Genomic DNA, 144179 nt, shown 5'->3' with positions numbered 1-144179 from the left:
CCCTCTCCACCCCCCTCGTCTCTGACTTACTGCCCTAAACTGACCCACTGTTCCGTTCCCGCCGCTAGCTAGCGCCTGTCTGACTCCCTAATCCCGATTGGTCCCTCAGTCACTGGTCACCGTGGTAACGCTGCGATATGTTTGCCTGTGTGTTTCTGCGCTGGTCAACTGGGGGAGGGGTAGAGCTGAGCTACAGTCTAAAGATGAACCTGAACATGTTCATACATTCACAGATGCAAAATCAATGTATGAATATTCGTTGATGGTGCAACTCTAAACAATAAATATCATTATCGATCAGACTACAATGGGTGTGGTCTCCGCTGTACTATTGAACAGCTCCACTCCCAATTCCCAACTAACCCTAACCTGTCAATAACAACACGTCCTCTGTCTTTTTTGCTTTTTGTCCCGTTTGGTCTTTCTTCTCGTGGGGTTGTGTGCGGAATGATACTGTAGGTGGCCCAGCTAAACAGAAACAGAAGTCGGTGAGTCGGTACCTTCTATTCTGTCTCGTCCTCCTCCTCTTCATCTCTATTGTCTCTCCATGTTCCTCAGTCTGCTCTCATGTCAGCTGATGCTAGAGAGAGTGGGAGGTGACTGGATTTGAACATCTCCTCATTTTTGTCAAGGTTTTCACTTATTCCCCAAGAAGATTTCCGTGTTGCAGTTGTCCCCAGGGATATTGTGTTCCAAAATAAATAATAGAGCGGATTGGGTAAATACGGGCTGTCAGTATGCAGTCAGAGCTGATTGGGTAAACACAGGCTGTCAGTATGCAGGTGCAGGCGTGTCACGGCACCTGTCACACACACATTTCTTGTGAACGCTAATGCTCCCTGATGTGTTTTCATTCCCATTCTGGACGGCTGCTTTGAGTGACAGCCAGTAACCTATCGTCAGCCCGCCTCACTTTCCCTCGCTATCTCAGAGCTGTCAACACAGCTTTGATCCCATAGATACAGGAGACTGTGGAGACAGAGGCACGCTTTGTCCTCCAATAGCACAAACGCTTTCTATAGATTACGTGAAAGTAACATGTTTTTCTGAAAACGAGAGATTAATGGTGATACACAGTACACTTCTCCCAGCACTCATCTAGAGATGAGCACCATTTGGAAAAGTTCTTAACAGTGTATTTTTAGATGTAGTGAATCGTAATGAGGTGTGGCTTTATGTAACGTAATGTACCTTAGTGGAGGAGAGCCCTCCAAGCCTCTCTTCTACTGCTCTCAGTGCACTAAAGTGCTGCCTGGAATACAGAGGAGAAGGCGTGCAGAGAATACAGAGAGCTGACACCAAATACACACTAGCACCCTACAGGTGTAGGATCTTAATTTGATCACTTTTTGTTGGTGAGAATTTTCCTGCAGGAAATGCAAATGAGCTTCGTGATTTACATAACTTCACTGAAAACCCACACTAACACACCGTTATATTAACAGTTTTGCACTTTTCATGTACACTACTTTCGATCAAGCAACATTATGGACTAAACGTTCAAAACCGGTTGCTGCAGGATTATTTTGCTGTGACAATATAGGTCAAATGAAGATCCTACATCTGTATTCTCCCGATGCCTGCCTATCTGTTAGTGGATAGACCATGGGACCTGTTCTCCAGTTAGTGTTCTCCTCTCACCTGTCACTCCAAAACAGGACACTTTCTATAACAGAACAGATGCTTATAGATGCAGTGTCATGCTCCTCATGATTCATATTGATGGAGTGTTAATGTATGCATTTGTTTTACTTGTCAGAATATTGATTGACAGTGTGTGGGTGTTTTGCGTAAGAGTGCATGCATCTGTGTATGTTTCCATTTTCAATGTGATATGAGTGTTTTAAGTAAGTTCCTGAAATACATTCTCTGTATGTTGGTTCAAAATGAGGGGTATATTCTTGTAGGTTTAGTGTGTGCTGGTTGTCCGTTTTCTCTGGGTCTAAAATCCCATTTGGCTTGGTGTCTATCTGGCTTCTTGCTATAAAGCAAGAGGAGTCTACCACACACACATACAGTAGGGAGAACAAGTATTTGATACACTGCCGATTTTGCAGGTTTTCCTACTTACAAAGCATGTAGAGGTCTGTCATTTTTATCATAGCTACACTTCAACTGTGAGAGACGGAATCTAAAACAAAAATCCAGAAAATCACATTGTATGATTTTAAGAAATTAATTTGCATTTTATTGCATGACATAAGTATTTGATCACCTACCAACCAGTAAGAATTCCGGCTCTACAGACCTGTTAGTTTTTCTTTAAGAAGCCCTCCTGTTCTCCACTCATTACCTGTATTAACTGCACCTGTTTGAACTCGTTACCTGTATAAAAAGACAACTGTCCACACACTCAATCAAACAGACTCCAACCTCTCCACAATGGCCAAGACCAGAGAGCTGTGTAAGGACATCAGGGATAAAATTGTAGACCTGCACAAGGCTGGGATGGGCTACAGGACAATAGGCAAGCAGCTTGGCGAGAAGGCAACAACTGTTGGCGCAATTATTAGAAAATGGAAGAAGTTCAAGATGACGGTCAATCACTCTCGGTCTGGGGCTCCATGCAAGATCTCACCTCGTGGGGCATCAATGATCATGAGGAAGGTGAGGGATAAGCCCAGAACTACACGGCAGGACCTGGTCAATGACCTGAAGAGAGCTGGGACCACAGTCTCAAAGAAAACCATTAGTAACACACTACGCCGTCATGGATTAAAATCCTGCAGCGCACGCAAGGTCCCCTGCTCAAGCCAGCGCATGTCCAGGCCCGTCTGAAGTTTGCCAATGACCATCTGGATGATCCAGAGGAGGAATGGGAGAAGGTCATGTGGTCTGTTGAGACAAAAATAGAGCTTTTTGGTCTAAACTCCACTCGCCGTGTTTGGAGGAAGAAGAAGGATGAGTACAACCCCAAGAACACCATCCCAACCGTGAAGCATGGAGGTGGAAACATCATTCTTTGGGGATGCTTTTCTGCAAAGGGGACAGGACGACTGCACCGTATTGAGGGGAGGATGGATGGGGCCATGTATCGCGAGATCTTGGCCAACAACCTCCTTCCCTCAGTTAGAGCATTGAAGATGGGTCGTGGCTGGGTCTTCCAGCATGACAATGACCCTAAACACACAGCCAGGGCAACTAAGGAGTGGCTCCATAAGAAGCATCTCAAGGTCCTGGAGTGGCCTAGCCAGTCTCCAGACCTGAACCCAATAGAAAATCTTTGGAGGGAGCTGAAAGTCCGTATTGGCCAGCGACAGCCCCGAAACCTGAAGGATCTGGAGAAGGTCTGAATGGAGGAGTGGGCCAAAATCCCTGCTGCAGTGTGTGCAAACCTGGTCAAGACCTACAGGAAATGTATGATCTATGTAATTGCAAACAAAGGTTTCTGTACCAAATATTAAGTTCTGCTTTTCTGATGTAATAAAATGCAAATTAATTACATAAAAATCATACAATGTGATTTTCTGGATTTTTGTTTTAGATTCCGTCTCTCACAGTTGAAGTGTACATATGATAAAAATTACAGACCTCTACATGCTTTGTAAGTAGGAAAACCTGCAAAATTGGCAGTGTATAAAATACTTGTTCTCCCCACTGTACATACTAAGAGAGAGTAGGAGAGAGAAAGAGGAGTGGAATTGACAAAGTTAATAAGCCCAATGGCTGCACGAAAGCTCCTGAGATTTTTTTTATGTATCAATAATGGCCCTTACCACTCTCCATAGCTCATTCTGATCCAGTATAATTATGGTTGATTTCATTTGCTCTGACTGGGAGAGCAGACTGAGAAATGGAAATGAGTGCTTTCTGTGAAAACATGTGCGCTTGGTTTTGGAGCTTTTATCCTCTCCAAGATAATAAATGGCCTCTGTCTGAAATGCATTATATATCATTCTGACTGTAGTCCACTGTACAGAGAGAGGGAGAGTTGGTGTTGACATAATGTTGATTTATGTGTGTGTGTGTGTTTCTGTGGCAGTAGATTGTGTAGCTCCGTACATGTGCGTACAAAGTGGCTGTAGATTGTGCGTCTCAAAGTATGTGTGAGCTCTGTTCGTGTGTGTATGTCTGTGTTCAGACACAGTGGTTATAGTGTCTCACCCCACTCTTGGTGCTCTCCTCCCTGGCTTAGATGGAGCATGTTCCCCCTTACGACGTGGTCCCCTCCATGAGACCCATAATTCTAGTGGGGCCGTCACTCAAGGGCTACGAGGTAAGGCTACTGTATGTCTCAATCTCCCCATTAAAACAACATTCTTTATGTTTTATTATATCTGTCATATTCCATACCTCAGTTTGTCTTCTCCTCATCTCCCACCAGGTGACTGACATGATGCAAAAGGCTCTCTTTGACTTTCTCAAACACAAGTTTGAGGGCAGGTGAGTTTCAGGCCAGCCAGAGAACATGACTGAAATATTTCCCATTTTTAGTATAGGTTGAAAATATCTTCAACTTAGTATTTAGTTAACCTGCTTTTAGACGTTTCCAGTTCTCAGCTCTGATTGGTTGATCATGTTTCTTCCAGGATATCCATCACTCGGGTGACAGCAGACATCTCCCTGGCCAAGCGCTCGGTCCTCAACAACCCCAGTAAACACACCATCATCGAGCGCTCCAGCACCCGCTCCAGCCTGGGTAAGACAGGGCAAGACACCTTTGTGCCTTTCTTGTACCTAAAACAAAACCATTGATCACAATAAGCGCCAGGACTGGCTCTGTGCCTTTCCAACACACTCCCATGTGATACATTTCAAAAAGCTTTGTTAGTTAATGTTTCTTATCATCCATTGGGCTATTGTGTTGTTACCTTTCACTATCTGTGTTTTCATATATCAACCTTAGCTTGTGTATGTGTTTGATCCTGCGGATGACCTGCCTGACTCTAAATGAAATACCAGTTTGTACTTGGACAATGACTGGTGTTTACCTGTCTCTGAGTATTGGGAGAAAGATATTTAAAAGTATTGTTTCTGTTGGTAATAGCTACCTGTTCAGCAAAAGGTCAGGGAATATTGGTTGATTGGATGTTAGCATCTATTAACGACATACAGTAGGGAGCCTCATAGTCGCCCATTCAACCATTGACCTAAATTGGATTACACAAATATTTTTACTTAGAAGGTCATCAATCCACTCCATTTGGGATAGATAGTCTGCAATATCAGTGAGTAGGGCTAAACACAGAACAACAAGGCCCCTCTAGAGGAGAGGCTAGCTGAGCAGAGAGGGGCGGTGTAGCCTGTCCACAGGAACCTGCCTTCTACCTTTATTACTCACTGTCTGAGTCTGATCTGGCCTCTTCTCTTTCTCCATCCTGTCTTTTCCTACCCTCCACCCACCCGTCCCTCTCTTCCACCACTCTCCTTCCCTCCACTCTCTCTACGTCTCTCAGACGTACTGGGTACGTATGCTCTCAACCCCACGAGGAAAACAACCAAGAGCTTTTTTTTCTCTGTTCTCCTCCCCTGTCTATCGTTCACTACTCTCCTCATACACTCATACCTCATGCGTCTGCCTGTCTGTCCGTCTGTCTGTCCCTTTCTCTGTTCCTCACACGCTTGTGAGAGCCTGTTGCTTGCAGTAATAAATCAACTTGAACTAAGGCTTGGAAAGAGTACACTAATTACACAGCAGTATGAGTGCTGGGTGGCTCTGGTGGCTCTAGGCTGCTCAGCTGAGCGTCTGCCTGCTGTCTGTCTGTCTGTCTGTCTGTGGTTCAGGGGAAATGTGATAGGGGGCCTGGGGGGCCAACTGTGGTCAGGGATGAGCGTACAGGGGAAGCTGATACTCCCCCTCCATCCCCCATTGCCTACCACCCTGTGACCCAGAATCAGGGACCCTACTGTTGGACCTACTGGTGGTCCTCTGTAGCTCAATTGGTAGAGCATGGCGCTTGTAATGCCAGGGTAGTGGGTTCGATCCCCGGGACCACCCATACGTAAAAACGTATGCACGCATGACTGTAAGTCGCTTTGGATAAAAGCGTCTGCTAAATGGCATATTATTATTATTATTATTATTATTACTGTAAAGCAACATGTAATAACACTTTACCTACAAGGAGCCTGTATGCATACTGAAACTCAAACACAATTTGATTGTATTACGACCATAGACGTTCATATATTCATGTTTATATACCGTACATCATTGGTTACTACCAATCTGATACAGGGAACATATTCTTCACATACAGTGAGAGAAAAAAGTATTTGATCCCCTGCTGATTTTGTACGTTTGCCCACTGACAAATACATGATCAGTCTATAATTTTAATGGTAGGTTTATTTGAACAGTGAGAGACAGAATAACAACAATAAAATCCAGAAAAACGCATGTCAAAAATGTTATAAGTTGATTTGCATTTTAATGAGGGAAATAAGTATTTGACCCCTCTGCAAAACATGACTTAGTACTTGGTGGCAAAACCCTTGTTGGCAATCACAGAGGTCAGATGTTTCTTGTAGTTGGCCACCAGGTTTGCACACATCTCAGGAGGGATTTTGTTCCACTTCTCTTTGCAGATCTTCTCCAAGTCATTAAGGTTTTGAGTCTGACGTTTGGCAACTCGAACCTTCAGCTCCCTCCACAGATTTTCTATGGGATTAAGGTCTGGAGACTGGCTAGGCCACTCCAGGACCTTAATGTGCTTCTTCTTGAGCCACTCCTTTGTTGCCTTGGCCGTGTGTTTTGGGTCATTGTCATGCTGGAATACCCATCCACGACCCATTCCTCCTCCTCCAAACACGGCAAGTTGAGTTGATGCCAAAGAGCTCGATTTTGGTCTCATCTGACCACAACACTTTCACCCAGTTCTCCTCTGAATCATTCAGATGTTCATTGGCAAACTTCAGACGGGCCTGTATATGTGCTTTCTTGAGCAGGGGGACCTTGCGGGCGCTGCAGAATTTCAGTCCTTCACGGCGTAGTGTGTTACCAATTGTTTTCTTGGTGACTATGGTCCCAGCTGCCTTGAGATCATTGACAAGATCCTCCCGTGTAGTTCTGGGCTGATTCCTCACCGTTCTCATGATCATTGCAACTCCACGAGGTGAGATCTTGCATGGAGCCCCAGGCCGAGGGAGATTGACAGTTCTTTTGTGTTTCTTCCATTTGCGAATAATCGCACCAACTGTTGTCACCTTCTCACCAAGCTGCTTGGCAATGGTCTTGTAGCCCATTCCAGCCTTGTGTAGGTCTACAATCTTGTCCCTGACATCCTTGGAGAGCTCTTTGGTCTTGGCCATGGTGGAGAGTTTGGAATCTGATTGATTGATTGCTTCTGTGTACAGGTGTTTTTTATACAGGTAACAAGCTGAGATTAGGAGCACTCCCTTTAAGAGTGTGCTCCTAATCTCAGCTCGTTACCTGTATAAAAGACACCTGGGAGCCAGAAATCTTTCTGATTGAGAGGGGGTCAAATACTTATTTCCCTCATTAAAATGCAAATAAATTCATAACATTTTTGACATGCATTTTGTTGTTATTCTGTCTCTCACTGTTCAAATAAACCTACCATTAAAATTATAGACTGATCATTTCTTTGTCAGTGGGCAAACGTACGAAATCAGCAGGGGATCAAATACTTTTTTCCCTCACTGTAGATGCAGTGTATATGGGGGAAATGTGCAGGTTAATAAAAGCTAGGACAGTTTGTTAGGTTTTCATAATTTTAGGTGAAGTTTAGGTGAAGTTCATTTCTCTTATCTCTCTGTGGAGCCTCTGGTCCCTGAGTCGCTGCCTTCCGCCTGCAGGTTTAATTCCCTTTCTACCTCAGCCCGTCTGCAGCCCGCAGCCCCTCTGTAGATTATCTGTCCCCTGTTATGCCCCCCCCCCCTCCAAACATGTCCACACATCTGAGCGTATGATAAAGGGGGACAGCCAAGCTGTTAAAACCATACAGGCTCTTCTAGGGTTTCGCTGAAGGAGAATGAGAGTCTACAAAGCTGAAACATCCAAAAAGACTAATACGTTTGCAATGTCTGATAGCTCTAACAGCGAATGTTATTACACTTAATCAGTTTCAGATTATTTTATTAATTGACATGTTCAGAAGAGTATATCAAGTGCCATCACAGGCATCTCATTCTTATAAGCCTCCTTCCTTCCCGAGTTTAAGTCGATATAAAAACTTATGTTAGAGATCATATTTACCAATGCAAAACATCAGTTACTACTCATTGGAATGTGGCAACAGAATGAAAATGTCTCAATGTTCCATTTAGCCATGTGTAAATGGAACGTCTAATGCGATGGGTTCTGTTTCATATGCACAGAACCTTTTGCCAAAATGTTGACATGCATGATACAGTATTAACATTCCACATTTGCATGTGTGTATCCTGTTATTTTGTAATGGTAAGTGTTTGAAATATGAGTTAGCAAAGTGGCAATAGTCACACTGATCTCATGTATACTCCAGAAGGGACTTAATTGTGGACAGAATTGAGATTTGACAACCAATTCAATTTGTATACAGTATGTGTATTCAGACACCTACTATACCCCGTTACTTATTGCATTCCCATGTTGTTCTCTGCCACATAGCGGAGGTGCAGAGTGAGATTGAGCGTATCTTTGAGCTGGCCCGCACCCTGCAGCTGGTTGCCCTAGACGCAGACACCATCAACCACCCCTCTCAGCTGGCCAAGACTTCCCTGGCTCCCATCATCGTCTACATCAAAATAGCCTCACCTAAGGTACCCTCTGAGATGAATCACTTTGTGATAGATTGACTTCCTCCATCACATCTACTGAAATGGTATGCACAGTGACCAGCAGTGTGTTGTTGCCTGTCTCCCTTCAGGTCCTCCAGAGGCTCATTAAATCCCGGGGGAAGTCCCAGGCCAAACACCTGAACGTGCAGATGGTGGCAGCAGACAAACTGGCCCAGTGCCCCCCTGTGAGTGTCTGTCTGTGACCCTGGATTCTGTGGCCGAAAGGCGCATGTTCTTACATGCTGTTTGCCCTGAACAAATGAATTCACAATGACCAGTCTGAACAAAGGCATTGGCTTAACATGGAAATGATGCCCTTTTAGGTAGTTGGCTGAATCTTAGAAGTTGAAAGGTGAGACACTAACATAATGTCCCTCCATGTTGTATGTAGGAGCTGTTTGACATCATCCTGGATGAGAACCAGCTGGAGGATGCCTGTGAGCACCTGGCTGACTACCTGGAGGCATACTGGAAGGCCACGCACCCCCCCAGCAGCAACCCCCCGAACCCCCTGCTCAACCGCACCATGGCCACGGCCGCCCTGGCCGCCTCCCCAGAGCCCGTCTCCAACCTGCAGGTACAGGTGCTCACCTCCCTGCGCCGCAACCTGGAGTTCTGGCCCGGCCTGGAGGGCCCCGGGGCCGAGGATAGGAAGGTGGCCGAGCACGCCCTCTAAAGGCCAGCTGTGGGGGGGACAGCTCAGGGGGAGAGACACCCCCTTCCTAACCCAAACCCGGCTGCCTGCTCTCCAGATATACTCCACCCCATCCTCCCTCTCTCCATACCTCCCCTTGTCCTGAAAGAAGGAAAGAACCTAATCGCATTATGTTTAGACTATGTCCTCATTCATAATACTGTATAGAGAAACACCACATACATGGAGAGAGGGAGGGAGCTGTTTACTGTAGAGTGTATACTGGGTTCATCACATTGGATCCAACTCAATAACACACACACTTACACAGACATTCATATTCACACACACATCAGAGTACTCAGAACAATATAGGTCCCACACATTACTGTAAAAGCCTTCTGTGTTAGAAAACTCCTACACACAAACACAGAGAGGACAAACAGAGAGCTTCGTCCTCTTCAAGAAAACCTCTCTGCAAATGACACAGTATCTTAGAGCAACACACACCAGAAAATTAGAAAAGGAGAGCTACTGTGGGCAGGACACTGGATCTAGACCAAACCAGCACTGGGAAGGGTTTTCAGTGAGAATAACACGCACACAATCACATTGATGTTGTGAAATGAATTGACGGGGGCAGTTATTGGAAGAAGTGAAAATCCTCCATCATCCATCCATCAGTCAGTGAGGTACCTCTGTTTCTGGTCTGCTGCCTATTCCCTGTTGACTATAATTGGGAGAGAAAATTGAGTTGTGTGCCCCTTACCCAACCTCAGGGCTCCCTGCCTGGCCTCCTTTCTTCAGCACTCCTTTATCGTCTGGGAAACGGTGTCCAGTTTGCTTCCCTCCTCCGTGTTGCCATGGCACCGTCCCTGAAAAGGAGCGAGTCATCTCGGCCGCTTGGTCAATGTGTGTCTTGTTGTTGTGGCATCATTTCTAGTTTTCTGATTTGTGTGGCGTGGCAGGGATGGGCTGTGTTTGTGTGTGTGTGACCGTGCATGCATATGCGCGCGCGTGTGTGTGTGTAAAGTGGGCCATGACTAATAGGAATGTCCTATTTCATTAATTCACACAGCAAACTCTAACCAGCAGAAATATGATCATCTGGGTCTCATCTCCAATCAGCCACTAGCTTCAGCCAAATACATATGGCATGACTCATGACTGTCATAGTTCAAGACCTTGTAAAAGTGTCCAAGCTGTTACCGTATATCAATGAGTTATACCCACATAATTGATTTAATCATGTTCAGTTAGACATAAATGCACTATTATGAACAGTGCTTTCTCTGATACAATAGGTCATATTTTATATGTTGCGGCTGGATGTACATTGTCTTACGTCAGATACCGCGTCAATTCCGCCTGCACTGATCTGTCTCGGTTGAGGGCCGAGCGTCGCTTAGGAGTAACACAATCTGACATGACAATGGCGGCTGCACGGATTCATTAGAATTCGTTCAGATGGAGGAGATTTTGTTCAGTTATTATTTTACTGTCAATGCGTGTGACTAAGCTCTGCCTATTCAAAGTCATTAGCAAGAATCAGCCAAATGATGGCTTGACCCAACTCTAAAGTGTCTTGTTAATTGTGCTGAGTTAAACAGAATGTAATACTTACTACTTAGGATTAGGAACATGCCTGAATGAAAAAGAGATATCACAATTAGTTGAAACATCATTTTAGCTTCTGTGAAAAATCAGACAGAAGAGGGCAGTGTTGGTTTTGCAGCCAGGAGCTGAACATTGTGTTTTGCTTGCCTAATGACTGCTTCTCTTACAGGTGAATTAACACATTTCTGTAGCCTATGGAAAAGATTGTGTGCGCCTGTGTGCATGTATTACATACAAAAAATAATGTCACTTTGACCAAGTAATGATTTCAATGCAATAACAATGCAATAACGGTGTGTTTTAAGTACTGCATAAATATTTGAATTGTTATACTGTAAACCTCTATTTGTGTTGCATTGTGAACTGACTGACTGACATTACTGATATCCTGCTTTATCTAACTGCACCCTAACCTGTCCTAACCCTGTTGACTAACCCACTGCCTGGGCCTTGTTCTGTCTGTCTCACTGTGTCTCTGCATGGCGTGTGGTGTGGGTGTGGCTCGCTGCAGGGGCCGTACCTGGTCCACGGAGAACAGAAGCGGGAAGGGCCTCTGTCGGAGTGCGGTGGCAGCGGCAGTCTCCATGACTACCAGAGTGACCAGGGAGGGAAGCAGCAACAGCAGCAGCACCAACAGCAGCAGCAGCAGACCTACCTGCGCTCCTCACGGGGCCAGCTACGGGGAGGGGGTGGGAGGGGCCTGTCCCGGCAGGACACCTTCGACTCAGAGACGCAGGGCAGTCGGGACTCAGCCTACACTGAAGCAGGGGACTCTTGCATGGACATTGAGACCGACCCCTACGAGGAGTCTGAGATGTACCGCGGGGTAGGTGGCGGGGGCAGCCGCCTCCACCTGGCCCAGCACCACGACCGCCAGGCCTCTTGGGAAGACGAGGGGGCTGAGCCGGACCAGGAGAACCTCAACCACCCTCCCATGCCCTCCCACACCCAGCCTGGGCAACACGGCCGGGCCAAGCTAAGGGAGAGGTACTGCCAGGAACCTGGGGACACCGGCGCCAACATGGGCCGCAACAAGAATCAGGAGGACTGGGGGAGGGACGTCTACATCCGCTAAACACACATCACATCACAACGCATGGGCTAGGAGGCTGATGGAGGACAGACTGTGGGAGGAAGGAAGGGTGGGAGGGAGGGAGGGGGTTCACGGTTCAGGCTTGGGATTAGCGGGGAGAGGAGGGGTTTGGGGGCCATGCCAATCAGAGGCTCATTAATTAATCTGTTTACAACCCTATTAAAGAGGTACTTCTTTCATCGTAGAGTACACCATAAAGAAAAAAACAACTGCCAGATGCCATCCACCTCATTCAGTTATTTTAGCTATATTCAATTTATTTATGTTTTGAGAAAAAACTCTATTTTTTTGTTTATTTTGTTAGTACTACTGCATGAATACCATGGAATCCTACTGAACTGACAGCACGAGGACAGTTATCATTATGATTGTGAATTTATGATTGTGTGATCTGTATGGCTCAATCTCTGTAGTGTAGAATGTGAAGGCTGATAGAGCTGTAGTCTGTCATGTCTGTCCTCTTCAGTCTTAAACAGGGTTGTATGTCCCATGTACAGTACAGAGCATCAGGGTCTCTATCCCCACAGCTTCAGGCTCAGCTTCACGATTCATCCACTTTCAGGATGGATCCGAAGCTTTTTGAGTCCCTCTCCTCCGATTCCTCATCACCCAGACCTTAAAAGCTATCTGGTGGAAAAGTTGCCATCATTTCTTTAGAATTGTTTATTGAGATAATTGGTTTATTCCTTTTGATGTGTACCTTAATGTTAAGAATAAAACACCCCAAAGACACTACTTCTTCTTCACTGACTGGCTTCAGCCATAGCATTTAAATAGAACTGTATTTGTCTGGTCTGGTTGTCCCATCTGTTTCCTGCTAATTTAGGGGTCTGTCTGTGGGTGATAGCTTTGCTCCTGTAGTATACACTGTATTTTCGAATGTGGTACAGTTCATAAGCAGCACTACAGTAGTAGTCGTTTGAATGAAATGTCCTACCTAATAGTCTCTCACACCCTCAGACTTTACTTCAAGAAATCACAAGTGCCGGAATGTTTCGCCAAGCCACGTCCACCATTGTCATGGTGGGATGTCTTAACTCTTGTCACACTCACTGTTTTCATATATGTGTGTCTCTACTGTATGTGTCTTCTTGGCTACTATCCTGCACTGTAGCCCACCCTGTCGCTCCAGCCTCCAGCACGATGTCCACCGCCATCTTGTTTTCTCTGCACCAGCTTTGTGTAGTCTACGTGTTACAGGGTACACTAACAGTTATATAAGAGTTGTTTTGCATGGTAAATCACCCCAAACGTTCACCCAAACAGCTAGCTTATCTGAATGTCAGATGCCATGCACTTCTCTTCTTGATTTCTGACTGACTTTAGTGTTGTTTTTCCTGTGTACATTTGCATTTGATAAAATCCTCAGTTCTTTAGCGCTAGTGAGAATGGGAAGGGGGGGGGGGGGGATAGGTACAAAACATGGTCTTTAACTCAGTTAACTAAATGGAGGACCCATGAATGTCTTTGGTGGGCTCCTTCTGCCCACTGATTTCATCAGTCAAATAAATAAATATTAAATAATGATTCGTAAATAATGTTTATTGTTGCGTTCTCGCAATTGTTAAAAATATGAAAGAACATGTATCATTGGTGCCTGATTGTAGCTACATCTTGCTTTTTCTGCATTTCATTTTTAAACTGTGGATGAATTCGTATTTTAATTAAAATTTTAATCAGAAAAAAAAGATGCTTGGGAATTTCATTGTGTCACTCCTTTCATTGTTGAAATGAGATCACTGATTATTATCAGGAAACGTTTTTTTTTTAAGACATTTTAAAAGGAAGGAAGAACCATATAATGTTCTATAGGAGGAAGTAGTTAAGTAAATATCTTGAAGTTTGGGTGTGGTGGTCCCTCTTCCTGAATCTGCGATCATATGTTGCATAGTTTTTCAGGCTTTCCTCAATGCCCACACCATGACCCAGAGAGTGATCCCTGACTGAGTCCTACCATTACACTATTATTGAGTGAATCCCATGTAAATAAATAGAGGCCTGATTAGTGTTCTGTTTAGGGTGAATGTCAGTGTTGGCAATATTCAGGTGGGATCCGGCTATGATATTCAGTAGGGGCAATGGGGCATACACTTCACGGGGCAACTAAGATATGAGTGTTATAGTACAGTTTTTTAAATATATGAATGTGAAGTGTAACAGCTAGAGATCCTGAAGTTACATGGCAAACACATTACTCCCTGCAGTGCCATAAAGATCCAGACTTCTAAGCAGAGGTCTGATGTTGTGTCACTTCTACCACTAGAGGACATTTTAACTTGGGTAAGTCAAGCCCTGAAGTTTATTCAAAAACATTCTCATACACAGGAATAGAAAGGGAATTCCAGGGGAATGTCACAGTCATTGTTTTACTTTCTGTTGCTATCAATAAATCTCACCTGTAGAATTCCCCTGAAATGAGGCTTGAGCAAAGTACACGGGACTTACTTTACTGGGCAACTAAGATATGAGTGCAGAGTGCCGTTTTTAAAACAATTTATGGATATTCATGTGATTGAAGAGGATCAGCTAGTGACCCTGCCCACTGGGCACAGATGTCAATTCAACGTCTATTCCAAGTTGGTTTAATTTAATTTAATTTAAATCGAATCAAATCCATTTTTATTTGTCACATGCGCCAAATACAAGAGGTGTAGGACTTGCCGTGAAATGCTTACTTACAAGCCCTTAACCAACAATGCAGTTCAAGAAATGACCAGTGTGTGCCCATGGGTGAGGTTACACGCAAGAACATTACCCACTGCACTGTTGTGAAATAATGATCCAGATTTCTTAGCGCCTGAGGTTGTGAGACTATCGCACTTCAAATTGGAAAAGTCATGCCCTGAAGTTTATGATAAACACAATCTCAATCACAGGAATAAAAAGGACATTCCAGTGGAATGTCACGGTCATTGTTTCACTTTTGGTTCCTATTAATAAACATCAGTGGTGGAAAAAGTACCCAATTGTCATACTTGAGTAAAAGTAAACATACCTTAATAGAAAATGACTCAAGTAAAAGTGAAAGTCTAAAAGTATTTGGTTTTAAATATACTTAAGTATCAAAAGTACATGTAATTGCTCAAATATACTTAAGTATCAAAAGTAAAAGTAAAAGTACAAATAATTTCAAATTCCTTATATTAAGCAAACAGATGGCCCCATTTTCATTTTTTTTACGGAAGGCCAGAGGGAACACTCCAGCACTCAGACATAATTGACAAACAAAGCATGTGTGTTTAGTGACTCTGCCAGATCAGAGGCAGTAGGGATGACCAGGGATGTTCTCTTGATAAACGCGTGAATTGAATCCTTTTCCTGTCCTGCTAAGCATTACAAATGTGACGAGTACTTTTGGGTGTCAGGGAAAATGTATGGAGTAAAAAGTACATTATTTTCATTAGGAATGTAGTGAAGTAAAAGTTGTCAAAAATATAAATAGTAAAGTAAAGTACAGATACCCAAACAAACTACTTAAGTAGTACTTTAAAGTATTTTTACTCAAGTACTTTACACCACTGATAAATATGTAGAATTCACCTGTTGAAATGAGGCTTGAGGAACTATTATGTCCTTCCGCGTCCATATATGGGTTGATGCGTTTTGCGTTCCCCTCCCATTCGTCAGAGTTCTCATTTCATTCGTCATGTTTTGTTACAGAAGCGTGGCCACGCCCTCTTTTAAACTGAGGAATTCCTTTGCCCCGCCTTTTTCCGTGACTCGCTCCAATCATCCCCCAAAAATCTAGCTAGCTAAGTAAACGAATGCATTGCCTATTTTGATCGCAGAATCAATTTGGTATCGATAGACAACGCATGGACACATCTAGTTTTGTTTGTGTCGACGAACGTAAGAAAAATACCTTTCTAGGCTGTGCTACCTATTTTTTTCAAGGTAGCTGGCTTAATAGCCTCGAATCACAGCACAGGGTTAGTTATCAGTACAGTAATTTAGCTAGCTATCTTTGCTCGAAGTGTGGGGTGCCTATTGTGTTAGCTAACCAACTACGGTTAACAGCTATCTGATTTGCTGTGTTTGAAATATTTTGACACTGAGTTGTCTTCATTCTCATCACCGGTGGATATGGGACTACTTTTTACCAAGCTGATGACTGTCTTCGGAGACAGAGGTAATCATTTGTGTGCCTGGATACATTTAGCTAATTTACTGCTATTATTGTTGCTCTTAAGTAATCTCCACTCAGTGCCTGATCATTTCTGCTTGATTGGTTTGCTAACGTTAGCTGCTTTGTAGCACAGTATTGTTATGGACTGGACTTAAATTCGGAGAAAACGCAAGAAAAGCTGTTAGACACAAGTTGTTTTTGTTTCAACATTTGGTTGCTGATTTTCAATAACGTTAGTGACAGCTTCAATAATGGTCAATTTCGGCAAACTCATTGTGCTTCAATAAGCCTAGTTAGCTAAGTTTCTAACCACACCGGGCACCTTCCAATAACTGGTTAATTTCTGTCAGACACGAGCTAGTCCATACTGGATGTTCTGTTCACTGTGTCAACGTTCTGCACACGTGTCCCGTGTAATTATCTGTTTTCTATGTAGCGTTAGTGATGGTGAATTGCAGTAATATTATGCAACCAATAACATTTTGTCAAGCAGTACTGTTTACCTCGTTGATGAGATGATGGCAGGGTATAGATCGCTGGGGTTGACTATCGGGGTCAAATGGTCCTTGTTTTACCTAATAGTAACACTGCAAACAAACACAGAGAGGTTTTGTCCCTTTGGATAATAAAGAACGTCTGCACATGTTTTTCAGATCTGGTATTTTAATGCATGACTAGACTCTTCAAAGAGAGTCCATCAGTTAGATGTGTTATCATAGTGATGATTGATTAGCTTTGGGGTCACATATATGTGAATGGCAATCCGTGTGTTTGTTATGTAGAAGTGTGTGAACTACTTTTCTCTTTTGTTCTCTCATAGAACACAAAGTGATTATAGTGGGCCTGGACAATGCTGGGAAGACCACTATCCTCTACCAATTGTGAGTGATATCAAAATAGATTTGTATAGTTCATGATCAGATTTATGCAAATTATATTTATAATCACTTAGTCATATCAATCACTCTGTCCCCTCAGCCTTACCAAAGAGGCGGTCCACACCTCCCCCACCATTGGCAGTAACGTAGAGGAGATCTCTGTACGCAAGACCCGCTTCCTGGTGTGGGACATCGGAGGCCAGGAAAGCCTGAGAGCCAGCTGGAACTCCTACTACTGCAACACAGAGGTACGGATCTGTTGGTGTGTGTTCAGCAGAAAGTCTTTGTCGAGGTACAGCATGTGTGTTTTCGTTTACGTAACAAAGTGTGCACTTGTGTGTTGGTTTCTGGCCAGTTACAGCTAGAGTAGAAATAGAACCCTGATGAAGGTGTTAATGCCTAAACACTTTTTGCTTGAACTTCCCTTTCCCTCCAAGACTCTCTGAATAGCTACAGCTGGCGACAATATGTTTTTCAGCTGTCCAGCGATCAGGCCAACACTGAGTTATTACACATTAACCAGCAGATGATTGTTGTTGTCATTGATAAAGCATGGGAAGACTATTACATCATCTGTTACAGAACCAACCATGTCAGTCTGCTGTCCTGAGTATCCCTCTAACACTCATACTCAGACTGTTACTGAAATCATATTCAACAGTTATGAGATGAGAGCACTCAGAGCCAGAGGTACAGTTAAGTGAGTAAGTTGGTCCCCTTTGGCAAGTGTATTCAGTTGGCTTGATTGTTTTGTCTCTCTTCAGATTGTGATTCTGGTTGTGGACAGCACAGACCGTGAGCGCCTAACTCTGAACAAAGATGAACTTCACCGCATGCTTGCACATGAGGTAACAACCACCTGTTTTTTGGGGGGGGATCAGGGGAAGTGGGGAGAGGGGGTTCAGTTCAACCTCACTGTTTAGATATTTTTTCTGAATACCAGTTTCAAATACAAGAATGCACCCTATTCATTCTTAACTTCCTTTTTCCTGTAAATGATGCACTGGAAATATTAGCCGATTGGTATTTCCTTATTGTATCAACAGGTGAATGAGTGAGGATTACTTTTTAAAACAAGGGCACTTCGTTTTCTAGGTTGTTTACATGTTCCATTGTCACTCACCTTATGTAGCTTTTTGAAGGTGCAATATGCAGAAATCGCTCCGCCATTTCCTGTTTGAAAAAATTATAATTGTTCACCTAATTTCAGTTTATGTGACAAAACAAGCAAATATAGTGTAGAAAATCGTTGTGAAAAATATTTTTATAACCAGAAATATTGTTTTTTCAGCTGTTTGAAGTTGGTGTATAAAACCGCTTGCTTTCAATGAGAATGACATATCTATAACTCACATTTCTATGTGAATTTGGTCGGGTCGCCCAAAAAGTTACATATTGCAGCTTTAACATATTGACGCGTGAGCTCTGTTCATGCTCTCAAGATGACTCATATCACCACTAACAAACAAACTGATTACAAAACCATGATGGGTTGTTTCACCATTTTCCCTGTGTGAATCAGTGCATTGACAGCTGAGCTGTTCAGTTTCCGTTCCGCTGACACTGCTCTTTTCTATTATCTGAGACGTCACAGCGGTGAAATTCTGTAGATTTCCACAGGAAGCTCTCAGATGTGTAAATATGTTGAATATAAAAACGAGAACCGTGCCTATCTCGCTTCTCTCCTGTCCTGTCTGACTGGTGTGTGTTGTACCTACAGAATGTAACCCTGCTTATCTCTCCTGTCTGACTGGTGTGTGTTGTACCTACAGAATGTAACCCTGCTTATCTCTCCTGTCTGACTGGTGTGTGTTGTACCTACAGAATGTAACCCTGCTTATCTCTCCTGTCCTGCCTGACTGGTGTGTAGGACCTACAGAATGCTGCGATTCTAGTTCTGGCCAACAAGCAGGACATGAAGGACTCTATGACGGTTGCAGAGATCTCCCAGTGCCTCACCCTCAGCTCCATCACAGCCCACTCCTGGCACGTACAGGCCTGCTGCGCCCTCACGGGGGAGGGGTGAGTACACTGCGTAACTACAGACACACCTGGGCCTCCTCTCTCTGTGTGTCTGTCTGTTATAACATTCCCATCATAAATAACCTTAAGTCACTCAAACACAATTACATTTTCAAAACTATTTCCATCTCTTTCTCCTAACCTCCAGACTACCTGCCAGTCTGGACTGGATGAGGTCTCGTGTACTGGCCAGTTAGAACTCCTTCCGTTGGCTCATCCCAATTGGAACCAGGACAGCTATCCTTTGACCCAACAAACACAACCTCTCAGACGTCGCAGCCGAAGCCACAGTGCCCAGATTAGGACCTCCACTATCTGTAGTGACACTGCCCCTCTGAGCCCCAGGGCTGGCCCCAGACCTGCCCTGTCACCCTCATGCCTTACCCAGCCCTTAGTGTGTCTGCAAGGGCTGACCAGGGTCCAGGTCTGCCTCGGGATAGAGGAGGCCTGGAGGAACTTGGCAGAACCTCAACTAGGCATGCCAGGGTGTGCCAGTGTGCATGTGCGTTAGCATCTGTGTGTGTGAGACTCCGTTCTAGAGGTCCACCATGTTTACATAAGAATCCCTACCTGTCAGACCTGATTCTATAAGGGTGACACAGTATGTCCCACATAAGCTGACTAGTGACTTATCACAGTATTGAAGCCTCTTGTCCTCATGAACTCAACAGAGATAGAATGGGAGGTTGCATCTGATTTCTTTAACATACAGATTTGTACTTCTGACCACAGTACAACTGGTTAAAAGAGGCCAGACCTAATGCTGATCACACTGGTGCTCAGCCTTCTAACCTATCAATGCACAAATTACTTGAAGTATTTATATCAAAGAAGGAAAAGGGAGTTGCTTGACAGTGAAAAATAGTAGCATGCTTGCTGTTAAAAAAGTAAGATAACAAACAAGTATTGTCTGGTTTTAAAACAGGTTAATCATGTATTTTTTATACATATACAGTCGCTATGTATTTTACAGTGTACAAAATATTTGTTTTCAAATAAATGTTATTGATAAACTGTTGACTGGGCTGCTGCCTTTGTAGTAGGGGAATTACAGATGGAACAATTTGGGAATGTCTGAACCAATGATTTATGTACTGCAAAAAAATATAAACGCAACATGCAACAATTTCAAAGGTTTTACTGAGTTACACTTCATAGAAGGAAATCAGTCAATTGAAATAAATATATTAGGTCCTAGTCTATGGATTTCACATGACTGGGCAGGGGTGCAGCCATGGGAGGGCATAGGCCCACCCACTTGGAAGCCAGGTCAACACACTGGGGAGCCAGGCCCAGCCAATCATAATGAGTTTTTCCCCACAAAAGGGCTTTTTACAGACTCCTCATCTACAGAATACTCCTCATCTTTTATTTCAGCTCATGATAAAATGCACGTTACATGTTTTTATTTTTGTTCAGTATATACAGTACCAGTCAAAGGTTTGGACACACCTACTCATTCAAGGGTTTTTCTTCATTTTTACTATTTTTTACATTGTAGAATAATTGTGAAGACATCAAAACTATGAAATAACACATATAGAATCATGTAGTAACCAAACAAGTGTTAAACAAATCAAAATATATATTTTATTTGAGATTCTTCAAATAGCCACCCTTTGCCTTGATGACAGCTTTGCACACTCTTGGCATTCTCTCAACCAGCTTCATGAGGTAAAAAAATATATTTTAGTTTAACACTTTTTTTGGTTACTACATGATTCCGTATGTGTTATTTCATAGTTTTGATGTCTTCACTATTATTCTACAATGTAAAAAATAAAGAAAAACCTTTGAATGAGTAGGTGTGTCCAAACCTTTGACTGGTCCTGTATATACACTAGATCAATGGTTCCCAACCTTTTTTGGTTACTGTACCACCAACTGAACTTTGCTCTGCCCGGAGTACCCCGTGAATTTTACCTGTAGGTCTATGGTTTAATGAGTCTTCTCAAGTATCCTCCATGGATAGGCCAAGTACCCCCAGGGGTCCTAGTACCCCTGGTTGGGAACCACTGCACTAGATGACTGACAGGTGTGCTGTTTTGAAGCCACCTCAACTCCATCTCGGCACTCCCCAACCATTGTAAAAAATATTTTGGAAGCTATATAAATTGATTTATTAATGTCTACATTTGTTTTTGCCAGGTTTATGTTATTACATACACCTTAATGCATAATTATTGAGCTAAACATAAAAATGGAAAAATATATTAAAATATTTTCCTATAAGGTGTGCTATGCAGAAATCGCTCCGCCGTTTCCAGTTTGCTTAAACAAGCAATGTGTAGAGAATCACTGTACCATTTTTTATATTGTATTTTCAGCTGGTTGAAGCTGGTGTACAAAACCGAACGTAAAAGACTAAAAAAACTAAACTTAAGAACTGGAAGCATAGAAATAGTGCAGATCTACCACTTCTTAGACTTGCTTTCAATGAGAATGACAGATCTATAACTCACATTTCTATGTGAATTTTGTGGGGTTGCCGAGGTGCCTTATTGTTACCAACGTAATTAGAGCAGTAAAAATAAATGTTTTGTTATACCAGTGGTATAAGGTATGTTATAAACTGGGTAGTTCGAGCCCTGAATGCTCATTGGCTGACAGCCGTGGTATATGGTCTGATATATTGGCTGACAGCCGTGGTATATGGTCTGATATACCATGGCTGTCAGCCAATGAGCATTCAGGGCTCGAACTACCCAGTTTATAACAGACCTTATACCACTGGTATAACAAAACATTTATTTTTACTGCTTTAATTACATTGGTAACCAGTTTATAATAGCAATAAGGCACCTCGGGGGTTTGTGGTATATGGCCAATAAACCACAGCTAAGGGCTGTATCCAGGCACTCTGCGTTGCGTCGTGCATAAGAATAGCCCTTAGCCGTGGTATATTGGCCATATACAGAGGTGCCTTATTGCTATTATAAACTGGTTACCAACGTAATTAGAGCAGTAATTACGTCCGTGTTGCGTCATGCATAAGAACAGCCCTTAGTCGTGGTATATTGGCCATATACCACACCCCCTTGTCTTATTGCTTAATTATAAACAGGGTGGTTCGAGCCCTGAATGCTGATTGGCTGACATACCACGGGTATGACAAAACATGTATTTTTACTGCTCTAATTACGTTGGTAGACAGTTTATAATAGCAATAAGGCGCCTCAGGGGTTTGTGGTATATGGCCTATATACCACGGCTAATGGCTGTGTCCAGGCACTCCATGTTGCATAAGAACAGCCCTTAGCCGTGGTATATTGGCCATATACCACACTCCCTCATGCCTTATTGCTTAAATATACCACATCTGTCAGCCAATGCGCATTCAGGGCTCGAACCACCCAGTTCATAATGGCAATTATAAATTGGGTGGTTTGAGCCATGAATGCTCATTGGCTGACAGTCTTGGTATATCAGACCATATACCATGGGTATGACATAACATTTATTTTTACTGCTCTAATTACGTTGGTAACCAGTTTATAATAGCATTAAGGGATGTAGCTCAGTTGGTAGAGCATGGCGTTTGAAACGCCAGGGTTATGGGTTCGATTCCCACGGGGGGGGGCCAGTATGAAAAAAATATATATATAATGTATGCACTAATTGTAAGTCGCTCTGGATAAGAGCATCTGCTAAATGACTTAAATGTAAGACACCTCGGGGGTTTGCATTGCAGTGTGCCTAAGAACAGCCCTATGCCATGGTATATTGGCCATATACCTCATTGCTTAAATACATAGCATCAGCAATCCAAGGTCTTTTTACCGAATTGTTTTTAGCAGCTACACTACACTTTCCTAGTCTTGCTTACACCAGCCTCTCCACAGCTCGCGCGTTAGCGGGTTCAAAATAGGGGGCATCCGGATTTGAACCGGAGACCTCTTGATCTGCAGTCAAATGCTCTACCACTGAGCTATACCCCCGCTGTACCACGAATGGAATATAAAAGCTCATTATTCTAAGGATATCGTAAATTGTGTTCATAAATTAGGAAAACATTATTTTATGCCGTACAGTTGTTATTTTCGGTAAAAAAATAATAATGTATTTCATGGTTTATCGACGTTTTTCAAGACATGTTCGTCTGTTTGGAGAGCGCAAACCGTGCATTCGTTTCCTCCACTAAGAGGCGACAAATACAAGCGTTTCCTGGGTGCTTTCAGTACAGTACACACAGTATTTTAGATAGACTATCAATATATAAATATATATGTTATGAACATGCGTGCACCCTAAACACATTAGATAAAAAGATGGGTTTGGTCACAGTGGTAAACCTCAGATAGTAAAACTAGTCCTGTCGTGAATTTCATTCGTGCATTTGCTATATAACAACAACAATAACCACTCACATTACACATTTCGAGCAGGTTAATCCATTTACATGAGCCGTTTATGGTGGGGCCTTGGTGATGACACAATTAAGGGTGGAGAATGTTGTTAAAAGCGTGACCACGGAAACCAAAAAACGTGCGAAAGGGTCTGTTCGGAAGACTGCAAAAAAACACCTCTGCAGGCCTTACCACACCCCAGCCACTTGAAATTACATTTAGGTTAATTTGCATCACAACAAGGAGATTGCGTGCCTCAGAATTTCAAAAGTAAATCTGGTGGTGATAGAAACGTGTGAATGACTAGAGAATGACTCTGACTGCAGGAATACAATAGGCCTGCAATACAATGAATTACCTTCCATCAGGCATGTCTCCTACACTTTCTACACAAGGGATTTGAAGGAATGGGTACCATTTTAACAGCTAGTTTGTCCTAAATGAAAGATAATCCGATGGGTTATACCATGTACAATAAATATAGGCCTAATAGTATGATGGCAACAATGTCTGACAGTAATAAACTTAACCAATTTACTGTAACAGTTATGATCAGGTAACAAGTTTTAGACTGCCAGCTGATATTATGAGTGCCCATTGCTATTGTCTTTTAAATTGTGTCTTGTACATAAGATTGTCCACTGTATGGTCCACAAGTACCTATGTAACTACTTTAACTTAGTCAGGGATAACCATAACTATTCCACTAGAAGGAGTGAAACCAACATTGTTCCTTTCAGATTTAAGAGTGGTATGGGGAAAGAAACCGTTTTGGACTAATTTGTTTTCTGACATTCTTTGGAATAGTCTTCCAAAGAACTTGAAATTCATAACCTCCATGATCATTTTCAAGTTCTCACACATAAAATGGCTAAATAGTAGCATGTCTGCAGTCTAAGACTACAGTATGTGGATGAGAAGAAAATGCCTCGGGATAGTATATGGGATGACTTTTGGTGCCTATTGTGTATCATATTTGGATTGCCTTGTATATATTAGGGATTGATTGTTGTATATATTAGGGATTGATTGTTGTATATATTAGGGGTAAATTAGACAAGGGTGATGAACCTGTCCAGGGTTGTTTATTATGGAAATGGAACTGTACTATTATGAAACAAACAAAAAATGTGTCTGTCATTGTCTGTAGCTACTACCATTGCTGCCAAACCTTGCTGCAAATCTACACATTTAGCCATGGAGCGGAGAGAAGATTGAGCAATTTTAGAACTCATTTCATGCAATTCTACACATTTTGCCATAGGGTGGAGAGAAATGTTTGATATCTGAGTGAGACTGAATAACAAAATCAATGGGGGCCCCCCAGTCGTTCAACCATGATAACAAGTTAAATAGCTGGCAGCTAAACTAACTTAACAATCTAAAATATGTTAGCTGACATGGGCTAACATAACAAGAGAAATACTGCTGATGCACAACCAAATGTCAAAATAGCACCTTGTCTATTCTACTATTCTAACTCGCAACAGTAAATTGAGACCCCGACTGAGTTCCAAAAAAAAGAAAACAAATATTTTGTATATTTTTGGGAGGGGGGATTGATCTGAGGGCCTTCAAAAGTTCCTCGGCGTGCGCATCACATAGGACCTGAAATGGTCCCTTCACACTGACAGAGTGGTCAAGAAATGTGTCTTGGCACCCTAAGACCCTCACAAACTTCTACATATGCACCATTGAGAGAGCATTCTGTCAGGCTGTATCGCCGCCTGGTACAGAAACTGCCCCGCCCGCAACCGCAGGGCTCTCCAGATGGTAGTGCGGTCAGCCCAACGCATCATCGGGGGCACACTTCCTGCCCTCCAGGACATCTACAGCACCCAGTGTCACAGGAAGGGCAAGAAGTTCATCAAGGACCTTAGCCACACGAGCCACGGCCTGTTCACCCCGCTACCATCTAGAAGGCGGAGACAGTACAGTTGCATCAAAGCTGGGACAGAGAGACAGCTTCTATCTCCAGGCCATCAGACTGTTAAACAGTTCTCACTAGCCAGCCTCCGCCTAGTACCCTTCCCTGAACTTTAGACACTGTCACTAGCCGGCTACCAACCGGTACTCTACCCTTCACCTTAGAGACTGCTGCACTATGTACATAGAGTCATTGAACACTGGTCACTTTAATAATGTTTACATACTGTTTTACCCACTTTGTACAGTGCATTCGGGAAAGTATTCAGACCCCTTCAATATTTCCACATTTTGTTATGTCACAGCCTTATTCTAAAATGGATTAATCTACACACAATACCCCATAATGACAAAGCAAAAACAGGTTTTTAGAAATTGTTGCAAATGTATTAAAAATAAAAAACAGAAATATCACATTTATATAAGTATTCAGACCCTTTACTCAGTACTTTGTCGAAGCACCTTTGGCAGCGATTACAGCATTGAGTCTTCTTGGGTATGACGCTACAAGCTTGGCACAGCTGTTTTGGGGAGTTTCTCCCATTCTTCTCTGCAGATCCTCTCAAGCTCTGTCAGATTGGATGGGGAGCGTTGCTGCACAGCTATTTTCAGTTCTCTCCAGAGATGTTTGATCGGGTTCAAGTCGGTGCTCTGGCTGGGCCACTCAAGGACATTCAGAGACTTGTCCCAAGCCACTCCTGCGTTTTCTTGGCTGCGGCTTAGGGTCATTGTCCTGTTGGAAGGTGAACCTTCGCCCCAGTCTGAGGTCCTGAGCGCTCTGGAGCAGGTTTTCATCAAGGATCTCTCTGTACTTTGCTCAGTTCATCTTTCCCTCGATCCTGACTAGTCTCCCATTCCCTGCCGCTGAAAAACATCCCCACAGCATGATGCTGCCACCACCATCCTTCACCGTAGGGATAGTGCCAGGTTTCCTCCAGACGTGACGCTTGGCATTCAGGCCAAAGAGTTCAATCTTGGTTTCATCAGACCAGAGAATCTGCATAATGGCACAGCATTTCATAAACTTTACTGTAGGAAAGTTGATATGTTGATATGCTTCAGTTTGCTGCCATATGACTGGTTCCACATTTGTCTCTAGCGATAATAAGGTAAAATATATCTAAAACAAGTGTCATTTCCCTTATCCAAACAGATTACTCATTTACCTAGCTCTTATCAATAGCTCTTTTCAAGTTGTAAATTACAGTGCATGAAGAATAGTGTTACTGTATATCTATCAGATAAAGTAGATGCTTTTTCCACTTGGAACCGGTAGGTTCTCTAGACTTTATTCATGGTTTCCTCCCACCTAAAGGTGGTGGAATTATTAGGGAATGAAGTCAAGGTCAGAATCAGCATATATGTACACACACCTCCGCCACACCTTCATTTATTCGATCCCCACCCTAAACAAATAGCAGGTGAATAGCACACTATTCTCGTGCTTAAGTTCAAGGTCAGAATACACGTAGAGAGAAAAGTGCATAGAAAGGGAATTAAGCTTCATTTATGCGCATTGAAGTCGGGCCCATGTTTAGTTTAATGTTGTGACATTGCTGGCTTCTTTGTATGTTGGCCCTACCTACCCAGTTAGTCACCGTTCACTATTCACCAACCCACCATTGATAACAACTATCAGACAGGTGATCGATACATTTGAAAGAAAATGAGGGGGCACCCGGATTTGAACCAGGGACCTCTTGATCTGCAGTCAAATGCTCTACCACTGAGCTATACCCCCTGTTGAGAATGGTAATCAACAGAAGTCTTCTAGTCAGTGTTTTATAGGTCAGCATTACATGAACGTTGCTCCACCTCCCTGGATCTGGAGTGCCATTTATCTTCTTTGTTTGTGTGTGTGTGTGTGTGTGTGTGTGAATGTGTGTGTGTGTGTGTGTGTGTGCGTGCACGTGTGTATGCAGGGTTGGGTAGGTTACTTTCTAAATGTAATCTGTTCGTTATTAGTTACCTCTCCAAAATTGTAATCAGTAACGTAACTTTTGGATTACCCAAATGTTTTAATGTAATCTGATTACTTTCCCCTTAAGAGGCATTAGAAGAAGAGAAAACTGATCCATCAAACACATTTGGTGTGTCATCATAGTGGTCTCTGACTAATGCGCTGGGTTTATTAGTAAGGCTGGCCACAGTGATCACTGTGTTGAAATGAAACGCTATGGCAGTGAGAGGTGAGGTAAAAGTCTTTAACACACACCGCATCCAGAACACAGAGCCAGTATTTACCCAGCTGGCTGCACTGCACAGGAGGATCAGATGGACGGATGAATGAAAGATGGAAACAGGAAAATGGAGAGAGGGAGACAGGGTGACACGGAGAGAGGAGGGGGGTAAAAAGGCAATTAAAAGAAGAGGGAATGAGGAAGATGGAGAGAGAGAGAGCTGTGTTAAATGAGAGGGAAAGAGTACAGAACTGAGTGGGTGTTTGTAATACAGGAGAGGAGCTGAAGATGAAAAATAGTGTGGGTGGAAATGAATGACACTGGAACAGCAGAACATTCTTCAGATGTTTGTATTTTTACATCTAGATCCACCATTTCCCATATGTTATTGACCTCTTTGAATCTGACTGACACACCCTCTCCGCTGAATAGCAGGCTAGTGATGGCTTTGCAACGCTTGCAGTTCCTTCCAAACTACTCATTGTTGAATTTGCGATTTCCAACTTGTTGTGTAATGTTTATGTCCAATGGCCGATGGGCACTGATACGTTTTATCCATAATTTCTCTTCATATGACAAGGATTGAAAAGGATTTGCCAGTAGATTGTCGACTTGATTCATGATGATGACTGCTTGTCTAGTTTGCTAGCTAAGATTTTGAAAGTATGATGTTGACATGATCAGTCCAATCAAAGCTATGGTAGATATAATGTGATTTGAGTCATTTTATCTGTGGCCAATGACCTTGAGCCTTCTTGGATGGGCACTTCTAATGTAAATCTATGGCAGCACCCAAGGGGCTTGAATTTTTTAGCTCTCCCTGTAGATATTGCAGTGACGTAGTGTCCCCATGAGTGACAGAACACTTAGACAATCACGGCACAACTAGAGAACATTACCAACCCCTACGCTCTGTATTTTCCACTGGCTGCCCCACCACCACAGAAAACACTGAGCTAGGCTGAAACACCTGCATTTTGGAGCTGTCTTCCTAAAGCATGCAAAAAAGAGACCATGTTTGTGTGCAGCTTTATTAACTCAATGATTATTATTTTTACATTGTTTGCAAACTGATATATGACACGTATTAATGCCAAAATAACATGAAAAACAGACAAAATAAATATATATATACTTTTTTTTTGCTAAACAGGTGGGGCGCAATGACGGGTTGCCACTGGTTATTTACAATTCAACAGACTCTCCCTCTATTAATGTTGTCATTCCCCAGATGACCAGTAGAGACCAGTGTAAGCAAATGAAATTGTGGGAGCTTATTCAGAACATGCTCATAGAAATCTGTTTACAGTAAAACCAACATTGATCTTTTCATAGTGCAGGAGAATAGTTTGTTCTATTATAACATTTCTATGTTCAATGACATTCGAAGTTTCATGCCCTACTAAATATATCCCTAGACCTAGGCTACATTTTACAGCAGTGAATCTAGTAAAGTCGCAACTGTCATTTCCTCACCAGAGTTCTCTAGCCTGATTCTTTGAAGTGGAGCTAAATGTAATGAAAACAGCTGAGAGAGAAGCTGAGTGATGGTGGAGACAACCTCACAGTGCTTATAAAGCAAGGCTTATTTGAGCAGTATAACAGACAAAACAGTTATTGCATGTGCCTGGAAATTAAACCATAGCCAAACAAAACAAGACTTTTATATGCCCTTTTTCATATGACCCACAAAATGTATGCTCAATGCTCAGACAATATGTTTGCTTTTTATTGACCAAATAAACATGCATAGCAGTGGGCATGGAATACCAAAACTGAATTGCTTATGGACAGTACCTGTAAATGTAATTGTGGTAATTATCTGGTATGGTTAGAAGTATTGTTAACTGTTCGTTCTTCACAGCAGTTTATAACCAGAAGGTCAATAGACAGATTCCGTGAAGAGAATGGACTGTTTTTACTGCATTCATTTTATTCTCTGCAGCAGCCATGTCTGAACATAGAGAGGCACTATATCATTGTCCAAGGCTAGGAGATGCCATGGCATGCATATTCCCTTCTACTATTGAGTTCCCTCAGAGAGAGGGCTCCACTGTGATTCCAGATGATTTCACCACAATCCCAGTCAAAAGAGACAGAGAGTGGGGCACAGCAAAGCAAAGAATATTGATAGAAAACACGAGAGAGGCAGGACATGCAGGGAGAGAGAGAGAACACTTTCATCTCCTCAGCTGCTACGCCTTATCATCCCTCTGTCTTTGTAATCACCACGGCAACAGAAGAACAGCATTGAGAGTGTGTTGTAGAGAGAGAGAGAGAGTGTGTAAGTGGAGAGAGCATGTGAGGGAGGGAGGGACAGGGAGCTACAGGGTGACTGGGACCAGGAGAAACCCTGTTGTTGAAAGAGAAGAGAGGGAGAAGAAGGGAGGAAGAGAGAGTGAAAGAGCTGTGTGTTTTTGTTGTTGCTGAACAACATGTGTCTCAGTGCACTGCTACTCATCTGCCTCTCCCAGACAGAGTTGGGGAGAGTTTGGGCTCAGCAACAAACAGGTAAGCTTTCCTTCTCCCCTACCTCTCCTGTGTTTTCCATCCTGATTCTCTTTTCTCACTGTACTTCATCACCTTTATTCACCGGTTGTCTCCTCCCTCCTTCACTTGTCTTTTCCCCATGCATCACTCTCTTCACACCACAGGAGGTTGGTGGCATCTTAATTGGGGAGGATGGGCTTGTGGTAATGGCTGGAGTGGAATTAGTGGAATGGTATCAAATAAATAAATCAAACACATTGTTTCCATGTGTTTGATGCCATTCCATATGCTCCGTTCCAGCCAATATTATGAGCCGTCCTCCCCTCAGCAGCCTCCATTGCTTCGCACAGCCTCTCTTCAGGTCACTCAGGTGTTGTACTTTCTGCCATACAATATCACCTCATCCAGGCTCTTCTCTCCCTTTTTCATCCCAGAATCATCCTTTATTTACATAATATATGCCATTTACATCTGTCCACCTCTCTCTCTCTCTCTCCCTTTTATGGCTCTCACACTTCCATCCTAAGATGTGACAGCAATTTATGATCACCTGGAATAATAACAACTTTTGTATTTAACATAAAAAAGCTGTGTGTGTTATGGCATTCTTTTTTGTTGTTGATATCTCATGGCTTCAATGACCTACGTACAGATGTCTTTGAAGACACTGTTTTTCCTCATGTACTTATACATGGAAAACCGTGCAGGTTCACGATTGTGTTTGGAAATGGGCATACCCTTAAACTTGTTGTTTGTGCAGAAAAGTTAGTGACCTAGTTTGCAATGAAAGTGTAACCATAAAAAACACCATATTCCAGAAACGCGCAAATGACTCAGAATAACAACCCACAAAACAGCAGATTTGGACATGTTTATCCCTGCCTCTCTGCTAGCCTAAAAGTCAGGCAGTCCAGGGTGGGAAAGGAGAGGGGAACTGATAGAGAGAAAACTGTTGAGGAATGCAGGCCAAAAGGTGGTAGCTTGAAAGTGATGAATTGTGTGTGTTTGGGGTGTAATAAAGCCTTTTATTAGAGATTGAGAAATTCAATTTGTCTCCACCACTGTCCCACCACCGCACTCCTAAAGGGCAATTCTGCCACTTTTCAACCTTATATTTATTATCTCCAGCGCCATATCAGCGTCTACATACGTGTTAACATCACGTTTCTATATGTGGTTAAAAAGATAAGAAAGGTCCTAAAATATGGTTATCTGTGACATCACGGTGTAGGATTAAATTAAACAAAATAAAACAGTGAATTTAAAAACCTTGTTTGTAGCCAGAGGGAGGGTATTTTCTTGCTCCCCATGTCACTGTGAAACCTCATAGTGTTTGAAAATCACAGTTTTTAACATTTACATTACATTTACATTTTAGTCATTTAGCAGACGCTCTTATCCAGAGCGACTTACAGTTAGTGAATACATATTTTTTTATATATATATTTTTTTTTATACTGGCCCCCCGTGGGAATTGAACCCACAACCCTGGCGTTGCAAACGCCATGCTCTATCAACTGAGCTACATCCCTGCCGGCCATTCCCTCCCCTACCCTGGACGACGCTGGGCCAATTGTGCGCCGCCCATGAGTCTCCTGGTCGCGGCCGGCGGCGACAGAGCCTGGATTCGAACCAGGATCTCTAGTGGCACAGTTAGCACTGCGATGCAGTGCCTTAGACCACTGCGCCACTCAGGAGTTTTAACATGTTTAAACTTTTGATGATGTCATCGGCTAGAACTTTTTAACTTTATATTTTTCTTCTACAAAGTGTAGAAATGCACCATTTTCACATATGTAGACAACGGTATTGTGCTGGAAATAATGAAAATGAGGTTGAAATTGCCCTTTAATGATTATTTGGCAGAGTTAAAGTGATTTTCTGGATGATGAGTTTGTGATGTTGGCATTGGGGAATAAGACAGGATTCAGCCCTGATCTTCATTGAGATGCCTGACAGTTCGGTATGGGCTTTGTCTTATCATACAATGAAAACCAGAATTAATTCCTTTACCTCATCCACTAAGAGATTGGGTTTCACCATAACAGAGGAAGATTGAGGTCATCACTGCTCTCTTGTTTTCATAGAAGAGATCTTGGTGTTTTTTCAGAATATAAAATCTCTTGTTTCAGCATAACGCCTGCTACCTTATCAGCTTTATCATGTACGTTTTTGTGCTTTATGCCACCCACCAAGTCTTATTTGACTGATATTAGTAATGTGTCCAAGTTATAATGTGAGGACAATTTGCTTGATTAGCTGCATGCAAGGTTTTCAGACTCTTCACAGTCGCTTTCTGTTGGCAGTCTGGATGGTGGTTGTTCCTCTTGTGGGTCTGACCCTACAATTACCACTGCAGCTGTACTGACTGGGTGTGCATGCAGTATGTGTCAGTGTAAAGCAGGGATGGGCAACTGGCTGCCTGCGGGCCCCCTTTTTGTAGGCCCGTGGAACTCAGTCGGGGTCTCAATTTACTGTTGAGAGTTACTATAATAGAATACACAAGGTGTAAAACTGCAAACGTTTCTCTCCGCCCCATGGAAAAATGAGTAGAATTGCATGAAATGAGTTATAAAATTGCAAAATCATCTCTACGCCCCAAGGAAAAATGTGCAGAATTGCAGGAAATGAACTTCAGAACCACAAGCCAGATGCATCCCATTCTCATTCCCTGATACTATCTACCACATTCAAAACAACAACAGCTCTTCACTGAGCTAAATTAATTGCTTTTCGTGTTCATCTTACACAGCATAAAATTAGATTCTTTTTTTTCTTCTTTTTTACATGCAGTGTAAAAAAGCTGTATGAAATAGGATCAAGTGGAGCTACCCCTCGAGAGCTACAGTGGGGGGAAAAAGTATTTAGTCAGCCACCATTTGTGCAAGTTCTCCCACTTAAAAAGATGAGAGAGGCCTGTAATTTTCATCATAGGTATACGTCAACTATGACGGACAAAATGAGAAAAAAATATCCAGAAAATCACATTGTAGGATTTTTAATGAATTTATTTGCAAATCATGGTGGAAAATAAGTATTTGGTCAATAACAAAAGTTTCTCAATACTTTGTTATATACCCTTTGTTGGCAATGACACAGGTCAAACGTTTTCTGTAAGTCTTCACAAGGTTTTCACACACTGTTGCTGCTATTTTGGCCCATTCCTCCATGCAGATCTCCTCTAGAGCAGTGATGTTTTGGGGCTGTCGCTGGGCAACACGGACTTTCAACTCCCCTCCAAAGATTTTCTATGGGGTTGAGATCTGGAGACTGGCTAGGCCACTCCAGGACCTTGAAATGCTTCTTACGAAGCCACTCCTTCGTTGCCCGGGCGGTGTGTTTGGGATCATTGTCATGCTGAAAGACCCAGCCACGTTTCATCTTCAATGCCCTTGCTGATGGAAGGAGGGTTTCACTCAAAATCTCACGATACATGGCCCCATTCATTCTTTCCTTTACACGGATCAGTCGTCCTGGTCCCTTTGCAGAAAAACAGCCCCAAAGCATGATGTTTCCACCCCCATGCTTCACAGTAGGTATGGTGTTCTTTGGATGCAACTCAGCATTCTTTGTCCTCCAAACACGATGAGTTGAATTTTTACCAAAAAGTTCTATTTTGGTTTCATCTGACCATATGACATTCTCCCAATCCTCTTCTGGATCATCCAAATGCACTCTAGCAAACTTCAGATGGGCCTGGACATGTACTGGCTTAAGCAGGGGGACACGTCTGGCACTGCAGGATTTGAGTCCCTGGCGGCGTAGTGTGTTACTGATGGTAGGCTTTGTTACTTTGGTCCCAGCTCTCTGCAGGTCATTCACTAGGTCCCCCCGTGTGGTTCTGGGATTTTTGCTCACCGTTCTTGTGATCATTTTGACCCCACGGAGTGAGATCTTGCGTGGAGCCCCAGATCGAGGAGATTATCAGTGGTCTTGTATGTCTTCCATTTCCTAATAATTGCTCCCACAGTTGATTTCTTCAAACCAAGCTGCTTACCTATTGCAGATTTAGTCTTCCCAGCCTGGTGCAGGTCTACAATTTTGTTTCTGGTGTCCTTTGACAGCTCTTTGGTCTTGGCCATAGTGGAGTTTGGAGTGTGACTGTTTGAGGTTGTGGACAGGTGTCTTTTATACTGATAACAAGTTCAAACAGGTGCCATTAATACAGGTAACGAGTGGAGGACAGAGGAGCCTCTTAAGGAAGAAGTTACAGGTCTGTGAGAGCCAGAAATCTTGCTTGTTTGTAGGTGACCAAATACTTATTTTCCACCATAATTTGGAAATAAATTCATTAAAAATCCTACAATGTGATTTTCTGGATTGTTTTCCCTCAATTTGTCTGTCATAGTTGATGTGTACCTATGATGAAAGTTACAGGCCTCTCTCATCTTTTTAAGTGGGAGAACTTGCACAATTGGTGGCTGACTAAATACTTTTCTCCCCCACTGTATCTGCAGCATCTAAAGCAGATTATGAAAACACAGTTTGAGGGATGAAAATGAATTGTGAGGCTGCTGACCTCAGAGCTTGGCTCTCTGTTCTTTGTCCTGTTGAGAATTTCACATAACAAATGACTTGTGTCTGGTCCAGCCATACTGGGGCCAAGCCTGAACAGAAAAAAAAATGAAAGGATGAATCTGGATATACTAAATATTTGTATGACTGACATCCATAGATGTGATTTCACTGTCGTGGATATTTTGATCTGCAACAGCAACTGCAAGGGCCATTGTGACATCTATACAGACACGTCTGGCAAGTTTCAAGAGAACAGAAGGATCTGTGAAGTAGGGATAGTGAGGCAGGGAGGGAGACAAAGAACCTAAATTCCTAAAGGGCAATTCTGCCACTTTTCAACCTTATATTTATTATCTCCAGCGCCATATCAGCGTCTACATACGTGTTAACGTCACGTTTCTATATGTGGTTAAAAAGATAAGAAAGGTCCTAAAATATGGTTATCTGTGACATCACGGTGTAGGATTAAATTAACAAAATAAAACATTGAATTTCAAAATCTTGTTTCTAGCCAGAGGGAGGGCATTTTCTTGTTTTGTATGTGTGTGTGAGCAAATTAAGTGTGTGTGCTGGAATGTCAGTGTGAGTGTGTGTGTGTCAGTGTGTAGAGTCCTGTGAGTGTGCATAGTCAGTGCAAAAATAAAAAAAGAAGGTATTCATATTCATATGATTGGCCACATTGAGTTGAACTGTGGAAGTAATGTGCCATCTGGCTGATCCTGAGCCAGCCCTAGCAGCCTCTCCCATGCAGGAAAGGGTGTGCCCTCTCGCCCTCGGTCGGACTGACCACTCACAGAAACAGGCCTGGAAATATGGGCTGAGTGGTTTCATAGCATTAGGGTTACTTTAGTGCTCAGGCCAGAAGACTGACTGTCTATCAGCCTATGAGCTGTAGTTTAAACTTTACCATGTTGTTTATGCCTGAGAGAGGGTGGGGCATAGTTTTTCTGCATACCTGACCTCTGTTTTAGACAATTAAAATCAAATGAAAGTAAATGAAAGCCTGAGGTATGTGACTAGGCGACAGTTGCCTGTGTTTAAGCTGGCCAGACACTCAGTGTGGGCCTTATATTCTAACAGAAGAGGTGTTTATGTTATAATGGTATTCTCACTTGTCATATCCTATTTCTCCTCTGTCATCAGGCATTCCAGTACATCAGTGGTTCCCAGACTGTGGGGCTGGGGGTCAGTTGGGCTTTCAACTTACTCTTAACAGTTGAAATAGTACAATGCACCAATTTTGGTAGTGCATCTGCAGTTTTCCTCTTGTCATGTCACTCATTGCAGACCTTAGAGAGATATTTATAACTTTTCAGAAGTGTCCAGATCAACTAGCCCATGTCAGCTAAAACATTTTAGGTCGATTTTTTACCCATTGATTTTGTTGTAATGTTTGAGTTACTCAGATATCACATGAACACACTACAGGATGTTCGCCAATGATGGAAGGGGGGCCCCGAGTAAAAAAGTTTAGGAGCCACTGCAATAAATTATATATCACCCCTGCTTGCTGATTTTAAAAACAGACATTCTCGAACACTATAGTCACACATGCCTGATTCTTCGAACTGGTTCTGTATGTTCTCTCTCTCCCACCTGGGGAGATGACCCTGGATTGGAGTACTGTGCTGAAACTGAGTTCACAAGAGAATTGAATATTGTAGCCATAGAAATAGAATGGTCACTTACAGTTGAAGTCGGAATTTTACATACACTTAGGTTGGAGTCATTAAAACTTGTTTTTCAACCACTCCACAAATGTCTTGTTAACAAACTATAGTTTTGGCAAGTCGGTTAGGACATCTACTTTGTGCATGACACAAGTAATTTTTCCAACAATTGTTTACAGACAGATTATTTCACTTATAATTCACTGTTTCACAATTCCAGTGGGTCAGAAGTTTACATACACTAAGTTGACTGTGCCTTTAAATAGCTTGGAAAATTCCAGAAAATGATGTCATGGCTTTAGAAGCTTCTGATAGGCTAATTGACATAATTTGAGTCAATTGGAGGTGTACCTGTGGATGTATTTCAAGGCCTACCTTCAAACTCAGTGCATCTTTGCTTGACATCATGGGAAAATCAAAAGAAACCAGCCAAGACCTCAGAAAAAACATTGAGACCTCCACAAGTCTGGTTCATCCTTGGGAGCAATTTCCAAACGACTGAAGGTACCACATTCATCTGTACAAACAATAGTACGCAAGTATAAACACCATGGGACCACGCAGCCGTCATACCGCTCAGGAAGGAGACGCGTTCTGTCTCCTAAAGATTAACTTACTTTGGTGCGAAAAGTGCAAATCAATCCCAGAACAACAGCAAAGGACCTTGTGAAGATGCTGGAGGAAACAGGTACAAAAGTATCTATATCCACAGTAAAACGAGTCCTATATTGACATAACCTGAAAGGCCACTCAGCAAGGAAGAAGCCGCTGCTCCAAAACCACCATAAAAAAGCCAGACTACGGTTTTCAACTGCACATGGGGACAAAGATCGTACTTTTTGGAGAAATGTCCTCTGGTCTGATGAAACAAAAATAGAACTGTTTGGCCATAATGACCATTGTTATGTTTGGAGGAAAAAGGGGAAAGCTTGCAAGCCGAAGAACACCATCCCAACCGTTTAGAACGGGGGTGGCAGCATCGTGCTGTGGGGGTGCTTTGCTGCAAGAGGGACTGGTGCACTTCACAAAATAGATGGCATCATGAGGAAGGAAAATTATGTGGATATATTGAAGCAATATCTCAAGACATCAGTCAGGAAGTTAAAGCTTGGTCGCAAATGGGTCTTCCAAATGGACAATGACCCCAAGCATGCTTCCAAAGTTGTGGCAAAATGTCTTAAGGACAACAAAGTCAAGGTATTGGAGTGGCCATCACAAAGCCCTGACCTCAATCCTATAGAAAATGTGTCGGCAGAACTGAAAAAGCGTGTGCGAGCATAGAGGCCTACAAACCTGACTCAGTTACACCAGCTCTGTCAGGAGGAATAGGCCAAAATTCACCGAACTTATTGTGGGAAGCTTTTGGAAGGCTACCTGAAATGTTTGACCCAAGTTAAACAATTTAAAGGCAATGGTACCAAATACTAATTGAGTGTATGTAAAGTTCTGACCCACTGGGAATGTGATGAAAGAAATAAAAGCTGAAATAATTCTCTCTACTATTATTCTTTTTCACATTCTTAAAATAAAGTGGTGATCCTAAATGACCTAAGACAGGGAATTTTTACTCTGATTAAATGTCAGGAATTGTGAAAAACTGAGTTTAAATGTATTTGGCTAAAGTGTATGTAAACTTCTGACTTATAATACTAATATGCCATTTAGCAGATGCTTTTATCCAAAGCGACTTACAGTCATGTGTGCATACATTTTTATGTATGAGTGGTCCCGGGGATCGAACCCACTACCCTGGCGTTACAAGCGCCATGCTCTCCCAATTGCGCTACAGATGTATGTTTTACATCACCAACCATACCACACCTCACTTCCCCAGAAACATGCTGCAGTGCTGGCAAACGCACATGTCTATGGGGAAAACGTGACACCAAAGAACCAATTAGACTTTTTATATTTTCTTTTGCAAGACGGTCCTGTACTTTTCCTCAAAAAGAAGCGCAAGGCTACAAAACAAATCTAGGACCAAATCTCCCTTGTGAAACTACCCACTATCACAGGCCTCTCACACTCTTTTAGAATTTGAATTGTGCTTTAGTCCCCTCCATTTCCCCCTTCACAGCCCTCTATATACTCCTTATCTCAACTTGAAGCCTCTTGATGTATTTAATTGGTCTCCCCCTGCTCTGGGTATAACAGTCTGAAGGGTTATGGCATATAATTACTAGCCTTGGTGCCAGTCTGTTTGTTTCTGCTCGCTTCCCAAGCAGGCAGTAGGTAGCCTAGCGGTTAAGAGTGTTGGGCCAGTAACTGAAAGGTCGCTGGTTCAAATACCCAAGCTGACTAGGTGAAATATCTGCCGATGTGCCCATGAGCAAGGCACATAGACCCTCATTTTCTTCTGTAAGTGGCACTGGATAAGAGTGTCTACTAAATTATGTAAATGTAACGCCTTATGGAATTGTCATGCCAAACATACGTTTGTCTTGACAATGGAGTAGGCAAAAGCACAAACAGATCAGGGACCAGGCTATAGAATGCACAGGAATTTCACTTAAACAGTGATTTACAGGATGCTCTACCAATTGAGCTACAGAGGACCAATGCATTTCTATCTGCTGCTATGTTTTACATAACATAAGAGGCCTTGAGCACCTTATAACAACGACCACCTTGTCTTTTATGCAGTCTGTTTTCCAAAGCCAATCTCCATATTCAGCAGTCATATTTCATTGATGCTGTAATGAAAAAAAAGATAGCACATCAATGAGAAATATCATATTCGGAATGTGTGCAAATGTAGGACAAAATTAGTCCTTATGTGTTCAACAGTTATGGGTGGTGCCAGTTCAGTTAACACATTGCTAGTAATACTTGTCTGTGGCCGTGGTTTGATGAGGGTTTTGGATTAGAATATCACTCATCGCTGGTGAAGTGATCACTAGAACCACATTTTGGAGTGTTGTGAATGAATGCACTTTCATGGCTTGAGCAGCTGGCCTGTGTTTTCCCTCAGTCCCTTATTCTACTAATTTTAGGGTGTGAGTTATGCCAATTTAACCAATAAATTGTATCACCAACACCTACTTTATGTAGTCCATCCACCCACACAAAACGCTTGAGGCCACCATAAATCAGATCATTGCCAACACACATTCCGCTTGCAGGTTATTTCAGTGTTTGGTTTATATGCTAACCTCTGGCTTCTTTTTAGGTTTGTCACAGAGTCAAACCACAAGGACAGAAACTGCTGGCTAGTGTTAGACTAGCACCAGATTATTCATTTACGGTTAACTATACCTAAACGTTCTGAAGAGTTTAAACGAATGAAGTGATTTGATTCCGAAAAGGGCACTAGTGATATACAATGCATGCCTGTGCCAGCCAGGGTTGATTCCACCCAGTTAGTGCAACAACAAAAAAAATCTGCTAACAAAAACGGCTGTGTTCTGAGTCGGAGTTCTATCACACGTCATCAGAGAATAACGAACATCCCTCTCTCTCTAATCTAGCACACAAATTCAAACGTGACCAGACTGCAAACTATATTACCGGTAAAAGATAATTGAAAATGTTTGAGCGCGGGCTTTCGACCAGGATCATAGTTTAGATCCGCCAGTTACCCAGCTCAGTTTGTTCTGCTCAACAACAGTTTTTTCCAGAGAAAATCACCAGAGCAGCAGAGACGAACTCTTCGTGGCAGCCATGCTGACCACGGCATGTTCATGGTGATTCCACCGGGAAGAGTGAGCATCACAGAGTGAATCTCTATGCTTTTTTGTATGCCATATGCCTACCGATATTCGAACACTTCCTGTCGTCTATTGAAAGCAAGATACAAAACAGTAAACGTATATAGTACAGGAAGGCGCCCACATTTAGGGTTAGAAGAGACACTCCGTAAAAAAAAAGCGTGTGCGGTAACATTTATATAGTAACTGTGACGTCATGAACACACCCCCTCTTTCAGAGTCGGACGAAATATTCCTAAAAGTTGCGCAACATTGAAGCTGTCTGGATCGAGCAGGCAAATTCACCAGAAAAAATCTCATAGTGTAATGATGACGTTGATAATAACTGAGATGTACTGTATGATGATAATAGACAAAATAGTCTCATGTAGTTAACAAAAAAAATAGTATTCAAAGTTGACCTTACCACATGATTTATCTTCTGATAAAAAAAAAAAATATGTAGCAACTAGGAGTCTAGCTTTAAAAGGATGGTTCACTCAAAACTTATATTTTAGTATTTTGATCATTAGTGCAATTAATACAATCCCCCCAAAAAGTGCATGTCAGCAGTCAAGTTTTCAAGATAAAGCTTGATAGACAAGTTTATCTCGCAACTGTATTCTATACAGAAATGCACATTAAAATATTGAATGCATGTACAATGTTCTGTGCACATAAAACACAACACTGCTGACATAAAACGAGAAGGCTTAGATGTTGCAAACAATCCTAGCCAGCATCTGTATGACACTGGATGGCGAAAGGCCAGCAGAACTAGCAATGGAATGTAGCTAGCATAGACAACAACATCTCCAGCACCACTCATGTCAAACACCTCCTGACATAGCTAGATGAACTGCCAACTAACCATCTCAATAACTCACAAGCAATGCAGGGCCAGGCTAACCAAACCACATAAAAAATGACAGCAACAGATCATGACCAGACTGCACTGAGAAATGTCCCGAACCCAACAAAACACTCCCTGCTTCCCGCACTCTGCTCAAAGTACTTTAGAAGAAAACCAACCAGACGCAACTAAACAAAATGTCCAGTTGGGGGCACTACATCACAATGTGCATACAAAATCAGAATGAAGCTACCGCCACAAATAGACAAATAAAAACAGATGAAATCGTATATGCGTTCTTGTTGAATCGGTAATTTCCTGACACAAAATCTCTATGCGGCTGCGGCCTGAAAGGCAGAATAACCAGATGTATTGTGGCCTCAAGCAGAGTGATGTGGGGACATGTGTTATCTGAGAACCAGAGGTCCTCAGAGATTTGTCCCTCCTAATCCCACATGATCTCAAATTCACATTGAGTTATTTGTTTGGATAATGTTTAGCAGAATGTTGTGGAACATATGCTGTATTGTAAGTAGCTTTGGGAACTGCTCACAACTTTGGATCCAAGAGACAGAACATTGCAGCCCATGGGATATGCAAGACAATGATAGGAGGAGGAGAGAAAAGCAAAGTGCCAGTCTAGTTTGTTGTATTGTGATTTTATGTGTGTGTGCATGCGTGTGTGTGTGTGTGGGGTGTGTGTGCATGCGTGTGTGCGGGTGCATGGGTGGGTGCGTGCTTGCATGTGCAGGTGTAGGAACTCTGAAAAAAGGAGTTCAAAAGTTGAAATGCATGCCAGCATTCACTCATGGCCAGAGATATGTTCATGCTTTGTTCACTTTCAGCCCACAATATCCAAACCATTGCATTGAGTAGTACACACTCAGTTCAGGGCTATGCAGTAACCTATAGCCAGTGTTGGGGAGTAGTAAACTACATGTAGTTCAACTAGTAATTTAATTACATTTTGCAGTAGCTTGGTGGTAGTTGAACTACATTCTAATCTAGGTGGTGTTTTCAGTAGTTAATTACATTTAGCAGTAGCTTGGTGGTAGTTGAACTACATTCTAATCCAGGTGGTGTTTTCAGTAGTTAATTACATTTAGCAGTAGCTTGGCGGTAGTTGAAATACATTCTAATCTAGGTGGTGTTTTCAGTAGTTAATTACATTTTGCAGTAGCTTGGTGGTAGTTGAACTACATTCTAATCCAGGTGGTGTTTTCAGTAGTTAATTACATTTAGCAGTAGCTTGGCGGTAGTTGAAATACATTCTAATCTAGGTGGTGTTTTCAGTAGTTAAATACATTTTGCAATAGCTTGGTGGTAGTTGAACTACATTCTAATCTAGGTGGTGTTTTCCATAGATGCAAATAGAAAATATGGGTAGGCAAGAATTTCCTTTATTTTTCAGCATCAGACCTGCCTAATTCTCACTTGAAACTGTTTTTGTGTTTAATGGGCTAAATTAAACATTCTGTTGACATCTGACTACAGAGTGATCAGTTCTTGCAATTTGTAGTCCATGACATTTCAGATTTAGATGTGATCATTTATCACAAAGTAGTTTGGATTTAGTGAACTACAGTGGGGGAAAAAGTATTTAGTCAGCCACCAATTGTGCAAGTTCTCCCACTTAAAAAGATGAGAGAGGCCTGTAATTTTCATCATAGGTACACGTCAACTATGACAGACGAATTGAGATATTTCTTCTCCAGAAAATCACATTGTAGGATTTTTAATGAATTTATTTGCAAATTATGGTGGAAAATAAGTATTTGGTCACCTACAAACAAGCAAGATTTCTGGCTCTCACAGACCTGTAACTTCTTCTTTAAGAGGCTCCTCTGTCCTCCACTCGTTACCTGTATTAATGGCACCTGTTTGAACTTGTTATCAGTATAAAATACACCTGTCCACAACCACAAACAGTCACACTCCAAACTCCACTATGGCCAAGACCAAAGAGCTGTCAAAGGACACCAGAAACAAAATTGTAGACCTGCACCAGGCTGGGAAGACTGATCCACGCAAGATCTCACCCCGTGGGGTCAAAATGATCACAAGAACGGTGAGCAAAAATCCCAGAACCACACAGGGGGACCTAGTGAATGACCTGCAGAGAGCTGGGACCAAAGTAACAAAGCCTACCATCAGTAACACACTACGCCGCCAGGGACTCAAATCCTGCAGTGCCAGACGTGTCCCCCTGCTTAAGCCAGTACATGTCCAGGCCCGTCTGAAGTTTGCTAGAGTGCATTTGGATGATCCAGAAGAGGATTGGGAGAATGTCATATGGTCAGATGAAACCAAAATAGAACTTTTTGGTAAAAACTCAACTCGTCGTGTTTGGAGGACAAAGAATGCTGAGTTGCATCCAAAGAACACCATACCTACTGTAAAACATGGGGGTGGAAACATCATGCTTTGGGGCTGTTTTTCTGCAAAGGGACCAGGACGACTGATCTCTGTAAAGGAAAGAATGAATGGGGCCATGTATCGTGAGATTTTGAGTGAAAACCTCCTTCCATCAGCAAGGGCATTGAAGATGAAACGTGGCTGGGTCTTTCAGCATGACAATGATCCCAAACACACGAAACGAAGGAGTGGCTTCGTAAGAAGCATTTCAAGGTCCTGGAGTGGCCTAGCCAGTCTCCAGATCTCAACCCCATAGAAAATCTTTGGAGGGAGTTGAAAGTTTGACCTGTGTCATTGCCAACAAAGGGTATATAGCAAAGTATTGAGAAACTTTTGTTATTGACCAAATACTTATTTTCCACCATAATTTGTAAGGGTAGCTTTAGTGTAGCTTAACTTCGTCCAGTGAGAAGTAATTGGTAGCTTGGTTACATATCTTCAGAGTAGCTTGTTTATAATTGACAGAGGGGGTTCAAACATGGATCTTCTGACTGACACTGACTTGATCTGTGTCACTGACTCACTGTGTTTTGGACAGAGATGCGGTATCATGTGAATGGACAGCGGCATGAGAAGCCATCACACAGGACCCCCAGAGAGCCGAGGCTGGGTTATGCCAGGGTGGCTAGGGAGGTACTGGGAGGAGGACTGACCATCGACACCCTACCAGACAACATGACACACTTAGTGGTGAGTGGCGCTGGGGCAGTGGTCCAACAACACACTAGTGATGTGTATATACAGTATGTCAATGGGAGATTCGCTTGTTCCAGTTGTGGTGGTAGAATACTGATCCCTGCTGGCCTTATACAAAACAAATCAATGTTGAACTGCATTAGACTGCAGAGGGTATATTGAAAATGAGTTGAACAATGTAGACCAAATCAAATTGCAATGAATAATTTCAACCTTGCTGCTGAAATTTGCAGTCCAAGACATTCAAGGATATCCTAAGGTTTCTAAAAGCGTATCCCCTTAACTTATTTAGTATGCACCCTGCATTCTTTATATTTGTCACGACTTCCGCCGAAGTTGGTGCCTCTCCTTGTTCGGGCGGCGTTCGGCGGTCGTTGTCACCGGCTTTCTAGCTGCCACCGATCTACGTTTTTTTCTCCATTTGTTTTGTCTTGATTGTACACACCTGGTTCCCATTACATTATATTATTTCCATATTTAACCCTCTGGTTCCCACATGGTTTTGTGTGTGTTTGTTCTTTGTTTTGTGTCAAAAACTTATGTGAGCTGGTGTGTTTTTCCTGCGTGGAAATTAGCGTTGTTTATTTTTCGAGTAAGTACGTCGTTTACTCAGTTCTGTGTCCTGCGCCTGACTCCGTCCTACCGCTGCACATTGACACTTGACAGAAACACACACCACATATGGAGTCAGCAGGTGCATCCAGTCCTCCGGTACCAGTGGAGGAGCGCGTCCAGCCGCACACGACGATGCTCCAGAATCTTGGCACAGCCATGGATCGCGTGTTGCAGACCATGGAGCGATGGGAGAGAGGGGGTTTTCCCACAACCCCATCAACTTCAGATCAACCCACACCGATGTCCACCCCTCTGTCACCTGGACCCAGTGGGATTTGGCTCTCGCTCTCGAGAGCATATGATGGGACGGCTGCCGGGTGCCAGGGGTTCCTGCTCCAGGTGGAGCTCTACCTGGTGACTATCCACCCGGCTCCCTCGGGATACGAGAGCGTGTCCAACCTCATCTCCTGTCTGTCGGGGAGAGCGCTTGAGTGGGCCAACGCCAAATGGGGAGGAATAGACGCAGCGTTGGTTCGGTATGAGGATTTCACCCGCCGCTTCTGGGCGGTTTTCGATCATCCACCTGAGGGGAGAGCGGCGGGGGAACGCTTGCTCCACCTCAGACAGGGGAAGAGGAGCGCACAGGACTTCGCACTGGACTTCAGGACCTTGGCTGCCAGCGCGGGATGGAATGAGAGGGCCCTGATCGACCATTACCGGTGTAGTCTACGTGAGGACGTTCGTCGGGAGCTGGCATGCAGGGACACCACCCTTACCCTCGACCAGCTGGTGGATTTATCTATACGGCTGGATAACCTGTTGGCCACCCGCGGACGTCCGGGTCAGGGTCCGTCCATTCCATTCCCCAGCACCCCCGACCCTACACCTATGGAGCTCGGAGGTGCTGCTCCTAGGGTGACCGGAGGGGGGGCCGTTTCCTGCACCAACTGTGGCTGCAGAGGGCACACTGCTGGTCGGTGCTGGGGAGGTTCCCCAGAGAGTTGAGGCAGCAGGCAGGGCACTGGTGGATCATCCCAGGTGAGTAGGCACCCGACTCACCCAGAGCTCTCTGTTGCGCACATGTGTGTATGCATAGAATTTCCTGAGTTTTCCCCGTCTTCCCAGCATAAGGCGCTAGTAGATTCAGGCGCAGCTGGGAACTTTATTGACCGTTCATTTGCACGTAGATTAGGGATCCCTATTGTTCCTGTCTTCCCTGTACATGCCTTAGATAGTCGTCCTTTAGGGTTGGGCCTGATTAGGGAGGTCACAGCTCCACTATGTATGAAAACGCAGGAGAGTCATGAGGAGAGAATTAGTCTCTTCCTGATCGATTCTCCTGCGTTTCCTGTGGTGTTGGGGCTTCCCTGGTTGGCCTCTCATGACCCCACTATTTCGTGGCAACAGAGGGCTCTCAAAGGATGGTCACATCAGTGCTCAGGGAGGTGTGTAGGTGTTTACATAGGTGCAACTACGGTGGAGAGTCCAAACCAGGTCTCCACTATGCACATTCCCCCCGAATATGCCGATTTGGCTGTCGCCTTCTGTAAAAAGAAGGTGACTCAACTACCACCCCATCGACAGGGGGATTGTGCGATAAATCTCCAGGTAGGCGCAGCACTTCCCAGGAGTCACGTGTATCCTCTGTCTCAGGAAGAGACGGCAGCTATGGAAACGTATGTCTCCGAATCTCTGGGACAGGGATACATTCGGCCTTCCACTTCACCTGCCTCCTCAAGTTTCTTTTTTGTGAAGAAGAAGGATGGAGGTTTACGCCCGTGCATTGACTATCGAGGTCTAAATCAGATCACTGTGAAGTACAGTTTCCCATTGCCTCTCATCGCCAGTGTGACAGAGTCATTGCACAGGGCGCACTTCTTCACCAAATTGGATCTCAGGAGCGCTTACAACCTGGTGCGTATTCGGGAGGGGGATGAGTGGAAGACGGCATTTAGTACCACCTCTGGTAGACGAGATTTTCAGGGACCTGGACGGGCAGGGTGTAGTGGTGTATATAGATGACATTCTAATATACTCCGCTACACGCGCCGAGCATGTTTCCCTGGTGCACAAGGTGCTTGGTCGACTGTTGGAGCATGACTTGTACGTCAAGGCTGAGAAATGTCTGTTCTTCCAATAGTCCGTCTCCTTCCTAGGGTACCGCCTGTCCGCGTCAGGGGTGGAGATGGAGAATGACCACATTTCAGCCGTGCGTAATTGGCCGACTCCAACCACGGTAAATGAGGTGCAGCGGTTCTTAGGGTTTGCCAACTACTACCAGAGGTTTTTCCAGGGCTTTGGTCAGGTAGCGGCTCCCATTACCTCCTTGCTAAAGGGGGGACCGGTGCGACTGCAGTGGTCAGCTGGGGCGGACAGGGCTTTTGGTCACCTGAAGGCTCTGTTTACCTCGGCTCCCGTGCTGGCTCATCCTGATCCCTCCTTGGCATTCATAGTAGAGGTGGACGCGTCCGAGGCTGGGATAGGAGCTGTGCTGTCTCAGCGCTCGGGTACGCCACCAAAGCTCCGCCCCTGTGCTTTCTTTTCGAAGAAGCTCAGCCCGGCGGAGCAAAACTATGATGTGGAGGACCGGGAGCTGTTAGCTGTTATCAGGGCTCTGAAGGCGTGGAGGCATTGGCTTGAGGGGGCTAAACATCCTTTCCTCATTTGAACTGACCACCGCAATCTGGAGTACATCCGGGCGGCGAGGAGACTGAACCCTCGCCAGGCAAGGTGGGCCATGTTTTTCACCCGTTTTGTTTTCACCCTATCCTACAGACCAGGTTCCCAGAACGCTAAGGCAGACGCACTGTCCCGGAGGAGCGGTCCATGGATCCCACTCCCATACTTCCGGCTTCTTGCCTGGTGGAACCGGTGGTATGGGAGGTTGATGCGGACATCGAGCGGGCATTACGTACGGAGCCCACTCCCACCCAGTGTCCAGTTGGGCGTCTGTACGTTCCATCTGATGTCCGTGATCGATTGATCTGTTGGGCCCACACGTCACCCTCCTCTGGTCATCCTGGCATCGGTTGGACAGTGCGCTGTCTTAGTGGGAAGTACTGGTGGCCCACTTTAGCTAAGGTCGTGAGGGTTTATGTTTCCTCCTGCTCGGTGTGTGCCCAGTGCAAGGCACCTAGACACCTGCCCAGAGGGAAATTACAACCCCTACCCGTTCCACAACGGCCGTGGTCACACCTATCGGTGGACTTCGTGACGGATCTTCCTCCGTCACAAGGTAACACCACGATCCTGGTCGTTGTGGATCGGTTTTCTATGTCCTGCCGTCTCCTTCCTTTTCCCGGTCTCCCTAATGCCCTACAGACTGCGGAGGCCCTGTTTACCCATGTCTTCCGGCACTACGGGGTGCCTGAGGATATAGTGTCTGATCGGGGTCCCCAGTTCACATCGAGGGTCTGGAGGGCATTCATGGAACGTCTGGGGGTCTCGGTCAGCCTGACCTCAGGTTTTCACCCCGAGAGTAATGGGCAGGTGGAGAGAGTTAACCAGGATGTGGGTAGGTTTATGCGGTCCTATTGCCAGGACCGGCCGGGGGAGTGGGCGGCTTTCATCCCCTGGGCAGAGATGGCCCAAAACTCCCTCTGCCACTCCTCCACTAACTTGTCTCCATTTCAGTGTGTACTAGGTTATCAGCCGGTCCTGGCACCATGGCATCAGAGCCAGATCGAGGCACCTGCGGTGGATGAATGGTTTCGGCGCTCGGAGGAGACATGGGACGCTGCCCATGTGCGCCTGCAACGGGCCATCAGGCGACAGAAGGCGAGCGCCGACCGCCACCACAGTAAGGCCCCAGTGTATGCACCGGGGGACCGGGTCTGGCTCTCGACCTGAAACCTGCCCCTTCGCCTGCCCTGCCGGAAGCTGGGTCCGCGGTTTGTGGGGCCATTTAAAGTCCTGAGGAGACTGAACGAGGTATGCTATAGGTTACAGCTCCCCCCTGATTACCGTATTAACCCCTCGTTCCATGTGTCTCTGGGTGCCGGTGATGCTGGGTGCCGGTGGAGGACTTCCTGGACCCTTGCTTACTGCAGGAATTTAACAGTCGGATCGTCCTGCGCCTCGTCCTCCGGGTCGTCCCCGAGGCCGGTGTCGGCGCGCTGCTGGAGCCGCGCGTCAAGTGGCGGGGTACTGTTACGACTTCCGCCGAAGTTGGTGCCTCTCCTTGTTCGGGTGGCGTTCGGCGGTCGTTGTCACCGGCTTTCTAGCTGCCACTGATCTACGTTTCTTCTTCCATTTGTTTTGTCTTGATTGTACACACCTGGTTCCCATTACATTATATTATTTCCCTATTTAACCCTCTGGTTCCCACATGGTTTTGTGCGTGTTTGTTCTTTGTTTTGTGTCTAAGACTTATGTGAGCTGGTGTGTTTTCCATGCGTGGAAATTAGTGTTGTTTATTTACGAGTAAGTACGTTGTTTACTCAGTTCTGTGTCCTGCGCCTGACTCCGTCCTACCCCTGCACATTGACACAATATTTAGTACCCCTCTCTTGGTAAACTACTATGTAATATACTGGAGACTGGAACTCAATGTAGAGCGTGTGTTTGTTTGTTTATTATGGGCTTGCATTCAAATGTTGCTTTCATTGTTAACCCTGTTGTTCATTATAACATCTCATCTCCACCTCCTCTCACACCATTATTTTATTTCTCCCATCCCATCCCTCAACTTCTCCTCTTGCCCTCACCTCTACTGTTTCTATAACAGGAGGACGCTGGTAGGTATTACACATGGCGTAGTTTTGGCCCTGATGACCAGCGCACAGATGAACTCTGGGTAGATCTAAACGACCTAGAGCATGGCCAAGTCAGAATGCATGGAATTTTGTCCAATACACACAGACAGGCTGCGGTGAGTTATACACACAGATACACACACACACACACGCGCGCGCACGCACGCACATTTAATTTCCCTCCCTATCTCTCTTCCTCGTTTTCCAGAAGGTTGCCCTCTCGTTTGACTTCCCCTTCTACGGACATTACTTGAGGCAGATTACCATAGCAACAGGAGGTACATTTCATTATTCTTCCGACACATGGCAAGTTGTTCAAACTCAGATGGAGCCACTTATCATATTTCTTCCTTTATACTCCCTGCTTGTTACTTACATTAAGCCTAGAAGGAATTAAATGTAACTACCAGTTGCCACTTGCCATGCATCTCCATAGAACCCTGACCTCTGACCTTCCCCAGGGTTTATTTTCATGGGAGAGGTCACACACCGCATGCTGACAGCAACACAGTACATCGCCCCCCTCATGGCCAACTTTGACCCCAGCTTTTCCAAGGAGTCTACTGTGCAGTACCTGGACAATGGTGAGCCATAGAGTAACATTCAGACAGCTCTTGTTATTTGACTTTTGACCCTTGGTTGACCTCTGTGTGACCTGTCCTGTACTGACCCCAGGTGAGGTGTTTGTGGTGCAGTGGGAGCGGGTGAGACTCCATGGGAGGGAGGCAGAGGGGGCATACACCTTCCAGGCTGCCCTGCACCTCACAGGGACCATCACCTTCAGCTACAGAGATGTGAGCGAGACTTACAACATGCACACTTATGAACGTCTCTGATTTTAATGTATTCCATCTAAACACAGTCACACTTTTCTGTTTCTCTGCCCATTTTTCTCTACCTGTCTCTCTCACTCTTTCAGATACCTTTGCCAGTGGAGGTGATAAGTTCTGCTGAGCACCAAGTGAAGACAGGGTTATCAGATGCATTCATGGTGAACCTGCCTTCCACTCAATCCTCAGGTTAGCAGCAAGGGGTTCCCTAACCCTAACCAACAGTTATCCAGGTAGGCAAGTCTTTGATGTCAAAGACTTTTGCTAAAATTACCTGAAACGATATGTCTCACATAGATGCCCAACGTCGGCTCTACGAGTACCATCGGGTGGACATCGATACAACTAAGATCACCAACAACTCTGCCTTTGAGTTCACTGCATTGCCTAGTAAGCAGCTAAAATCTATCCCTCATACAGGCCTCTCAGATATTTCATCCTCAATAACCAGTCACAGGCACAGCTTAGAGATCTTTATAATGTTAATGCCAATGCCAATCATGTCGCTACAGAATCAAAACCCAGGTCAATCTGTCTCTCCCTCCCTCTGTCCAGCCTGTCTGCAGCATGACAGCTGTGAACTCTGCCTCTTGTCCAACCTAACCTCTGGCTGTACCTGGTGCAATGTCCTCCAGAGGTGAGCAGGAGAGGAGTGTATCTGAATAAAGGAGTCCTTGTTTCTTTGTGTTTGACATCTGTGTCTGTTTCAGGTGCTCAGATGGAATGGACAGACACAGGCAGGAGTGGCTGGACTACGCCTGTTCAGAAGAGGTACAATTGGACAATGTCAATGAACGTTCACATACTTTACATGTACTGTACATCAAATGTAAATCACAGTCTAAGCTTCCTCTGTTAAAACCACAATTCTCATCCATTATATGGACAGGCCGAAGATGTCACCTGTGAGGATTATTCCAGGGGGGGACCAGACAGCTCCATTGACCCTTCAGTTCCCTCAGACTCTGAGGTCACCACTCCCCTGGGGTCCCTACTAGAAGGCCCTGCCACGGAGAGTAAGTCAAGGGTGTAAATGAGTGTGCCTGGGCAGGTTTATATCGGAGTATCAGAGTTCAACTGTGCATGCAGCAGTGTTAAACAGAGCAAGAACAATGATGCCATAGTAATCATCTAGTGCTCAGTGTCTCTCTTTAGCCAGTGCCTACAGTAATCTGAGTGTTCTTGGAACATGCAAAGAAATTGCACAGAAATTGAGTTCAGGAAAATAACAATGGAAGCAGTTTGAGTCCTAACTGCTCAATATTCAAATGGCTCCTACATTTGATCTTCCTGCAGATGACACCAAACATGTGATTCTATACAATGGTAAAGGTGGGTGGATCTTTATTCACTTTGAATTGTGTACAGTGAGGGAAAAAAGTATTTGATCCCCTGCTGATTTTGTACGTTTGCCCACTGACAAAGAAATTATCAGTCTATAATTTTAATGGTAGGTTTATTTGAAGACAGAATAACAACAAAAAAATCCAGAAAAACGCATGTAAAAAATGTTATAAATTGATTTGCATTTTAATGAGGGAAATAAGTATTTGACCCCCTCTCAATCAGAAAGATTTCTGGCTCCCAGGTGTCTTTTATACAGGTAACGAGCTGAGATTAGGAGCACACTCTTAATGGGAGTGCTCCTAATCTCAGCTTGTTACCTGTATAAAAGACACCTGTCCACAGAAGCAATCAATCAATCAGATTCCAAACTCTCCACCATGGCCAAGACCAAAGAGCTCTCCAAGGATGTCAGGGACAAGATTGTAGAGCTACACAAGGCTGGAATGGGCTACAAGACCATCGCCAAGCAGCTTGGTGAGAAGGTGACAACAGTTGGTGCGATTATTCGCAAATGGAAGAAACACAAAATAACTGTCAATCTCCCTCGGCCTGGGGCTCCATGCAAGATCTCACCCCGTGGAGTTGCAATGATCATGAGAACGGTGAGGAATCAGCCCAGAACTACACGGGAGGATCTTGTCAATGATCTCAAGGCAGCTGGGACCATAGTCACCAAGAAAACAATTGGTAACACACTACGCCGTGAAGGACTGAAATCCTGCAGCGCCCGCAAGGTCCCCCTGCTCAAGAAAGCACATATACATGCCCGTCTGAAGTTTGCCAATGAACATCTGAATGATTCAGAGGAGAACTGGGTGAAAGTGTTGTGGTCAGATGAGACCAAAATCGAGCTCTTTGGCATCAACTCAACTCGCCGTGTTTGGAGGAGGAGGAATGCTGCCTATGACCCCAAGAACACCATCCCCACCGTCAAACATGGAGGTGGGTACATTATGCTTTGGGGGTGTTTTTCTGCTAAGGGGACAGGACAACTTCACCGCATCACAGGGATGATGGACGGGGCCATGTACCGTCAAATCTTGGGTAAGAACCTCCTTCCCTCAGCCAGGGCATTGAAAATGGGTCGTGGATGAGAATTCCAGCATGACAATGACCCAAAACACATGGCCAAGGCAACAAAGGAGTGGCTCAAGAAGAAGCACATTAAGGTGCTGGAGTGGCCTAGCCAGTCTCCAGACCTTAATCCCATAGAAAATCTGTGGAGGGAGTTGAAGGTTCGAATTGCTAAACATCAGCCTCGAAACCTTAATGACTTGGAGAAGATCTGCAAAGAGGAGTGGAACAAAATCCCTCCTGAGATGTGTGCAAACCTGGTGGCCAACTACAAGAAACGTCTGACCTCTGTGATTGCCAACAAGGGTTTTGCCACCAAGTACTATGTCATGTTTTGCAGAAGGGTCAAATACTTATTTCCCTCATTAAAATGCAAATCAAATCATAACATTTTTTAAATGAGTTTTTCTGGATTTTTTTGTTGTTATTCTGTCTCTCACTGTTCAAATAAACCTACCATCAAAATGATAGACTGATCATGTCTTTGTCAGTGGGCAAACGTACAAAATCAGCAGGGGATCAAATACTTTTTTCGCTCACTGTATATGGAGCCATGATACAGGATTGTCTCTCTTTCCTGGTTAGATGTGAAGACAGGCCCCCAGAGACAACACGACGGGTCAGCTCACACAGGAGTTATAGCAGGTGTAGTAGCTGCATTGGTGCTACTCCTGGCTGTGACACTGCTGGCTCTTTACATCAACTCTCATCCTTCTGCTGCCTCACCCCTCTACTTCCTACAGGTTAGTAACACTATCAGGGCTCACATTCAGCCAGCTCTGTCAGTCTATGTCCTGCTAAATATAGACTTCTCCTCCCATTCTCTTTAACCTTTTAAAACAATGACCTGTATGATCTTATTTCAACAGCTACTGGCCATCCATGAAGTTCAGGAAGCAGGGATTCCACTCCAGCTACGCAGAGGTGGAGGTTGAAGGTCAAGAGAAGGAGGGCATCATGGAAGCTGGCCAGTGCTGACCGGACTGAGGAGCAACTGGATGATGAGGAGATTAAAATGAGTTTGTAGGAGAGGAAGGAGGGAGTTTAGAGTTACACACACATCCCTTACTCCATTACACAAATAATGTTTTTTTGTTCATTAATTTTTTTATATTCACCTCAATATAGTCCCTGTCTTTGTTGGCTAAAAAGTGGGTGGCATTTTTCATAATTTTTGGTGGACAGTCTCGAACTCTTCTCTTACACATCCTCAGGTATTAGGGAAAGGGACAAGGGAGAAGAGGCCACTTTTAGGCTTTGCTAGAATGTAAGTCGCTTTGGATAAAAGCGTCTGCTAAATGGCATATTATTATTATTATCATTATTATATATTATTATTATTATTAATGTCTTTGTTCATTATGGGTGTGGATGAGTTCCAAGTTTCTCAGCAGGTACGGATTGCTATCTCACCATTTACCACACACCTCCATGGGACATGTAACTGGAATAAACTGTGATACATTATGACTGTCAACATCCATGGACAAAACACTATAAAGGACTCTGTATCCCTGCACTTCCATGACAAGAACGAAGAGCAGTAGTGGATGTTTTTCAATGATCATCTCTGCAACTTCTTTTTTATTGTACAGTTCATGTTTGAATGTTTTGTACCTGTATAGCTTTTTATATATGCCAAGAATGTATTTCATAAATTGACCAGAGGCAATTCAATGACTTCAAAACAGCAGAGTGCTCTTCATACATGACCTTGACCTTCCAAATGTAATTAAAGTCAGATTGAGGATAATGTTTTGAAATATAGTACTTTGACAGAATAAAGGCATTTTAATGAATAATGTTTAATTGTAATGTCAATCAGAAAAGGAGAAACTCAAAGTGTATAATTTGTGCATCCTGACCAGTGAAACCAATTCTGATTTGCGACAGCAGATGTCACCCAAACCAAATGTATTTGCAACTTTCGTCCATGTAGTCCTACACAGTAGCCTACATACAGATTGTGGCAGATGTCATGATCATCATGTGGAATAAAAAGCGTTGGAGTGTATTCTAGATACTTTTTCCATATGTCATGTTGACGATTTTGTCGTGCGCTTGTCCACCGTGATGGTGGTTTCCACTAGATAGCACAGCCACAAAGTAAAAATTGGCTATATCGAAAAAGTTAATGAAAACACAAATTAGCTTTTTGGTCTTAATTCAAGATTAGGGTTAGACATAAGGTTAGCAGTGGGGTTACGTTTAGGGTTAAGGTTGGGGTTAGGTTTAAAATCAACATTTAGGAAGATACATTGTAGAAATAGGCGGGGTTTATGACTTTGTGGATGTGGTAACTAGTGACGACAAGTGACTGGTGTGATAAATCTAGTTCCGCATTCCATGGAATCAACCAACTAAAAAGCATTGAGTATTGCTATTTGCGTTGGATTTCAGTATAATTTAAAATAATACAAATATCAAATATAGTATACGCTGATGGATCTCCATAGATCTTTCCAATTATCAACGTCGCCTCTGAAATGAAGCGTCTCCCCGTGGGACCGCCCTCTTTCCTTTCTCATCGGGAGCGCGGCATTGGAAAGAGAAGCGCCGTGCCCGCGCTTTACGTGTCTGGTTCGTGTACTGACAGCCAGCTGTGCGATTATAACGACAACAATCTCCGGGATTTGATCAATCCAGCCATCAAACTCGACCCGTATTGTTTGGGAAGAACACTTTTACTCGACAGATATTTTTTTTTATCGTCTAATTTATCCAGCATTCCTCAAACATGAATCCGTCGTGTGGCAGATGTGGCACAATCGTGTACCCCACGGAAAAAGTGAATTGTCTGGACAAGGTAAGGGAAAAAATATTTGCAACCAAGCATTTTAATTCGCAGTCATCTGCTTCTGTTTGTGTATTATACATTCAATTTTCAATACAATTTTCTTTAGCGTGTTTGTTAATGATTTGTGATGCCCGGTCAGGTAGGCTAACTAACATTAGCTAGATAGCACGTTACCTGTCTGTGTGGATGCGAAAGACTAGTAACGTTAGCTAACTTGCTTTTTGATTAGTTTGTTAACCGTTTAGCTAGCTAACTAATTAGGTTTACCAGCTAGCTATGTTAACTAACTAACTAGACGTTTAAATTATCTTATTTTAATTTCACATTTGCCACATTGGATTTTCACAGATTTGAATGCTTGAACGAATCGTTTCCTGTTTTCACCACAAACAAGCCCGTTTTAGCTCGCTGCGTTAACGTCTGGCTAGCTACGTTAACGTTATCAAAGACAGGAATGTGGTTAGCATTGCCATCAGCCAAACATCAGACCAGTCAGTATCAGATTGTGATTTATGGCATACAACTATCAATTATGATTAACTAGTTTGCTGGTCAATAAAGATGAACTTTTACTCCATTGCATTGTACAATCTACTTTACTAGGTTAGCCCAAATTGTTAATTTCCGTTAACGAACCTAGCTAGCGAGATTAATGAGTATGTTAGTGATTTCAAAGTTTAACTAGTTAGTTTCAGTTCTCCCTAAATCCAGAAATAATCAAGTGATACGTTACCATCGCCAATTTCAAAGCCAAAACTACCTTTTGTAATTTGTATCAGTGCCAATTTGACTCAAGTCAAGCTAAGCATCTTGTTTTTTCGGGATGCTGTTTTCTGGTTGGAACAATAATTTGGAGTTGTTCAGTTGCAATAGTGTCAAAATCCAGTGTTTGCTAGCAGCTCACACAAGCTACTCCGGATAAGGAAGTGTAATCTATCAGGGTGTGGAAGATTTAAAACTCCAAGGGAACAGGGCCATGCTTCACATGTTCAGTCAAATTGTCAAGGCTTTTAAAAGTCCACTCAATGTCTATCACAACATCCATTTGTGAGGGCTTTGTGTGTGTGCACGCATAGGCTAGCGAGTGTAATAGAAAACAGTGACTGTACTATCGTGGTATTGTCTGTTTAGTCTCTTGTGACTCAGTATTGCAGTAACACATGTTCTGCAGCATGTTGTTCAGTCGTTGTCTCATGTTATTTATGCTGCCAACGGAAATTACACTAGCTTTATGGCACATGTACACTCTTGTCAATCAAGCTGAACCACCCAATCCCTGTCCCCACTTCTTTTTGCACACAGGATAGGCCAAGGCTAAAATAATCACATATTCTCATGTGGTCCCTCTTCTTGTCATTTGATGGTCTGTTACTTTTGCTGCCACAGTGCACTGAGCAGAGTGCACATTGCATTACTCTAGTGGAGGTTGTGGGCGTGGTCACCTTTTGTGGTGAGAGAACATGCATAGGCATTTCCTACCCTCTCTAGCCTAGTGATGCCGGGGGCGAGTTTATAATTTGTCTAATGGGCATTGGAAGGCCTTGTGGAGTCGATCGCTGTAAGTGGGTGTTATCTATTTGGGTCGATAGATGGAGCGTCTGGTGAGAGACGATGGAGAACATTACCAGACATCAGAGATGCCGATACTTGTATGTGCACTGCGCGCCCATGGGTTTGAACTCCTCATACTCCTTGTTGTGCGAGAACAAGGCCCTTGTTATTGTTGTCCAACAGGATGTAGATTAAATTGACAACCCTTGCCTTGGAATGAAATGTAGACCCCAAAATAAAACGATTCCTTACATATTCATGTAAACTGTTTCTGGGTGTTCTGGCTAGCATTCAGGTGAACTGAACATAAGCAGAACCGCGACCGTGTTCTCTGGAAAATCGTGACCACAGTGCCCGCAGCAGCGCACATTCCGGCAGACACTCCCATAAAAATGTGCTCTGTCAGAGGCCTGCTGTGCTGCCTGTCTCCGCCTCTGAGCTACACACAGGAGCAGGGCCTGCTACTCTGAGCTCAGGGAGCGTCTGTCTGTCTTAGCTGCTATTCCGCATCAGCACTCTCCTCCTCAGACACACGAAAACAACCTCCCCTATACCCCTCCTGGGCACAGTCTGCCCTTCTTGTTTGTTTAAACCAGACGAGGCCGGCCGTGACGGGCAGCAGTTTTTCCATTCTGGTTCAGGTAAAGGCCGCAAGGGTAGTCAAGGCTGCAGCGTGCGGTTCCCACGGCGACCGCTGAATACTTGCTTACCTGATGAGCTGTCTTCTGGTGTAATGTATGGGTCTGTGCTGTGGAGAAGCCGGGCCACAGACGCTTGTTTGTCTGCCGCCCTGCATTTCATTATAGTGGGACAGGGCTGGGGTCTGCAAGAGGAGGGGGCACCCGAGGATGACGTGTAAAGACGAGAAGTGAATGTTATGTGAGACTTAAGAGAGTAGGCATACTTATCTGGCTTGCTTCAATATGTGGACGTTGCCTGTTAGTAAGTCCTCCTAGCTATCGAACAGATGAGTGCTATTGAGGACCTGGGGCCTTATAGTAGGTTATTCATAACACTATGCAAACCTGGTTTAACCAAGCCTGGAAACATGGGCATGTAGGCCAATTTGAAAGACTGAATTTGTTTGACTGTGTGCAAGTACAAGACAGATGATAATGTGTATGTCTGTGTGTTTCTGCATTATTCTGTGAGTCTGTTATATTGATGGAGTGATTTCCCATGTGGGAGATTCTGTATACAGGTATGTGCTGTCTACCCTGTGCCTTTGCGTGTGTCTGTGACTCGTACCTATATTTTTTCATTTGCCCTATGGGCAACCCGTTCTGCAAGGACTCTTGCATTATTCTGCACGCTTTATCAATATTTAATTGTTACATACATACCACTATACATCTGCTCTGTGGGGTCAAACTCGTGTACCTGTGTGAGAGCAGCTCAGGCAGGGTTCCAGCAAGTAGGGTGAAGGCCTTATCAGTTTCTGCTCAGCAGGGAAGAAGCTCACATAAGTTCCTCTCCTCTTTGAAAAGCAGAACCCTCCCACAGGTAGAGGTGGAGAGTAGGGGGAGAGATAAACCCCTGCTGGGCAGCTCGTCTTGGATCTCCCTCATATTAGTATGGGAGTGAGGACCCGTGATCTTCCTCAACTCTGGAAGAAGGGCAGGCTTCGGGTGGGGGAGCGAGCACAGAAGGCCCTAAAGAAGAACAAAACAAAAAGTCTCTTGTCTCCTGTTCCGGCTCAAATATCAGCTCCAAAAACTATTAACATGCAAGGTAACATCGGAACGCGTCGAAAAGCTAATTTGATTTTTATTTACGACTTTCAGTTTTACAGACTTTCTAGATACAAGCCATAGCTTATTTTGCTCTGAGGAAATGCAGGGTAGAGGATTAAAAATAACAAGACTGGACAAAATGTAGCCATATAAACGGCATGCATAAACAGGCGAAGCAAGGCTCACCTCATCAGTGAAATAATTTAAATAATGTAACATTTTATTACCACTTTCTAAAATTCGTTATGGTTAGGTGTAATCACATTCCAGATATGATCAAATAGAGCCCTGGAGGATAAGATTAAAGATTTATTGTGGCTCCAGTACAGCTCTCTGATGCGCTGTGTTCTATCTAGCAAACACTGATGATATCACCTTTCAGGAACAGAGAGGAGTACCTTATCCATAATGGCCAATGTATAGTATTAATCCATGACAGGGATTGTTCTGCCGTTGAAATCCTTGGGCGGGCCACCTAAGCATTTTTTCAGGTCACCTAAGTCCAAACTGTGTAAAACATTTAATTAAATTGGGACAGAAAAACGCTTTCAGTGTAAACTGAAATGACTAAACAAAACTATATAATGTATCTAGAAAATATTATGGATCTATATATTTTAAAATAATTGAATCTTTGAGAACTAACAATCATCAAAATTAAAGCTAGACAGTCAGGGAGAATTGAAAATGTAGATGTTATGTTTTAGCAGAAGTACACCGCAATGGCAAAATGCATAGCATTGCAGAGAATTGGCTTTAAAACAGCAACATTTTCTCTCAGCTCCATGGGGAAATGTGTAGAATTGCAGGAAATTGGCTTACAATGCTAAAATAAGTTCTACGCCACCAAGATGGGGACCTCTAAAATGTTCAAAAAAAATCAGCTGTGGCAACGATCTACCACACCCACCACCATAAGCCCGTTTTGATCCAGAAACAACCCTACATGGTACACAGTGCACACAGTATTAGTTAGGTCAAAGAACCAACAGTGATACCACCAACATCATTTAAGGAAAGCTGAGAGGTCAATCATGTCCACTCCCCCGCTCATCATCTTGGCTGATGCAGTCACTCCCCTACAGGCACAAGCCTCATCATGCTATGTTGCTCTGCATAAAACATATGCAAAACCCCTCTCTCCCCAAATAGCCCCCTCCTGGCTATCTCATCAGGATCAACAGTGCCAACGCTCTGCACTCTAGTCTGCCTACCGCATGTCAGCACTGACTGGACCTTTCTACAAACACTGTTTATAACAGGCTCATTCAAATACACATCAAATACACAGTATCATTGACTAACACTGATGATCTGTCAGTTGGTCTTATTCAAATAGGCCTTTCTGATATGGTCTGATCATACAAGCAAGTCATGCAATTCACTGGTAGTGACTAGAAATGTTTTTCCACTGAAATTAGGTTAGGCCTATTTAAAAGGTTTGGCAAAATGTAAATGGATATACACTGCTCAAAAAAATAAAGGGAACACTAAAATAACACATCCTAGATCTGAATGAATTAAATAATCTTATTAAATACTTTTCTTTACATAGTTGAATGTGCTGACAACAAAATCACACACAAATTATCAATGGAAATCAAATTTATCAACCCATGGAGGTCTGGATTTGGAGTCACCCTCAAAATTAAAGTGGAAAACCACACTACAGGCTGATCCAACTTTGATGTAATGTCCTTAAAACAAGTCAAAATGAGGCTCAGTAGTGTGTGTGTGGCCTCCACGTGCCTGTATGACCTCCCTACAACGCCTGGGCATGCTCCTGATGAGGTGGCGGATGGTTTCCTGAGGGATCTCCTCCCAGACCTGGACTAAAGCATCCACCAACTCCTGGACAGTCTGTGGTGCAACGTGGCGTTGGTGGATGGAGCGAGACATGATGTGCTCAATTGGATTCAGGTCTGGGGAACGGGCGGGCCAGTCCATAGCATCGATGCCTTCCTCTTGCAGGAACTGCTGACACACTCCAGCCACATGAGGTCTAGCATTGTATTGCATTAGGAGGAACCCAGGGCCAACCGCACCAGCATATGGTCTCACAAGGGGTCTGAGGATCTCATCTCGGTACCTAATGGCAGTCAGGCTACCTCTGGCGAGCACATGGAGGGCTGTGCGGCCCCCCCAAAGAAATGACACCCCACACCATGACTGACCCACCGCCAAACCGGTCATGCTGGAGGATGTTGCAGGTAGCAGAATGTTCTCCACGGCGTCTCCAGACTCTGTCACGTCTGTCACATGTGCTCAGTGTGAACCTGCTTTCATCTGTGAAGAGCACAGGGTGCCAGTGGCGAATTTGCCAATCTTGGTGTTCTCTGGCAAATGCCAAACGTCCTGCACGGTGTTGGGCTGTAAGCACAACCCCCACCTGTGGACGTCGGGCCCTCATACCACCCTCATGGAGTCTGTTTCTGACCGTTTGAGTAGACACATGCACATTTGTGGCCTGCTGGAGGTCATTTTGCAGGGCTCTGGCAGTGCTCCTCCTTGCACAAAGGCGGAGGTAGCAGTCCTGCTGCTGGGTTGTTGCCCTCCTACGGCCTCCTCCACGTCTCCTGATGTACTGGCCTGTCTCCTGGTAGCGGCTCCATGCTCTGGACACTACGCTGACAGACACAGCAAACCTTCTTGCCACAGCTCGCATTGATGTGCCATCCTGGATGAGCTGCACTATCTGAGCCACTTGTGTGGGTTGTAGACTCCGTCTCATGCTACCACTAGAGTGAAAGCACCGCCAGCATTCAAAAGTGACCAAAACATCAGCCAGGAAGCATAGGAACTGAGAAGTGGTCTGTGGTCACCACCTGCAAAACCAGTCCTTTATTGGGGGTGTCTTGCTAATTGCCTATAATTTCCACCTGTTGTCTATTCCATTTGCACAACAGCATGTGAAATGTATTGTCATTCAGTGTTGCTTCCTAAGTGGACAGTTTGATTTCACAGAAGTGTGATTGACTTGGAGATACATTGTGTTGTTTAAGTGTTCCCTTTATTTTTTTGAGCAGTGTATTTAACAGCTGATTCATGTTGTCCGTGGGCTGAGCGGTTTTTCCAGCCAGTCGCCTCCATTTGTGACTCAGATCAGAGGCAGAGTCCATGGTGGAGTCAGTCACCTGAGGTAGTGACTCAATGTGCTGCTTCCCTGCTCAGGTGACTGGGTATGGTGGTTAGTTCTGTGCTCTGTATGTGTTTCTGGAACTGGGACACCCATTGCTCTCAATACTATGGGTCTATTAATAGGAATACAGAGATATTTGATTCTCCTGTTCTGTGTTTGAGATGGAGGATTTAGGATAAGATCGTGGAAAAGGGACTGTTCAGACTAACTGTAAATTAACAGTTCAAACTGGGTGTGTGTTTCCTGTCCAGAAACAAGTGAGTCAACATTCTACCAAAATGTTCTGAGTCTGTCTCAGCTCTCCACGGTCAGGTATTTCAGAATGGTTTGGTGCTGGGCAGGCGGCGTCTCTGTCTGTGTAAGCAGATACACACACACACACACACACACACACACACACACACACACACACACACACCCACACACCACAGGTGGTCTGTGGATGAGTGTTAAGTGCATACTTTAGCAAGCGCTGTGCTTCTCCCACTGGCCAACATAAGAGGTTGAGTGTGGTAAAAACAAATGCATCAGGTAGGTCAATAATTAACAGTGGGCTTTAATGAGTTAGTGCAGCGTTTCCCAAACTCGGTCCTCGGGACCCCAAGGGGTGCACGTTTTGGTTGATTATTTGAGTCAGCTGTGTAGTGCTAGGGCAAAAACCAAAACGTGCATCCCTTGGGGTCCCGAGGACCGAGTTTGGGGAACCCTGAGTTAGTGGCAGCCAGATGTGGGCTCACTCGGGCAACACACACCGTGTGTGACTGAAAACCTTGTGAGTCTAGTAGTGACCCTATCGGGTGTGCAGACAGACAGACAACGTGTCTGGAGTGCCTCCTATAGCCAGGGGTCTGTCCATACAGGCCGGGGTCTCGGCCACAGTCTGAGTGATCATTAGGCTGACCGAGCACGTTCACAAAATGTTGTCCTGGACCCCTGCTGACACACATGCCCCGGAGCTGCGCTGATGCAGGGAGACAGTCCCGCTTTTTACAGGTTTTTTTTTTCTCTCAGCCTCCGTTTCTGCAGTGTCCTGGTTCTCTTATTGACTGCCTGCTCCAGCCTCTCAGCCTCTGCACCCACTCAGGCCCCAGCCGGGTTTTTCTGGAGTCTGATCACTGACAGTCTCATTCTCTCCTTCTAAATGAATATCTCCTCCTCTCCTTCTCTCTCAGTAGTGTGTTGGCCCCAGAGACGGTCATGGGATCTGGGGGAGGGGGTCGTCCTGACCTGGTGGAATGTGGGTTAGCAGGTTGGGTGAAGGCCGGTTATAATTTTTTGACACGGCTGCAGTCTAAGCCTGTTCTCTATGGAACTGGAATTCACCCAAGGTCAATATTGAGTTTACCCCTAAAAACACAGGATCAAAGTCCACTGCTGCCGATCAGCTCACCTTTACCCCATCCGCTTGCGGCATTAGCACCCACGGTCACACACTCCTCTATTGGCTCTCCCTTTGTTCTGTTTGTTTATCCATCGCTTCTGCATAACACAGATTAGGATTACAGATTAGGGGAGATGCCCAGAGGGTATGTAGAGAGTACGGCAACAGAGAGAAACTTCGGAGTTAAGACATCAGATTGGGATGAATAGTTAGACAGGTGGACAGACGCCTTTTTAAAATGGCCACCGCATCTGGAAAAAGCTGAGGCCTAGATTTAGTAGCAATGGAAACTGCCCACACAGTGGTGGCGTTTGAACTGTCAGGGATTTGACATGCCAGAGCCGCAGAGAGGGAGAGGCAAAGACGATGCATCCATCAGTGGGTCCTGTCTCTCTGACTGGGCCTGTGTAGTGTGGTTGGGGTGTAGGTTTGGCCCAGTGTTGCTGGCTGGCTCTGGATCAGAGATCCATTGACCAGGGCCTGGGTCCAGAATGAGCCCACAACTTTGTCTGCCTCAGCCCGGCTCTGCTGGTCAGCAACTTCACACATACACACACACACACACACACACACACACACAGCCCTGGGTGGTCCGTCGGTAAAGGCCAGTGTGAGAACACACCAGACCAGACTAGAATTCTGAAAAGGTGTCAGAGTGAATGGGGTCATGGATTTAAGTCAAATGCTTTTGTCCTGTAGTGGATAAACTGCCTCCAGGAATCCCTGCTATATGTTCTGGAAACCTCTACATAACATAAACACTACCTGTTCTACAATCCTCCCCTAGTCACTGTAGTTGTCTCATCTATTCCATAGTGTTTTAATGTGTATCTGCGGCGGTCATGGTGGCTAGCCTGACCCTCTCCGGACAGTGAGGAGAGAAGAGATGATTTATATTGTGCTGTATCAGTATTATTATAATAATAATAATTAGTAGGAGTGTGCTGCATGCTTTATTATCTCCCAGCCTGTATCACTGTAGAACACACAGGGACATGATGGATACCCCAGCCTGTATCACTGTAGAACACACAGGGACATGATAGATACCCCAGCCTGTATCACGGTAGAACACACAGGGACATGATGGATACCCCCAGCCTGTATCACTGTAGAACACACAGGGACATGATGGATACCCCCAGCCTGTATCACTGTAGAACACACAGGGACATGATAGATACCCCAGCCTGTATCACTGTAGAACACACAGGGACATGATGGATACCCCAGCCTGTATCACTGTAGAACACACAGGGACATGATGGATACCCCCAGCCTGTATCACTGTAGAACACACAGGGACATGATAGATACCCCAGCCTGTATCACTGTAGAACACACAGGGACATGATGGATACCCCCAGCCTGTATCACTGTAGAACACACAGGGACATGATAGATACCCCAGCCTGTATCACTGTAGAACACACAGGGACATGATAGATACCCCAGCCTGTATCACTGTAGAACACACAGGGACATGATGGATACCCCCAGCCTGTATCACTGTAGAACACACAGGGACATGATAGATACCCCCAGCCTGTATCACTGTAGAACACACAGGGACATGATAGATACCCCCAGCCTGTATCACTGTGTGTCTTTGGATGGTTGTATGTTTGCTGTTTATCTACTTCAGTAGGCTGTCTTATTTATGTGCTTTGTGTGTGTAGGCGAGTAGTGGAGAATGTTTAGTGATAGAAAGAGAGGGAGAGAGAAAGGAATGGCCGAATAGAGAATACCCCAGAGCCACGTTAATAAGGACTGTTTCTCCCTCCCTCTCTCTCTTGCCTTCCCTTGACAGCAGGAACGGCCAGATCATTGCCTCACTCCCTGGCGTTGCTCTCATCCACCACTCCCTCCCTCCCCTCGCTCTCTCCCTCCTTTCATGTTCCTTCCTCTTTCCCTCCAGGCTCCCTCCCTCGGTCCCCCTCGGAACCCTCAGGCCACAGATCAGCCTGCTGTCGAGAGAGGGGGGGGGGGGGGAGACTGAGAAGGATAGGGCTGTTGTGAATATGGATAGAGGGAGAGAAGCAGACCCAGGCTTGCAGAGATGAACAGACGGACAGAAAGGAAGAGAAAGAGAGGGTCAAATCAAACTGAACTGGAGTCTTTTCCAGCAGTCAGTCATCCCATCAGGAGAGGTCAATGTGTACTGTTGTCAGTGTTGTGTATGTCTGGGTGAATAGGGTCAGGGCAGGGAAACTGCTTCAGTCACTAGGTGTGTGTGTTGTTCAGAGTAACGTTAGATGTCCACACAGGCCTGGAATATCAAGGGGGCGTGACTTTGAAGCACTGATTATGCAGCCAACTAGGTTAACAACCTTTCAGAACATTTAGCTCTTAAACACCATGTTTATCCTTAGCTGTTCGCATCATTGTGCAACCTCTTTAGAGAGTGGCTGACCATTATCAGTGGTGTTAATGGAATTCCAAGAAGGTGTGCTGGATGCCTGGGACAGTAGGAATGACTTGCCAAACAAACACAACTACCTCTCCATCCACCATGACAGAAGGACTTTCCTACAGGATGCTCAAAGCAGCAGGTTTCCTCTCTAAAACATGTTAAACTGTTCAGGGATCCTCAATGCTGCTCTGTTCTATGAGGGAGTTTACTTTTACAGAAGATGGGTGGGTGGGGTGTCATGGTGAACGTTTGCAGTTCTCTCTAAAAGTGGATGTGGCTCTGTGTTCTAAATGGTGTCTAGTCAGCCACTGGGCTTCATGCATTGATCTCTCTCCTCTCTCTCACACAGCCGCCCATCCCCTGACATGGCTTATATATAACCACTGTTTAGAGATGTCCAGAGAAAGAGGAAGTTGTCTGGTGACCCTTAACCCCTATGCGCCTGGACAAACAAACCTCTCTTTCTCCATTCCCCCTCTTTCCTCCAGCTAAAAATATGATGATGGTCTTATTTATCCAAATATCTGTCACTTCCTAGTGTGACTATGCTGTGTGGTTTAGGTCCTCCATGCGAGCATTGAGAACAGTGAAACAAATGTCTAATCTCTCTCTCGCTCTCTCTCTCTCTCTCTCTCACACAGTACTGGCACAAAGGATGCTTCAGCTGTGAGATCTGCAAAATGACTCTAAACATGAAGAATTACAAAGGCTTTGAAAAGAGACCATACTGCAATGCGTAAGTAGTCCCCAAACATGTGTATGAGTGTATGTAATAGGCATTCACAACAGGCTCAGGGGTTCATCCCACATACCAAACACATTACCCTGACAGAAGTGGCTGATTAGCCTATTGCAGAAGACGGGTCCAGAGACTGACCCAAGGTGGAGTGTTCCAGACCCAGCTGAGTGTACTTCAGAGCAGTGTAGTGGCTCCTCAGTCCCTTCCTCTCCTCCATTTCCGTGTCTCTGGCTCACCAAAGACAAGAGCTGTGTGTGGTGTGGGAAAGGGCACGCCTACACACCCCCTCCTTCTCAGGGGGTCAACAAGGGAAATTCCATAAATTCCTCAGTGGTGACACACACACACACACCAGCCCACTCACGCTTCACACACCTCCACTCAAGCCCAAGCTCATCCCACTGTGTGTTTGGGGAAAAGGCGGCGTGGCTTTGTGTTCTGACGAGCTTCTGCGTTCACTTTCCCACTTCCCTCATGTACACACGGTTACAGTTGAAGTCGGAAGTTTACATACATTTTGGTTGGAGTCATTAAAACTCGTGTTTCAACCACTCCACAAATTTATTGTTAAAACTATAGTTTTGGCAAGTCGGTTAGGACATCTACTTTGTGCATGACACAAGTACATTTTCCAACAATTGTTTACAAACAGATTATTTATCTTATAATTCACTGTATCACAATGCCAGTGGGTCAGAAGTTTACACACACAAAGTTGACTGTGCCTTTAAACAGCTTGGAAAATTCCAGAAAATGATGTCATGGCTTTAGAAGCTTCTGATAGGCTACTTGACATCATTTGAGTCAATTGGAGGTGTACCTGTGGATGTATTTCAAGGCCTACCTTCAAACTCAGTGCCTCTTTGCTTGACATCATGGGAAAATCAGAAGAAATAAGACAAGACCTCAGAAAAAAAAATTGTAGACCTCCAAGTCTGGTTCATCTCTTGGGAGCAATTTCCAAACGCCTGAAGGTACCACGTTCATCTGTACAAACAATAGTACGCAAGTATAAACACCATGGGACCACGCAGCCGTCATACCGCTCAGGAAGGAGACGCGTTCTGTCTCCTAGAGATGAACTTACTTTGGTGCGAAAAGTGCAAATCAATCCCAGAACAACAGCAAAGGACCTTGTGAAGATGCTGGAGGAAACGGGTACAAAAGTATCAATATCCACATTAAAACGAGTCCTATATTGACATAACCTGAAAGGCCGCTCAGCAAGGAAGAAGCCACTGCTCCAAAACCACCATAAAAAAGCCAGACTACGGTTTGCAACTGCACATGGGGACAAAGATCATACTTTTTGGAGAAATGTCCTCTGGTTTGATGAAACAAAAATATAACTGTTTGGCCATAATGACCATCGTTATGTTTGGAGGAAAAAGAGTGTGCCTTGCAAGCCGAAGAACACCATCCCAACCGTGATGCAACCGCTTTGCTGCAGGAGGGACTGGTGCACTTCACAAAATAGATGGCATCATGAGGAACGAAAATTATGTGGATATATTGAAGCAACATCTCAAGACATCCGTCAGGAAGTTAAAGCTTGGTCGCAAATGGGTCTTCCAAATGGACAATGACCCCAAGCATACTTCCAAAGTTTTCGCGAAATGGTTTAAGGACAACAAAGTCAAGGTATTGGAGTGGCCATCACAAAGCCTTGACCTCAATCCTATAGAAAATGTGTGGGCAGAACTGAAAAAGCGTGTGCGAGCAAGGAGGCCTACAAACCTGACTCAGTTACACCAGCTCAGGAGGAATGGGCCAAAATTCACTGAACTTATGACCCAAGTTACTTGACCCAAGTTAAACCATTTAAAGGCAATGCTACCAAATACTAATTGAGTGTATGTAAACTTCTGACCCACTGGGAATGTGATGAAAGAAATAAATAAAAGCTTAAATAAATTATTCTCTCTACTATTATTCTGACATTTCACATTCTTAAAATAAAGTGGTGATCCTAACTGACCTAAAACAGGGAATTTATACTAGGTTAAATGTCAGGAATTGTGAAAAACTGAGTTTAAATGTATTTGGCTAAGGTGTATGTAAACTTCCGACTTCAACTGTATGTTTTACATCACCAACCATACCACTTGGTACATGCATGCACTTAATTTATACATGTCTGGCTAGGAAAACACGCACCCTATTTTACTAATGATACACCCTCGCAACCTTCTCCTCCACTTCTCAATATGTTCGTCCATCTGTCTCTCTGCCCAGGATCCACCCAGGAACACACACACACGTTCATTTTGAATACTGGAGAGTAGGGATTTTCCCATGAACTTCCTACTTCTCCAGTCGCTCTTAGATCCAGATCTTTCAGACAGATCATGTGGCTTTGCCTTTAGCAGGATAATCTCTACTCTCACTATCCCTCCTTCTGCCTGCCACAGGAAGCAGGCCCATCCAGACTGTTTATTGCTATTGTTTCCATTTCCGTTAGAGTAAAACCCATCAGCGGAAGAGACTCCCTCTCCAGGGAAGGAATGCTGGCTCTAACTCTACTATAACTGTGTTGTCGTTTTACTGTGGTAAACTATGCTATAATCACAGTTTTATATCTCTCAGCAGCTGATAGAAGCCTGTTTTTTTTCACTGAACGCTGCCCACCCACAGCTGGGCTGAGAATCCCTGTTCCCTGATTAGTCGGCCAGCTCACGGGGATTGTGGGAGATTTAGGAGGACGGACAGATTGGACATTTTTCTTGATGATTTGTTTACAGGAGTTTGAGAGAGCGAGAGCCTTGGGCAAGCTACTGTCATAATGTTGTTGTTTTCATGACCCCTGGATTCATAAACGCTGCAAACAACCTTTTCATTTAATCAATAGTGTTTTATAGAGGCAGTCCCACCATGTTCCATAGCAGGCTAATTCAAATCTGGATCTCCAAGTCCGTTCCACTGCTGATTAGGGTTGGGAACTGCCAGGGACCTCACGATACGATATTATCACTATACTTAGGTGCCCATACGATATGTATTGCGATGCATGATTCTCACAATTCTATATGTATTGCGATTCAATACTGCGATTTGATGTTCCAAAAATATTACTTTGTCTGCTGCAGAGAGCATGAGAACATTTGTTTTGATCAGTCATGGAAATAAAAGTGCTGACTATTTAAAAAGAAGATGGAGAACAAGCTATTGGATGAAAATGGCCGGCGTTTTGGCTCAGGTACAGCCGAGTAGCACTAGCTAACCCTACCTAGTTTATATATTTTTTTTTACAAATCGTTACATTGACAATAAGCAGTAGTACTTTGACTCAATATTCCCCTCTTATCAGTGACTGGGACACCAGGTGGGTGCAATGAATTATCAGGACAGGTAGAACAGAAAGCCAGCAGTACTCCGGACCTCCGGGCTCAGATTTGAATAGCCCTGTTCTTTAGTAACACAGTAGGCAAGTTTTACTTTCAAATTGTGTGTAACTGTACGGTTAATGAATAACAGAAGTTAACACAAGCCGTTCTTTCTGAGAGAATTACATAACCCCAGTGTTGTCGCAGAACTGGTACTTTCCACAGTTTGCCCAGGTGCTCAGTGCTAGGTCCTGATAGAAACTGATTGGACAAATATCTCAGCCAGACATGTTTAAAAATGTTCTGTGTGTAATGGCTTCTGTCAGTCTCCCTGTGTGGATGTCATTCAGACTAGAATTTACAGCGGCTCGGTCTTAGCTCTGGCTCTCTATATTCTGTGATCTACACCTGCTCAGTCTCATAGCCATAGCTAGAAAGGCCTACTACACATATCTACTCTATAGTACTCTGGCCCAGCCTACCTCAGAGTAGCTGCCATTGACGTTTTCCCTAACCACTGATCCAAGGTCACATCAGGTATTCTCATCCCATTAAGGGGTAGGCTAATTAATTTAGCGTTGGGGGTAAACTGATCCTAGATCAGCTACTTCGACCTTGAGTGCCCCTATAGACAGGAATGGGTGTGGCCTTCCAGAAAGTTGTTTTCCACCCGCTCCTAGTTCTACTATGCCAATAACCCTCTCTCTCTCCACAGTAGTGGGTTAGTTCCTGTTCTATCATGTTGACTGTTACAGAGCAATAATGTGTGTTTGTGGCTGTCATTGATAGCAGAGGGAGGCAGTGTGTGACTCCTAACCTTGATACACTGCAGCCTGACAGATGAGTGTTCTTGGTTACTGACTCAAGACTCATGCATGTACAGGCATTACATAGCTGTCTCACACACACACACACAATCTTGTATAACTAACATTGTGGGGACACACAATTCAGTCCCATTCAAAATCCTATTTTCTCTAACCTTAATTCTAAACCTAGCTCCTAACCCTAAAACTAATCATAGCTCCTAAATCTAATTCTAACCTTAACCCTAAACCCCCTAGAAATAGCATTTGACCTTGTGAGGACTAACAAAATGTCCCCAGTTGGTCAAATGTTTGTTTACTAGTCTTGTGGGGACAAGAATAGTTAAACACGTACACACACACACACACACACACACACACACACACACACCAAAACAAACTCAAACGCACAATGAGTATCGAGTATCTGTGTGCCAGCTGCACACTCCTCTCTGTTCCGTGCTGCAGCAGCCTGCAACACAAAGATGCTCTGTAGAGCACACACTGGCCACCGCCACAAACCAACCACACACACCCATATCCCCAAATAAAACATACAAATATTATGACTTTTAGAATGCAGTGAGTGGAGTGCACCTCAGTTTGTCCAAGCCAGCCAGTCACACTCCTAGAGCTCTATAGAACAGTACAGTGGGTTACAACAGGATGCTGTTACTGTTACCAAGCGTAACACATGATGTGGCAAACTGAGGCTTCAGCTCTCTCACCCTGACCTCAGCTGCCACTAGCACAGCCAACCACTACATTTGAATGGGATCTGATAGCAGCACTTTTCAGGAACGTGTGTGTCTGAGCATGCACGGGCCTGTGTGTGCTTGCATGCTTGGGTGCAAGGAGGGTTGCAGGCAGGGGCGGTGTGTTCAATAGGGCGATATGGGCGACGCACTGCCAAACGGGAAAAGGAAGGGATTTTTTTTCTAATCAATTATATCACGGCAACAGTAGTTATCAGTGTTGTAATCTAGACGTCTGATCTGCCACAGTGCCACTAAATGTCCAATCAGGCTAAAGTCGTGCTTCAAATGGCCCCCCCCCCCCTTTTGGGGCGATTTCAGTCAGGTTGAAAATCGCCCAGAAGTCTGTCATAGACTCCCATGTAAAATCTATTTTTTTCAAATATCAGAGCTTTCAATACAATCTCTATGGGTTTCTGAGGGCTTGCACTTACGCGCTTTCGTCATACGTAACATAACCATGAACGTAACTAAGAAAACAGCGGGTAGCAGCGTCAATCAATTCACTACTACTATCAAAATGGCTAGGCTTCAGTGCAACTCGATTGTCTTTGAAAGAAGTTCCTTTTTGTCGGCGAACAAATGAAGATAAATTGGCAACGAAACAATTAGGACCTCCCAGACCAAATTTAATAATTCAACAGGTTTCTACTAAAGGGGGGAAGTCCTACACCCGAGGATTTTCCAAAAATTGGTACGAACGAAAAACCTGGCTAGCAGGCTGCGATGTAGCTAATGCAGTCTTCTGCTACCCCCCTGCTTACTCTTTCACCCTGAAGGCGGCACGGCAGACAGCACCGCTTGGACAGCGACTGGTGTGTAACGGACATGCACCATCTTTCAGGAAAGATTAAGAAACATGAGCTGTCAAAGACCCACATGGATAGCTGTTTGAGATTGTCTGCTTTGGGGAGAGTGAACATTCCCACTCAACTGGATGAGGGATACAGGCTAGCTGTCCGCCGCCACAACGATGAGGTTAGTGTTGATAATCACAAGTTTACTGGAGAACTGAAACTGACAAGGCTGACAAGATAGGACCCTTTTGTCCATTGTTATTGGATAGGAACAGAACTTATAACCAGCTCCTGACCTAAATAGATCTTAGCACAACATTTTACTCAACATATCATATTCCATATTCACTATAACAAATATATTTACTACGACATTAGCAAGAACCGCCACATCCTCAGCCGGCTAATCCAGTGTGTGAAGTTTTGCGGAGTGTTTGAGTTAGCTTTGCGAGGCAAAGATGAAACTGAGGGCTCCACCAACCCTGGTAAGCCAACACTTTTGAGATCAGTCAATAAATGCTTCTGGTATTGACTTATATGCTGCCCCTGTCTTCATGTTGTTGCTGGACATATCTTTTTTAAAATGTGTGTAGGTCACCTAAATCATCAGAAAAATTGCCCCCCCTGAGAATTTTTTCAGGAGCCGCCACTGGTTGCAGGTAGCGTAGCGGTTAGAGAGGCAAGCCAGCAACCAGAGGGTTTCCAGTTTGAATCCCAGGTCCGACAGGAAAAATCAGCCAGGAAATGAGCTGGCAACCAGAAGGTTGCTGGTATGAAATCCTAGATGCCTTTGCCTGCCGTTGTGCCCTTGAGCAAGGCACTTACCCCCCCACAACAGCAGCTCCCTGGGCGCTCAGTGTGGCAACCCCCCACACCTTTCCAAAAACCTGTATGTGTGTGTGTTTCGGAGGGGTTGTGGTAAAAGCAGAAGTCAAATTTCGGTTAAGTCAAATTGACAATTAAGTCATCTTTATGTTAATATCACACAGAGCCTGTAAAGTGCTCTGTTCAGCCAGCCAAGAAGATGCACACCCCACTCACTATACTCTGGCTTCAGACTCCCTCTCTGCTGTTTGAGCCGAGCTGTGTGCGGGTTTAAAAGTGCTTGTTAATTAGTTTCTCATTCCTGGTAGTAGATCAAGGCCTCATTTATTTGAGGCTTTGAGCTCATCCATCTCTCTACATCAGTTTAAGTGAAAATTCAATGTGTTTACCAAGTAGTCAAGGAAACAGTAAACATATTTCCTAACTGGGATACCCCGAGGCAGGGAGAGGGTGGAGATTGAGGTCGTCCCACCCCCTGGGGCATGCTGGGTAGTGGAGTCCATATGAGCAGCTAGATTGAGTTGAGTTTTTTTCTCTCCATGTAGACCTGAACCTTGTTTTTCTCCTTGCTGCCTTCAGGACAAGGGGGAACTGGCAGGCAGGATAAGGAGGAGTGCAGCTGAGTTTAGCAGGAAAAGCTCTGGTGTATAAAATCACAGATCAGGAACCAATAAGCAAGTCTGCAGTGCAGGGTGTTTAGAATTGGGCCCATTGGGCAGCATTTTCAAGGGCAGTGGGAGGTGGGACTGACTGGCTTGGTTCCGTGTGTGTGGTTGTCCAGACCAGAAATCCCCCAAAACCCATTCAAGAAGAGCTTTGTTCTGGTGGAGGAGAACACCATGACAATGTTCACAGTGACTCTGTGTCTCTCGCTGATCCTCTCTCTTTCCCTCTTCCTCTTTCTGTGTTGCATGCTGTTGCTCTTCCTGTTGTCCTCCATGGGGGGGGGTGCTTGTGTGCGACGTGCACGTTTTGCAGGACAGGCAGTCTGTTTTCCCACACCTGCTATGACTCTCAACCAGGCATTTAGTAACCTTGAAAGAAACAACCCATACCCTCCTGCCAGTCACCTTTGTTGGCCCCTGTTGACGGTGACAGGAGACCCATACCCTCCTGCCAGTCACCTTTGTTGGCCCCTGTTGACGGTGACAGGAGACCCATACCCTCCTGCCAGTCACCTTTGTTGGCCCCTGTTGACGGTGACAGGAGACCCATACCCTCCTGCCAGTCACCTTTGTTGGCCCCTGTTGACGGTGACAGGAGACCCATACCCTCCTGCCAGTCACCTTTGTTGGCCCCTGTTGACGGTGACAGGAGACCCATACCCTCCTGCCAGTCACCTTTGTTGGCCCCGTTGACGGTGACAGGAGACCCATACCCTCCGCCAGTCACCTTTGTTGGCCCCTGTTGACGGTGACAGGAGACCCATACCCTCCCCAGTCACCTTTGTTGGCCCCTGTTGACGGTGACAGGAGACCCATACCCTCCTGCCAGTCACCTTTGTTGGCCCCTGTTGCACAAGAACCCCAGCACCTTTGTTGGCCCCTGTTGACTACAGGAGACCCATAAACTCCCTGCCAGTCACCTTTTGGCCCCTTACGACAGGAGACCCATACCCTCCTGCCAGTCACCTTTGTTGGCCCCTGTTGACGGTGACAGGAGACCCATACCCTCCTGCCAGTCACCTTTGTTGGCCCCTGTTGACGGTGACAGGAGACCCATAGAAACAGACGGCGTGTGTTCTGTTAGAGTTCATCTGTCTACAGGGGCTCCTAATTCAACCTGGAGACAACCTCTAACATTGACTGAGGTTTATTTGAGCTGCCTTGCTTTTCTTGACATTCTAGACCCCTAAAATTCAAATCTGGACCTCGAAGCCAGTTCCATTGCTTTAAAAAAAAATAAAAATGATTCCCTTCTTATCAGGGACTGATTTTTAGACCTGGGACACCAAGTGGGTGCAATTAATTATCAGGTATAACAGAAAATCAGCAGTCCACACCCGGCAGGGTAAGATTTGAATACCCTTGTTCTAGACCAGTGGTTCTCAAACTAGGGGTCCTGAAAAGGTTTTGAGGAGTCATGAGTATGAATCTCAATGGAACAAATGATGCACACCCCACTCACTATACTCTGGCCTCAGACTCCCTCTCTGCTGTTTGAGCCGAGCTGTGTGCGGGTTTAAAAGTGCTTGTTAACACATTTTTCATCATATTTTAATAGGCTGCATTTACATTTTAGTCATTTAGCAGACGCTCTTATCCAGAGCGACTTACAGTTAGTGAGTGCATACATTTTTTTTCATACTGGCCCCCCGTGGGAATCGAACCCACAACCCTGGCGTTGCAAACGCCATGCTCTACCAACTGAGCTACACGGGACTTACTTTTGTATTTTATATTGATACCTTTGCCTATTCGATCTGGTTACTAACATAGGCCGACGGTATTGCACCAAATGATTCTCAAAAACATCTAATCTGTGCTTCAGAACCAAAAAGTTGTGCTTCTTGATTGTTGACCAGTCATCAGCATTGGCACGCAAAGGTGGGTGTATCCAGGTTAGGGACTAGAAAGCACTTTTTATAGCACAGAGTAGGTTTTATATTATCCACATAAAATGCAGTTTAGCAATCTGCTACGGTCGAATCTTTGCCATTGATCATTTTCATATTTCAGATAGGCCTAGTTTGGGTAGGTAATAATTATATACTGTACCTCAGTGGTGGTACTGGTTATATGTCTAAAGATAGCTGTAACATCGAACTACATTCAATACTTATGGGAAGAAGATGTAAGATGCAAATTAATTACGATATTTGTAAGGAGGAAAAAGGCTACAGACAGATCATGCTTTCCATCCAATCCTGTTACCCCCGCTGCATACAGGAAGGCCATATGATCCTGCTTGCTCTGGACTCCAGAGAAGTGACATGATATCCCTCGTTGATATTGGCTGCTAACATGAATGACTTTCAGTTCACAATGCAGGCGTAAAACTCAGTTTATTTCTGTATCTTAAGTAAAGTCTACACCTTTTGTATTCGGCGCATGTAATAAATAAAATGTCATTTGATTGATCTTGTTTTGAAAATGCCTCACCATTTTATGGCTGTAACTACAGGTTACATTTGCGCAATGCTCTGCGATTGTGCATAATGTTTTCCTCCTCCTCCCCCCTGTCCTGTGTTTTACAGACACTACCCCAAGACAAACTTCACCTGCGTGGCCGACACTCCCGAGAACCTCCGCCTCAAACAGCAGAGCAAGATGCAGAGCCAGGTATCTACCTACACACCAGAACACACCCATCCTATTCCATTTTACACTCTGATAATCCCGGTCCACAGGCCTTATAAGGCCGTCAATGTGGAAGTAATTAAAGATGCTCATATGGCCTCATCACTGATCCTCATACTGAAATGGTCTCTGATGCTCAGGCTCTAATGGTCTCTGATGCTCAGGCTCTAATGGTCTCTGATGCTCAGGCTCTAATGGTCTCTGATGCTCAGGCTCTAATGGTCTCTGATGCTCAGGCTCTAATGATCTACAGTGAGGGGAAAAAAGTATTTGATCCCCTGCTGATTTTGTATGTTTGCCCACTGACAAAGACATGATCAGTCTATAATTTTAATGGTAGGTTTATTTGAACAGTGAGAGACAGAATAACAAAAAAGAAATCCAGAAAAATGCATGTCAAAAATGTTATAAATTGATTTGCATTTTAATGAGGGAAATAAGTATTTGACCCCTCTGCAAAACATGACTTAGTACTTGGTGGCAAAACCCTTGTTGGCAATCATAGAGGTCAGACGTTTCTTGTAGTTGGCCACCAGGTTTGCACACATCTCAGGAGGGATTTTGTCCCACTCCTCTTTGTAGATCTTCTCCAAGTCAATAAGGTTTCGAGGCTGACGTTTGGCAACTCGAACCTTCAGCTCCCTCCACAGATTTTCTATGGGATTAAGGTCTGGAGACTGGCTAGGCCACTCCAGGACCTTAATGTGCTTCTTCTTGAGTCACTCCCTTGTTGCCTTGGCTGTGTGTTTTGGGTCATTGTCATGCTGGAATACCCATCCACGACCCATTTTCAATGCCCTGGCTGAGGGAAGGAGGTTCTCACCCAAGATTTGACGGTACATGGCCCTGTCCATCGTCCCTTTGATGCGGTGAAGTTGTCCTGTCCCCTTAGCAGAAAAACACCCTCAAAGCATAATGTTTCATTTTACATTTACATTTACGTCATTTAGCAGACGCTCTTATCCAGAGCGACTTACAAATAGGTGCATTCACCCTATAGCCAGTGGGATAACCACTTTACATTTTTTTTTTTTTTTTTTTTATAGGGGGGGTAGAAGGATTACTTTATCCTATCCCAGGTATTCCTTAAAGAGGTGGGGTTTCAAATGTCTCCGGGAAGGTGGTGAGTGACTCCGCTGTCCTGGCGTCGTGAGGGAGCTTGTTCCACCATTGGGGTGCCAGAGCAGCGAACAGTTTTGACTGGGCTGAGCGGGAACTATGCTTCCGCAGAGGAAGGGAGCCAGCAGGCCAGAGGTGGATGAACGCAATGCCCTCGTTTGGATGTAGGGACTGATCAGAGCCTGAAGGTACAGAGGTGCCGATCCCCTCACAGCTCCATAGGCAAGCACCATGGTCTTGTAACAGATGCGAGCTTCAACTGGAAGCCAGTGGAGTGTGCGGAGGAGCGGGGTGACGTGAGAGAACTTGGGAAGGTTGAACACCAGACGGGCTGCGGCATTCTGGATGAGTTGTAGGGGTTTAATGGCACAGGCAGGGAGCCCAGCCAACAGCGAGTTGCAGTAATCCAGACGGGAGATGACAAGTGCCTGGATTAGGACCTGTGCCGCTTCCTGTGTAAGGCAGGGTCGTACTCTCCGAATGTTGTAGAGCATGAACCTGCAGGATCGGGTCACCGCCTTGATGTTAGCGGAGAACGACAGGGTGTTGTCCAGGGTCACGCCAAGGCTCTTCGCACTCTGGGAGGAGGACACAATGGAGTTGTCAACCGTGATGGCGAGATCATGGAACGGGCAGTCCTTCCCCGGGAGGAAGAGCAGCTCCGTCTTGCCAAGGTTCAGCTTGAGGTGGTGATCCGTCATCCATACTGATATGTCTGCCAGACATGCAGAGATGCGATTCGCCACCTGGTTATCAGAAGGGGGAAAGGAGAAGATTAGTTGTGTATCGTCAGCGTAGCAATGATAGGAGAGGCCATGTGAGGATATGACAGAGCCAAGTGACTTGGTGTATAGGGAGAATAGGAGAGGGCCTAGAACTGAGCCCTGGGGGACACCAGTGGTGAGAGCACGTGGTGCGGAGACAGCTTCTCGCCACGCCACTTGGTAGGAGCGACCGGTCAGGTAGGACGCGATCCAGGAGTGAGCCGCGCCGGAGATGCCCAGCTCGGAGAGGGTGGAGAGGAGGATCTGATGGTTCACAGTATCAAAGGCAGCAGACAGGTCTAGAAGGACAAGAGCAGAGGAGAGAGAGTTAGCTTTAGCAGTGCGGAGAGCCTCCGTGACACAGAGAAGAGCAGTCTCAGTTGAATGACCAGTCCTGAAACCTGACTGGTTTGGATCAAGAAGGTCATTCTGAGAGAGATAGCAAGAGAGTTGGCTAAAGACGGCACGCTCAATAGTTTTGGAAAGGAAAGAAAGAAGGGATACTGGTCTGTAGTTGTTGACATCAGTGGGATCGAGTGTTGGTTTTTTGAGAAGGGGTGCAACTCTCGCTCTCTTGAAGACGGAAGGGACATAGCCAGCGGTCAAGGATGAGTTGATCAGCGAGGTGAGGTAGGGGAGAAGGTCACCGGAGATGGTCTGGAGAAGAGAGGAGGGGATGGGGTCAAGCGGGCAGGTTGTTGGGCGGCCTGCAGTCACAAGTCGCAAGATTTTATCTGGAGAGGGAGGGGAGAAAGAAGTCAAAGCATATGGTAGGGCAGTGTGAGCAGGACCAGCAGTGTCATTAGACTTAACAAACGAGGATCGGATGTCGTCAACCTTCTTTTCAAAGTGGAGGATTCAGCAGGGAGGAGAATGTGGCAAAGAGCTTCCTAGGGTTAGAGGCAGATGCTTGGAATTTAGAGTGGTAGAAAGTGGCCTTAGCAGCAGAAACAGATGAAGAAAATGTAGAGAGGAGGGAGTGAAAAGATGCCAGGTCGGCAGGGAGTTTAGTTTTCTTCCATTTCCGCTCCGCTGCCCGGAGCTCTGTTCTGTGAGCTCGCAATGAGTCATCAAGCCACAGAGCTGGAGGGGAGGACCGAGCCGGCCGGGAGGATAGGGGACACAGAGAGTCAAAGGATGCAGAAAGGGAGGAGAGGAGGGTTGAGGAGGCAGAATCAGGAGATTGGAGGGAGAAGGATTGAGCAGAGGGAAGAGATGATAGGATGGAAGAGGAGAGAGTAGTGGGAGAGAGAGAGCGAAGGTTGCGGCGGCGCATTACCATCTGTGTAGGGGCAGAGTGAGTAGTGTTGGAGGAGAGCGAGAGAGAAAAGGATACAAAGTAGTGGTCGGAGACATGGAGGGGAGTTGCAGTGAGATTAGTAGAAGAGCAGCATCTAGTAAAGATGAGGTCAAGCGTATTGCCTACCTTGTGAGTAGGGGGGGACGGTGAGAGGGTGAGGTCAAAAGAGGAGAGGAGTGGAAAGAAGGAGGCAGAGAGAAATGAGTCAAATGTAGACGTAGGGAGGTTGAAATCCCCCAAAACTGTGAGGGGTGAGCCATCCTCAGGAAAGGAACTTATCAAGGCGTCAAGCTCATTGATGAACTCTCCAAGGGAACCTGGAGGGCGATAGATGACTAGGATATTAAGCTTAAATGGGCTAGTGACTGTGACAGCATGGAATTCAAATGAGGAGATAGACAGATGGGTTAGGGGAAAAATTGAGAATGTCCACTTGGGAGAGATGAGGATTCCTGTGCCACCACCCCTCTGACCAGATGCTCTCGGGGTATGCGAGAACACATGGTCAGACGAGGAGAGAGCAGTAGGAGTAGCAGTGTTTTCAGTGGTAATCCATGTTTCCGTCAGCGCCAGGAAGTCGAGGGACTGGAGGGTAGCATAGGCTGGGATGAAGTCAGCCTTGTTGGCAGCAGAACAGCAGTTCCAGAGGCTGCCTGAGACCTGGAACTCCAGGTGTGGGGTGCGAGCAGGGACCACCAGGTTAGAGAGGCAGCAGCCACGCGGTGTGAGGCATTTGTGTAGCCTGTGCGGAGAGGAGAGAACAGGGATAGGCAGAGGCATAGTTGACAGGCTGTAGCAAATGGCTACAATAATAGTGGTCCTCTGTAGCTCAGCTGGTAGAGCACGGCGCTTGTAACGCCAAGGTAGTGGGTTCGATCCCTGGGACCACCCATACACAAAAATGTATGCACGCATGACTGTAAGTCGCTTTGGATAAAAGCGTCTGCTAAATGGCATATTATTATTATTATAATGCAGAGGAGATCGGAATGAAATGAACTAAACATCTGGGAAAGGAGAGAGTAAAAACCAAAACTCCCAAATAAAACTCTCCCAACTTCCACTTTAGAAATTATAATTGTTGTGAACTACAGCGGTTAAATGTTTCAAGGAATAGACTCAACTTACTTTATTCAGCTAGCTAACTATGACGCTATAGCTAACTAGCATGCTAGCATCCAATAACACACAGTTTAGCACCAATACTTGGTTACAACAAACTACCAATAGTGTGTTAACACACTAAACAGATAATTCGTGTCCGTGTCTAGTTCCTTTCATAACGCAGCAATAATTAAACGTTGGCTAGCTAGCACAACTATATTGTATTTAGCTGCTACAGTATAGCTAGCTGGTCGTGTTGGCTAGCTAGCAATGGCTGCTGTGTTGACTTTGTTTGAATAACGGCGGCGCTGCGAACAAATGTAGCTGGCTAAAAGGATATTGTATTTAGTTGCTACCGTTGCTAATAGCTACTCGCCAGCTAGTCCAGGAGGTGAGTTAGCTAGCTAGCTTCGTGCTACACCCGGCACCGCCGAATACAATGCTAACCTACAATAACTACCCACAACAGCCCACGATGCCTACCTATAATACATAATAATATACAGCCCACGATGCCTACCTATAATACCTAACTACAATCTAAATACATAGTTTAAGCCTTACTCGACAAAGCCCAAGCTATGTATAAAGCCAAACTTACCCGACGCCAGCTGTCTGGGTGGCAGACTGCAATCAGTAGCTGTAATTAAGTACAGCAGCTACCAACCACCTAACGTTAATGCCTCGCTAGCTAGCTAGCTTTGTTGGTCCAGGTAGTGGGTTAGCTAGCCTCGTGCTTCGCCGGGCTCCGCCGAATACAATACTTACCTACAATAACTACCTAAGTAAACTACCTACAATACCTAACTACAATACCTACCTACAATCTAAATACATGGTTTAAGCTTTACTCAACACCATATAAGAAGCCAAGCTTACCTCCTGCTAGAGAAAACACAACCTCTCCCGACCAGGAACAGCAACCACCTCCATGTTTGACGGTGGGGATGGTGTTCTTGGGGTCATAGGCAGCATTCCTCCTCCTCCAAACACGGCGAGTTGAGTTGATGCCAAAGCGCTCCATTTTGGTCTCATCTGACCACAACACTTTCACCCAGTTCTCCTCTGAATCATTCAGATGTTCATTGGCAAACTTCAGACGGGCCTGTATATGTGCTTTCTTGAGCAGGGGGACCTTGCGGGCGCTGCAGGATTTCAGTCCTTCACGGCGTAGTGTGTTACCAATTGTTTTCTTGGTGACTATGGTCCCAGCTGCCTTGAGATCATTGACAAGATCCTCCCGTGTAGTTCTGGGCTGATTCCTCACCGTTCTCATGATCATTGCAACTCCACAAGGTGAGATCTTGCATGGAGCCCCAGGCCGAGGGAGATTGACAGTTATTTTGTGTTTCTTCCATTTGCGAATAATTGCACCAACTGTTGTCACCTTCTCACCAAGCTGCTTGGCGATGGTCTTGTAGCCCATTCCAGCCTTGTGTAGGTCTACAATCTTGTCCCTGACATCCTTGGAGAGCTCTTTGGTCTTGGCCATGGTGGAGAGTTTGGAATCTGATTGATTGCTTCTGTGGACAGGTGACTTTTATACAGGTAACAAGCTGAGATTAGGAGCACTCCCTTTAAGAGTGTGCTCCTAATCTCAGCTCGTTACCTGTATAAAAGACACCGGGGAGCCAGAAATCTTTCTGATTGAGAGGGGGTTAAATACTTACTTCCCTCATTAAAATGCAAATCAATTTATAACATTTTTGACATGCGTTTTTCTGGTCTATCGCTCTTTCTCTCTCCTCCCACATGTTAGTGTGTAGTCATCCTCCATTTCTCTCCGTCTTCCTGCTCTGTTCTCTGCCTGTGTCATCGCTGATTCTCCTCCAGTCATGGTTCTCCTTTTCCTCCCCTCCCCCGCTTTCTCCTCCCACTCTTCTCTTTTCTCCTCTCGTTCATTCATATTTTACCTCCTCCAAAAGAGACAGAAATTCCCCCCGGCGCCCCCTCTTTATGACGAAGATCCTCTCTCTCGCTCTCTCTTTCCCCACTTCTGTCTATTTGCATTCCTCTTGTTTCCTTCCTTCTTCAGATTTCACTTTTATCTCTTCCTCCTTCGACCACAGCTCCTCCCTCCTCCTGTATCAGTGCCTTTCTGTCTGTTCCTTTCTCTCTCGTTCTCTCGTCTCTCCCCTCTCGTAAAGTATTGTAATGGGGTGTGACAGACCTCCCTACCTGCTACCATAGCAATAGGGTTCCCGTGGCAACACTGCAGGCAGTGGTGAGGGGATAGAGGAGAAACGGCCCCAGTTCCCCACATCCACCCTCAACTTCCATTCGCCACTCTAACACACACACACACGATGAGCTAGCATGGACACACACACACGGACGTACAGTAGCTAGCTACACACAGACACACACACTTGCATGTTCACAGTTTCCGAGACACACAGGGACTTTGAGTCAGAGCCTATTTCCTGTCTACTCTTCTAATACTCTGACAGGGCCTCTGTGCTATGGCCACACACACAGTCGCACATTGCTACATTTATAAATCCTTTAGTTTATATTAATAAGCATGTTCTCCTATGTGTGATTATGATACATGCAGTGCATTCGGAAAGTATTCAGACCCCATGACTTTTTTCACATTTTGTTACAGCCTTATTCTAAAATGGATTCAATTGTTTTTTTTCCTCATCAAACTACACACAATACCCCATAATGACAAAGCAAAGACAGGTTTTTAGGAATTGTTGTCTGACCAAGGCCAAGGTCCTTCTCCCCCGATTGCTCAGTTTGGCCGGGCGGCTTGCTCTAGGGAGAGTCTTGGTGGTTACAAACTTCTTCCATTTAGGAATGATGGAGGCCACTGTGTTCCTGGTGACCTTCAATACTGCAGAAATGTTTTGGTACCCTTCCCCAGATCTGTGTCTCAACACAATCCTGTCTCGAACCTCTACGGACAATTCCTTTGACCTCATTTTTGCTCTGACATGCACTGTCAACTGTGGGACCTTATATAGACAGGTGTGTGCCTTTCCAAATCATGTCCAATCAATTGAATTTACCACATGTGGACTCTAATCAAGTTGTAGAAACATCTAAAGGATGATCAATGGAAACAGGATGCACCTGAGCTCAATTTTATAATCATAGCAAAGGGTCTGAATACTTATGTAAATAAGGTATTTCTGTAGTTTTTTTTATAACGTAACAAAATGTGGAAAAAGTCAAGGGGTCTGAATACTTTCCAAATGCACTGTATTTAGGATGACTGGTTATTAGTTGTTGTGGATTGAACAGACTAACACACCCCATGCAGAAAAACACCATCTGTGCCTGTCTCTCTCTTACTCTCTGATTCCTCCCCCTGTGTCACACACACACGCTCTCTTTGCCACGAGAGTCATGTGGATTGGTAACTATAGTCAGACTCAGCCCTGATGCCCCCTCACTACTGTCGCTCTATCTCTCTCCTTCCAGCTCTTTCTCTGTATAAAGTGAGAGGATGACTAGATCTGGAGAAATGGCCACTGCAGTCACAGTCCAGACTCATGCTGATTAATAGCGCAGCCGCCAATCCGGATTACATGCAGAGGGGAGGGGTGTGTGTTTGTGTGTCTCTCTTTGTAAGTGTGTGTTGGGGTTAGCTGTGGATTAGCGGCCATACTGACTGACAGTCCCAGTGTATGTAGAGTGCCAACCATCTCCCAGGGGTCCAGGAGGACTGGGAGGATCCCAGAAGACCAGTAAACAAACAGACCGAGGCCACACAGAGATAAGAGACCAGCCACACACACACATACACAGAGGAGGCTAATGAGACCACTGACAGATGCTGGAGCTGGTATCTACAGCACCAACCTACAGAGAAGATCAACCAGCTCCACATCTCTGCTACGTGTAAACAACACACAGCCTACATCATATGACAACATGCAGTAGCTCTAAAATGGACACACACCAGCAAATCTCCGATCTCATCTTTATTATAGCAATAACAGGTGACCCAGTTTGGGTATTCTGGTCAGTTTTTTCCCCCCTCTCCAAATATACTGTTTTTCTGGTACTTCCTGTGGTAGAAGGCTGATTTTTATTGGCCAGGGTCTGAGGCCTGGGGGCTGCTGGGAGATCTGGACGTGGTTTGGAGAGAGGGGGGTGTATTTGAGAGTGTTTGGGGGCGTTGAGAAGACTGGGGGTGAGAAAGGATATGAGAGACAGTTGGCCCTAAGAAAACTGTCTGGGGAAAATGCATTGGTTTGTTCTGCTGCTAGAACAGGAGAGTGGGGATGTAGGGAGTAGACTACAGTACAGGGATTGACGTGAATTACTGAAAGGCAGTCAGCAGTGCCCTATTTGGTTTCCTGACTTATGATCACATACAGTGCATTCGGAAAGTATTCAGACCCCTTGACTTATTCCACATTTTGTTATGTTGGAGCCTTATTCTAAAATGGATTACATTGTTTTTTCCCCTCATCAATCTACACACGATACCCCATAATGACAAAGCAAAAACAGGTTTTTAGAAATGTTTACAAATGTGTATGTATATAAACAAATATGTATATATTACATTTACTTAAGTATTCAGACCCTTTACTCAGTACTTTGAGTTTCTCCCATTCTTCTCTGCAGATCCTCTCAAGCTCTGTCAGATTGGATGGGGAGTGTTGCTGCACAGCTATTTTCAGGTCTCTCCAGAGATGTTTGATCGGGTTCAAGTCGGGGCTCTGGCTGGGCCACTCAAGGACATTTAGAGACTCCTGCGTTGTCTTGGCTGTGTGCTTAGGGTCGTTGTCCTGTTGGAAGGTGAACCTTCGCCCCAGTCTGAGGTCCTGAGCGTTCTGGAGCAGGTTTTCCTTAAGGATCTCTCTGTACTTAATCTGTTCATCTTTCCCTCGATCCTGACTAGTCTCCCAGTCCCTGCCGCTGAAAAACATCCCCACAGCATGATGCTGCCACCTCCATGCTTCACCGTAGGGATGGTGCCTGGTTTCCTCCAGACGTGACGCTTGGCATTCAGGCCAAAGAGTTCAATCTTGGTTTCATCAGACCAGAGAATCTTGTTTCTCATGGTCTGAGAGTCCTTTAGGTAAACTCCAAGTGGGCTGTCATGTGCCTTTTACTGAGGAGTGGCTTCCGTCTGGCCACTCTACCATAAAGGCCTGATTGGTGGAGTGCTGCAGAGATGGTTGTCCCTCTGGAAGGTTCTCCCATCTCCACAGAGGAACTCTGGAGCTCTGTCAGAGTGACCATCGGGTTCTTGGTCACCTCCCTGCCAAGGCCCTTCTCCCCCAATTGCTCAGTTTGTCCGGGCGGCCAGCTCTAGGAAGAGTCTTGGTTGTTCCAAACTTCTTCCATTTAAGAATGATGGAGGCCACTGTGTTCTTGGGGACCTTCAATGCTGCAGAAATGTTTTGGTCCCTTCCCCAGATCTGTGGCTCAACACAATTCCTTCGACCTCATGGCTTGGTTTTTGCTCTGACATGCAATGTCAACTGTGGGACTTTATATGGACAGGTGTGTGCCTTTCCAAATCATGTCCAATCAATTGAATTTGCTACAGGTGGACTCATAGCAAAGGGTCTGAATACTTATGTAAATAAGGTATTTCTGTTTTGGCCCAGTCATCTCCTGCCTATCCTCACAAGGTGTGTGGGGGAGAGGACAGGTCAGCACTCTGTAGAGCTGTGTCAGTCAAACCGCATGAGTCAGCATGGGTTCCAATCTGGCCCAGAGTACACCTCTACCTACTTCCCTGTCTTCTCTCCACTTGCCTGTCTACCAATAAACCAATCAAATACGCAGGGAGTGGGACTGCCCCAATCCTTAAAACAACACAGTCAGTCTGGCTGGCTGTAAGAGGAAAGGAGTGTGGTCATAGAAGTAGAATATATAGATTAGAATAGAGATTGTATTTCTATGAGTGTGAGACTGTTCGGAGTGCTTCTTGGTAATGGATTACGGCAGCAGGCTCTTCCTTGGGTGGGCAGGCAGGTGGATATTAGTTATTGGTGCAGTCTAGCCCAGAGAGAGGGAGAGAAGTGATTTGTCATTGTTGAAATGTCACTGGGCCTGTTGTGTTTCATAGGGAACCTAAATATGTATGTACTTCCATGTGCGTATGACTTGGTACTTAATTAGTGTGTTTGTTTCCTGTAGTGTGTGTATGAATCCACAAGCGTTATGTCAGCGGTACAGTAGGGCAGCAGTGTGTGAGGGAGAGCTGCTATGTTGTTCATTGTTATTAGAGTGATACCCACATGACTCTACATGGGCCACTTCCTCTCATACTGAGGGTCACACTGGGAAGGGAGGGGTAAGCACACACAAGCACAAAGGCCTATGCATCAGGGTTTCTGTTAGCAGGTAATAGCCGGCTTTTGGCCGATTTAAAATAAAATTAAAATAAAGACGATAAATAAAATAGGCGCCGTCCAATTGTCAGAGAGACTAAAAAATCCTATTGAGAAGTAATGCTTTTTAGCCTATTCATTGGTGGAAATACCAGTCAATGTAAATACATTTGACTAGGCATGCTTATCGGTCTATAGGTTAATTTGTTTAATTTAGTCCAATTAATTTGCCACATACAGATACAGAGCCTTTGAGTGGAAAATATGTCAGACAGCACGAGAGCTGCTGCTGAAGCATCTCAAACAGCAAATCCATATGGTGCTTTCAAGACTTCAGGTCGGAAAGTCGGAGCTCTAGAAAGAGGCCCGAGTTCCAGACTTGGAATTCCGAGTTAGATGACCGTTCAAAACGATTTTTCCCAGTCGGAGCTAGTTTTTTCCCCCCCCCAGAGTTCCTAGTTGACGTGAACACACTGAAATCGGATTTAGGCAATAGGCAACGGAAGTCAGGCTTCATCAGCGCATCACACACCACTTTGCAATGACCTGGAGGCAGTATGCATTTCGAAAAAATATACTTAATTGTTTGAAACCTGAACGTTTTACTACATATGAGGCATGTCTTACCTTGTTTCAAAGTAGCCTAGCCAAAATCATGCAATTATTTCATATAAACTTTCTTTCATTGTCCAGTATCCAAAGGCACAATTGTAGTCGTATTATCAACCTATGCTAGTTGTTGCATATTAGATCTCCCCTCTTTCTAAATGTCTAACGGATATTTTCATCCGTCTCATGAAACCGCGCCCATGTGCGGTACGTGTTTTCCCGCTAATTGCATTATGAAACGAATGTTCGCGCGTAACCTGCTGCCTTGTGCACATTGCTGTGATTTATAATGTGAAGAAATAATAGTTTATCAACATTTTAAGCTACTGTCCTAGAGTCTGTTTGGAATAGCTTATTTCTTTCTCAACAAACTGACCAATAGAATAGGTAAACATTTCTACTATGGGGGATAGTAGATCGACATGGGCTAGTGATTTTGCTGTTCGTTAGGCCTACTCGTCTTGTTGGCTGAGGAAAACTAAATGTGGACAGTTATTCTAGCATCTTCAAAGTGCACATTGTTGCATCCTCAACTTGCATTTTCTGTTAATATTAATTACCGTCATCTAAATGTGATTTCTGGCATTCTGAGAACTGTGGGTGGACGCCCTAATCCGGTTACGCTACCAATGCATATGGGTCCAGTACATTTGTCAAATGTCAGGTAAATTTAAAATGCTGCCAGTCAAATGTCCGACGCCACATTTTCCTGACAGTAACCCTGCTATGCATACACCGTACATCCATGCGCATTAAAACACACGTGCCCTCTCTGTTGGATACACATACACCTCTTGGTGTGACCTTATAAGGCTATGTCAGCACATCCTGTGTGTTTGGTCTCACTGCCCTGGCAACAGGAAGTGACTGTCACCACCACTACTGAGAGAGGAGGGATTGTGGGCGGGCCACACACACACACACACACTCTAAAAATCATTAAAACTATAGCCTATGTTTATTTACATTTAATTCGTGTCTAGTTATATGTACATAGCTACCTAAATTACCTCGTACCCCTGCACATCGACTCTGTACTGGTACCCCGTGTATATAGCAACGTTATCGTTACTCAATGTGTATTATTACTACTTTTATTAATACGTGTTATTACTTTTCTATTATTTCTGTATTTTCTCTGCATTGTTGGGAAGGGCCGGTAAGCATTTCACTGTTAGTCTACACCTGTTGTTGCTGATGAAAAAATGGCTTTATAAATACATTTGATTTGTTGTTTACGAAGCATGTGCTGAATAAAATGTGTTATTTTTGACTCTATGAAACGTTTGACTCTTGACGTGTGTTGTGATTTACTATGACTATGCAGTGTGGTCTGACCAGGTGGGATTGTGTGTTCCAGGTGCAGTACAAGGAGGAGTTTGAGAAGAACAAAGGGAAAGGTTTCAGTGCTGTGGCCGACACGCCAGAGATGCAGAGAATCAAGAAAACACAGGACCATATCAGCAACGTACGTCTATCTGTCAACACTCACACACAGTACCTATCACAGGACAGACTCAACAACCAGTCCACCGCTCGCCCTTCTCCTCTCTCTCAGGTTGTCTCAAATGGTACCCTGGTCAAAAGTAGTGTACTATAGGGAATCGGGTGCCATTTGGGACGCTGCCTCAGCCCTACACTGTCCACCCACTTCATATTCTGAGTGGGTGCCAATCATCACAGGTGGCCAGCCTGCCTGTCTTTCTATCCCTTATCTGCAGTGCTGGCTCCTTGAAGACATCTCTCTCTCTCGCTCTACTCTCGCTCTTATATATACACTGGCCAAAGGTATGTGGACACCTGCTTGTCGAACATCATTCAAAAATCACGAGCATTAATATGGAGTTGGTCCCCCCTCTGCTGCTATAACAGCCTCCACTCTTCTGTGAAGGCTTTCTACTAGATGTTGGAACATTGCTGCCGGGACTTGCTTCCATTCAGCCATGAGCATTAGTGAGGTCGGGCACTGATGTTGGGCGATTAGGCCTGGCTCGCAGTCAGCGTTCCAATTCAGTCAAGTTCTTCCAAACCGATTTCAGTATGGACCTCGCTTTGTGTACAGGGGTATTGTCATGCTGAAACAGGAAAGGGCCTTCCCCAAACTGTTGCCACAAAGTTGGAAGCACAGAATCATCTAGAATGTTATTGTATGCTGTAGCGTTAACATTTCCCTTCACTGGAACTAAGGGGCCTAGCCCAAACCATGAAAAACAGCCCCAGACCATTATTCCTTCTCCACCAAACTTTACAGTTGGCACTATGCATTCAGGCAGGTAGCGTTCTCCTGGCATCCGCCAAACCCAGATTCGCCCGTCGGACTGCCAGATGGTGAAGCGTGATTCATCACTCCAGAGAACACGTTTCCACTGCTCCAGTGTCCAATGGCGGTGAGCTTTACACCACTCCAGCCGACGCTTGGCATTGCGCATGGTGATCTGAGGCGTGTGTGCGGCTGTTCGGCCATGGAAACCCATTTCATGAAGCTCCTGATGAACAGTTATTGTGCTGACGTTGCTTCCAATAGCAGTTTGGAACTCGGTAGTGAGTGTTGCAATCGAGGACAGACTATTTTTACTCGCTACGCGCTTCAGCACTCGGCGGTCTCGTTCTGTGAGCTTGTGTGGCCTACCACTTCACGGCTGAGCTGTTGTTGCTCCTAGACGTTTCCACTTCACAATAACAGCACTTACAGTTGACCGGGGCCACGTTGAAAGTAACTGAGCGCTTCGGTACGGGCCATTCTACTGCCTAGGTTTGTCTATGTAGATTGCATGACTGTGTGCTCTTTTTATTTATTTTTTTACACCTGTCAGCAACGGGTGTGGCTGAAATAGCCAAATCCACTCATTTCAAGGGGTGTCCACATACTTTTAGCCATGTAGTGTATGTATGCATGCACCTCCTCACCACTCTATGGATGTGCAGATTGTCTGTTAGTCCAGAAGTGATGTGTGTCTATCTAGGCTGACTGAAGCTTGGGCACAGGGTTATGTTACTATGTCCCTCTGTGATCCTCTGTTGCAGAAGGCGGCTGCCTAGGGCCTTGCTTCCTCTGGCAGACCAAGGACACACACCCTGACATGGCAGCACATAGTGTCCCTGCTAATAACTTAATGAGTATGGAGGGGGATGGTTAATTACTGCTTTCATACAGGAACAGATCCTGTGTGTCTGAGACGGTGGAAACAGACACAGGATGATTATACAACCCCCCCCCCCCTCTCCCCACACATCAACACTTCAACAACCCCAGGCAAATACGGAGAGAAGAGAAACACACGTTCATCATGAAGTGTTTTGAGAAGTGCGTAACAACGTCCCAGCTGTGAACAGTGTGTGTGTGGACAGACCAAGCCAAGGGGAGCAGCTGATGATCTCCTTCTTGCTCTCCTTCCTCCTTTCCCCACTCTCTCCCTCCTCACCCTCATTAGGCCAGTGAGAGACAGACATGTCAGCTTGTTCAGCTCTCTTCTCTGAAATGTCAGATGTCCAACTCCAGCCCCCTCTCATTCCCTGCTGTCTGTCTGGACTTGTCTACCTAGTCCCTGTCTGTCTCTCTCGCTCCTTCTTGTCTGAACATTCAGTTGTTTTCTCAATTTCTCTCTCCCTTCCTCTCACCTTTCACTTTCTCCTGATTCATGTTGTGAAGGTTAAGAGGAGGGGGGGTCTCTTTTGTGTCCGGGAGTGGGACTGACAAGGGCTGGGCTTTTCCTGTTCACAGTCACACACACACACACACACACACACCATCTGTGTGCAACCTTCGCCTTCAAAAACAAACAGAAGTAATATCAGACACACGCTCTCTCACATATTGAACAAATTGCTCGCTGTCTCGCATTAAAAAAACGATTTTCTTCTCACAGTCACTGAACGCAATGTCCTCACACACACTGACACTTAACACTCATCTCATCCAGTCAGTCTGTGAATACACTTGTCTCGGACAGCCTGAACACACTGGCCTCTTTCACCCAGCCGGGGAGGGAGGGAGGGAGGGAGGGAGGGAGGGAGGGAGGGAGAGGGCAGAATCTAGGCTGTGTAAGTCTGTCTGTTGTCAGTCAGGCTGGGAATATGGGTAGGGCTGTTCTACTGCAGTAAATGATCTGTCCCTCTCAGGTGTATTGGTCTGGTGGTCATTTTGAGATGAATGCTGTCTCTGTCTCTCTGTGATGTTGGCTGGGTTATTATGTTAGGACTGGTGCTGCTTGTGGTGATGCAGCTTTGATTTACCTGAATAAACAAGGAGATGTTCTCACCCACTGTTTATATTAGATGTTTAGGCATGATATATTTTGCACCATTCTCTTTCTATCTGTCTGTGTTCCTCCTTTGGGTCTCTGTTTCTCTTTCAATGTCTTACCCTCGCTTTAGGCCTGTCTCTCTCGCTCTCTCTCTCTACTTTTTCTCACTGTTCCTCATGATGTGTCAGCAAGGGTTGCTAGGCAGCGCTGAGGTCACCCAACTTCCGGCTGCGATGTAATTTCCTCTGTGTCAGCAGGCCTATTGTAGAAACAGAGCAGCACGTAGCCTAGCAGTGTAGGCCCCCACCTATTACACATACACACAGCCTGCCTGCCTGGGGGAGGGATCTGGAGACACCTGCTGGACACGACAGGAACTGCACTTTATTTCCCTTCTCCAAAAAGCCATATGCTGGACTGGGAAAGTCAACAGGATGCAATCAGGGTTTTCTTATCAAACTAAGCAGCACCATACATGACGTCTGGGTGTTATATCTAGTCACACTGTATAAGAGCTAAATGACAAATGTCACAATGTAACGTGTGTATGTGTTTTGTCTGTACAGATTAAGTACCACGAGGAGTTTGAGAAGAACAGGATGGGAGGAGAAATCCCATCTCCCCAGCCCAACAGCCCCAATCCAGGTACACATGCTGTCACATACACGAAACATACGCACTATGAAAAAACATTTATTAAAGATGCACTATGCCATTTCCTGGTTGCTAAAATTTGGTTACATATTGCAGCGTTAACATCAGTGAGAGTAGACAAATGGTTACATTATCCCTGGGCATTAAATGTGTTTGATCTTTCTTCTCTGTGGACAGTTCCTGTTTTTAGCACACATGAATACAATGGTTGTGAGCTAGTGGTTAACCTGTGCATTCACTATGTACATATTATCACCTCTCAATATCACAGAGTCATTGTTATAATAGTTGACTGAAAAGCGCTAAATGATGGCTGCATGTTTTGACTTGCCGTGTTGTGGAGTTCTCTGTATCAGAGCCCTGGGGCTGACGAATGGGATGCCAGTTAGATGGAGGGATAGAGGGGGAATACAGCAGGAGGAGAGACAGAGGGGGGGGGAGGGGGGTTCAGAGTGCCGGGTACGGGGGGGGGTTCAGAGTGCCGGGGACTGGGGGAGCCGTTTGTCAGACTAAGTAGCCAGAAATGTCTATCCTTCACTCTGATTCAATCACTCAATCTCTCCCGCTAACATTACTCTCTCCCCAACTCTCTCTCGCTCTCTCTCCCCCCATCCTTCCAGTTCTCTGCTGCCAATGACTGGAACGAATTGCAAAAATCTCTGAAGCTGGAGACTCTTATCTACCTCAATAACTTTAAGCATCAGTTGTCAGAGCACCTTACCGATCACTGCACCTGTACACAGCCCATCTGAAATTAGCCCACCCAACTACCTCATCCCTATATTGTTATTTATTTTGCTCTTTTGCACCCCAGTATCTCTATTTGCACATAATCTCTTGCACATCTAGCATTCCAGTGTTAATACTATTGTAATTATTTTGCACTATAGCCTATTTATTGCCTTACCTCCATAACTTGCTACATTTGCACACACTGTATATATATTTTCTGTTGTATTTTTGACTTTATGTTTTTTACCCCATATGTAATTCTGTGTTGTTTTTATTGCACTGCTTTGCTTTATCTTGGCCAGGTCGCAGTTGTAAATGAGAACCTGTTCTCAACTGGCTTACCTGGTTAAATAAAGGTTAAATAAAAAATAAAAATAAATCTCTCCTTTTCCCCCCTCCGTCTCTCTCTCCTTCCCTCTCTCACCAGTGTTCCAGCAGCAGCAGCCCTACCAGCCCCCTGCTGCGTCTAAGAACTACAACTATGAGCCAGCAGCGGCACCTGGACCAGTCCGCCAGGCGGCCGCCGCCCCCCCTCCCAGCTCCGGGGTGAGACAGAGACCCTCCTATCTACTGTGTTAGGATCCGTCCCAAACTGCACCCTATTCCCTATTTAAAGCACTGCTTTTGACCAGGGCCCATTGGGGTCTGGTCAAAAGTAGTGCACTATATAGGGAATAGGATGCCATTTGGGACACAGACACTGTTCTCTCTGCATGGTCCAGGTGGAACCCACTGTGTGTGGCAGTATCCACATGACCCCCCCTTGTAGCTTTGTCTTGTTAGCAGAGACTGACTGTCTCTGTTGTTGAAGGTGGTGTTATAGGAACTTCATCTTATTCCCTTTCTCCATACCTTCTCCCTTCCCTCTCCTCCGATTCCCTTTACATCCCCTCTCCCTCCATCTCTCCCTCACTCTCTCCACCCCCCCCCCTTCTCTTTCTGTGTAGAAGCGGTACCAGGCGGTGTATGACTATGCTGCAGCCGACGAGGACGAGGTGGGCTTCCTGGAGGGAGACGTGATCGTAGACGTGCAGGTGATCGACGAGGGCTGGATGTACGGCCGTGTGGAGCGCACTGGCCAGCAGGGCATGCTGCCTGCTAACTACGTAGAGGCCATCTGATCTGAGAAAGAGAAGTGGGGAGGAGGGGGGAAGAGAGAGAAGGAGGGAGGGAGAGAAGAGAATGAAAAGCCCAGTGCCGTCTCCTCTTAATGCCGCTTTCTCTTTCTTTCACTCTTGTTCTCTGATCTGACCTGTAAGACCCCCCTTCCTCCCCAATCTCCCTCCCCTCCCAACCCCCCCTGGTCTGCTCTCCTCCAACGACAGACTCCCTCTGTCTGTCTCTCTGTCTGTGCTGCCGTCTGTCTGAATGTCTGTTTGTCTTCCTGTCTCTGTCCCAATTCGTCGGTCCACTATAAGTGCTGTCACAAGTGGAATTTAAGTCTTACAGAAGTAACATACCTCCATCTTACAGGCTATATATATACGTCAGGGGTCATACAATGTATCACAACTCGATCCTAGCTACAGCACTTCATATTCCAGCAAACTATGATGCAAAACGATATGAACCCTTCCCCCACCTCGTCAATCAAGTTGCCATGACAGCAGAGAACTGCGGCCAATGTGTGCATGTGAAAATGAGTTTGGAATGTGGGTGTGGCATCTTCAGAAGGTTTTTTTGTTTCCTTTTTCTTTTCCATTTTTGCAACAGGCTGAAATTGGCCTGACTGGAAGCTCAGTGTAGAATCTTACTGTATCTGGGCAGTTAGAACAAAGCTTGAATATTTGACTTGTGTACATTCCATTAACCCTCAATACCCCATTGTTGTCGCATCAGCCAGTCAGTGAGCATTCTACAGTATCAGTCTTACCGGAGAGGTCTTATATATTTCTATAACTACGCATTTATCAATATTACACTTATGTGTCCTCACCGGTCTTACCCTGTCCTGCACTGCATTGTGGGTATTGTTCTGAAACTAAACTGGAATCCTATCTTAACTGAAGAGCACCTCCTGCCCTTGCCTTGTACCTCCAGTTCAGGCATTTTAAGTACAGGAGGGATCAGGGACGAGTTAGTTAGGAGACGTGGTTACAATCACACTCGCCATGTCATCACCTTAGTCAGTGGGTGTGAATATATTCCTCATTCTTGGCTGTCTCCCGCTCGCAGCCTCAAATTCCTTCCGACAGTCTTACAGAAAGAAGAGTGACGTGATGGTGGTAATGTAAATGGTTGGGGTGGAGAGGGGGTGGGATCAGGCCAGCCCCGCCCCTATTCCAAGAGAACCAACATCCGAGTTGACCAATTGTAAGCACGAAGGCCAAACACAATTCTGTATTGTGATTTATTTAATTTTTTTATGTCATTCCATTGGTTTTGTGATTGAACATTCCAATCCTTAGTTATGAGAAGTGTGTTGAACTGAGGTCAAAAATCCTGGCTGTGGTAAATGTTATTGTTGTTTTTTCCTTTGATTTTGTTGGTATTGTAAGAGGCTTATTTTAAAACTGTCAATGTATCAAATACATTTAAGAAATAAAACGGCAACTTGATTTATGAACCAATAAGGCACGCTAGTTTGTCTAGACGTGTGCATATGCTGGGTTAGCAATCCCACAGATTTAGATCCATGGGGTTAGTCAACCATCAACCTCCTGGGTTATCATGTATTTGCCTGATAATCGTCAACCCTGTTTGCCTGTTTTTATTGTGCCAACTCATGACTGGACTATCTCGCCCAGTTGTCTCTTGTCCTTGAAACTCAGGAGTGGAGAGCAATGTTCTGGAGTGCCACTGGGTCATGAATTCACATGCTTATTAATGAGCAGTCGTCATGGCGCATAGTAACATTAGGCCCGCCCTCTCACCTGCATTATGATATTTCTGACATTCTATAGTCACACATTTCCATAGGACATTCCCTACCAGTATAGGGGAACCTGTGTTACATTGTTGTTGCACAGAAAACTGAGATATTGTTACACAACAATGACTTAACTTTCAAAGTAGTAGCTACAAGATCGGTCTGGCTGTCCTATCATGGGCAGATTCTTCCAGCGATGATGATCGTGGTACATTCCATGTTCTAAGGGACAGAGTAAGGCTTGGAGAGGGACATGGTTCAGTAGAGGGTGAACTCTACATCCTCCTTGACCTCTTACGTCTCCCTTTCCTTATCTTTCCCACCCTACTGTTTCTTTCTCTTCTCTGTGATGCACTGTGACTGTCACAGATGAGGGGAAGTTCAGCTTTATAAAAAGAAAACAACAATACTCTCACCATGTAGCTTGTTGACGATATTGTACAGTAGTTTGGGGTTATAGGTCATGGTGCTGGGGGAAGGGGCTTTGCCTGCAGACTAAAGCTGTAGTGTGGAATGATTTGATGTAATGAGGTGAGGGGCAGTGTAAGGGGTGAACAGTACCCATTTTAATACCAGTGTGGTGGAACACGTCGGACAATAAGTAGGTGTTGACTGTTCATATCATTTTGGCTTCAACTTTGTAATGTGATGAGTTATGGCAATTATGTTTAAATGAATTGGAATGAACACACCTCAACCTGACTAGATAATCAGATTGCCATGCAGATAAAAAGGTACGTCTAGGCCTGCATTTAGCATCTATGACCTCTTTACTTGACAACTGGACATTTTAACTCCTACACTGTATGAAGGGACGTTTTGGGGCCGAGCTATTTCAAGTCTAATTGCTTTGCTGCAGTAACTGAAGAAAGTAAAGAGGAAGAAGAGGTGTTTTGGCTTGAAGTTAGTGGAGTGTTGTTCTTGGAGTTTTTATGAATTTGGATTGCCTTGTACAATATCTGCAGTCAATGCCTTGGCTACTTGGAGGCCTTGGCTTGGGTGTGTTTTACAGATAGGGGGGAAACAAGCCCACGTTGACTGCCACAGCTGTTTTTCCTTTGCAGTGAAGTGAGATGGATTTGTTTTAGTTGCTAGGTGGATTTAGGAGGGAGGTGAATGATGGTTATAGTTGATTGGAAGGAAACAAATCCAAAGTGGCCAAAGACAAGCCAATGGTGTTTTTGTGTGACGAGTGGTGATGGACCACAGTGGCAAGGGATAGACATTATTAATGTACCATGTTATAGTCTAATGGGCTGGATGGGGCTAGGAGAGAGGTGCTGTTAACACATACTACCCCCAACCTGAGAGGGGGAGGGGGGCGGCAAGGACAAATACTTGGAATTCGCCAGGAGACCAATATGCTCCTCTGCTTTGGTGTCACTCCTTTTACACCTCTGCTGTATCATATCATCACCTTGTTCTCCCCCAATGTATATGATCCTATCAGTCCTATGGCCAAGAGTCCTCCAACCCTCAACCCCAATTAAAGACTCCTGTGTCATATGCTTCTGATTAATCAATGATTCCCTGCTCTTGTATGATACTGGTATAGAAAGTGCAGATATAAATCACATCAACCAAACACTGACCTAGCATTCTGACCAATGTTGTGCATTCCATCAAAAAATGATTTTGTTTTGATATTTTTGTTATTCCTATTTTTTAACATGCATATATTGACATTCTTTCAAAAAAAGAAATCAGACTCCAGTTGAATTTAAGGACCTGATAATAGCATCTCATGTTGTCCTGTTACAGCACTTCGAATTGTACTTAATGATTCTACAGATTCAATAAAATGTCATTTTTACTCAGGAGCGTCAAGTATTATTTGCTTCCTTCAGTGTAAATGGGTCTTCATTCGGTGTGATTCCTTGGCTATATAACGACGAGTTTGCTGTACACTGACAACGCAGATTGAATGTATTGAATGTATATGGGATTGGGCCCTTGGCAAAAATATGTCCCTTTTTTTACGCTACTTCCCACCCTGGTTTTAATGTCTACCGGCATGCTTCCACGCGTAAAATATTGTAGAACGCATCTGGCGGGGAGGGGTTTCATTAATAGCTCGGTCTATTTCCGATCTCCCCCGATCTGTACCGGTGTTGAGGCTACCAATTTCTTCGTCGTGTATTCTGGCGATACATCTGCATCCTCCATTTCTGGCATTCTCATCATGTTGGACATTTTAGTTTTGATGTTTTTCGCCATCATGGGACTCGTTTTCCTATCCTACATCATTTACATGCTATGATGTGTGTCCGGATTTTGGACCCAGCGGGTGGACGGGCCGGGAAATAAAAAGATGCGTGGTAAGCCTCTGCTGCATCCGCGGTACCCATCGCTGACAATGGTAAACAGCGCACACAGATTAAAACGTTTTTTACTAACAATTCTGTAAAGCTGTATTGCAATAAATCAGCCCCTTATGCTCTGTAGTTATTGAATTATCGGTGTAAAATTGCGAAGATAAAATTATTTCATTTTTGTATATATAAGAGTGCTAAAACATTGATGGGCTATATAAGAATATTTTTCAGAATAATATGAAACCAGTTTTTCTGCAGCGTTATGATACGGGAATATTTTTTCATACTATTATAAATCTTTCTACCGGTATTTATTTTCCTTCATTTATTAATGGTGATTAAGGTGATGTGCACTCCCTTTACCCTGTGTCCCTCAGGATATAAATAAAAGGAAATAATAACACAGACGGGGAGCTTTATAAATGTGACACATCTGTGCATCCTGCTCATCCTGCTGCATCTCTGTTCCAGGGAGGAGTGCTCTTCTACGTGGAGGAGAAGGGGGGCTTTACTGCCACTCTGGGGGAAATGAAGATTGCCCATCAGAGGGGGAAGACCTTGTAGGACAGATAGACTGGCAGCTGGTGGACACTTCCCCTCTCTGTTGGTCTCTGTAGATTCAGCCAACCTACTATGACGACCTTCAGGAGATCGGGTCTCTTGTACCCTAGTAGGCTCCAATAGGCAACCCCTGTACCCTACGCTCCATCCCTTCTGACTCCTCTACTAAAATGATTATTTATCTGTGTGTAAAACGCATATGAGTTAGTAAAATGAGCAAGGATGTAAAGCTATAAGGAGTAAGGTTGTATTGCAGTGGTTTTGTTAGTGCCTATTTGATTACACTCTGAGTGTGCAATGTGCAATATCGCCATGTTAAGTGCATGGTTTTGTGAAGTCACTACACTTGCTACTATCCTAAACTGTGTTAGGCTTTATAAATAAGTAAGTCAAAGGATGGAGTGACTCCATCCTATCAATGACCTTGGACAGCTATTATCTTCTTAGTCAAAGTGGTTTTCTATGAACAGGCTGAGATGCTCTTGATTGACCTCTACTTTATATAAGTGTTGAAGCAGGAATATGTCTTCTCTGCCCTTTACAATCAGTGAACCTATAGACCAGGGGGTTGTGTTAATACAATAGATATTAGCCACAGTCACACAGACAGAGATTATATATTGACATGTCGGTACTAACAAATTAAGACATTAAAAGTACTAACAACAATCATGTTAGGGGAGAGAGATTATTGTATTGGGTCTGAGCTAAACTGTTTGTCAGAAGCTGTTTGTTGTCCTGGAAGAGAGGTATTCCAACTATAATCATTGCATTAAATTGATAGGATCCGGAGGTAACATATCATCACTGTTGTCACTAATCATTGAACACATGAATGACTGATTTATCTGAACAGTATTGATAACAGTCGAGTCGTCCACACACAATGCATGTTTTTATCACTCAGATTCATCACTGGAGTTTTAGTGTTATATTTATCAGCACCAAGGCAAATGGCGATATTTTTGTGTTAAGTCATTGAAATAAAGATTTGTGCACGAAAACTGGCTAACTTTATTTCACTTCAAAATGCATGACTGTGCATAGGTATTCGAGAGGTAGTGAATCATTTTAGGATTTTTTTTGTGCCTACATTGGAAGGTTTGAGTACAGAAGAAACAAGATCGCAAGCCAGGTGGACCTCATGCCAATTGCTTCATGTTGACATGAGAGGGAAGGTCGTCGAGGCTGGCCGTGACCGGGAGACCCATGGGGCGGCGCACAATCGGCCCAGCGTCGTCCAGGGTAGGGGAGGGAATGGCCGGCAGGGATGTAGCTCAGTTGGTAGAGCATGGCGTTTGCAACGCCAGGGTTGTAGGTTCGATTCCCACGGGGGGCCAGTATGGAAAAAATAAAATAATGTATGCACTCACTAACTAACTGTAAGTCGCTCTGGATAAGAGCGTCTGCTAAATGACTAAAATGTAAATGTAAGGTGTGCGCACATACAGTGGGAAAAACATTAGGAACACCTAATATTGAGTTGCGCCCCAATTTGCCCTCAAACAGCCTCAATTCGTCAGGGCATGGACTCTACAAGGTGTCGAAAGCGTTCCACAGGGATGCTGGCCCTTATTGACTCCAATGCTTCCCACAGTTGTGTCGAGTTGGCTGGATCTCCATTGGGTGGTGGACCATTCTTGACACACATGGGAAACTGTTGAGCGTGAAAAACCCAGCAGCGTTGCAGTTCTTGACACACTCAAACCGGTGTGCCTGGCAACTACTACTATACCCTGTTCAAAGGCACTTAAATCCCATGCATTTGAACCAGGTCTGTTTGGTTCTAGGGTTATTGGAAATAATGTTTTTGGAAATAAGTAAAAAAAAAAAAGGATATTTATAGGAAATTAAGCTTTGATTATTTGATTCAGCTGTGTAGCGCTAGGGCAAAAAACGAAACGTGCACCCAGGGGGGGCCCCAGGACCGAGTTTGGGAAACCCTGCTCTAGCAGGTGTGAAAGCTGCCTATGCTGAAAAACCTTGCTAGTGCATAGGTCAAATGTAGCTTTGTGATGCTCATTTGAATTCCCTGTCTCTTTCTGCTTCAGACAAATGCAAATGATTTCACTTAAAACATCGTTTTTGTATTTAATTATACAAAAGAGAAGGAGTGTTTGACCAGCACAAATGAATGTACAAACTTTATTTTTGATTGGCTAATCAATTAAGTTGAATGCACATATCCAAACACATTATCAATTACTAAAATAACAAATCGAGTTTTAAAAGATTTAATAAACACATGTAGTAATTTTAAAGCCTGTGTATCGTTAAAGAAATAGTTGTTTAGTATAAAAAATTATCCATCCAAACTAATGCTGAAAACAAATCATCACACCATCTCTATCTGATGTGTCTACTAGCTTATTCCATAGAGATAGATAGAGATATCTAGATGGATATAACCCGCTTTAGCATTGGGGGATTCCAACATTTTAAAGTAGTCAACTGGGTGGGTTGGGACTTGGGAGCAATCAGCCAATGATCAGAGCATTGTCTTCTTCTTAAAATTGGGTTGCCTTTGGTTTGTAAATAGCTTTAAGCTACAGTGCATTTGGAAAGTATTCAGATCCCTTGACATGTTTACATTTACATTTTAGTCATTTAGCAGACGCTCTTATCCAGAGCGACTTACAGGAGCAATTAGGGTTAAGTGCCTTGCTTAAGGGCACATTGGCAGATTTTTCACCTAGTCAGCTCGGGGATTAGAACCAGCGACCTTTCGGTTACTGGCACAACGCTCTTACCCACTAAGCTACCTGCCGCCCTACCTACCTATTTTGTTCCGTTACAGCCTTATTCTAAAATTGATTAAATTAACATTTGTCCTCATCAATCTACACACAATACTCCATAATGACAAAGCGAAAATTGTTTTTTTGAATTTTTTGCAAATGTATTCAAAATAAAAAAACATAAATACCTTATTTACACACGTATTCAGACCCTTTGCTATGAGACTCGAAATTGAGCTCAGGTACATCCTGTTTCCATTGATCATCCTTGAGATGTTTCTACAACTTGATTGGAGTCCACCTGTGGTAAATTCAATTGATTGGACATGATTTGGAAAGGCACACACCTTTCTATATAAGGTCCCACAGTTGACAGTGCATGACAGAGAAAAAACCAAGCCATGAGGTTGAATGAATTCTCCATAGAACTTTGAGACAGGATTGTGTTGAGCCACAGATCTGGGGTAGGGCACCAAAACATCTCTGCAGCATTGAAGGTCCCCAAGAACACAGTGGCCTCAAACTCTTCTAGAGCTGGCCGCCCAGCCAAACTGAGCAACCGGGGGAGAAGGGCCTTGGACAGGGAGGTGACCAAGAACCCGATGGTCACTCTGACAGAGCTCCAGAGTTCCTCTGTGGAGATGGGAAAACCTTCCAGAAGGACAACCATCTCTGCAGCCCTCCACCAATCAGGCCTTTATGGTAGAGTGGCCAGACGGAAGCCACTCCTCAGTAAAAGGCACATGACAGCCCACTTGGAGTTTGCCAAAAGGCACCTAAAGGACTCTCAGACCATGAGAAACAAGATTCTCTGGTCTGATGAAACCAAGATTGAACTCTTTGGCCTGAATGCCAAGCGTCACGTCTGGAGGAAACCTGGCACCATCCCTACGGTGAAGCATGTTGGTGGCAGCACCATGCTGTGGGGATGTTTTTCAGCAGCAGGGATTGGGAGACTAGTCAGGATCGAGGGAAAGATGAACGGAGCAAAGTACAGAGATCCTTGATGAAAACCTGCTCCAAAGTGCTCAAGACCGCCCCAGTCTGAGAAGGTACACATTCCAACAGGACAACGACCCTAAGCACACAGCCAAGACAACGCAGGAGTGGCTTCGGGACAAGTCTCTGAATGTCGTTGAGTGGCCCAGCCAGAGCCCGGACTTGAACCCGATCTAACATCTCTGGAGAGAGCTGAAAATAGCTGTGCAGAGACGCTCCCCATCCAACCTGACAGAGCTTGAGAGGATATGCAGAGAAGAATGGGAGAAACTCCCCAAATACAGGTGTGCCAAGCTTGTAGCGTCATACCCAAGAAGACTCGATGCTGTAATCGCTGCCAAAGGTGCTTCAACAAAGTACTGAGTAAAGGGTCTGAATACTTATGTAAAAGTGATATCATTATTTATTTTATTTTTTGCACAAATGTCTAAAAACCAGTTTTTGGTTTGTCATTATGGGGTATTGTGTGTAGATTGATGAAGGGAAAAAACAATGTAATCCATTTTAGAATAAGGTTGTAACATAACAAAATGTGGAAAAAGTCAAGGGGTCTGAATACTTTCTGAATGCACTGTATAGCAAAGATGGTGGATAAATGAAGATGTCCCATAAATGTTTTTTTTTCCCATTGAAAGAAAATGGTCAAGGTACCTGTCTGTGTAAGTAGGCGTTCCCTCTCTCGCATGAGCTGTGATACATTCTCAAAGATGGTCACGTGAGAGACCGGAACCATGACAATTTTCTTCAATGGGAAACTGTCCAATAACAGCTGGCTCTGGTCTACATACTGATCAGTAAAGTAAAGACAGGCTGCACAGTTCTCGCAGTGAGAAACAATAGGATTACAAGACAGTGTGCTATGCTTTTTTCATTTGATTCAATTCACTATTACCACTTATTTTATCAGATGACAATAAGTGATGGAGTGACTTTAATCTTAGCTCATCTGAAAGAACTGAAGAGGCTTCTCTCCTTTATGTATACGTTTGTGTGCTTTTAAGGTGCTCAATTGGGAAAAACTCTTCCCACAGTCAGAACAGTAGTAAGGCTTCTCTCCTGTGTGCACTCTCTGATGAATGGTTAAGGCAGATGATTTAATGAAGCATTTCCCACAGTCAGAGCAGGTGTAAGGCTTCTCTCCTGTGTGTATTCGCTGGTGATATTTTAAGGTATCCAATCGGGAGAAACTCATCCCACAGTCAGAGCAGGAGTAGGGCTTCTCACCTGTGTGTATACGTTGGTGGTTTTTTAAGCTGCCCAGTTGAGAGAAACTCTCCCCACAGTCAGAACAGGAGAAAGGCTTTTCTCCAGTGTGCACTCTCTGATGAACTGTTAGAGCTTGTGATTTTGTGAAGCACTTCCCACAGTCAGTGCAATAATACGGATTCTCTCCTGTGTGTATTTTTAGGTGTATTTTTAGCTTTGATAGAAATGGGAAAATCTCCTTGCAATGTGGGCAGTTGTGAGACCTCGTTGCTCTGTGATCTTTCTGCTGTTGCTCTCTGGATGTAGAGAATGTCTCAACACGGTCTCCTGTGTGAACAACATCAAAAGAACAAGTCAGTTGATGTGATATACACTGAGTGTACAAAACATTAGGAACGTTATGACAGACTAACCAGGTGAATCCAGGTGAAAGCTATGATCCCTTATTGATAACACCTGTTAAATCCACTTCAATCAGTGTAGATGAAGGGGAGGAGACAGGTTAAATAATGATTTTTAAGCCTTGAAACAGATTGTGTATGTGTGCCATTCAGAGGGTGAATGGGCATGACAAAATATTGAAGTGCCTTTGAACGGGGTATGGGAGTAGGTGCCAGGCGCACCGGTTTGAGTGTGTCAAAAACTGCAACGCTGCTGGGTTTTTGACGCGCAACAGTTTCCCGTGTGTATCAAGAATGGTCCACCACCCAAAGGACATCCAGCCAACTTGACACAACTGTGAGAAGCATTGGAGTAAACATGGGCCAGCATCCCTGTTGAACCCTTTCGACACCTTGTAAAGTCCATGCCCCGAGGAATTGAGGCTGTTCTGAGGGCAAAAGGGGGTGCAACTCAATATTAGGAAGGTGTTCCTAATGTTTTGTACACTCGGTGTACATATGATTTATACATAGGCTGTACAATACAAAGGTGGAATAAAACTATTCTAAAAGTGGGTGACAGTCAAAGAAAATGACCAGCCATATAATCCTCCACTCACTATCACAAGGGTTAGCAACTACACAGACTAATTTCATAGAACTTCAAAACACTGGCAGTTTGTCTACTTCACTTCTTTAATCTACTCTTTGAGCACTCTAGATAGCACAGTTAATAAAACAAATGAAATGCTGGCAATACTGGACAGGTTTGAATATTACTGTCTGCGTGTGCAGTGATGTGGGCTGATGTGGCTAAAATGCCAGGACTGAATTTTTGTCCCATCCACCCCTGTATCCAACACTGCAAATAAAGCTAGCTGGCCTGGCTAGCTAACATTAGCGGCGAGTTCCGGTCATAGTGACATTGATTAAAGGAGGAGGAAATGGTGTCCCTTCAGTGGGCAAGAACGAGATGTATGTTAGGAGAAGTGAAATATTATCACAAGGAAACGTATACTTGGAATACAGAGGAAGAATGGAGGGAAAGAGAGAGGTGGAGGTTGAAGAGAGTGAGGGTGGCAGAGGGTGAATCTGTTGAAGATGTTGGAAAAAAGGGAGATGGTAGGTCGAAGAAGGCTGGTGGCAAGTGCAAACAGAGTGAGCCGTACGCCGGATCCAGTTCTGGAGGCGAAATGGAAGTGAATGATAAAAAGCAACATTGTGCTGCTCTGTTTGTTGATTTATCAAAGGCATTTGATTCAGTTGACCATGAATTGTTGCTAGCTAGACTCAGTAACATTGGTCTCAGTGAAGGGGCAGTAAGTTGGTTCAGGAACTATCTATCTGACAGAACACAATGTGTATATGCTGACAATCACAAGTCTAGCTTTCTTGAGATTAATAGAGGTGTACCCCAGGGTTCCATTTTAGCTACTGTGTTGTTCTCAATTTTTATTAATGATTTAGGAAATGGGATGCAACCAGCAAAGTTGCATCTATTTGCAGATGTTACAGTCATATAATAATGTGCTCCTTCTCTGTTTCAGGCTGTTGAAGAGGTCCAGACAGCTTTTTAGTCACTGCCGGCCTCCCTTTATGGTCTCAAACTTGGCTTGAATGTACAAAAAACTAAATCCATGACCTTTACCAGAGCTCCCACAGGTTAGCATTGTCACATCTGGTGCCTTATCCATTGAAAAAGTGTAATCTGACAAATACCTAGGTATATGGTTGGATGACAAGGTGTCCTTTAAAGTTCATATGGATAATCTTGTGAGGAAGCTTAAAGTGAAATTGGGTTTTTATTTTCGTAATAAAGCTTGCTTCCCGCTTATAGCTAGAAAGAAGCTTGTTCAGGCCACTTTTCTCTCTGTAATTGATTATGGTGACTTGTTGTATATGCATGCAGCCTCCTCTGTCTTACAGAAACTGGACTCTGTTTATCATGCATCCTTTTACTTTATTACAAATGCCAAGTCACTCACCCACCATTGCATCTTGTACCAAATGGTGGGTTGGACCTCACTTTATATGTGCAGAAAGCTACATTTGTATGTGTTCATCTACAAAGCCCTTTTGGGTAAACTCCCTCTTTACCTCTGTAGTCTAGTCTCCTTCACCACCAGCAGTTACCATACCCAGTCTGCCAGGTGGCTGCTACTTAAAGTCCCCAGGACATTTAGTCTACAATCCATGCTTCATCTAGATATGTTAGTGCCATTGAATGAATTTACATTTTTGATGGGAGACTCTGTTACAGAGGAGTGTAAATGCTTTTTTTAGGCTGGATCATGTTGTTGAATTATATTGTTGTGTGTTTTAATGCTGTAATGTATTGATTGTTGCTGCCTTCTTGGCCAGGTCTCCCTTGAAAAAGAGACTCTGGGTCTCAAATGGGCTTTTCCTGGTTAAATAAATTTTTTAAATGAGGGCAAATTACGAGGTGGCAGGTTTGGTGAGGTTCTTGGAGCCCGAGCCTTGCACCAATGGTCAGGATAAAGATAAGTCTGTTACTGTAGGAGTGACATTTTTGGATAAAGTGGACACCTGCCTTTTGGCTGATCAATATGTGGTTTCAGGGTGGGTGAAAACAGAGTTGGGTGCTGTGGAGTCGGTGAAGGTAACCGGAGGTGGGCTTGTGATAATTGTTTGTGTTTCTGTCGGTCAGAGGGAGCGGGCGCTCCGTGCCACACGAATGGGTACAAGAGGGGTGACTTGTTTTTCTCTCAAGAACATGGCGCCATTGAAAGGAGTGATTACTGGGGTAGCGGTAAATGTGAAGGTGGACCAGATGAAGGGGAAGATTCCCGGTGTTTGTGATGCTCATCGTTTGGTGCGACGCAGACAGGGTGGCGTGAGTTTTGATGTTGAGTCTTTGCCCGACAAAGTGATGATAGGATATTTCAGTTATCCCGTACGAGCTTTTACATTTACATTTACATTGTGCCAAATACATTATGTTGTTACAGGTGTCAATCTTATGGGCATGTGGCAGCAGTGTGTAGGAAGTTCCTAGGTGTGAGAAGTGTGCAGAAGGGCATGAGACAAAGGAATGCGTAGTATTGTGGAAAGAAACGCTGTGTGTTAATTTTAGGGATGCCCATGGTGGTGGGGATCAGAAGTGTCCGGTGCGAGAGAGGCAGGTTGAGGTTACCAGGGTTAGAGTAGTGCAGAGGGTGTCATATGCTGAGGCAGTGAAGAAAGTAGAGGAAGATCTGTGCCAGCACAGAGGGATGGGCCAACAAGTGATATAAGATTGGCTTCTTAGCGTTTATAGCAATGATTATCAACTGTACAGCAGGGATGGAATGTAAATCGCAGAAAATAGAGGTTTTGGTGGCAGCTGCAGAGAAGTATTTGGGTGAACGAGATTTGACTTCAGAAGAGTTACAGGGTGTGTTGAGTGGTGGTGTCTCGTCCTCCCAGGCCGTTGGCCTGGGCTAGGACCAGATAGGGTTAAATAGTGGAATTGGGTTATTAATGAGTGTAGGGTTAGATGGCAGGGTCATTTTAATATATATTATTGTTTTATTCCGTAAAGTATAAGGGATTTATACCCCAGTCTAGTACGTGGCGGTAATGCAACACATATTGGACCTCACCGAAGAAGAAGCTAACGTTAGCATATGGTAGCTGGTCAGCTGCAATGCTAGCTAGCGTTCCATTTCCTCCATGAACGAAGCAAACTATCTAGCTAGCTACCAACCTAGAAAAATAGTATTTATAGCAAGAAAGTGGTGTTCGTGATTTTATAAGAACGGAGTATATTCATTAGATAAACTAGTACGGCGGTGGTCTGCTTTGTTTCCTATGTGTTCTCCAGTTCGGATTTCCGACTCTCACAACACGAGTTACCAGAAAGGCTTTGTTTATAAACATTCTGATTTGGTCTGTACTAGACTGGGTCATCATCACTTATGGATGTATAACTTATGATGATAAACCATCTAGTTAGAACCACCTGCTCTTACCACGATAAACAGATTTCCCAGTCTTCTCTTCCTCTTCTTCGTCTTTAATGGTGAAATTCAGTCTGAGTGTTTGACTGCAGTCTTCCAGCTTCACTGATGCCATCTCTGGATCATGTACTGTAAACTGGGCTCCCTCTTCTTCATCTTTAATGTTGACATTCAGTCTGAGCGTTGGACTGCAGTCTTCCAGCTTCACTGATGCCATCTCTGGATCCAGGGGTGTATTCATTAATCGGATTCCGTTGCAAAACGTTTGGTCTGTAGCAAAATGATTTGCAACTGAAACCGTTTACGCGAGGAAGCAAACGGAACGAAACGGGAGGGACCTACCTGAATTTGTCCAATAGAGACTCTTGTTTTCGTTGCAAAACGTTTTCCGTTTGGATAAACGGGTTCAGTTGTAAAACGTTTTGCAACAGACGAAATGTTTTGCTACGGAATCCGACTAATGAATACACCCTTCTCCTGCAAACAGTAATCTCAGTTACCCAGAAGTACATTATCGCGAAATTACACGCAGAATCTGCTCACGAGAGATTATGCATAACAGTGTTTGCCACAGGAGGCTCGTGGTAATGGCTGGAGCGGAATAAATTGAATGGTATCAAATACAGCAAATACAGTTTTATGCCATTCCATTTGCGCCGTTCCGGCCATTATTAGTCGTCCTCCCCTAAACAGCATCCACTGGTGTTTGCTCTCACTGTCAATCTGGCAAGGATCCCAGTCAAGGGGTGCGTTCAATTTGTTTAAACGTTTGCTGCGTTGAGTGACGGTTTGTACTGAACGACACGTTTCCCCAAAACGTTCAACGCACAACCCAACCCCCCGCTTTTCAACTGGTCATTCAGAAGAGCACCGTTTCCGTTTAATTGAACGTTGCACACCGTTTTTTCGTACTTAATGCAGCCCTGAATAGACGTTTGAGTTCAACCTATTGGTCTTCCCCTGGGCGTGCTGCACCCCATCCCATTGTACTGTATGCATCATCACATTTTTAACAAGTGCTGCCAAAAATGCTGTGGTACCTGCTTGCTGTGGCGCTTACTAACACAATGGTTGCATTCCCCTGCTCAGAAGTTGCATGAATCAACCAATGGTTGCGTGGTACGTCATCGACTGTTTATTGGACTGACAGATTGCTATAACATATGATGTGGTTATCTGATACGTAAAATACCTATCCAGGCTTCATAAGATCTGGTAGGCGTCAGCAACGAGAGGAACGCGCCCAATAGCAAAGGTTGTAGTAGACCTGAGCCATCACAGGTGAGTTCACAGCTCTTTCACTCTGGGCATCCATATCAATGACCCACCTTCAAAAGGACCATCAATACCCAGAGTTTTGCAAGACTATCTAGATAATCAACTGAGCATTTCAACAGCCTGGCCCTCAATATAGATCTGGGTATATTGTTTACCTGTCCACTGTAGTAGACCTGAGCCATCACAACTTTTCAGCGTTTGTGGCACAAATCCAATGCAAGTTTTTATTTTTTATTTTATTTATTTAACCTTTATTTAACCAGGTAAGCCAGTTGAGAACAAGTTCTCATTTACAACTGCGACCTGGCCAAGATAAAGCAAAGCAGTGCGATAAAAACAACAGAGTTACATATGGGGTAAAAAAACATAAAGTAAAAAAAAAAAAATACAACAGAAAATATATATACAGTGTGTGCAAATGTAGCAAGTTATGGAGGTAAGGCAATAAATAGGCTATAGTGCAAAATAATTACAATTAGTATTAACACTGGAATGGTAGATGTGCAAGAGATTATGTGCAAATAGAGATACTGGGGTGCAAAAGAGCAAAATAAATAACAATATAGGGATGAGGTAGTTGGGTGGGCTAATTTCAGATGGGCTGTGTACAGGTGCAGTGATCGGTAAGGTGCTCTGACAACTGATGCTTAAAGTTAGTGAGGGAGATAAGAGTCTCCAGCTTCAGAGATTTTTGCAATTCGTTCCAGTCATTGGCAGCAGAGAACTGGAAGGAATGGCGGCCAAAGGAGGTGTTGGCTTTGGGGATGACCAGTGAGATATACCTGCTGGAGCGCAGACTACGGGTGGGTGCTGCTATGGTGACCAATGAGCTAAGATAAGGCGGGGATTTGCCTAGCAGTGATTTATAGATGGCCTGGAGCCAGTGGGTTTGACGACGAACATGTAGTGAGGACCAGCCAACAAGAGCGTACAGGTCACAGTGGTGGGTAGTGTATGGGGCTTTGGAGACAAACGGATGGCACTGTGATAGACTACATCCAATTTGCTGAGTAGAGTGTTGGAGGCTATTTTGTAAATGACATCGCCGAAGTCAAGGATCGGTAGGATAGTCAGTTTTACGAGGGCATGTTTGGCAGCATGAGTGAAGGAGGCTTTGTTGCGAAATAGGAAGCCGATTCTCAATTTAACTTTGGATTGGAGATTCTTAATGTGAGTCTGGAAGGAGAGTTTACAGTCTAACCAGACACCTAGGTATTTGTAGTTGTTCACATACTCTAGGTCAGACCCGTCGAGAGTAGTGATTCTAGTCGGGTGGGCGGGTGCCAGCAGCGTTCGATTGAAGAGCATGCATTTAGTTTTACTAGTGTTTAAGAGCAGTTGGAGGCTATTGAAGGAGTGTTGTATGGCATTGAAGCTCGTTTGGAGGTTTGTTAACACAGTGTCCAATGAAGGGCCAGATGTATACAAAATGGTGTCGTCTGCGTAGAGGTGGATCTGAGAGCCACCAGCAGCAAGAGCGACATCATTGATATACATGGAGAAAAGAGTCGGCCCAAGAATTGAACCCTATGGCACCCCCATAGAGACTGCCATAGGTCCAGACAACAGGCCCTCCGATTTGACACATTGAACTCTATCTGAGAAGTAGTTGGTGAACCAGGCGAGGCAGTCATTTGAGAAACCAAGGCTATTTAGTCTGCCAATAAGAATGCGGTGGTTGACAGAGTCGAAAGCCTTGGCCAGGTCGATGAAGACGGCTGCACAGTACTGTCTATTATCGATTGCGGTTATAATATCGTTTAGGACCTTGAGCGTGGCTGAAGTGCACCCATGACCAGCTCGGAAACCGGATTGCATAGCGGAGAAGGTACGGTGGGATTCGAAATGGTCAGTGATCTGTTTGTTAACTTGGCTTTCAAATACTTTCGAAAGGCAGGGCAGGATGGATATAGGTCTGTAACAGTTTGGATCTAGAGTGTCACCCCCTTTGAAGAGGGGGATGACCGCGGCAGCTTTCCAATCTCTGGGGATCTCAGACGTTACGAAAGAGAGGTTGAACAGGTTAGTAATAGGGGTTGCGACAATTTCGGGGGCTAGTTTTAGAAAGAAAGGGTCCAGATTGTCTAGCCCAGCTGATTTGTAGGGGTCCAGATTTTGCAGCTCTTTCAGAACATCAGCTGTCTGAATTTGTGTGAAGGATAAGCGGGGGGGGCATGGGCAAGTTGCAGCGGAGGGTGCAGAGTTGGTGGCCGGGGTAGTGGTAGCCAGGTGGAAAGCATGGCCAGCCGTAGCAAAATGCTTGTTGAAATTCTCGATTATTTTATCGGTGGTGATAGTGTTTCCTAGCCTCAGTGCAGTGGGCAGATGGGAGGAAGTGCTCTTATTCTCCATGGACTTTACAGTGTCCCAAAACTTTTTGGAGTTAGTGCTACAGGATGCAAATTTCTGTTTGAAAAAGTTAGCCTTTGCTTTCCTGACTGCTTGTGTATATTGGTTCCTAACTTCCCTGAAAAGTTGCATATCGCGGGGGCTATTTGATGCTAATGCAGTACGCCACAGGATGTTTTTGTGCTGGTCAAGGGCAGTCAAGTCTGAGGAGAACCAGGGGCTATATCTGTTCTTAGTTCTGTATTTTTTGAATGGGGCATGTTTATTTAAGATTGAGAGGAAATTACTTTTAAAGAACAACCAGGCATCCTCTACTGACGGAATAAGATCTATATCCATCCAGGATACCTGGGCCAGGTCAATTAGGAAGGCCTGCTCGCTAAAGTGTTTTAGGGAGCGTTTGACAGTGATGAGGGATGGTCGTTTGACCGCGGACCCGTTACGGACGCAGGCAATAAGGCAGTGATCGCTGAGATCCTGGTTGAAGACAGCGGAGGGTGTATTTAGAGGGTAAGTTAGTCAGGATGATCTCTATGAGGGTACCCATGTTTACGGATTTAGGGTTGTACCTGGTAGGTTCGTTGATAATTTGTGTGAGATTGAGGGCATCTAGTTTGGATTGTAGGATGGCCGGGGTGTTAAGCATATCCCAATTTAGGTCACCAAGCAGTACGAACTCTGAGGATAAATGGGGGGCAATCAATTCACATATGGTGTTCAGGGCACAGCTGGGGGCTGAGGGGGGTCTGTAGCAAGCGGCAACAGTGAGAGACTTATTTCTGGAAAGGTGGATTTTTAGAAGTAGAAGCTCAAACTGTTTGGGCACAGACCTGGATAGTATGATAGAGCTCTGCAGGCTATCTCTACAGTAGATTGCAACTCCACCCCCTCTGCCAGTTCTATCTAGACGGAAAATGTTATAGTTGGGGATGGACATTTCAGAATTTTTGGTGGCCTTCCTAAGCCAGGATTCAGTGCTTATTTTGCGCTTCATGTCCAAATCATCCTAAAGTATTTAAGTATTATAGCAATCCGCGCTATATGAGCGACGTTACAATTCCGACCAAGTGGGTTAACCCTATTGTATGATGTTTGCCTTTCACGCCAGCAACCCAGGTTTGCTTCCCTACCCCGCAGTTTGCTACATTAGCGTCAGAAGTGCAGTTTGCTACGTTGGCGTCAGAAGTGGGATGGCGGGCGTGTGAGGGGTCTGAGGAGCTGAAGCACGGGGACTTGCCTTCCTGTTCGGAAGGGGCAGTGTAGTGCTCCTCGCTATATGAACCACGTTACAATTCCCACAAAGTGCGTGATGCATAGGGTGTTTGCCAGCGACCCGGGTTCACTCCCCTGCCCCGCTGTTTGCCTCAGTATCTAAACATGTATTCTGTAACTCAACAAAGTCACTTATAGGTGACAAAGCATGGATTGCTGTCATACCTTGTCCAAAGACTGCTTGTAATATGGGTGAACTATCCCTTTAATGTTATTTAGGCTATCCAGTTTTCTTGGAGAACATAATGTTTAAACGTTTTAAACAAACAATAAGCACATTTATCATACCCCTCTCCCCTCCCTCCTATCCCCCTCTCATCCCCCACTCCCTCAACTGTCTGTGATAATGGCATCGGCACACCAGGCTTATCAGAACTGGTTCTCACAGACAGACAGACAGTAAATAAAAAAAGTAAAAAATAATAGCAGTATACTATAGATGATATACGGCCCTCAAATTCAAATTTGACAAATTTGGACCTTGAAGCCAGTTCCACTACTTTTTTTTTCATTCTTCCCCTCCAGTTAGGGACTGGTTTAGATCTGGGACACCAGATGGGTGCAATTCATTATCAGGTAGAAGAGAAAACCAGCAGTATTCCGGACCCCATAGGCCAGGGTCTGGGAATGAGGGATCATCGGTCAATGAGTGGGCAACATCCCAATAGTCTAATAGTGGCCTCCTCTCTTTGTTTTTTCTCCTTCATTTGCACTGATCTGAAAACACAGGATATGTAGCATCAACATAGTGGATGGGAATTTGTTCTCACCTATCCTGGTATTTCACACAGGCATTGTGGGTTTACTGAGATGCTGCACAGTTAATGATGACAGGTCGTGCCACGTAAGCAGTGCAACTGTTAGTTATGGTGCTGGCGACATCTTGTGGTTGGCTCATGTAAATCCAATCGCAACCGCAATATATAAACGCAAAATGTAAAGTGTTAGTCCCATGTTTCATGAGCTGAAATAAAAGATCCCAGACATTTTTCATATGCACAAAAGCGTATTTCGCTCAGATGTTGTGTACAAATTTGTTTACATCCCTGTTAGTGAGCATTTCTCCTTTGCCAAGATAATCCATCCACCTGACAGTTGTGGCATATCAAGAAGCTTATTAAACATCATGATCATTACACAGGTGCACCTTGTGCTTGGGACAATAAAAGGCCACTCTAAACACAATGCCATAGACGTCTCGATGTTTTGATGGAGCATGCAATTGGCATGCTGACTGCAGGAATGTCCACCAGAGCTGTTGCCAGAGAATTGAATGTACATACGCCGCCTCCATGTCATTTAGAGAATTTGGCAGTAAGTCCAACCAGCCTCACAACCGTAGACTATGTGTATAGCGTCATGTGGGCGAGCGGTTGGCTGATGTCAAAGTTGTGAACAGAGTGCCCCATGGTGGCAGTGGGTTATGGTATGAGCAGGCATAAACTACGGACAACGAACACAATTGCATTTTATTGATGGCAATTTGAATGCACAGAGATACCGTGACAAGATCCTGAGGCCCATTGTTGTGCCATTCATCCGCCGCCATCACCTCATGTTTCAGCATGATAATGCACAGCCCCATGTCGCAAGGATCTGTACACAATTCCTGGAAGTTGAAAATGTCCCAGTTCTTCCATGGCCTGCATATTCACCAGACATGTCACCCATTTTGCAGGTTTGGGATGCTCTGGATCGACGTGTACGACAGCGTGTTCCAGTTCCCGCCAATATCCAGCAACTTCGCACAGCCATTGAAGAGGAGTGGGACAACATTCCACAGGCCACAATCACCAGCCTGATCAACTCTATGAGAAGGAGATGTGTTGCGCTGCATTAGGCAAATTGTGGTCACACCAGATATTGACTGGTTTTCGGATCAACGCTTCTATCTTTTGTTTAAGGTATATGTGACCAAATCTGTATTCACAGTCATGTGAAATCCATAGATTAGGGCCTAATGAATTTATTTCAATTGACTGATTTCCTTATATGAATTGTAACTCAGTAAAATCGTTGAAATTGTTGCATGTTGCGTTTTATATTTTTGTTCAGTGCATTCGGAAAGTATTCAGATCCCTTGACTTTTTCCACATTTTGTTACGTTACAGCCTTATTCTAAAATTGATTAAATAAATGTTTTTCCTAATAACTCTACACACAATACCCCATAATGACAAAGCGAAAACAGGTTTTTGTAAATTTATTTACATAAGTATTCAGACCCTTCGCTATGAGACTCGAAATTGAGCTCAGGTGCATCCTGTTTCCATTTATATAATATAATATGCCATTTAGCAGACGCTTTTTCTTTATCCAAAGCGACTTACAATCATGTGTGCATACATTTTTACGTATTGGTGGTCCCTGGGATCGAACCCACTACCCTGGCGTTACAAGCGCCATGCTCTACCAATTGAGCTACAGAGGATATCATCATTGAGATGTTTCTACAACTTGATTGGAGTCCACCTGTGGTAAATTCAATTGATTGGACATGATTTGGAAAGGCACCCACCTGTCTATATAAGGTCCCACAGTTGACAGTGCATGTCAGAGCAAAAACCAAGCCATGAGGTCGAAGAAATTGTCAGTAGAGGGCCGAGACAGGATTTTGTCGAGCCACAGATCTGGGGAAGGGTACCAAAACATTTATACAGCATTGAAGGTCCCCAAGAACACAGTGGCCTCCATCATTCCTAAATGGAAGAAGTTTGTAACCACCAAGACTCTTCCGAGAGCTGGCCACCCGGCCAAACTGAACAATCGGGGAGAAGTGCCATGGTCAGGGAGGTGACCAAGAACCTGATGGTCACTCTGACAGAGCTCCAGAGTTCCTCTGTGGAGATGGGAGAACCTTCCAGAAGGACAACCATCTCTGCAGGCCTTTGTGGTAGAGTGGCCAGACGGAAGCCACTCCTCAGTAAAAGGCACTTGACAGCCCCCTTGGAGTTTGCCAAAAGGCACCTAAAGGAGAAACAAGATTTTCTGGTCTGATGAAACCAAGATTGAACTCTTTGGCCTGAATGCCAAGCGTCACATCTGGAGGAAACCTGGCACAATCACTACAGTGATTGTTCATTAGGATCACTACAGTGATTGTGCCAGGTGGTGGGATTATCATGTTGTGGGGATGTTTTTCAGCGGCAGGGACTGGGAGACTAGTCAGGATCGAGGGAAAGATGAACGGAGCAAAGTACAGAGAGATCCTTGATTAAAACCTGCTCCAGAGTGCTCAGGACCTCAGACTGGGGCGAAGGTTCACCTTCCAACAGGACAACAACCCTAAGCACACATCCAAGACAACGCAGGAGTGGCTTTGGGACAAGTCTCTGAATGTCATTGAGTGGCCCAGCCAGAGCCTGGTCTTGAACCCGATCGAACATCTCTGGAGAGACCTGAAAATAGGTGTACAGCAACACTCCCCATCCAACCTGACAGAGCTTGAGAGGATCTGCAGAGAAGAATAGGAGAAACCTCCCAAATACAGCTGTGCCAAGCTTGTAGCATCATACCCAAGAAGCCTCCAGGCTGTAATCGCTGCCAAAGGTGCTTCAACAAAGTACTTAGTAAAGGGTCTGAATACTTATGTAAATGTAATATTTCATTTTATTTATTTTTTACATTAGCACAAATTTATAAAAACGTGTTTTTGCTTTGTCATTATGGGGTATTGTGTGTAGATTGATGAGGGGGAAAAAACGATTTAATACATTTTAGAAAAGGCTGTAACGTAACAAAATGTGGAAAAAGTCAAGTAGAGTTAAAATTCAGGTATAGGCCTAGCATAACAATTGCACCCAATATGATAATAGCGTATTTGGATACATTTCAAATACAATATTAAACCAGAATGTATTTTCAAATACTGCAGAAATTCGGTAGATCGGGTGTTTTATGTCAATTGGCGGAATTATAGGCCCATATAAAAACAATGGAGTTCAACATTCACCACCTAGACAGGGCTTATGCAATATCCGAAGTATCCAGTAGATGTCACTCTCTACTCAGACAATACATGACCATACATATCAAAGTCAATGCAGTCATTTATAATAATTCCATAGTAATACTGCGTCTGTTAGAGCCAAGTGAAAACTATGAGTATGTCAAAGAGGCCTAGGAAGACCAAAATTCCCCTGCTCTGATGCCATATTTTTCTACTGTATTCCTTCTATTGATTGGTGGTAACATTATGGCTAAATGGCATTGGTGCTTCTATTTCACAATTTTAACACATTCATAACATAATTATAACTTGTTGAATAAAGGAGATATTATGTTGGTTGTTGTAGCTCTAATTTTATCCATCTATTCAACAGATGATGATGACCTTCAGAAACCACCCCACAGGACTGATAGCACCTGAGTCTCTAGAATCTTCATCCCTACTTTTACACAAGGTCAATGAGTTTTAAAGACTGGGTCATTGCATATTGAGAGGGTATAATACATTTCCATTTGATTATAATCTTGCCTATTTATTAGCCTTTTTCTGGATGGTTTGACCCCCTGCCTGCAGCACCCCTTTCTTCCTCTCAAACGACATTATCAGCTTTTAGCCCAATAAATGCACTATTTTGCCCTGGTGCCCCCCTCTACCCCCTTCACCCACTACTAAAGTTTCTCCCCGATATGTCAATGCCCAGCCAGTCCCACTCTGTCAAACAATAACCCTGCTGTTCTATCTTAGAAAGGCTGTAGCTCACACACACACACACACTTCTCAGTTCAAACAGCAATATTGGAATGACAAGACCAAATGAAATTGCGGCTCTCCAAGCACTGTAGATGTTGTTCATTAGGATAAAGAAGGTAGAGATAGATGCATTACTGACTCCCAGCCTTCTATACAAAGACAAATAGAAAGTAGGCCACAGCTTGTTAAAATGCTGTTTGATGCCCCCTTTCATTGTCTCCCCTACTCTCACCCCCTAGTCCCCCCCACTCACCTCCTAGCTGACTATAGTATCTATCACACACTACCCCAGGCAGCATGTCACAGCTATGTTATGTGTCGGTTGAATCGGAATAAGCCAGAACAGGTGCTGTTTTGTTTATCAGATGTGGAGAGACCGTTGATTCCCCCTGCTTACCAGATTAGCCCATGGTGTTTTTATGTGTAGGATGATTGACTAAGCTATACATCTGTTTTTATGCAGTGTTGTGGCTGATATAGAAAATGTAGAGTTTGGCGTACAAATTGATTAAATGATGGTATTTATGCATGGTATGATCACAATGGCCCCCATGGCATTTCTCTTCTATGGCACCTGTAACCTAGAGATCCTGGTTCGAATCCAGGCTCTGTCGTAGCCGGCCGCGACCGGGAGACCCATGGGGCGGCGCACAATTGGCCCAGCGTCGTCCAGGGTAGGGGAGGGAATGGCCGGCAGGGGATGTAGCTCAGTTGGTAGAGCATGGCGTTTGCAACGCCAGGGTTGTGGGTTCTATAAAAAAAATAAAAAAATAATGTATGTGCTAACTGTAAGTCGCTCTGGATAAGAGTGTCTGCTAAATGACAAAAAATGTAATGTAATGTAATGTAACCTCTCATAACCCTTTAGGAATTCTAATGAGGGAGAGAGAAAGAGGTCTCTATTCCTTTGGAACTTTTGTTTATTTCACTTTTGTTTATTATCTATTTCACTTGCTTTGGCAATGTAAACATATGTTTCCCATGCCAATAAAGCCCTTTGAATTGAGAGAGAGAGAGAGAGAGAGAGAGAAGGGTGAGGGGTGGGGGAGACAGAGGGATGTAGCAGAGGGAGAGGAGAAGGGAGTAATAATACAATAGAGGGAGAGGGAAGGGGAGGGAGATAGACAGAGGATAGACAGAGCAGAGAAAGAAAAATAAGTAGCAAAGAAAGGAGAGAGAGAGAGCGGGAGAGGGAGCGTTTGTGTTTAAGTGTAGCCATGGCCTTCAGTGAGTTGTCCAGTTCCTGTTGTTGAGGTGTGGAGGGGAGGGAGCTTCACTCAGTACAGGCTGAGAGAGGAGAGAAACTATAGACAATGTGTTTTTCCTGACTGACCAACAATGTGTGTGTGTTTCCGTGTGTGTCTCTGTGTTTACATTTTTGTGTATATTCACATGTACTGTAGGTAGATATAAACAGTCCCTTACTCCGTCTCACTTTTCGTGTCTGTGTGTGGCACTGCATCACTAAACATTTCTTCAAGTGAGGGACGCACCATGAAAAACATGCATTCCTTAAAGGGGCACAGGGATCCCTATAGCCCTCCCCTGCTCTCCCCTTTTCCCCAATCACAGTACCAGGACTACATGTCCCCCTGCAGGGGGCGGGGGTCATAATTCCTGTCAGCCAATGGTTTTGTACCAGGAGACCTCCTGGTTGGTGTCTTCTATGGCAACTGAGGTTTTCACAGAGGTATTAACTGGACAGCTGGCAGAGGGTCCCTAAGACCTCTACTGGGAGTCACGTGGTCTGGCCCGACCAACCCCTTTCCTCACCCCCCTCCCTCTTCTCTCATTTGCTCATTCTGGCTCTGTGTAGCTACAGCGAGAGGGGGAGGGAAGGAGGGAAGTCAAGAGAAGAGGAGGAGGAGGAGGAGGGAGGGAGGGAAGAGGAGGAGGAGGAGGAGGAGGAGGAGGGGGGGGCAGCACCAGAAAGCGAGTCGAGGCTAGGAAAGAGAGGGAGAGAGAAATTGAATTGAATTGAGAGAGCGCAAGCGGGAGTCCTCTCCCTGTGTAATTCTGCTATCAGTGATAGAGGAGAAGATTCCACACACGCCCTGTTTCCCCCCGCAGCTCCACGGAAACAAGCAGGAGAACGACAGAAGACAGAGGAAGGACAAGAGAGGAGCGACTGGCGGGATAAACACAGGCTGTCAGAGCCACAGAGAGGAGGGAGAAGGAGCGAGGTATAGACAGAGAGAATCATGCCTCTCCAGAGAGGCGCAGCCGCCTGCTGCTTGGCTGCCTTGCCAATTTGAGGAGAGGAGGATCGCAGTTGGGAATACTGAGCCAAGAACGCCGAAGGGGAGCCAAGGAAACGCTGGTGATTCTGTGCCATGAGCGGGAACAGGAGGAGGGAGGAGGCTCGCTGAAAACATGGACCAGGTGAGGAGAGGAAGAAGAGAGGAGAAAGGAGGAGCAGTGGGACAGGGAAACGCCGCGTAGTTCACACACACCATAAACATACCTTACGCACACTAAACACACGGTAGACCCTCTGATTCATTCATAACATCCACCACCCCACCTATTTCCCTCCCAACACCCCCGGCCCCCGGGCAAAAACAAACAGCACAGCATGCTTCTTCTCCTCTGCCGCTACTACCGTATCTGATCCCCCCGACTACTGCTGCCTTTCCCCGTCAGGCTGAGGGGCGGTGGGGTGCCGTTCCGGGGGGAGGGGGCCATCGGGTGTGCCTGTCGTCAAACAGCCACCACCAACAACCAGGCCTCTGGAGGGTTGACAATATCACTCAATACTATGTATTTTCTCCCAGATTTGTACTGTGATCAACAATACACAGGAGAGAGATTACTTGCTTTGGCTATGTAAACATATGTTTCCCATGCCAATAAAGCCCATTGAATTAAATTGGAGGGAGAGAGAGAGGGGTGTGGCTGTGGTTTAGCAGGCATCCTTGATGATGATCCCTCATAACCAGATCCCTGTAATTAGCACCGTGTCACATTATCAGTTAGCATGGAGGGGATTGCAATGCTAATCAGGGCTTTACTATGGTTGTGTGCTTCACTGTGTGTGTAACCCATTGACTTTAAGGAGGGTGTCACGGTGAGGACGCCATGCAACAGGGCTCTCTGAGGAGGACGCTCAGACAGTAGAGTTCAGAGTCGAGGGAAATTAGCAAACACTGTCTGAGCTATTCAACCAGGACCACAAGTTTACTCACAAAAAGAGTTCAGTCATCGGTGTGTACTTTTTTTTCTCCTATATTAGCATGGACCCCAATGTCCTGACAATTCACCCGAATATCCTGAAAAGGTAGGAAAACAAAAACATTTTTGAAAAGTCTGGATTTTTTTCAGGTCCTGAATTTGTTCAAATGCTATTTTAAGCTTAAGGGTTATGTTTAGGGGTTAAGGTTAGGGTTTTTGGGGCTAGGGTTAGGTTAAGGGGTAGGGTTAGGGAAAATACGATTTTTAATGGTAAAACATTTTTACACACCAAAAAGTCCTAACATTTAATGAAAACAAAGCTGTGTGTGTGGATCATGTATGAGGGGCTGTGAGTGGGTCATTTATAGAAATAGAATCTGGTTATTCTTTCGATGGGGTCATCATGGTACATTCATGGTCTGTGACAGTGTGTTTCTGTGTCAGCTGCACTATGACAGTTTGTCATCAGCCTTATAAGTGTTTGTGCGTCACCTGTCCCTGTGCTGTCTCCACTTGTTTACCTTCTACTCAATAGGGACGGCGTGAGAATGAGACATAGGGAGAAACCACTACAGTATTCTATAGGATAGCATAATACATTGTGTGGTTGTGAATTCATTGGTCTCCATTTGTCCAATGTCTCCATTTCAATGTTGCAAATGTCTAGATGTGTGTGCAAACATATGTCCATAAATACATGTTTGTAGGCTACATGTCATATACACTGAGTGTACAAAACATTATCAACACCTGCTCTTTCCATGACATAGACCAGGTGAAAGCTATGATCCCTTATTGATGTCACTTGTTAAATCCACTTCAATCAGTGCAGATGAAGGGGAGGAGACAGGTTAAAGAAGGATTTTTAAGCCATGAGACAATTGAGACATAGATTGTGTATGTGTGCCATTCAGAGGGTGAATGGGCAAGGCAAAATATTTAAGGGCTTTGAACGGGGTATGGTAGTAGGTGCCAGGCGCACTGGTTTGTGTCAAGAACTGCAACATTGCTGGGATTTTCACACTCAACAGTTTCCCGTGTGTATCAAGAATGGTCCACCACCTAAAGGACATCCAGGCAATTTGAAACAACTGTTGGAAGCATTGGAGCCAACATGGGCCAGCATCCCTGTGGAACGCTTTTGACACCTTGTAGAGTCCATGCCCCGATGAATTGAGGCTGTTCTGAGGGCGAAAGGGGGGAGGGGTGCATCTCAATATTAGGAAGGTGTTCTTAATGTTTGATACACTCAGTGTTTGTTTGTAGGGGACATGTGTGATACTATCTTTATTGCTGGCATTCACACATTTGCTGGTGTTTACATTAAATGTCAAAGGTTTTCATTCATGCCTTAATGACCTGAGGGTGGATTGAACAGTAGAGATCAGAGAAAGGGGCATCTATGACCCAGCCTTTACCTTGCCATCAGGTGCCCTCCATCACCCCATTAGGGCTTACAGTATAGTCACCTCATATACTTCTATGGCCCTGTCTCTGTCCCTGTCCAGTTGGGGCCTGTGCTTGGCTGAGGTTGATGAGACTGATGTTAGGCGGGACTCTGTAGTCTGGTTGTATCTGATGTTAGGCGGGACTCTGTAGTCTGGTTGTATCTGTTGTTAGGCGGGACTCTGTAGTCTGGTTGTATCTGTTGTTAGGCGGGACTCTGTAGTCTGGTTGTATCTGTTGTTAGACTGGACTCTGTAGTCTGGTTGTATCTGTTGTTAGGCGGGACTCTGTAGTCTGGTTGTATCTGTTGTTAGGCGGGACTCTGTAGTCTGGTTGTATCTGTTGTTAGGCGGGACTCTGTAGTCTGGTTGTATCTGTTGTTAGGCGGGACTCTGTAGTCTGGTTGTATCTGATGTTAGGCGGGACTCTGTAGTCTGGTTGTATCTGTTGTTAGGCGGGACTCTGTAGTCTGGTTGTATCTGTTGTTAGGCGGGACTCTGTAGTCTGGTTGTATCTGTTGTTAGGCGGGACTCTGTAGTCTGGTTGTATCTGTTGTTAGGCGGGACTCTGTAGTCTGGTTGTATCTGTTGTTAGGCGGGACTCTGTAGTCTGGTTGTATCTGTTGTTAGGCGGGACTCTGTAGTCTGGTTGTATCTGTTGTTAGGCAGGACTCTGTAGTCTGGTTGTATCTGTTGTTAGGCGGGACTCTGTAGTCTGGTTGTATCTGTTGTTAGGCAGGACTCTGTAGTCTGGTTGTATCTGTTGTTAGGCGGGACTCTGTAGTCTGGTTGTATCTGTTGTTAGGCGGGACTCTGTAGTCTGGTTGTATCTGTTGTTAGGCGGGACTCTGTAGTCTGGTTGTATCTGATGTTAAGCAGGTGTCACGTTCGTTCATAGACGGGTCAGACCAAGGTGCAGCGTGATATGCATACATGTTTATTTAAACTTAATAAACACTCGACAAAACAATAAACGAAACGTGAAGTCCAAGGTAGACACAAACAACATACCTTTCACGGAACAAGATCCCACAACCCACTAGTGCCAATAGGCTGCCTAAGTATGGTCCCCAATCAGAGACAACAAGCTACAGCTGCCTCTGATTGGGAACCACACCGGCCAACATAGATCTAGACCTACTAGATCGAAACATAGAACTACACAACATAGAAAATCACACCCTGACTCAACAAATAAGAGTCCCCAGAGTCAGGGCGTGACAGCAGGACTCTGTAGTCTGGTTGTATCTGATGTTAGGTGGAACTCTGTAGTCTGGTTGTATCTGATGTTAGGCGGGACTCTGTAATCTGGTTGTATCTGTTGTTAGGCAGGACTCTGTAGTCTGGTTGTATCTGATGTTAGGCAGGACTCTGTAGTCTGGTTGTTTCTGATGTTAGGCAGGACTCTGTAGTCTGGTTGTTTCTGATGTTAGGCAGGACTCTGTAATCTGGTTGTATCTGATGTTAGGCGGGACTCTGTCGCTATGTTATATGTGTTGTCTGGCTGGAGGCAGCCCAGGTGATGAATGAGTAGGAGGAGAGAACTGTGGGAGATGGCAAGGAGCACAGGCACGATTCCCCCTCCCTTCCTCTCTCTTCACTTCTCTCCCCCAGACAGTGTATCCCCTGGTCATTGATTACCTCATCCCCCATTCTACCCCTCCCTCCCTCCCTCTCCCAAGGTGGTGTGTGTGTGTGGTTGTAAACAACAGGTTTTAGGGGGCTACTCACATCCTCCTCAGGTCAGGGTGAATTATTCATAGGGACAACTGATCTGCATTTCAAATGGCACCCTATTCCCTATATAGTGCACTACTTTTGACCCGAACCCTATGGGCCCTGGTCAAAAGTAGTGCACTATAAAGGGAATAGGGTGCCATTTGGGACGCAACCATGGTGTACTTTTCATGCCCATTCTGTCAGTCTGCCAAGGTGACGCTAGCCCCCCACTATAGTAGAGGTTACATCATCACTGCCAGCCAGCATCCGCTTGTGCGCGCGTCCGACTTGATTGTGTCTGTGTGTGTGTGCGCATGCGCATGCGTGCGTCCAAGTATGTGTGTCTGTGAGCATGCGTCCGAGTGTGTTTGTGCGTGTGTTCCATTTGTTAGCCTAGTTTCTCATTTCGGAGATTGGCCTGGGGCAATCACACAGTGTGCTTCTGTACTGTGTTCCACGCAGCAGAGGGAGCGTCTCGTTTTGGGGTCATGCCACTATCATGTACAACAACAGAGCTTACTACTACAGTATTTGCATGCATCAGTGGTGGCTGGGGTAGCTTACACTACCACAATGCAGCAAACAGGAAGTAATACTATTTATAAGATTCTAAACTGAGAAATGCTGACATGGCATGCATGGCCTTGGTGCAGAGCTCGGCTCTGATGTCATTGTCATGAATAGTCTGTTTTCTGATGTAATTCAATTCTATGGAAATGATGTGTCAATTCTATTTCCACATTCGATTGGAACTTTTCTTTGTAATGGGCTGTCTCTTCAGTTGCATGGGTGTGGACTCTTTGAGATGACATTGGACATTAGAGTTTCCCGAGGAGTCATTTGATCTCGCTGATGGTTGTTTCCGCTTCAAAGTTGGGGAACACGTCTCCTAATGACATTGGACCCTTAAAAGAGGAGGAACATCAGAGAAGCTGTACATACGTTTGTCAGTGTAAACAGGCAATATAAAGAAACATCAACATTACATCAGACGCTCTTATCCAGAGCGACTCACAGGAGCAATTAGGGTTAACTGCCTTGCTCAAGGGCACATCGACAGATTTTTCACCTAGTCGGCTCGGGATTAGAACCAGAGACCTTTCGGTTCCTGGCACAACGCTCTTAACCACTAAGCTATAGAGACTTACTATAGAGACTTAGTGGAATGACATCAAATCAAATGTTATTTGTCAAATGCGCCGAATAAAACAAGTGTAGACCTGACCGTGAAATGCTTACTTACAAGCCCTTAACCAACAATGCAGTTTAAGAAATGTATACAAAGTCACATTACTGTGGTCTCTCTCTCTCTCTCTCTCTCTCTCTCTCTCTCTCTCTCTCTCTCTCTCTCTCTCTCTCTCTCTCTCTCTCTCTCTCTCTCTCTCTCTCTCTCTCTCTCTCTCTCTCTCTCTCTCTCTCTCTCTCTCTCTCTCTCTCTCTCTCTCTCTCTCTCTCTCTCTCTCTCTCTCTCTCTCTCTTACACACACACACACACACATTTCCGTGAGTAAGTGATAAGGAGGGTAGTGGCCCACAGAGGGACAGGAAGAGGCTGGTTATATAAAGAGTGTGTGTGAACAGATCAAGGACAGACAGCAGTGAAGGGCTAGTGCAGCACTCCTTCCTCCCTCCCCCGCAGGAGGAGACCTATCTGTGTTTGATGTTTTGACCTGAGAGCAGAGGCCACACAGGGCACTTTACCGCGAATGCATATCTCCTCGGTGCTCCTCGGTAAGTGTGTGTGTGTGTGTATATATGTGTGTAAAGTGTACTCTTGCTCTGCACTGAGAATGAGAACCCTGCCTGGGGGCACGCGGCCGCACAGCCAGACCCACTGCAATGCACCATGGGTAGGGAGAACCAGGCAGGCATGCAGGCAGGCCAATCAATAGTCATTTAGGGAGACCTCAGTGAACCCTGTGGGCTCTGATCAGCTCCGCTCCGGTCTGATCAGGGCTGTGGCTGTGCATGTCAATCCCAGCTCAACCTGCTCTCAGCTGGAGCTGGTTCATGCTGCTCACAGACTGGGTCAGGCTGGGGGGAGAGGTCAAAGGGGAAAGGTTACACTGGGTCTTTGGGGGCAATGGGGAGAGCATGGGTGAAATACCAAGGGTTTCTGTGTAGTGCACCTATAGAAGGAGTCGTGAAATATATGTCTGCATCGGTATACTACATGTACACCTGCTCGTCGAACATCTCATTCCAAAATCATGGCCTTTAATATGGAGGTGATCCCACCTTTGCTGCTATAACACTGTTCTGGGAAGGCTTTCCACTAGATGTTGGAACATTGCTGCGGGGACTTGATTCCATTCAGATACAAGAGCATTAGTGAGGTCGGGCACTGATGTTGGGCGATTAGGCCTGGCTTGCAGTCGGCGTTCCAATTCATCCCAAAGTTGTTAGATGGGGTTGAGGTCAGGGCTCTGTGCAGGCCAGTAAAGTTCTTCCACACCAATCTCGACAAACCATTTCTGTATGTACCTCGCTTTGTGCACGGGGGCATTGTCATGCTGAAACAGGAAAGGGCCTTCCCCGAACTGTTGCCACACAGTTGGAAGCACAGAATTATCTAGAATGTTATTGTATGCTGTAGCGTTAAGATTTTCCTTCACTGGAACTAAGGGGCCTAGCCCGAACCATGGAAAACAGCCCCAGACCATTATTCCTCCTCCGCCAAACTTTATAGTTGGCACTATGCATTGGGGCAGGTAGTGTTCTCCTGGCATCCGCCAAACCCAGATTTGTCTGTCGGACTGCCAGATGTTGAGGCGTGATTCATCACTCCAGATAATGCGTTTCCACTGCTCCAGAGTCCAAAGTCGGCGGACTTTACACCACTCCAGCCGACGTTTGGCATTGCGCATGGTGATCTTAGGCTCGTGTGCGGCTGCTCGGCCATGGAAACCAATTTCATTAAGTTTGGAACTCGGTAGTGAGTGTTGCAACCGAGGACAGACGATTGTTTTGAGCTTCTGTGAGCTTGTGTGGCCTACCACTTCGCGGCTGAGCCGTTGTTGCTCCTAGACGTTTCCACTTCACAATAACAGCACTTACAGTTGACTGTGGCAGTTATAGCACGGCAGAAATTTGACACAGTGCCACGTTGAAAGTCACTGAGCTCTTCAGTAAGGCCATTCTACTGACAGTGTTTGTCTATGGAGATTGCATGGCGGTGTGCTCGATTTTATACACGGGTGTGGCTGAAATAGCTGAATCCACTAATTTGAAGGTAGATTATGTACATATGTGCATGAACCAGTTGCAGACACTCCTAATATGTCCTTTACTTAATGTATGTCCTGTACAGAGCCTCAGTCTTGTTTATAAGACAGTGTGGGTCTTCATACATTACATTCCATGTAAGTACAGATAGAGAATGGGGCTAGGGTGTAGGGAGGGAGTTCCCTCCTGGCCCCTGTACTGTGCCACTGTGGATATACTAAGGCGGTGTCCCAAATGCCACCCTATTCCCTACATAGTGCAGTACTTTTGAGCAGGGTCCATAGGGCTCTTTTTTGATGCCTTTTGGGATGCACACTACTCTGTCTGTACACCACTACCTGGAGGCCTGCTCTTAAACACAAGGTGACACGTGTGTGTGTGTGTGTGTCCCTGTGTGTGTGTGTGTGTCCCTGTGTGTGTTTGTGTGTGTGTGTGTTGCTGTCTTAATGTGCGCCGGGGCTCTCTGCCAAAGTTATCTGGCAGATTGTTTTGTCTGTTTCCCACAGATGGAATGCAGTCAGCTTGGAGCTAGGCAGCCAGAGTGAAAGGCGAGAGGTGAGATTGAGGGAGGGAAGACAAGAGTGGGTAGTTCTAAAAAGATAATAAGAGAGAGAGCGAAAGAATGAGAGAGCGAGATAAAGGGAGGGAATGAGTGTGTGTTCCACAGTGGAACAGGTGCTATAATCTGAAGGCAGCCCTACCAGGCACCCCCCTGTCCCCCTTCTCTGCAGTGTTAGGAATTTCTCACTCCACCTTTTGGGCCATAAAGAGAGATGAGCGATGTTACTGTTCTGGAGTGTGTGTGTTTATAACAGAGATAGACGTTGTGTAACCTATTGCCTATGTGTGTGTCTTAAGCACAAATAACACTGTCCTCAAGTCAACCTCACGTACACCACACTGTACTAGCATCTACAAGTTCTCCCTCACTTGCAAACATTTGAACTATTGACTAAACAACATCTGCAAGCATTGTCTACTCTCTCTTACACAGGGTTGAAAGGTGAGCAGAGAGAGAGAGAGAGAGAGAGAGAGAGAGAGAGAGAGAGAGAGAGAGAGAGAGAGAGAGAGAGAGAGAGAGAGAGAGAGAGAGAGAGAGAGAGAGAGAGAGAGAGAGAGAGAGAGAGAGAGAGAGAGAGAGAGAGAGAGAGAGAGAGAGAGAGAGAGAGAGAGAGAGAGAGAGAGAGAGAGAGAGAGAGAGAGAGAGAGAGAGAGAGAGAGAGAGAGAGAGAGAGAGAGAGAGAGAGAGAGAGAGAGAGAGAGAGAGAGAGAGAGAGAGAGAGAGAGAGAGAGAGAGAGAGAGAGAGAGAGAGAGAGAGAGAGAGAGAGAGAGAGAGAGAGAGAGAGAGAGAGAGAGAGAGAGAGAGAGAGAGAGAGAGACTTGCAAATGACCTCTGTAAGCCAGGGTCTGTCAGCTACATTGTTGCCATCATGCAGAGTGAGATTGTGTGATCAGGGTTGCCCATTGATTGGTAGTGATGTACACTGCATATACCAAACATTAGGAACACCTTCCTAATATTGAGTTGCATCTTATTTTGCCCTCAGAACAGACTCAATGTGTCAGGGTCAATGCTTCCTAAAGTTATGTCAAGTTGGTTGGATGTCCTTTGGATGGTGGACCATTCTTGATACACACGGGAAACTGTTGAGCATGAAAAACCCAGCAGCGTTGCAGTTCTTACATTTACATTTTACATTTTAGTCATTTAGCAGACGCTCTTATCCAGAGCGACTTACAGTTAGTGAGTGCATACATTATTTTTCAAACTGGCCCCCCGTGTGAATCGAACCCACAACCCTGGCGTTGCAAACGCCATGCTCTACCAAGTGAGCTATATCCCTGCCGGCCAATCCCTCCCCTACCCTGGACGACGCTGGGCCAATTGTGCACCGCCCCATGGGTCTCCCGGTCGCGGCCGGCTACGACAGAGCCTGGATTCGAACCAGGATCTCTAGTGGCACAGCTAGCACTGCGATGCAGTGCCTTAGACCACAAACCTGTGCCCCTGGCACCTACTACCACACCCCGTTCAAAGGCACTTAAATGTTTTGTCTTTCCCATTCACCCTCTGAATGGCACACATACACAATCCATCTCAAGGCTTAAAAATCCTAAGCAGTGTCCAGGCGCTGTGTGAAGGATGTCAGTCTGGAATGATCAGCTGCTGCTTCATTACTGTGATCATTATTGAGGCCAAGTAGTAGTCCTCTCTTCTCTGAGCACCACAGCTGGATCCTATCCTAGGTATACATGCCACTAACCTCCTGGCCCAATTACCGAACCACTGAAGGCTACTGATGCTCCCATTACCAAGGAAATGGAGATACTTCATACAACCAGTGTGTGCTGTAGTTATCTTGAGTATGGTGTGTGTGGGAGGGTGCGTTGGAGATGGATGAGTGTCCACCTGCACTCATCGCTCCACTCCAGTATGTCTCCTCTTCCTCCATACATCACTATAATGAGTCATTAGGCTGCTCCTTTAAGCATGGCTCCAGTTCTGTCTGTTCTGTGCTCTGGTTCATATGCTCTGGACTACTACATATCTACTGTGTCTTTACATCTCTGGGTAGAAATTGCCCAGATCTTGGATCAGTTTACCCTCCCCAAATCCTAACCTTAACCATTAGGGGGAAATGCTAAACTGACCCAATATCAGTGTTTAGGGGCAACTTTATCCAACTTTTTTCGTCTTTACATGTTAAGTGCCCACTAGTTTCCCTCTCTTTCTGTACTTCAACAGCCCTGCATGCGCCCTGCATGCGCCCTCCAGTGGCCATATGGTGAAACTGAAACTCAATTCATTTCCATGTTGAAGGGATTATGGATTATATTTAGGGGAATTCTCCCTACTGTGCTGTACAGGAACATATGTCCCTCCTCTTTATTCATCACAAGGCAGATGTTTATTTATGTGGATTTATTTATTCAAATTTTATTGCCCATTTGTGTTAAATCCAAGACAATTTCTAATCTGTCCCAGTGGGGCTGGTTATTTGTTTCAGTGTTGATCACAGCTAGTGGGTGTCTAGGGTAAGTTAAATACGAATTAATAAACTGTTGTTACTGAACTGAATGTTAAATATTGCCTGGTTAAACATGCAGGGGGGTCTAGGGCCAGGCTATTTTTATGGCACCTTGTTTCATTCATATAACTGTGTTAGGAGGTGCAATAGGCTAGCAGGACAAGCATACAATATATGGTAAGGATGAGTGTGTGTGTGTTTGGAAGGGGGAAGATGTCTCCATGAGATAAGACCCCTACACCAGTCCCCCTCATGCCCCCCTTCTCCCGTCCCCAAACCCAAGGAGTGAGTCCCTCTTCTAAGGCCCCGTCTAGACAAGCTGTCCCCCTCTGTTTTTAGGACAGGGGACACTGGGGAAATGCCAGGATTAGGATATGACCCTCTGACAGAGATACAGTAATTAACACAAATATACAATTGTTTGTACAGTACAATCCTTCTGCTGTCAAATAAATCCTTAGGGGGGCCCTAACCAAGATGTCTTTAATCCTTGACGTTCTGGTGTTCTAAAATCATATCTGGTCCATATTAATGGATAGCAGGAAATGGGGTCAGTGGAAGGCCTTTATGATTGGTGATGTGAACGGACTGTGTTTATACTATGGTTAAATCATGACTGTGATATTTAATTTGAGCTCCACAGCTACCTAACGGATGTCATTACTCAGTCTGACACACAGAAATAGAATCGGAAATAGAATCTATTCTCTGACTAACAGAGTGAATAAAATAGGATAGGCAGAAGCATCAGAAATGGTATACCGTATATGAGTGACTCATCTCTGGGTCCTTTGCAGTGTTATTGCTATAACCTACATTTTACACAGGACTCCTACATGTATGCACTTACGTATAGGTCGAAGGGTCAGCAGCGTGAGGAGGTTTCCCATTGTCTCCAGCTCCAGGAAGTGACATCAGAGACGGGAAGCGGAGCGGTGAAGGTAAAGGAGGCAGCAGATACATATGTGCCTGTGAAGTGACGGGCAGAGGAAGGAAACAGGAGACCTACTGGAACCGTCTGTCTCCCAGATTGGGGGTAGAGTGCTGGGAAGAGGTGGGGTGGAGAGAGGGTGGTGGGTGCAGCACAGCGGGGATGTCTTCCGACTGAGGAATGTGTACCACTGCCAAGCAGTTATAGCAACAGTTGAATTACCTGGATGTGATGCACATGTTACGGCTCAGTAGGGGGGGTCTCATATTTCCCTTATTATTCACACAAGTAAAGAGAAAGGAGCCAGACTGGAAACAGTGTGGATATGACTGTGAATTGGTTACCGATTGTGACGCCCCTCTAATCAGCAGCCAGTGTGTGAAGGCCATGTATTCATGTTTTTGTGTATCTCAGATAATGGGGAATTAATATGTAGGATACATTGTGTATTTATACAACCTCAGATTGTGCTATGAGATTAGTGTGTGGGTGTGTGTACATTTTCTGGACTAATGCCAATATGATGTACCTTGACAGGGGTGTGCTAGTCCACCACACCTAGTGCAGGGTACACAAGCTGGTGACACTGCTGGAGGCCCTGAACCATGACTCCAGTGAGTCACTCTCTCTACAGTCACAGCACAGCCGGCCAAACACCCTCCACAGCCTCAACCTTGACCTTAGCCTCAGACCCAGACATAACCTTAGCCCCAGCTCTGAGTCTAATCTGTCTTTACAGACATATACAGTTATTATATATGTCTGACAGGGAGTTTCTCATCCATTCTCTATCTGGCTGAACAAACCTGGAGAAGAGAGGCGAGGAATGAGTGAGATGGGCAGCTGCAGAGAAGAGAGGATTATAATGATATGGAGTAAGGAGAGAGGGAGCGAGGGAGCGGCTAGAGGAAGGGTGGAAGAGAGCAGAATACCAGACAGCTAGAGGAAAAGGGAATGGCAGGGGTGAGGAAAGAGGTTGGGCAGTAGACCAGGGAAAGGGGATGTGGATGGTTGGGGGAGGGGTGGAAGGGCACAGAAGTTTGAGGAAATTGTCAGTAGAAGTGACCTAGTAGGGGCTGGGGGAGAGGGAGAGGGCGGCTGGGAGGAATTTTAGCAGAGGAGTGGAGAGAGCCCTGTGTCACCTGCAATAACAGACCAGCCTAAATACTCTAACCAGTGGCACTAACACACTACCATCGTAGGGGTTTCACCACAAAAGGACACCACCATGTGTGATATTTCTGTGTATTTTACTACATGGTTTATTCACAGTATTCACATACATTTATGAAGTCCAGTCAACAAAACTACACCATGCCTTCCTGCGTCTGTACCAGTCTTGACTGCAGGTTCATCATTAATCTTGTTCTGGAGGCAGCTCTGCAGAGTGGTCACTAGCTGGCACAGCCACAAAGTCATAAGATCTGATTTTAAACCTAACCCTAACCTTAACCACACTGCTAACCCTAATTCCTAACTCGAACCTTAAATTAAGCCCCAAAAGTTCATTTTAGTTTTCATTAATTTTTATAATATAGACAATTTTGACTTTGCAGCTGGCCTATCTAGCGGAAATCAGGGGTTGGAACCAAAATTATTTTCTAATCTTATTTTCCAATCTAGCTAGCTAACAAGCTTGTGTGTGCAGAGCAGCACTATCATTAAAAACACGTCTTACCTTTTTGCAGTTAATAAATCCAATATGAAACGTGATAACTATAGTATCCTTAACTAACATTGAAAAAGTTAATCCATTCTATTAAACATCTCTCCCTAATTTCTGAATCATGTTTGTAACATAATCAGTATGCTTCAGAGCGGAGGAGCATTTCTGAGTAACAGAGTGAATGCTTTGCATAGGTGCTTTGTTGCGATTTTTGTGGGACTGAAAAAAAAAATGCCCAGAATTCAAAAGAACGTTATTAACCGGTTCCCATGCTTTTAAAATAAAGGTTCTGTTCCGGAACAGTACAGATCACTTTTGTTTCCGGTTCGGGTTCTGTTCCTCAAATAATGTAGTTATTTTCCGGTTTTATTTTCTGTTTCCTGAACCGTTTCAAACCCATGGCAGAAATCACTCAGGTTTGCCTCCAGGACAAGACTCATCCCAATGAACGTCAACCTGCGTCTTGACTGGTCAGCTGTCTCCCCCTCTCCATGCCAGTTGTCCAGGCAAACAAAGAGAGGACCCCCCCCATGCCTCTACTCCTCCATACCGCGAGTGGGGAATTTATGGCTCACAGTAGAATCTGGACATGCTGGGGTCACCACCCTGCACTCCTTCCCACAGCCCCACAGCCTTACCCCCTTCAAAGGAGTGCCCGAGGATCCTCTGTGTCAACAGGCAGCACAGCCACGACAGACCAGGATGTTACTTACTGCAGTCTATCTCAAACACTCTATGGGACAAGACACTCAGACATACACACAAGTGTCTGTTACGAAGATGACTGTATGATCACTCAGAATGATCTCTCAAAAAGTGTCTATCTCTCACTCTCAAACACACACACATACACACACTTCATTATCATTCCATTGTATTTATTTAGCCAGGATACTCCACTCAGTAACATTTGCCCCAAACACATACATACACATACCACACACTTGAACTCATCCACATTGATCGGAGACCCATGCCTCCATCTCTCCCACTCCACTCTTACAGAGCACATTTTGTGCTGTGTGACCAAGACAGCTATAATGGTTTTCAATTATTATATTTGAGATGGGGTCAGAGTGAAGGTTACTGTGTATATTAGATCAACAGAGAGAGAGAGAGGGACAGAGAAAGAGGGACAGAAAGAGAGGGAGTGAGAGAGCGGGAGAGACGACTTGGCTGGACTCGAACATTGTGTCCATTCAGCTCTTAGCAGTGCTACAGATACAGTCCAGGCAGCAGCACTAAATGTAATTGTGTCAGATGGAGGGCTGAGAAAGAGAGAGCGAGAGAGGGCTACTGTGCTGTGACAGGCCTGACAGAGTAGCAGTGTGTGCTAATCCGGCACTCCATACTAAGGAGGCCCACTGTGAATGATGTTGAAAGGATATGGCAACAAAGCTGAGAACGAACAAAAGTGTGGTGTGTCTGTGTGTGTGTCATACATTTACTCACACAGGAAGGAGGGCTTCAATCTCAGGACTAGAGGGAACTGGAGTGAAAAAGTGATATGAAAAGAGGAGAGGGGACGAGACATCAGTCCGAGGGGGTGAGAACAGCGATGGGACAGGCCTTGAGACGAGGAGTGTGAGTGTAGATATCCAGCTAAATGGAGTGACCGGAATTGATTGTAACATACAGTGAGTGCAGAGGCACGGGACTGTGAACTGGTCCACAGTGATAGCTAGCATGGCATTTTTTTTTCTTTCCTCATTTTATCAAGTTTGGCACAGTTGGAATCTCGTTAATGCGGCGGTTGGTTGGTTCCGGGTATGACCGCGAGCCGACCCCGTGAGCGGGCAGCGGCGAGCGGGCAGCAGCAGTGGTGGGGCCCAGCCCAGGGGGGTTTGAGATGGGGCGCAGTGGAGCGAGTAAACATGATGAACGTTGATTGTTTGTCGGTTACCCTCCAAAGTGCTCCCTCTGCTGTGCGTTGTTATGTAATGACCGCCTGGGAGGGCTGATGGTCTTTTGGTGCTCTCCCCCTATACACCCCCCTGGAGGAGAGAGATAGGGGTGTCAGCAGCCATCAGCGTCAAACTCTGTCTCGCTCAGTCGACCACAGGGACCCTCTCTGGGCCTTGGGCTGTGTGCCAATGACTAAGGCTGTTCAACAGACCCAGAGAGAGAGAAGAGAGGGAGGGGGCGAGTGGTATTACTCCAGACAGATATACATACTGTACAGCGCTCAGACCTACAATAGTGTAGGAAATACATCACTAACACCAGGGGCGCAACTTTGGTTTTAGAAGTGGGGGGGACATATATACACTACCGTTCAAAAGTTTGGGGTCACTTAGAAATGTCTTTGTTTTCGAAAGAAAAGCAATTTTTTTGTCAATTTTAAATAACATCAAATTGATCAGAAATACAGTGTAGACATTGTTAATGTTGTAAATGGCTATTGTAGCTGGAAACTGCTGATTTTTAATGGAATATCTACATAGGCATACAGAGGCCCATTATCAGCAACCATCAGTCCTGTGTTCCAATGGCACGTTGTGTTTGCTAATAATAATAATAATATATCCAAGTTTATCATTTTAAAAGGCTAATTGATCATTAGAAAATCTTTTTTTCCAATTATGTTAGCACAGCTGAAAACTGTTGTGCTGATTTAAAGAAGCAATAAAACTGCCCTTCTTGAGACTAGTTGAGTATCTGGAGCATCAGCAATTGTGGGTTCGATTACACGCTCAAAATGGCCAGAAACAAAGAACTTTCTTCTGAAACTCGTCAGTCTATTCTTGTTCTGAGAAATGAAAGCTATTCTATGTGAGAAATTGCCAAGAAACTGAAGATCTCGTACAACGCTTTGTACTACTCCCTTCACAGAACAGCGCAAACTGTCTCTAACCAGAATAGAAAGAGGAGTGGGAGGCCCCGGTGCACAACTGAGAAAGAGGACAAATACATTAGTGTCTAGTTTGAAAAACAGGCGCCTCACAGGTCCTCAACTGGCAGCTTCATTAAATAGTACCCGAAAAACACCAGTCTCAATGTCAACAGTGAAGAGGCGACTCCGGGATGCTGACCTTCTAGGCAGAATTGCAAAGAAAAAGCCATATCTCAGACTGCCCATCTTAATCTTTTCTTTTCATTGGCCAGTCTGAGATATGGCTTTTTCTTTGCTACTCTGCCTAGAAGGTCAGCATCCCGGAGTCGCCTCTTCACTGTTGACGTTGAGACGTTGCCTTGTTTTGTATCATAAAAAATAAAATAAAAAGTATCACATTCCAATGATAAAACTGGGGGGGAACAAAAATGCAATTTCAGAATGTGGGGGGGGGGGACATGTTCCGTCCCCAGTGAAAATTGCGCCTCTGACTAACACACTATAGTACAATAGTAAATAAACTACTCCTGTCTCCATAGTAACAATGTAGTAGTAAGCTAAATCCAAATCTGCCCACTCAAACACCTGATAGACCGACTTCATCACAGAAGGCTCACAGTGGCTCCTTGGCTGGGCGTATTCTTGCTCTGACTCAGTCTCACCCTCATCAATAATAGAGGGGCCATTTTGCTGGGCTGACAGGCCAGTTGACTTCTCGTGGAGAAACCCAGACAGTGGAGTGCTGTAGCACTGTATCACCCGACACAGACCCAGAGCACATACAAGTGATTTACTCCTGTTTCTGGTTGAACAGAAAACACATGTAGCCTACTGTAGGGTCAGGGTGAGTCAGAGATCGGGGGCTGCGTCCCAAATTGCACCCTATTCCCTATCGGACCTGGTAAAAAGTAGCGCACTACTTTTGACAACAACAAAAAAAATACATAGGACAGGGTGCCATTTGAGACGCACCCAGAGAGAGCCTACAGACAGTGCTCAATAGTCACAGGGGACACGGAATAGTTCATCTCACCAGCTGCTATGGCCCTCACGCTCTCTGACCTCCCACCACTGACCTTAATGCTGCAACCCACCCTAGTCCCATATCTCCCCTCCTTACCCCCTCCTCCTCCTCATATCCCCTCACTCAGGGACCACGTGACCCCTCCAGACAGCACCATCTGCCCACCCTGCTCTGCTCTCCCACCTTATAAGCACAATCTCCTAGATAAGACCCTGGTCTCTCACTCTCCCATGGAGGACTCCGACTGACCAGCTATAGACTGACCCTCTGGCAGCAGTATGGAGCAATGGGTGTCTAAAATGTGTTCACTAATAGGGCCTCACCGAATCTTCAGACTCTCCATAGATATGTTTGGAAGTGAGCTCAGGTGGAAGTAGTTGAAGGTCATGGTGTATTCAAGATGTGTGTTCAGGTGCTGAGCTGCCCTTGACAAGGCTGGTGTATCAACACAAGGTGGGTGAGGGGGTCTGCAGCCATGTGGAGGAAGGGAGGAGGAGAGGAAGGCAGGGAGGGCAGCTGTGCATGGGAAGTATATTTCTCCCTGTGACTCGTTTCCCCAGGCAGCCAGGCAGGCAGGCGGCTTTGAAGTGGCTCTCCTTAGCCTGCTCCCTGCACCCCTCTCCACAGTCCAGTGTAATAGCAGCCATGTGGGCCCCCAGCTTTGAGCCACGTCTCAACCCCACCATATTTCTCCTTACACCAACAAACTCATTGCACTCTTTCCCCCTCGCCCCTATTTGTTCTCAATCATTCTCTGCTGAAGTTATTGTCTCTCTTTCTTTTCTACCCTTTCTGTTCTTTACTCTTTTTTGTGGTCAATATCTGTCCAGAACACATGTAATAACATTGTTTTGCATTTCAAGAATGGAAAGCATAGCATACAGAACTGTAGAATAACAATACTATTTGAGATTGGATGTGGTTGTGGTTTAGATTGGGAGTGACTAGTTATTTCTGTAATTTCTTGTCATCTCTGGTCAGAGGTGACTTAAATAACCATCTGTGGTTCCTGTCAATGCAATAACTTCCTGTGACTGAGTTTCTATTTATTTACACCTACAAATGTACTAATCTGTCTATTCTGCAACCTAATGGGCTATAAATACCACTTTAGTCACACTTCCCCCAAATTCCCATCTGTACAGTATGCAATGATCTAGCTTAGGCATTTACCAGAAACTGTTTTGTTTCTCTCAACCCATGTATCACTAGGCAACAGCTCCATGCTGACTCACCTTCATATGAACCTTAACTTCTCCCCTTGTATTTTTTCCCAAGTCTATCTCTGTATCTGGGTACAAAAGGGCTTTGTTTAAATGGCATTGGGAACGCCGTGGCATGCGCACCCCCCACGCGTCACGGTTTAAGAAGAGACACGCATAGTAGTGTAAACATTCCGACCTAAACTTTTTGGCACAGCCAGAGGGAGCCCGTACGCTCCTTTACGGCAAGCCGAGTGCACCGTAATGGAAGGCAGGCGCTTTGCTCAATCCGCGCGCAGATTTTCCCAACGCGCCCTCAGCCTGTTTGTCTCAGTTTAACAGGCAGGCTGAGCAAGAGAGGGATTTACGTTGAGCCAGTCTGGCGGAGGAGGGGGAGCGACATCAACCAAACAGCCCAAACAACGGAAAAGAGGGGGGTTGGAAAGGAAGGAAATTGGAAAGGTGAATGCCACAGAGCATCGCCACCAGACTAGGCTATAATAGTCTGTTCTTTACAGACTATTCTGTATTTGCAGATTTTTATATTATGTTGTAACCTCTTATAGCAGCAAATCTCACTCTCCTTTTTACTGCTCAACAATCCCAGCTGTCCAATGAATGGAGTTGCTTTCTGCCTTGTTGGAATCCCACCCTACCCAGAGAACGAAGTAAGTGATCGACCCCACTGTGTTGTCATCGATGTATTCTCGTAGCCTATGTTTTGTCTTCAAGATTTACCTCAGAAGCTCTTGCATTGGGCTATCTGGTTGGTCGGAGAGCATGATTTCCTAAGAGGATTAGTCCATGTCGCTACTGTGTACACACACAGACATATGATACAGAAAACCCGTCATTTCAACGAGTTCTCTGCAACTTAGTCCACACACCAACATTTGAATGTGTTCTCTGCTGGTGTTGATTGTTTATTTTGCTAGAACGCCAACTGTGGTCAATGTCCGAGAGACAAAACTTAAACCGCTCCCTTGCGAATTGCGATTTCAAGGCCACACTGACTGACACTGACGCTGGGACGATTGAATGTAATTTTGTCTGTCTGACCATTGAGTGGAGCTGTCAAACTCGGGACGGACGTCCGGCACAGGGATGGAACTCACGTCATTATCCAACGATACCCGCCATACCCATATAACGGTTTTAATTGGCTATTTAATCAACCCGTTTAGAAGTTTCTCGGTTTGTTGAAGTTTGTTTCCATTTCAAGTTGTCGACATGATTGATTAATAAAATTCACTCACAAACGTGTTAAAAAAAGCATTATTGAGCTTTAATCTTAGGACTCTCTTCCCCTATCTTTCCGGTTAGTTTTCCTGCAAGTCTTTCCCTATCTACTTTGGGTATTCAAGGACATGTGTTCCCTCTCCAAAATGTTTATGTAGCCACTTGATAAAGCCAGACAAAGCTGTGTACAATATAACGGTTTCTAGATTTAATTGTTACTTTGAACTCCACATGTTGCAACATAGTATCCCTGCAATGGCCGACTGAACACATTGAATTAGAGACTTGCCTTCTAAATGACTTTTTATGACCACAGACACAAAAAAAACAGTTTGCCAATGTATACATACAAACTATCTAGTTGTTTGCTTTGCAGAAAGCTGTCGAATAAAGGCTTGTATGTTTCATTTAAAGCCTAAAGAGTACAGTTGTAGTCCTATTGGTGGATAAACTCGGATAACCTCCACACATTATTGTCCCATGTTTGCAACGCTGTCCATCCCTACACCCAGTGTTGTGGTTGAGGCCTCTGAGGGTGGTGTGACATTGCTCAGCTATGCGATAAGAGCAGAGGTTGTCAACTGGGCCTCCCAGGTGGTCTGTGTATGTTTGGAAGAGGAGGGCTCTGTGTTGCTGTTTGTATGTCCTGGCTTGGCCGCAGAGGGCTGTGTCTGGGGGAATCTGTTTTTATTTAGCCTCCCAAGGCCTTTGACACAGTCTGTGTGTGTGTGTGTGGTGTCTATCTCGTGTGTGTGGTCTATCTCATGTGTTTGTGACACAGTGTTTCACAACATCACCTGGGTCTTATCAACTTCTGCTTTCAAACTTGGCATCTCCTTACTCCCTACATCTCCCTACTTTTCTGCGCCATAGGCTGCTACTCTGAGGCACTCCTTGCTGCTCTTGCTTCCTCCTGCAAAGTTTATTTTCCCTAATCCATTTTCCTCAAAACAAGACAATGATTTTGTTGACGAGACTAGTTTGATTACATTGGGACAAAGTTGTAGGAAGAAAGTAAAAGATAAGGTAATAAGCAATGATGAAACACCATGATGTTCTAACTTTCCCCCATATCAGCAGTGATGATGTCCTACATTTAAAGGTCCTAACAGTCAGCACATGACCCTGGTCACAGCCATAGCCTCCTGCCCCAACTTCAGACCTGACCCCTGCCCCACCCTAAGATCACACCTCATCCCACCTCTAACCCTGACACTAGTGTCAAGCCCCAATCCTGGAGTACGCCCTGGAGAGGGAGATTGAGATGCCATTTTGTTTTTAGAGACTCTTCTGAAGGCCAACAAGCATTATGTTACCACAGAGCTTGGTGTTTGTCTGTCTGAGTGTAAGGAGGGGAGAAGTGGACCTGCGTGCTTTCCCTCTCCTTCCCCTCCCCTGGTCAGGCAGCCTGGCCTGATTGAACACTGATTCAATTAAGAGCAAACCGACCAGCAGAAAAAGAGCAACGTTTTCGGTGGCCATTTGAATTTGAAAATAGAGGCCACAGTCTGAGGAGTCTGTTGTCAGTTGGCTCAGTGTGGAGTCTGATTGGAGTCTGCTGGGAGTGACAGTTGGAGTAGGATAGTTCTGACGTCCAGTGGGACTGCATGTTGTTTGCAGGGCCTGATGGTTGGGTGTTGCAGTGATTTGGTGTTGCAGCAATGCTGTAGCTGGAATCAATAGGGATGACTACATTACAGGGGGGTGGATGGCTGGGTGGGCCAGAGGCAGGCCCACTAAGACCCAGAGCGCATTGCGTCATGTGATGCTACAGTTTATTGATAGGAAATATGAGAGTCCTGTTATGAAAATCATCTCTGGTGCTAAGCCAATCAATGATGCAGCTGCCCTTGTGTTACAGTAGCACATGGTTCCCATTGGGTTCTGTGCATGTCATGTAGGCATATGCTTTCTTCCTTTCATATATGTATCTGAGGAACACTTTTCATTATGGTGTCTGTACGCTCAGTAGTTGATAACCATCAACATAACAATATTTTAACCGCTACTGAAGTATCAGTAAAATCTTTTTTAAAAGCCCCTCTCTCTTTTGCACTTAAGAGTAGAGCATCAAACTGCAGTGCTCAAATGGGCCTGCCGATTCAGCTGATCCTAGATCAGTCACGTGAGTCAGGTCCCAGACCTCAGACACCAGAGGCATGCTGATTCAGCTGTTCCAGCATCTTTTACTGGTCAGAGCCGTTTCTCAGCATCAAAAGTGCAGTGTGTGAGGCTGCAGAGGGAAAACCCCTATCCTGGATGATTATTAGCAGATGCCTTCACCACCTAGGAAAATGTTACATCAAGACAATGAATTTCCCTACAAGTTGTAAACATAAGCATTTACAAACTTCTTATGTACTGCTTATAAATGCAGTGTATGGGTTATGCATGTGTTCTTGTGGGTACCATTCAAAAGGTAAAGTATAATGTAACCCAGGAAGTATATACTTCAAGGAAATCCTATTTGTTGTCATGTGTCCATCCGTGTTGAAGTGACTGGATGGGAGAGAGGGCAGTGGGTAACATTTCACATGGGGGTGGAGGGAGAGCGAGGGGAGAGCGAGGGGAGAGCGAGTAAGCCCAGTGTTACAGAGTGGCCTGTGCTGTGTGAGTCCATTTAACACGGCTACGACGTCTCTCACACCTTAACACCAGCACAGCGCCCCTCAGGCATTCCTCAAGGCCTCTACGGCAGACAGAAACTGCATACCACTGCACTGCACTGCATACACTCACACCTCACCTCAACAATCATTAACCTACACTGGGAGAGTGGGTGAGTGTGTGGATACTTTAATCTCCCAGACACGTACAGAAGTACAGGTGCACACAGTGTACTTATAATATAGATGCATTCTAGAATGTCTACATACAAACAGACTCATAGTTATTCATTTTACACATTCTCCAATGTGTATGTATACTGCTGCAGCCCTAGGCTGTATTGGACAGTATGTACTGCTTCTAAGCTTGATGTGGTGACAGTGACAGAAGAGCATGGGAGAGAGAAATGCTGTTGTTTTGAATGCTTCACGAGCATGTAGCTACATTCGGAAGTGGAGAGTGAGAACCATGCCGCGTATTTACGCTGTACATGGCTTAAATGTCGCAAGCATTCCTATCCCAGGTCTCATGCAACACAGCTGATCTGAAGACTGACGTTAGAAATTAGATCCGCTTCACGTTTCAATGTCGCGTTTCATTCAAGACATCCGTGCAAATTTCACTTTCACGTGTCTGTTGTCATCCAGTACATCTGGCTGTTGTCATCCAGTACATCTCAATCTGCAACACTTTGGATGTCTTGCCCCACTGATCAAACCTCCCAGTACAGTATGAACTTAGTACACATTGGTAGACACTGCTGGAGCATTATGGACACTGCCCTCACTGGTCACACACGCACGCACGCACGCACGCACGCACACACACACACACACACACACACACACACACACACACACACACACACACACACACACACACACACACACATCATTTACTCTAGTTTTCGTAGCCTGACTACTGAAATGTCTTCTCAACTACCATTTTGCTACTTGAGTTCCCCTGTAGAACTTGTGCATAGCTACAGTATAGGCTATGCAAACATATAGAATGAGAGTAGGAGTCATCATTGAGTAGGTTGATGTTTATTGTCATGAGTCTTGTCCTGGAGGCAGAACTGAGCGATTTCCCCTTAGATGGGTCACTCAAATGTGGCTTTATTGTAAAAATTCATTCAAACATAAATTAGCTTTTTGGTCATAATTTAGGGTTAGGCATTATGGTTAGTAGTGTGGTTAAAGTTAGGGTTAGGTTTACTATCGGATTTTATGACTTTGCGGCTGTGCCAGCTAGTGACCACTCTGCAGAGCTACCTCCATAACAAGATTCACGCCGAAAAAAGCTAACCTGCTATCATTGACCTTGTTTACCATGGCGATGAGGGGTGCGGCCCCTATAATGCAGCTATGCTGCTCAGGGCAGACTGACATACTGTACTCCCACTGCTAATGGTTGTGTATAGACCCCCTCTCTCTCTCACTCACTCTCTCACACACACACTTCCCGTAAGGAGCACTTTCAAGGAAACCGTCTGGGAGAAATGGTGGTCCTGTTATCTTAGCTGTCCTTAATGATTGCCTGCCCCAAATAGTGGGGGTTCCACAGTGGATTATCCTACCCCTGTGCTGGCTGGAGGGCCAGAGAAGCTGGGCAGCAAGGACAGAACCTCTGTGTCTCTATCTTATGTGGCGTCTGATGGTCAGGCGTGCAGTGGTTTAGTGGAAATACAAAGGCTCTCTCTCAGTAACAGAGCAGGGCTAATTTGATTTAGCCTCCTGACAGTCTGGCCTGCCAGTGTCCCTTTGTCTGTGTGTGTGTGTGTGTGTGTGTGTGTGTGTGTTTTTAAGTGTGTTGCTCTTGTACAAGAAAACATGTGATTGAGTGTGTCTCTCTGTCTCTATGATTGTTGTTGTGGAGGGCTCTCAATTAAGGAATTGGGAACAGGTCACGTCTTGTTCTGCGATGCCGACTTGACTCTGTCTGTCTGACTAGATAACTGTCTATCTGTCTGTGTGATCAGCCTGAAGCCAGGGGGCGGGGCCCACACAGGGGTCAGGGTTCAGAGGTTAGGGGCCCCTCATCACACACTTGGCCCCCAATAAAGAGAGGGTAAGGAGGCAGGAGGAGACCCCTGTCACTGGGTCCAGCAGAGGCCAGGGGGTTAAGTAGGGGAGGCCTTTGAGTACCCCCCCCCCCCATTCAGATTATGTATACAGATGTTTTGGGTGTGTCCATATGCATATTCACATCTATGATCTATGAATCAAACTTTTTCAAGATTTTGTTTGGTGGTGTAAATGCGATGACAGAATACTGTTTGTGAGTGAGATGAGAGAGAGAGAGACGGGTGTGTATTTGTTGTTTTAATGTTGTGTATATCTGCTTGTGCATGCTGTGTGTGTGTGTTATCCGTGTGTGTGTGGCTGCAGTGAGCTGAATGGTGCTCTGTCTCCATGCTCCTGTCAGATGTGGGAGCACAAGCCTACTCAGCCTTTTTGTGAACAGCAGGGTATTCTCAGGAATGTGTGGAACACAGAGAGAGGGAGAGAAAGAAGGAACACAGAGAGAGGAAGAGAAAGAAGGAACACAGAGAGAGGAAGAGAAAGAAGGAACACAGAGAGAGGGGAGAGAAAGGAGGAACACAGAGAGAGGGGAGAGAAAGAAGGAACACAGAGAGA

The 144179-nt window shown here is 44.9% G+C and overlaps 5 protein-coding genes and 2 non-coding genes across 14 annotated transcripts in view; 5 read left to right on the top strand and 2 right to left on the bottom strand.

Annotated features, from left to right (window-relative positions):
• LOC121569504 (voltage-dependent L-type calcium channel subunit beta-1) overlaps nt 1–11477 on the top strand; it is a 35314-nt gene extending 23837 nt beyond the window's left edge. The window contains exons 7-13 of one of the 3 annotated variants that reach the window (XM_041880527.2): nt 460–488; nt 4136–4216; nt 4325–4383; nt 4530–4639; nt 8552–8703; nt 8811–8906; nt 9113–11477. In XM_041880527.2, the coding sequence (XP_041736461.2) occupies nt 460–488; nt 4136–4216; nt 4325–4383; nt 4530–4639; nt 8552–8703; nt 8811–8906; nt 9113–9397 (812 nt within the window). In that variant the 3' untranslated portion in view covers nt 9398–11477. Of the gene's footprint in view, nt 1–459; nt 489–4135; nt 4217–4324; nt 4384–4529; nt 4640–5396; nt 5406–8551; nt 8704–8810; nt 8907–9112 lie in introns of all 3 variants that reach the window. The other 2 variants (XM_041880525.2, XM_041880526.2) reach the window with 2 other exon arrangements.
• On the top strand, nt 11385–12112 carry LOC123482249 (voltage-dependent L-type calcium channel subunit beta-1-like; the record flags this gene model as incomplete). Its single annotated transcript, XM_045209299.1, has 1 exon — nt 11385–12112. A coding segment is annotated over one exon (663 nt), but the record flags the coding sequence as incomplete, so codon positions are not given.
• Nucleotides 12113–15767: 3655 nt separating this feature from the next.
• On the top strand, nt 15768–20115 carry LOC121569503 (ADP-ribosylation factor-like protein 5B). 2 transcript variants are annotated; one of them, XM_045209344.1, is made up of 6 exons: nt 15768–15914; nt 17012–17072; nt 17170–17317; nt 17834–17917; nt 18940–19091; nt 19240–20115. In XM_045209344.1, the coding sequence occupies exons 1-6, from the start codon at nt 15881–15883 to the stop codon at nt 19286–19288; spliced, it is 528 nt and encodes a 175-aa protein (XP_045065279.1). In that variant the 5' UTR covers nt 15768–15880; the 3' UTR covers nt 19289–20115. The 2 variants fall into 2 exon arrangements, with proteins under 2 accessions (XP_045065279.1, XP_041736453.1); XM_041880519.2 differs by having other exon boundaries at nt 15789–16194.
• A 2842-nt stretch (nt 20116–22957) lies between these two features.
• On the bottom strand, nt 22958–23029 carry trnac-gca. The gene has a single exon. It is a non-coding gene; the product is annotated as a tRNA-Cys (tRNA).
• A 4003-nt stretch (nt 23030–27032) lies between these two features.
• On the bottom strand, nt 27033–27104 carry trnac-gca. Its single transcript has one exon. It is a non-coding gene; the product is annotated as a tRNA-Cys (tRNA).
• Nucleotides 27105–29919: 2815 nt separating this feature from the next.
• LOC121570525 (plexin domain-containing protein 1-like) lies at nt 29920–54374 on the top strand. Of its 4 annotated transcripts, none has more exons than XM_041881995.2 (14): nt 29920–30054; nt 43714–43865; nt 49153–49296; nt 49389–49458; nt 49642–49764; nt 49856–49974; nt 50100–50199; nt 50308–50400; nt 50566–50647; nt 50721–50781; nt 50900–51026; nt 51307–51342; nt 53017–53174; nt 53301–54374. In XM_041881995.2, the coding sequence occupies exons 1-14, from the start codon at nt 29979–29981 to the stop codon at nt 53364–53366; spliced, it is 1407 nt and encodes a 468-aa protein (XP_041737929.2). In that variant the 5' UTR covers nt 29920–29978; the 3' UTR covers nt 53367–54374. The 4 variants fall into 4 exon arrangements, with proteins under 4 accessions (XP_041737929.2, XP_041737930.2, XP_041737927.2 ...); XM_041881996.2 differs by having other exon boundaries at nt 53017–53186; nt 53299–54374; XM_041881993.2 differs by having other exon boundaries at nt 50308–50647.
• Nucleotides 54375–54973: 599 nt separating this feature from the next.
• LOC121569502 (LIM and SH3 domain protein 1-like) lies at nt 54974–99572 on the top strand. Of its 2 annotated transcripts, XM_045209654.1 has the most exons (8): nt 54974–55237; nt 66087–66181; nt 75887–75971; nt 88554–88661; nt 92004–92082; nt 93251–93369; nt 93771–93857; nt 98479–99572. In XM_045209654.1, exons 1-8 carry the CDS (start codon nt 55169–55171, stop codon nt 98569–98571), a joined length of 735 nt encoding a protein of 244 aa, XP_045065589.1. In that variant the 5' UTR covers nt 54974–55168; the 3' UTR covers nt 98572–99572. The 2 variants fall into 2 exon arrangements, with proteins under 2 accessions (XP_045065589.1, XP_041736452.1); XM_041880518.2 differs by lacking the exon at nt 98479–99572 and having other exon boundaries at nt 93771–97505.
• Nucleotides 99573–144179: the final 44607 nt, after the last annotated feature.

This window comes from Coregonus clupeaformis, chromosome 30 (assembly GCF_020615455.1).
Source record: "Coregonus clupeaformis isolate EN_2021a chromosome 30, ASM2061545v1, whole genome shotgun sequence".
In the NCBI taxonomy this organism is placed as follows: Eukaryota; Metazoa; Chordata; class Actinopteri; order Salmoniformes; family Salmonidae; genus Coregonus; species Coregonus clupeaformis.
This window is presented reverse-complemented; position numbering and strand designations above follow the sequence as displayed.

What these genes read in the sequence shown, in the direction of transcription:
- LOC121569503 (XM_041880519.2), top strand. Translation starts at nt 16,149, where the DNA reads ATGGGACTACTTTTTACCAAGCTGATGACTGTCTTCGGAGACAGAG. An exon ending in ACCGCATGCTTGCACATGAG is followed by an intron (nt 17,918 to 18,939) that starts GTAACAACCACC and finishes ACTGGTGTGTAG; the next exon opens with GACCTACAGAATGCTGCGAT. An exon ending in TGCGCCCTCACGGGGGAGGG is followed by an intron (nt 19,092 to 19,239) that starts GTGAGTACACTG and finishes CCTAACCTCCAG; the next exon opens with ACTACCTGCCAGTCTGGACT.
- LOC121570525 (XM_041881993.2), top strand. Translation starts at nt 29,979, where the DNA reads ATGTGTCTCAGTGCACTGCTACTCATCTGCCTCTCCCAGACAGAGTTG. An exon ending in GATTACCATAGCAACAGGAG is followed by an intron (nt 49,459 to 49,641) that starts GTACATTTCATT and finishes GACCTTCCCCAG; the next exon opens with GGTTTATTTTCATGGGAGAG. An exon ending in ACTACGCCTGTTCAGAAGAG is followed by an intron (nt 50,782 to 50,899) that starts GTACAATTGGAC and finishes TTATATGGACAG; the next exon opens with GCCGAAGATGTCACCTGTGA.
- LOC121569502 (XM_045209654.1), top strand. Translation starts at nt 55,169, where the DNA reads ATGAATCCGTCGTGTGGCAGATGTGGCACAATCGTGTACCCCACGGAA. An exon ending in AAGTGAATTGTCTGGACAAG is followed by an intron (nt 55,238 to 66,086) that starts GTAAGGGAAAAA and finishes TCTCTCACACAG; the next exon opens with TACTGGCACAAAGGATGCTT. An exon ending in CACAGGACCATATCAGCAAC is followed by an intron (nt 88,662 to 92,003) that starts GTACGTCTATCT and finishes TTGTCTGTACAG; the next exon opens with ATTAAGTACCACGAGGAGTT.